The sequence below is a fragment of the Ahaetulla prasina genome, chromosome 17, assembly GCF_028640845.1.
Source record: "Ahaetulla prasina isolate Xishuangbanna chromosome 17, ASM2864084v1, whole genome shotgun sequence".
NCBI classification, from domain to species: domain Eukaryota; kingdom Metazoa; phylum Chordata; class Lepidosauria; order Squamata; family Colubridae; genus Ahaetulla; species Ahaetulla prasina.
The window spans coordinates 10,787,695-10,906,751 of NC_080555.1; the positions used below are offsets into that span (position 1 = coordinate 10,787,695).

Below are 119,057 nucleotides of genomic sequence, written 5' to 3' on the forward strand. Positions count from 1 at the left end.
CCAGGCAAACGGAGCAACTAGACCCCTCCCCCTCCCCCACAGCATGTGAGCCTGAAGGAGGCCAATTACCAACAGCTGCCGACTGGAGTGACCCTTGCTTCAGAAGAATTGATAGGCGGCGGCGTCAGAAGGAAGGGAGGGGCAGGCCTGGATAAGTGCTGAGTCATGGAGCCACACCCCATGGCCTATATAAAGGATCTGCTTTCTGGCATTCTCTGAGTCAGGCAAAGTCTAAACATATCTTGCTGAAGTCACTTTCTGGTCTCCTGCCTACCCTGAAGACTTTGCTAGGACTTTGGCAGAGCTGCAGAGGCACGCCTGATTCGGATTTCCCTGACCCGGCCATCAGCGGAGGAGTGGGAAACGACAGGGGGAAAGAAACTCCCAAAGTGTTGTGGTCCATCAGCAGCCTACGGAGCTGGCAATGGAGTCATACAAGCGATGAGGCTGAGGTGAGGCCAGGGCCATCGGGGCGTGAGGAGCAGATTCCAGAGCCTCCAGAGACTGATAGTAGTGAGGCAGAGGAACAGGAGGAGCCTGTTCCTAATGCACGCATGAGAAGAGCTGCCGGAAGGCAAGAGCAGCTCAAGCAAAGAGGACGACTCGGGAGTAAGGCCAGGAGATGATTGGCCCGTCCCATAAGGCTTAAACAGACCAGCAACGGCGTTTGGGCTTTGCCGGAAAACAACGCTGTAGCTGTGTCTTCTGCTTCGTGTACGTCTTTGTTTTTGTGGCTTCTGGACGTTTGCCAGGAAGGGCCTTTGGCAGTTTGCCTAATTCGACCAAGGTTTATGAGATAACTGAGGAATTTGTGTTGGGAGGCATTTGTTTTACTTTGAGTTGAACGTCGCTCGGAATGAAGTAATTCCCAGCTGTTCGAATAAAGTTTGTTTTTCCAGGGACTAAGTTTATTACTACCTACTTGGGCCTGGGTCGCAACACAAAGACATTTTTCCTCTAGTCCAGGCGTCAGCAACCTTAAACCCTCAAAAGAGCCATTTCCCACTGAAAAAAAAAAACACCGGGAGCCACAAAACCCTTTTTGACATCTGAAATGAAGCTAACACTGCCTATATCGGTTTTTTTTTAACCTTTATGCTATGTATAAAAAAAAACTACGTCGTGTGTTGCATTTACGAAATCGATGAACTGCTACAGAGAAAACAAATTTGTATTTGTGACAAAAAAAAATATGTTGAACTCCGGAAAAAAAAGAAAAGAAAAAAAAAGACAGGTTGAAAAGCTCAATAAATCACGTACCGGCAGGTGTCGTACATTGGCGGTTGGGACACATATTTTGAGTGACAGGGAGCCACAGCAGGGGGATGAAGGAGCCACCCGCGGCTCCAGAGCCCCCTGCCCTAGAGCAGGGGTCTCCAACCTTGGTCCCTTTAAGACTTGTGGACTTCAACTCCCAGAGTCCCTCAGCCAGGAAAGCAGGAGTCTCCAACCTTGGTCCCTTTAAGACTTGTGGACTTCAACTCCCAGAGTCCCTCAGCCAGCAAAGCAGGAGTCTCCAACCTTGGTCCCTTTAAGACTTGTGGACTTCAACTCCCAGAGTCCTCAGCCAGCAAAGAAGGGGTCTCCAACCTTGGTCCCTTTAAGACTTGTGAACTTCAACTCCCAGAGTCCCTCAGCCAGCAAAGCAGGGGTCTCCAACCTTGGTCTTTTAAGACTTGTGGACTTCAACTCCCAGAGTCCCTCAGCCAGCAAAGCAGGGGTCTCCAACCTTGGTCCCTTTAAGACTTGTGGACTTCAATTCCCAGAGTCCCTCAGCCAGCAAAGCAGGAGTCTCCAACCTTGGTCCCTTTAAGACTTGTGGACTTCAACTCCCAGAGTCCCTCAGCCAGCAAAGCAGGAATCTCCAACCTTGGTCCCTTTAAGACTTGTGGACTTCAACTCCCAGAGTCCCTCAGCCAGCAAAGCAGGAGTCTCCAACCTTGGTCCCTTTAAGACTTGTGGACTTCAACTCCCAGAGTCCCTCAGCCAGCAAAGCAGGAGTCTCCAACCTTGGTCCCTTTAAGACTTGTGGACTTCAACTTCCAGAGTCCCTCAGCCAGCAAAGCAGGAATCTCCAACCTTGGTCCCTTTAAGACTTGTGGACTTCAACTCCCAGAGTCCCTCAGCCAGCAAAGCAGGAGTCTCCAACCTTGGTCCCTTTAAGACTTGTGGACTTCAACTCCTCAGCCAGCTTCCTCAGCCTATTTAAGGGCTATTTAAGGGCTAACAACCAGTTGCACGGGATGAGTATTTACAACGTATTTACAACTTGCAAACGGGCATCGGCTCTTTGGAATTGAGAAATGGACTTGCTTTTACCTCCAGGGAGATGTGGAGCCCTGTCATTCTTCCACAACCCACACAGGAAGTTTTGTGGCCTGGACATCTCCTCTCCACAGTCCCATTTCCGACAGTTAAACTTTCTCTCTGACCCATTGTGTGTGTGTGGGGGGAAAACACCTTTTTCTTATCAACAGCTCATCTTTACAAACTTCCAGGCCGCACAAAACCTTCCGGTGGCTTCCGTAATAACTTTCCTTTTTTGTTGTTGTTTTGTTTGCAGTGAGACTTTTTAATTTCATTTTTCTTTTCTTTTTTTCTTTTCTTTTTTTGTTTACCGACACGGTAAACATGTTTTATTTACCAACTTCTCAAAAAGACGTAGGGTTTCGCATCTAGTGGCAATGAGTTCCACTGGCTGGTGAACCCCGTGTCACCGCCTGGGCGTTGCAGAAGTGGCATCTCACGCCTCATGGGGGTGGTTGAGCACAATTGGAGTTCAGTTCTAAACAGGAAAGGAGGTTCCAGGCCATTTAGTGCTTGGATGGAAGACCACAAGGAAATCTTGAAAATTTTTAAAGAAGAGAACACGGGTACTTGACCACCACCGAGCTCCAAAATATCCGTTGCTCAGCAAGACGGTCATTCAGTGAGTTTTGGTCCATTTTACGACCTGTCTTGCCACATTTGTTAAGTGAATCACTGCAGTTCTTAAGTGAGTAACCCGGTTCTTAAGTGAATCTGGCTTCCCCATTGACTTTGCTTGCGAGAAGGTCACAAAACTGACTTTTGTGACACCGCGACCGTCATAAATGTGAGTCAGTTACCAAGCTGCTGAATTTTGATCATGTGACCTTCAGGATGCTGTAATGGTCGTAAGTATGAAAAACTTTGAATAGTCATTAAACGAATTTTGTAAACTGATATAGCAAATTATTATTATTTTTTTTGCAACCTTATCAAGAAAATTGTCCGGTTGCTTCCGTGAACTCATCAAAAATCAACGCCCATTCCGAAATTAAGACACGCTGATCCCACCTTTCCATTTCCCCCTCTACAACAACCCTGTGAGGTAGATTGGGCCGAGAGAGAAGGACCGAGTTCGGAGAACGCTCTGGCTGAGGCCTCTGTTTTTTCAAAAACGTTCTTGAAAATCCCAGAGCTTCTCCCATTTGATAAAATCTTTGGCACTGAGCACTTTAATTTGTGTGGGAAATCACAAGATCTCATGCAAATCTAATAACCACAGCTAGATAACTGGACAAATTATCCCCCTGTGTTTATTCGATAATGTATGGAACTCCTTGCCACAAGATTTCAGATCTCCATGTGTGGAGGTTGGGTGACAGGAGGAAGAGGAGGCTGCCTTGCGTCTTTCTTCAAAGCCCGGGTTTTAATTTCCCAGCTGGATAAATTCATTTATTCCATTTGGAATGAATGCTTATGGTTTCAGCCTTGGCAACTATATGACTTGTGGATTTCAACTCCCAGAATTCCTCAGCCAGCGCATGCTGGCTAAGGAACTCTGGGAGTTGAAGTCCACAAGTCTTAAAAGTTGCCAAGGTTGGAGACCCCTGAACTAGAGAGCCAGTCTGATATAGTGGTTAAGGTGCTGGGCTAGAAACCAGGAGATGGCGAGTTCTAGTCCCTCCTTTGGGCACGAAAGCCAGCTGGGTGACTCCAGACCAATCCCCAAGAGATGGTGAGTTCTAATCCTGCCTTAGGCATGAAAGTTGGTTGGATGACTTTGGGCCAATCACCAGGAGACTGGGAGTTCTAGTCCTGCCTTAGGCACGAAAGTTGGTTGGATGACTTTGGGCCAATCACCAGGAGACTGGGAGTTCTAGTCCCGCTTTAGCCATGAAAGCCAACTGGGTGACTCTGGGCCAATTGTGAGTTCTAGTCCCACCTTAGGCATGAACGCCAGTTGGGTGACTCTGGACCAATCACCAGGAGATGGTGAGTTCTACTCCTGCCTTAGGCACGAAAGTTGGTTGGATGACTTTGGGCCAATCACCAGGAGACTGGGAGTTCTAATCCCTCCTTAGGCACGAAAGCCAGCTGGGTGACTCTGAGCCAATCATCAGGAGATGGTAAGTTCTAGTCCTAGGCATGAAAGCCAGCTGGGTGACTCTGGGTCAATTGTGAGTTCTATTCCTGCGTTAGGCACGAAAATTGGTTGGGTGATTTTGGGCCAATCACCAGGAGACTGGGATTTCTAGTCCTGCCTTAACTACGAAAGCCAACTGGGTGACTTTGGGCCAGTCTCTTTCTCTAAGCGCAACCCGCCTCACAACAAGGTGGTTGTTGTGGAGAAAATAGAAGGAGGAAGGCGCATTAGGCATGACTGTCACTTTGAGTGACTTATCAAGTAACAAAGGTGGAATAATAATCATATAGATCAATAAATAATAATAACGCAAAGAACACGGTTATTAAGTTCATCCATGTTCTGGGGGTGCACAATCCCTTGAGCCATAAATGAATCAAATTATCCGTGCTTGCACCCAGGCTAACTCCCCCTGACCCACCACCCACCCACCCCCCGCGCCCCCAAATCCAAATTTAGACAAACCGGATTTTTGCAGAAATGCAGCTGGCGGGCCATTGAAGGACCCAACTAAGTCTGCTTGTGTGAACAACACCAGGGAATCCAGCCTGTCCTGTTTTCACTTCAGCGGTGAAGTGCAAGCAGCGAAGAGCTTTCGAAATGTTGACCTTGGGAGGGGGGGGGGAGGGGGGGAGAGGCATGGGATGAGGCGAGGGTGCCCTTCTCATGGATGCAAAGTGGACATTGGGGGTGGGTGGAGGGGTGACCCCCAACCCCATGGAACAGAAATCGCCTTCGGAAGTTGTGGGAGCTTCATCCCTGGAGGCTTTCAAGAAAGAGACCGGATTGCCATCGGTCAGAAATGGTGTCGGGTCTCCTGCTTGGGCGGGGGGTTGGACTAGATGACCTCCGAGGTCCCTTCCAACTCTTGTTAGTCTCTTCTCTGTCAGAAATGGTGTAGGGCTGTGATGGCGAACCTATGGCATGCGAGCTGATTTTTGGGCCTTCTAAGCCCATTGGAAGTTGGGAAACGGGCTGTTTCCAGCCTCTGGAAGGCTTCTAGGGGTGGGGAAGGCCATTTTTGCCCTCCCCAGGCTCCCAGAAAGACTCTGGAGCCTGGGGAGAGCGAAAAATAGGCCTACTGGGCCCACCCTGCTATTGCATGCGAAAAACAGGGAGAGCGCAGTGAGGTTGCGCCCACATGCGCAGGGGCGGGAGGTGGGGCGCATTTAATTATGGGTGTGGGCACACCCGCGTGACACCCCCCCTGCATTCCCCCCCCCCGCTTTTAGCACGCAACGGCAAAAAGGTTAGCCATCAACTGGTATAGGGTCTCCTGCTTGGGGGGGTGGGGGGTTTGGACTAGATGACCTCCAAGTCCCTTCCAACTCTGTTAATCTCCGACTCCTGGATGGACGGAGTCTGGAGTCCTGAGTTGGGATTTCGCTGCAGAGAAATTGGATTCAGCTACTACACCAATCCTGGTTTAGCATTCCTGGCCTTTTGTCCCAAGAAACCCCAATCTTCAGGGGGCTTTCAACTCCTGCCAGGGGGCCACCCGGAAAATGTCTTTGCTCCTTCTGGCCCCACACCTAGGCAGAACTTACCTGCGCCTCTGCTGTGGGCTGCGCCCATCTTAAGGTTTGCAATGGTTTTCCTTGGGGGGGGGAGGGGTAAGAAGCAACTCCAGGAGAGGAGAGGAGAGGGAAAGTTGAGGAAGAGGCGAATGGCAGTGGGGGCTGAATGGAGCCTCCAGCATCAGAGACAGTCTATCTCTGAAAGCCATAGGGCAGGGGAAGAGTTCTAATTTTCTTTTTTAAAAGCCTCTGTTTTCTGGTTGCTAGTTAAGGCTGGAAGTACTTGAAATTGCCTTGAGAAAGGCAATTTCTCCTTTCCCCTCCTTTCCTTTTTTCTTCCTTCCTTCTTTCCTTCCTTCCTTCGTTCCAACCAACCTATCTCTCCTTCCTTCCTCCTTCCCTTTCTTGTTTCCTCCTCCCTCTTTTCCTTCCTTCCTTCTCCTCTTCTTCCCTTCCCTTCCCATTTCCCCTTTCTCCTTCCTTCATTCCAACCAACTTATCTCATTCTTCCCTCCTCTCTTCCCTCTTTTCCTCCCTTCCTTCCTTCCCTTGCTCCCTCTTTCCTTTCCTTTCCTTCCCTTCTCCTTCCTTCTCTTTCTTTCCTTCCTTCCTTCCAACCAACCTATCTCTCCTCCTTCCCTCCTTCACCTCCCCCTTTTCCCTTCTTCTTCCCTTCCTCCCCTTCCTCTTTCCTTTCCTTTTATTTTCCTTTCCTCTTTCCCTTTCTCCTTCCTTCTTTCCTTCCTTCATTCCAACCAACCTATCTCTCCTCCCTCCTTCCTCCCCCTCCCTCTATTCCCTTCTTCTTCCCTCCCTCCCCTTCTCCTTCTTTCCTTTCCTTTCCTTTCCGTCCCTTCCCTTCCCTTTTTCCTTCTTCCCTTCCCTTCCTTCCTTCCTTCCTTTCTGTCCTCCTGGCCGCCTCTTTCCTTCCTTCCTTTCCTTTCCTTTCCTTCTGTCCCCCTGGCCGCCTCTTTCCTTTCCTTTCCCTTCCCTTCCCTTTTTCCTTCTTCTCTTCCCTTCCTTCCTTCCTTCCTTTCTGTCCTCCTGGCCACCTCTTTCCCTTCCCTTCCCTCCTTTCCTTTCTCTTCTTTTCCTTTCCTTTCCTTTCCTTTTCGTCCTCCTGGCCGCCTCTTTCCTTTCCTTTCTTCTCCCTTCCCTTCCCTTCCCTTTTTCCTTCTTCTCTTCCCTTCCTTCTTTCCTTCCTTTCCGTCCTCCTGGCCGCCTCTTTCCTTTCCTTTCCCTTCCCTCCCCTTCCCTCTCCTCCCCTCCCCTTTCCTCCCTTCCCTTTCCCCGACGAGGGCCGAGCGTAGAGTCACACCCATCCCGGGCTGAGTTACAAGAGCCGCAGCCGGGCGGGGAGCGCCCCACTCGCTTCGTTCCCGCGGCAGGGCTTCGTCAGGGAGCCCGCTGGCCAGGGCTCGGTCGCCGCCACCAGGAATCCAGGAACCGGGTCGGGGTCTGGGGCGTTATACCGGGACGGCGCCTGGAATGGCCGTGCTGGGCAGCTGAAAGCCACGGACCGACAGGTAAGGGCGGGGGGCGCGCGTCTCGTGGTGGTGGTGGGGCGCCCGGAGCCCCCTTTCTCCGGTTCCCCAAAAGGCGCGCGGGGCTGCAAGATACCAGGCGGGCGCCCACTTGGAGACCCTCATTGAGAGTCGAGCCCCCCCCCTCTGCCCCAAATAAGTCGCGCCTTGCAGGAAAGGGGGCGCCCCCTCCCTCCTGGCCGCCCCCCCGGGCGCCGCCCTGACCAGTCCGCGTGGAACTGGTGGGAAAGTTTGCCACTGGGGGCAGGAGAGGGGGGCACTAAAAGGGGCTTCGGGCAAGAGACTTTGTCCGGCTGGGGGTGAGGGGGTCCCGACTCCCGTCTTCCCACAATCTTCGGCCTGATCAGAAATGGGGGGGGTTTGCAATCGCGCCCCTCCTTTTCCAGAGATGCTGGACGTGCCCCCCCACCCACTCACCCCAGCCCTGGGAGGGGGAGAGGGTTGAATCTGCAGCGGGAAAGGGACCCCACCCAAACCAGTCTCGGTTTAGAAAGCAAGCGGGGGTGGCCCGCCAAGCCCCCCCACCCAACAACCCCTCCATGCAGGGGCGAGCGGGCAGACGGGCTTCCTTTTGGGGAGGGGCGGGACGCCCTCGGGATGATGGACCCGTCCGAGAAAAGTTTTGACCACGCGGAGGCCCGGTGCTGATGTGGCTGGCCGAGCCAAGCAAGGCGTTGGCTTAATCCGGAGTGACTCCGGTTCGGGTGGAGGGTTTCTCGCGTAACGAGGGTAGGGGTCGGTGAGTGGGGAGACCCGTGGGCTTCTCCTAGCGGAGACCTTTTCCACCCTCTCTCTCTCTCTCTTTCTCTCGGGACTGGCGTTCCTTTTTTCCGCGTGTGCACTTCGGGACAGGGCGCGGCTCCGGTTTAGCCTTCGCCCCGGAGTTGCGGACCGGGGCGGCCGCAGGTTGGCAGCTGCGCCCGAAGAGCCAGAGAGCCAAAGGAGTTTGGGAGGAGGGCAAGGGGGCTTGAATGGGCTCGGACCCCCCTCCTTTTCCTTTGCAAAGCCCACCTCCCCCCACCTCTGCTCTGCTTTTTGCCGGAGTGAGAGAGAGAGAGAGAGAAAGAAAGAGAGAAAGAGAAAGAGAGAGAAAGAGAAAGAGAGAAAGAGAGAGAGAAAGAGAAAGAAAGAAAAAGGAGAAAGAGAGAGAGAAAAAGAAAGAGAGCGAGCGAGCGAGAGAGGGATCCCACTCCCCATTATCCCCACCCCCCCACTATCCTCCATTCCCCACTATCCGGTCAGAGCTGAAGAAGCTTCTTGGATGAGAAGCGAAACGTCTTCAAAAGAAAGGGAAAAAAAAACAACCCAAGTCCAGCTGCCTCCTGGGGCGAAAAAAAAAACGCGCTTTTGGGAAAGACAGGGGATGTTTCGGTCGGTCTCGTGGGAAGCCCCAGCGGCCTCACCCCACCCACCCACCGCCCTCCCTTCCCTTCCCTTCCCCACCCCACCCTCCCAACTGAATCCAGCCAGCGCCCCGGAGTCACTTCGCTTTTTTCTTCTGCAACTTTGTTTCTTTCTTTCTTCGGTTGTTTTTCCTTCTTCTTCTTCACCCCTTTGCTTATTGCAACTGGCGTGAATGTGGATTGCGGGGCGGGGGCAGGCAGGCAGGCTCTGGATCCTTGGCTGGGGCTGGGCCCCCTCTGGGCGGGGAAGCGCTCCCCCCTCCCTTCCCCACCTCGCCCCCTTCCCCTCCCCTCCCCGCCCTTGGGCCCCCGCCAGCCCTCTGGAATGCGCTGGGTGGAAAGACTGACGAAGGCCAGCCACGCTCGCTCGCAGGGGAAGGGCTGAGCCCATCCAAAAAAAGGGCTTGGGGAGGGGAGGGCGCCCCTCTGATCTAGGGAGATGGGGGGAGGGATGGAGGGAGGGGGCGGGTGGGTGGGTGGGGGGAGAGCAGAAGTCCAGGGAATCCCTAAGAAAGGCGGAGAAAGCGGGCAACGCGGATTCACACGACCCCCCCAGCCCGCGAAACCCAAACAGGGGGCGAATAGGAAGGAGAGAAAGAATGGAACGCATTAGGAACAAAAAAAAAAGAAAAAATTAAAAGAAAATAAAAAAAGGGCTGGGATTGCATAAGCTGTTGGACCCCTCCCAGAGTTAACAGGCTGGGTTGATTTTCATTTATCTATTTTTATGGATGTGATTTAGAGGGCGGGGTGGGGGTGGGCTTGCAGGGAAGAACCAGAGATGCAGTGTAAAGGAGGAGGAGGAAAATTATTAGGGGGGGATGACATGATAGCAATATTCTAGTATTTGAGGGGCTGCCACAAAGAGGAGGGGGGTCAATTTATTTTCCAAAGCACCAAAAGGTCGGGACAAGAAACAACGGATGGAAACTAATCAAAGAGAGAAGCAAGCTGGAATTAAGGAGAGGTTTCCTAACAGTGAGGACAATTAACCAGTGGAACAGCTTGCCACCAGAAACCATCACCGGAGGTTTTTAAGAAAAGACTACTAGGGGGCTGGACTAGAAGGCCTTCTAGCTCCCTTTCCAGCTTCTATTCTATTCTAAATTCAAAAGTTCCGAAGTTCAAATAAGGAAAGAATAAAAAGGGGCTTTTGCAATCACCCAGTTCAGAAGATCTGGGAGAACCGCTAGATTTTGATCCCCACAAAGGTGGGGGCTACACAGATCTTGCAGGAAGAACCAGAGATGCAGTGTAAAGGAGGAGGAGGAAAATTATTAGGGGGGGGGACATGATAGCAATATTCTAGTATTTGAGGGGCTGCCACAAAGAGGAGGGGGGGTCAATTTATTTTCCAAAGCACCAAAGGGCCGGGACAAGAAACAACAGATGGAAACTAATCAAAGAGAGAAGCAAGCTGGAATTAAGGAGAGATTTCCTAACAGTGAGGACAATTAACCAGTGGAACAGCTTGCCACCAGAAACCATCACCGGAGGTTTTTAAGAAAAAACTACTAGGGGGCTGGACTAGAAGACCTTCTAGCTCCCTTTCCAGCTTCTATTCTATTCTAAATTCAAAAGAGTTGCACCAATCGAAGTTCAAATAAGGAAAGAATAAAAAGGGGCTTTTGCAATCACCCAGTTCAGAAGATCTGGGAGAACCGCTAGATTTTGATCCCCACAAAGGTGGGGGCTACACAGATCTTGCAGGGGGAAAGATTTTTCCAGAAGCCAGGAATTGCCGTCTGGCTTAAGAGCAGGCAGGGCTGCATTCTCACAACCTCCCCCCAACTAAAAATCTTTTTCCTCCCTGCTTTAACTGAGGTGCTGTGTGAACCCGGCCAATACATCGAAGTACTACAAAGTCCCTCCGGCTCAAAGTTAGGCTGCGGAACTCCCTGCCACTTGATGTGCTGCTCTCCAGATATATTTTTTATTGAAAAAGTTTTACAATATTTTCCCCATACATCCCCTCCCCCAACCCTAACCTTTCCCTCCCTCCTCCCTCCTTCCCCCATCCCCTCCCCCCCCACTTCCCAGAGCAATTACAGGGTATCTAACAATCATAAACTAAAATATGCTAATTAACATAACTCCCATCCCTCTTCTTGAACCTCAACTCCCCTTTTCCATAAAAAAAAAGAAGAAAAAGGAAAATATTAATACTAATACAATTACCTTCTATTCATTTAAAAGCTATTTAGTGTTTTGTTATTTCAATCTCCATTATATATATCTTTCAAAAATAATCTTTCAAATATGGTGATAATTCTACCTTCTCATCTAAGTCCATTAAGTTTAAAATCCAATCTTCTGTAATAAACAATATCCCATCTTCCAAGGTTGTAATATCAAAAATTATTCCTCAGTATACCTTATAATCCATCATATTTATATATCCATCATACATAATAATAAATATCATCTTTCCTTATATAAATGTAACATTTACCTCATATTCTTCCCCATATTCCCCATACGGTAAATTTCTAAACAATTTACACCCCATTTATCATACAATCCATAACTTCTTTCTACCGATATATTTTTGACCTCTTTGGTTAAGAGTAGCCTGCTAGGGCAGGAGTCTTCAACTTTGGCAAAGGTTGCTGAGGAATTCTGGGAGTTGAAGTCCACAAGTCTTAAAGTTGTCAAGGTTGGAGACCCCTTGCTAGGGCGAAAGCTTTGGGATCAAAAGGGGTCGGAGACAGGGGCCGGGGTGCAGATGTGCTGTGTGAGGATTCAGGAAAGATTTTGAATGGATGGGTTTGCTTTGGTTGCCCCATGGGGTCACGGAGCACTTGAGGAATCCATGGGGTTTATGTTTGGGAGAGAAGAAGGGGTTCAGTGTCCAGTTGCAGACAGGGGGACCCCCCTCCCTTGCAAATGCAGGACGAGTGTTTTGTATTGGTTGGGGGGGCGGGGCAGCTCCTGAAATCAGTCGAATTCACACAATTGTCATGGAAACTTTTGAAACCGAAGTCACACGATGTAGCTGGATGGGTTCCCAGTTTAGGCAAACTCTCCAAATTCCGGATTCCGGACAACCACCTGAAAATTTGGGACAACTTCAAACTGAGCCCCAAATTGTCTGTCGCTAAGCAAGACCATGATGACCTGAGTCTTGCCCCCCCACACACCATTTTACGAACTCTTTTCTTGCCACGTTTGTGCAGTGACTCACTGTAGCTGTTCAATTAGTCACAATGGTCGTTAAGTGGCTTTTTTGCTTGTCAGAAGGTCGCAAAAGGGATCTTCTGACAAGGTCAGAAGCCCGGGACACTGCAACCGTCATAAATAGGAGCCAGTTGACAAGTGTGCGAGTTTCGTTCGCGGGTCTGTAGGGACGCGCTGCCACCGTCGTTAAGTGTGAAAAAACGGTCATGGGTCACTTTCATTTTCAAAGGTACTAAATGAACTAGTTTTAAGTGGACTATCTGTAACCTAGATTAGCATGTGGTGCAAACTCAATCTGAGTTTTGTCCTGTTGTTGCTGGAATGTGAAAATGTGGGGTGTTGTTGGGTTTTGTTTTTTTGTTTGATGCAACAGGGTTGTTGTTTTTTTGCCTGCTCTTCAAAGACTGTAAGATTAAGTTTGCAATAGACTGGGCCTACTCTGCAGGGTGGGCTGTTGCGGCTTGCCAAGACCTCTTCCGAGAAGAGGAAAGGATGTGTGTGTGTGTGTGTGTGTGTGTGTGTGTGTGTGTGTGTGTGACTTTTACATAATGGGTGTGTGTAGCGATGAGGTCGGGGTATTCTTGAAATGGGGCAGCAACGCCTCAAATAGAATAGAATAGAATAGAATTTTGTATTGGCCAAGTGTGATTGGACACACAAGGAATTTGTCTTTGGTGCAGATGCTCTCAGTGTACATAAAAGAAAAGATACCTTCATCAAGGTACAACATTTACAACACAAATGATGGTCATAGGGTACAAGTTACAAATATTTACGGCAGCACCAACAGCAGTGGAGTGGAATGGATTTCAATCTGGTGCCTTCAGCTTTTTGGGCCAGGAGGGATTATGGATGCTGGAGTCCAGATTGGCAAGAGGGCTGGGGATTATGGATGCTGGAGTCCAGATTGACCCTGAAAAATGGCTCTGGTCATCTCCATTTCCTGACCCTGACCTTGAATGGCACGCTTCCTTCTGCAATTGCTACCTGGGAAATTGTCTTCTTTTCAACCGCTCTATGCTAAATAAACAATAATTCTCTTTAAAAAACAAAACAAAACTGGGGCAGACTGGAAGAGCCTGGTTTCCCCCCACCCCATCCCCCACCCCACCTTCCACAGCCCAGTTTCCCACCGCTAGGCCTGGAGCTGCCTGACACTCCCTCTGGGCCCAGGGCCCCCCAACTCCATTGCCGCTTTCCACTGATGCCACGAAAGTTGGGGCTGAATGTTTTGAATTTGCTGCCTGATTGTCTTGCATTTTGCTTCTCCGGGCCGGCTGGCAGGCACGGAGGGACGTTGCCAGGTTTTCGGCTTTCCAATCAGTCGGAATGGCTGCCCATGAATTGGGGGGGGGGCCTGGAGGCGATGGGCCGGCAGACCCCCCCCCCTTGTTCTTTTCATTCGGTCTTGCTCTGCCCGAGAGAGAAGGGATGGGACAAAGCGTCTTGCTTTGTTTTAAAATGCTGAAACTCAGGGTTGGCGCCAGAAGGCCGGGACGCCACCACAGTTTTGACCCAAAGGAGAGGAGACAGAAACTGGGTGATTTAAAATAAAATAAATAAAATTAGAATAACAGAGTTGGAAGGGACCTTGGAGGTCTTCTAGTCCAATCCCCTGCTTAGGCAGTAAACCCTACACCACTTAGTTTACTTTATTTAACTTTTTACTTTACTTTTTACTTTAAGTTACATTATGTTACTTTATTTTACTTTTTACTTTACTTTTTACTTTATTGTCATTGCACCTCGTGCAACGAAATGAAAGGCCATCTTCAGTGTACATTATGCACAAGAAAACTATAAAAAAAGCCTATAAAAATAAAACAAAAGCTCACTTCCTTCTTCTATACAAGTGAATTTAAAAAAAACACCCTGATATTGCATTAATATTGCACTATGCAGTAGAATTCAGTAGAGCTACTTGCTCTGGGATAGAAGCTGTTTTTCAGCCTGTTGGTCCTTGTTTCTATTTTATGATCATTATTTTATTTATTGTTTTCAGCTTCAGGGAGGCCTTCTGATTGGTGTAGGCTTCGGAGGCCCGGGATTTTGCGTCGCCCTCCGTTCAAGCTACCGCAGGCAGAAACCTGACACTGGAAGAAATCGTGAAAAAGCAACCTTAACGGACTGCTTTTCCACGCACAGGGCCGGTACAAAAAGAGAAGCAGCAGAGCCCCCCACAAAAAAGGGGTCCTTTTGCACCGAGTTATGTATTTATTTTTATTTATGACGTTTAAGGAGCCAATCATTTCGCAAACCGAGCCCCTCTGGAAGGCTAGATAAAAGTCCTGCCTCCCTCCCCCCCCTCTCTCATTTTTTTGCGGGGTGGCTCCTCGTTATTGTAATGTATTGTAATGTCAACAGAAGTGCTGAGTTTTTAATTAAGGCAGCTGAGATAAGGACCGGATTAATTAGGGGTATCCTGCAAGGAAGATTGACTTCTCTGATGGCTGCCCTGCTTGTCGGATCACAGTATCTAGGCTCACTGCGTTTAACCTTCCATTTATTTTACCCTGGGACCAGATGACGTATTTTATTTTTATTTTTGTATTATTGATAAGGTTGCAAGACTAATGAATTAACAAACTTATTCTATTCTACTCTACTCTAGTCTATATTCTCTACTCTGCTCCACTCCACTTCATTCCACCTATTCTACTCTACGTTACGCCATTCCACTCCACTCCACTCCTTCTCTTCTCTTCTCTTCTCTTCTCTTCTCTTCTCTTCTCTACTCTACTCTACTCTATATTCTCTACTACTCTAGTCTATATACTCCACTCTACTCCACTTCATTCTATTCTATTCTATTCTATTCTATTCTATTCTATTCTATTCTATTCTATTCTATTCTATTCCATTCCATTCCATTCCATTCCATTCCATTCCATTCTTCTTTCTCTCCTCTCCTCTCCTATTCTATTCTATTCTACTTTATTCTATTCTATTTTCTATTCTTCTCTACTCTACTCTATATTCTCTGTTACTTTAGTCTATATATTCCACTACACTCATTCTATTCTATTCTATGCTATTCTATTCTATTCTATCCTATCCTATCCTATCCTATCCTATCCTATCCTATCCTATCCTATTCCATTCCATTCCATTCTTCTTTCTCTCCTCTCCTCTCCTCTCCTCTCCTCTCCTCTCCTCTCCTATTCTATTCTATTCTATTCTATTCTATTCTATTCTATTCTACTTTATACTATTCTATTTTCTATTCTTCTCTACTCTACTCTATATTCTCTATTACTCTAGTCTATATACTCCACTCCACTCATTCCATTCTATTCTATTCTATTCTATTCTTGTGCTTAGCTTTTCCTCTCTTTGAGTTATTTGTTGCACGTTTTTAGGGGCCATTTTTTCTCCCCTAAAGCCCTCGACTTACAACCATTCCTTTAGTGACCATTTAAAGTTACACTGGAAAAGTAACTGGTGATAGCCATGTTTCAGGCAACCCATCGCAGCATCCACATGGTCCAGGGATCAAAATTCGGATGTTTGGCCACTGTGTCCACCCCACACCTAGGGAGAGACCTGATCCCCTTTTGCGACCTTCTGACAAGCGGAGTCAATGGGGAAGCCAGTTTCACTTAACGACCAGTGACTAACTTTAACAATTGCAGTGATTCCCTTAAGGACTTTTCTCAGTAAATTGTGGGACAAAACCCGCTTAGCAACTGCCTTAACTTAGCAAGTGGAAATTGTGGGCCCCATTGCGGTCGTAAGTCGAGGACATTCTGTATCCATTTCTTCCCCTTCCCCTGTGCATTCTTTCTTTTATTGTTATTACTATTTTTTGCATGTAGATTTTTGCCTGTTTTGTTTTTCTCGGCCTTTGGGTGGAATGTTTATTTATTTTTATTTTTCTTCCATAGTATAGTGGTCCTCTTTGCATTCGCCCCCCCCCCCTTCTCAGCTTGCAATAATCTGCAGAGGTTTGGGGTTTTTTCAATATATATATAGCTTGAACTATATATTTGGACTAGCTTGAACGTAGTTTTAATTTGGGGTTTTTAAATCAGGGGTTTAAATGGGGTTTTAAATTTGTATTTAAAAGTTTTAAGGCATCAACTGAATTTAATTGTCTATTCTTTTTGCTGTTTTATATGTATTATATGTTTTCTGTTGTTTTATTGGCTGTGAACCGCCCTGAGTCCTTCGGGAGATGGGCGGTATACAAATATAATAAATAATAATAATAATAATAATAATAATAATAATAATAATAATAATAATAATAATAATAATAATAATAATAATAATAATAATAATAATAATAATATATAAAAATATATATATATATATATATATATATATATATATATATATATATATATATATATGTCTTTGGTTGTTCGGGTTTTCTCCCGTAAAATATATATATATGTTTTCTGAGGTTTTCACGGGTGTTTGTATATAGGTCTTTGGTTGTTCGGGTTTTCTCCCGTGTGAAGAAACAGCTGCGATCACATTGCTCCCAGAAGCACGAAGCTGAAGCCTGAAGATGACGAATGAGACTTCGTCGAAACGTCGCCAAGACACTTCCAATTTTACACGGGAGAAAACCCGAACAACCAAAGACCTATATATATATATATATATATATATATATATATATATATATATGTATGTCTTTGGATATTCGGGTTTTCTCCCGTGTTAAAAGGAAGAAACAGCTGCGATCACATTGCTCCCAGAAGCATGAAGCTGAAGCCTGAAGATGACGAATGAGACTTCGTCGAAACGTCGCCAAGACACTTCCAATTTTACACGGGAGAAAACCCGAACAACCAAAGACCTATATATATATATATATATATATATATATATATATATATATATATATATATATATATATATATATATAAACCTGAGTTAGTTTCTGGTTGTGTCCTCTTCGCCCTGCTCTTCAAAATATGCTGGTCTAATTCGCCTCTCAGCTGTTGCTCCTTTTCTGCCTTGACGGCCTCGCTCCGAAAAAGAAGGCAAGGGAGGGGAGGTTACATTAGTTTGCGGTCAAACCAGGCGCCCCGTACGCTGGCAAACTTCTCAAAAACAAAATGATGTCCGTCCATCCATCCGTCCTTCCATCCAAAGCGGGAGGGGGGGGAGGGGGTGGCTTCGCCAAGGCACGAGGTTGCCCCACGTGAGGGAGGCGGGGAGCGGATTCCGAAAACGCTGCAAAATTGTGATTTTTTCCGGGATCCTCGTCCAAGACTTTTGTCGATGTTGCTTTGCGGAAAAGCTGCCGGTTGTTTTTTTTTTGGTATTTTTTTTTTTTTAAATAAGGATAATGATAGTAGTAGCAGCAGCAGCAGTCGTAATACTGATGGTGTCCTGTTTATAGGACATTCAGAAAGTGGTTCGCCTCCCGTTCAGGGCTTTGCAAAAGTTATATTCACGATTCGTTGTATTTTTTTTATTTTTTTTAAAAAAAGGCATTACGGATAGAATCCTCAATTTACAACTGGGCAGAAAATTTCTGTTGCTAAGTGAGACGGTTGTTAAGTGAGCTTTGCTCCATTTTACAATCTTTCTTGTCACAGTTGTTAAGTGAATCGGTGCAGTTGTTAAGTTAGTCGCATGGTTGTTAAGTGAATCACTGCAGTTAAGTTAGTCGCATGTTGCTAAGTGAATCACTGCAGTTGTTATGTTTGTCACATGGTTGTTAAGTGAATCACTGCAGTTAAGTTAGTCGCACGGTTGCTAAGTGAATCACTACAATTAAGTCTGTCACATGGTTGTTAAGTGAATCACTGCAATTAAGTTAGTTGCATGGTTGTTAAGTGAATCACTGCAGTTGTTAAGTCTGTCACACGGTTGTTAAGTGAATCACTGCAGTTAAGTTAGTTGCATGGTTATTAAGTGAATCACTGCAGTTGTTAAGTCTGTCACATGGTTGTTAAGTGAATCACTGCAGTTAAGTTAGTCGCACGGTTGTTAAGTGAACCACTGCAATTAAGTCTGTCACATGGTTGTTAAGTGAATCACTGCAGTTAAGTTAGTTGCATGGTTGTTAAGTGAATCACTGCAGTTGTTAAGTCTGTCACGGTTGTTAAGTGAATCACTGCAGTTAAGTTAGTCACACGGTTGTTAAGTGAATCTGGCTTCCTCGTTGCCTTTGCTTGTCAGAAGGTCACAAAAGGGGATCGTGCGACCGTCGTAAATATGAACCAGTTGCTAAGCGTCTGAATTTTGATCACGTGACCATGGGGGAAACGCTGCATTTAAATGTGAAATACGGTCCTAAGCCCTCTTTTTTCCCAGCGCCGTCGCGACTTCGGCCACTAAACGAACCAGTTGTAAGTCAAGAACCAGTTACATTCAGATTTTCCTAGCTTTGACCGAATGCCACCCAGCCCCTCCCCCTCCCCAGACAATAAAGACTCTTACTCCGCACCCTTTTCCTGAGCTCCAGTGTAAAGGATATGTTTGCACTGCTGTGGCTTCATGCGGCTCACGTCCTGCGACCATGAGGACCAGAAACTTGACGGAAAACAAAACAAAACAAAAAAACTGCGAAGAAGAATCTCAGGGTGAATGAATTTGCTGAATGAATTTTTGCAACTGGTGTTATGCCTTAAAAAGGAAGCCATCCTCTTTGGGGTATTTCCGCAAGCTTTACAAATTGACACACGGCGTGTACAAAGAACTAAGGCCTACACAATGGCCTTCTCTCCTTTTTTTAATGGGCATACCAACAATGACAAAAAAAAACCACCTCCCACTTTTCTTGTTATTAAGCTGTGAAATAGGATGGCTTTTCTTTGCTTGTGAGGAAAGGTGAGAGAACCGAGGACAGCCGTAGAGTGAATAAATGCATCTTGGCTTCTACCTCTGCACCTCCAGTTACAACAGTTCACTTAGTGGCCGTTCAACGCTGCAACGGCGGTGGGAAAAAAAGATGACATCCTCATTTTTTTCGGTTCAAAACCTTTGAAGCATTCCCACGATCGTAATGATCGGGATTCATACGTTCCTACTTTACGACGGTTGCTGTTGTGTCCCGAGGTCACGCAATCCCCCCCGCCCCCCCGGACAAGCAAAGTTAAGGGGGAAGCCAGGTTCGTTTAACAACCGGGTTACCAACTTAAAACAACGGCAGTGAGTCACTTAACGACGGTGGCAAGAAAAGTTGAAAAACTCACTTAGCAGGAGAGGTTTTGGACTCAATCGCGGTCATAAGTCGAGGACGACCTGTAGAAAGCTAGCAGAATGTAGCAGTTTTTCTCCCCGACACACTTAATGGCATTAATTCTCTGCATGATAAATATTGTTTTTATTACACAAACTGGGATTGGTTTGAATTATTGTTACCATTCAAATTATATGTCCTCTTTTTCTTAACCACGCAAGCTGCTTTGCAGCGAGTCCCCATCTGAACGATAGAAGGTTACAGGTAGTCCTTGAGTTAGGACCGCAATGGACTCCCAAATGCATGTTTGCTAAGTGAAACGTATGTTAAGTGAGTTTGTTTGCCCCATTTTATGACTTTCCTTGCCACAGTTGTTAAGTGAATCGCTGCCTTTGTTAAGTGGGTCACACGGTCGTTAAGCGAATCTGGTTTTTCCCCTTGACTTTGCTTGTCAGAAGGTCACAAAGCGGGGTCACGTGACCTCCAGGACACTGAAACCGACATAAGTACATGCCAGTTGCCCAGCATCTGAAATTTGATCACGTGACCCTCGAGATGTTGCAACGGTCGTAAGTGTGAAAAAACGATCATAAGTCCCTTTTTTCAGTACCGTTGTTAACTTTGAACAGTCACTAAACAGGTAATTGCAAGTAGAGGACTATCTATACCCCCCTGAGCTGAGTCCTCCTGAACTTCAAACCGTGGCTATAGAGAACTAGACGTAACTTGAGGTCACTAAATGAACGGCTGTAAGTCGAGCACTAGGTTGTTCTCGACTGACGGCCACAACGGAACCCCCAATTTTTGGTTGCTAAGCAAGACAGTCCGTAAGTCAGTTTTGTAATTTATTTATTTTTGCCACCGTTGCAAAGCAAATCACTGGTTTATTAAGTGAATCTGACTTCCCATCCCCAATGATGCGTGGCGGTTCACTAAAACAGTCCCTAATCCTTTTTTTTCAATACCGTCGTAACTTCGAACGGTTACGTTAAACGAATGGTTGTAAGAGGAGGACCAGTTCCAAAATTCAACACCAGGGTGGCAGTTCAATGCCGGTATTTCTGAGCCGATTCTTCTCATTTTATCCACAAAAACGGAGGTTTCTTTCCGCAGCGAAGGCTCTGTCACGTGAAATATTAATGCCACTTTGCAAAACCCTAGTAAGGCCCACGCCTGGGATCCTGCAACCAATTTTGGTCACCAGACTACGAAAAATGAGGTTGAGACTCTGGAAAAAGTTCAGAGAAGAGCAACTAAGATGATTAAAGTACCTGGAGACTAAAACATAGGAAGAACAGTTGCAGGATTTGGGTCTGGCTAGTCTAGAGAAAAGAAGGACCAGGGGTGACATGATAGCAGTCTTCCAGTATTTGAGGGGCTGCCCCAAAAAAGAGGGGAGGGTCAACCTATTCTCCAAAGCACCAGAAGGCAGGACAAGAAGCAATGGATGGAAACTAATCAAGGAGAAAAGCAACCTGGAATTAAGTAGAAACTTCCTAACAGTGAGGACAATTTAACCACTGGAACAGCTTGCCACCAGAAACTGTGGGTGCTGCATCACTGGAGGTTTTTAAGAAGAGACCCGACAGTCATTATCTAAAATGGTATAGAATCTCCTGCTTGAGTAGGGGGCTGGACTACAAGACCTCCAAGGTCCCTTCCAGCTCCTATTCTACTCTCTACTCTACTCTACTCTACTCTACTCTACTCTACTCTACTCTACTCCACTCCACTCCACTCCACTCCACTCCACTCCACTCCACTCCACTCCTCTGCTCTCCTTTACTCCTACTCCCTATTCCTACTCCTACTCCTACTCCTACACTACACTACACTACACCTACTCTACTCTACTCCACTCTACTCTACTCTGACTAGATGGCTCAGTGGCTTAGACACTGAGCTTGTCGATCAGAAAAGTCGGCAGTTCAGTGGTTCGAATCCCTAGTACAGGCCTCCTGTGTGAGCAGGGCGGGTTGGACTAGATGACCTTCAAGGTACCTTCTAACTCTGTTACTGTTACCGTCTTTGCTAGTTTTTTTCATTGTTCAGTTTTTGCTGTCTTTTCTGAGATCTCTTACTGGTCTCCCATCCCAACCAAGGCATGGTCACTTGAATGAAGGTAGTCCTCAACTTATGACCACACCTTCCATCGATAAGGATGCAGTTGTTTAGTGAATCGTGCTCGCTTTTCTGATGTTTTTTTTCCCGTCACGGTCACTAAGTAAATCCAATCTCCCCGCGAACTTCACTGGTCTGAAGCCCCCAGGGAAGATTATAAATTATGGTTGTGGGACCGCGGGACACTGCAATTGTGGTTAATTCAAGCTGGTTTATTTGTTCGTTTATATTTCATACTTCTTAATCACCCTGTTGGAGCTCTCGCCTCACAATCGGGAGGCTGTGAGTTCGATCCTAGGTAGAGGCAGATATTTCTCTCTCTGGGCGCACCGAGAATATACTCTGCATTGGTGACAGGAAGGGCATCCGGCCATTAAAATACTCAGCTCCATTCAATTGCCCAGACTCCACCCCGCAAGGGATTATGGGGTTGTTAAATGAGAATGATTTCTTAATCACCCGTCTCTCTCAGAGAGGGTCTCTGCCAGTTGCTTTTGTTCGTGTGACTGTGGTGACCCCTTGCGTTGGTCATAAGTTTGAGGACTGCTTCTAAGTCACTCTTTTCAGCATTGTTGTAACTTTGGTCACTAAACAAATGGTTGTAAATTGAGGACTACTTCTACAGGCCCTTCCTAAACTGTAGGAGGACAGTAATGATGTAGGAATAAGTGAATGAAGGAAGAAACGAGGTGAAACTGAGCTGATGAAAGCCATTCGGGGCCTATTCAGACAACCAGGAGTGTTCGTGCCAGCCAGTAAAACCCTGTCACTCAAAATCTGGAATGGTAAAAGCCCAGACCTAGGCTTAGCTTTCAAATTCCTGTTAGAACCGGAGTACATTATATATATATATACATCAATATGCAATTATATGACTCTACCTGCAAAGAAAAAGAAAGAAATCCGGCTTCGGTGTTTCTTTTTCTCATCGCAGGTTCCTAGTCCTCATGGTTCCCATTGCAGATTCAGAACTCTTTGGGTGAAATGCTACGAAAATCTCAACACTTGGAGACATTCTAGATGGAGATAAGATTGCCTATCGGGCCGCAGCATCCTCGCTGTGCATAATTTTCACGCCCTGCCCTCGTAACCAGCTAAACCAGTTCCTCCTGCCCCCCCCCTCACCCAACACCAGTTGTGGGCAAAATTATACCGGTTTCCAAACTCCTCTCGTTTTTTCTCAGAGGTGGCTCTGAAATGGAATGCAGGAAGTTGGAGGTGGATATATTTATTTAGGAGGGCAACTTCTGTTTGAAACAAGGCGCAACGTTTTTTCTCCACTGTGGCAACTTCCAGGTGGGCGGACTTCAACTCCCAGAATTCCCCCAGCCGGCATGTTTTTAAATTAGGTTGCAATATCCCTGGCTTTGCAGGACCTCCCCTCCCCCTCCCCCCCTTGCTCTCCCCCTTCCCCAAATATACATCTATAGCTAGAATGAGACTCTCCCAAGCCCTGGCTGTGGCTGGAGATTTTAGATGTAATCGGGGTTAAATAATAACAGTAATAATCAAGGCTTGCTTCTCCTGCAATCATTGGGTCGGTGAAATTTGGATTGCAAGCATTCCCGTCAAACGGAGCCCCTGGGGATGTGTGAATGCAAATCGCTCGGTTTGGACCGAAAACAGGGTCTTTTCCCCTGTATGGTAGTTGGAGAAGGTTATTCTTCCTCTGTTTTAGGACATCAAAGGCAGAAATGGGAGTCATCTGGTCAGTTACTGGAAAATCTGCCTTCTTGGTTATCATGTAGCCTCCTTTCCTTTCCTTTCCTTTCCTTTCCTTTCCTTTCCTTTCCTCTCCTCTCCTCTCCTTTCTTTCCCTTCCCTTCCCTTCCCTTCCCATCTCTTTTCTTCCCTCTTCTCTTCTCTTCTCTTCTCTTCTCTTCTCTTCTCTTCTCTTCTCTCTTCCCTTCCCTTCCCTTCCCTTCCCTTCCCATCTCTTTTCTTCCCTCTTCTCTTCTCTCTTCCCTTCCCTTCCTTCCTTCCCATCTCTTTTCTTCCTCTCTTCTCCTCTCTTCTCTTCTCTTCTCTTCTCTTCCCTTCCCTTCCCTTCCCATCTCTTTTCTTCCCTCTTCTCTTCTCTTCTCTTCTCTTCTCTTCTCTCTTCCCTTCCCTTCCCTTCCCTTCCCATCTCTTTTCTTCCCTCTTCTCTTCTCTCTTCCCTTCCCTTCCCTTCCCTTCCCTTTCCTTCCCATCTCTTTTCTTCCCCTTTCTCTTCTCCTCTCTTCTCTTCTCCTCTCTTCTCTTCTCTTCTCTTCCCTTCCCTTCCCTTCCCATCTCTTTTCTTCCCCTTTCTCTTCTCCTCTCTTCTCTTCTCTTCTCTTCTCTTCTCTTCTCTTCTCTTCTCTTCTCTTCTCTTCTCTTCTCTTCCCTTCCCATCTCTTTTCTTCCCCTTTCTCTTCTCTTCTCTTCTCTTCTCTTCTCTTTTCTTCCATTCTCCCTTCCCTTCCCTTCCTCCCCTCCTCCCCTCTCCTCTCCTCTCCCCTCCCTCCTCCTCCCATTCCCAACACCTTTAAAGCTACAGCTTCAGTGCTTTTCCTCACCAGAAACCCTTCAGATCTGGCAGGATTTCTTCGGGAAAGTTTTTTTGCCCAAATATGGAGGGCCAGGAGAAGATGCCTCCAGCAGAATCTTCTAAGAGATGGTGGCGGGGGGAGGGGGAAGGAGCTTGGAAAACGTTTGCAAGGGTGGGAAGACCCACTGGATGTTGGGGGGGAAAGACAGGGTGCATGGGCGTTGGAGGTGGGGGGAAGGAGAGGACGGTGAGAATTTGGTGGGACAAGAAGACCAGGTGGGATGCTTTTGGGGCGGGGGGAGATGCTAGGACCCCCCACTCGCATAAGCCCTGGCGTGGAGGTGAACCTCTTATCGACCTGATCAGCCTGTCTCATCCCATCCTAAGTGGGTGTGAGAGAGACACGCATGGATCTGAAATCTTGTTGTTCCCAGTTGGAAAGAAGTTGCCACCCTCAAAGCGAAGAACAAGCCAGGACAGGTTTTTGCAACAAAGGCAGCGGGATAGGTCTGGTCAGGTTCTCCGCTCCTGCCCGGAGGCTTGCAAAGACCTGCAAAGGTATGTTTGTGTGTGTGTATGTACCTGGGTTCACGGGGTGGGGTTGGGGGCTCCTGAGCTCGATCTTCCATCTTTAACACCAGGAGCGAAGAGCAGAGCCCGAGGTGGGCGAATGGCTTGCAGTCCATTCTTCTCAAATGAGATTTTCCCCCCCCACCTTTCAGTCCGGCGAGCAGTGTGCGAAGCTGGGCGTGTGTAAATGTGTGAGAGTGCGCACACGTGCAAGACCGCACCTAGAATCCTGCATCCAGTTTTGGTCACCACACTATAAAACAAGAGGTTGAGACTCTTCGAAAGAGTGCAGAGAGGAGCAACCAGGATGATGAGGGGACTGGAGGCTAAAACGTATGAAGAACAGTTGTAAGAATTGGGCCTGGCTAGTCTAGTGAAGAGAAGGACCAGGGGGGACATGACAACTGTCTTCCCTTACTTGAGAGGCTCTCACAGAGAGGAGGAAGGGGGTCAAGCTATCTTCCAAGGTACCTGAAGGCCAGACAAGAAATAATGGATGGAAACTGATCAAGGAGAGATTCAACCTGGAAATAAGGAGAAATTTCCTGACAGCGAGAACAATCAACCCATGGAACAGAAGTTGCCTTCAAGTTGTGGGAGCTTTATCTCTAGAGGCTTTCCAGAAGAGACTGGGCTGCCACCTGTCAGAAACAGTGTAGGGTCTCCTGCTTGGGTGGGGGGGTTGGACTACATGACCTCCAAGGTCCCTTCCAACTCTGTTAATCTTCAGATGCCGCAGGCCCAGTGGTGTTTTTTTTCCCCCCCATGGACAGATTGGAACTACAAGGCTTGTGACCCAGGTCACCTTCTAGGACAGGGGTCTCCAACCTTGGTCCCTGTAAGACTTGTGGACTTCAATTCCCAGAGCCAAAGCTGGCTGAGGAACTCTGGGAGTTGAAGTCCACAAGTCTTAAAGGGACCAAGGTTGGAGACCCTTGTTCTAGGACAAATGGGTGCCGTGCTTAAGGTCAGAAACCGAGCGGTCCCGAGTTCTAGCCCTACCTTAGGCACTGAGCCGGTTGGGTGACCTTGGGCCAGCCACTTTCTCTCAGCCCTAAGGAGGAGACAATGGCAAACCGCTGCTGGAAAAACCTGGCCAAGGAAACTCTGGTGGCTCAGACTGCTAAGACAGTCTGTTATTAACACAGCTGCTTGCAATTACTGCAGGTTCAAGCCCCACCAGGCCCAAGGTTGACTCAGCCTTCCGTCCTTTATAAAGGTAGGTAAAATGAGGACCCAGATTGTTGGGGGGGCAATAAGTTGACTTTGTATATAATATACAAATGGATGAAGCCTATTGCTTGACACAGTGTAAGCCGCCCTGAGTCTTCGGAGAAGGGCGGGATATAAATGCAAATGAAAAAGAAAAAAAAACTCCTGAGAACTGGACCCCTTTGGAAGGGATTTCAAAAATAAAATAAAATCGATAAAGAATACAAAAATAATAGCAATGACGCAAGGTTTCTCCTCGGTGAGGCATGGCCCTGGTGTCTTCACCTTTTGCACAAGTGGGACTTTTACTTGGCAAGGAAGGTACCCTTCCCGAATCTGCCTTCCGTGTGTGGGTTGGATTCGCTCCTGGGAACCTGGAGTCGAAATTCTGGTTGGTTTGGAGAGCGCCCAAGAGAAGGAAGAGGGTAGCACACACGCTCCAAGGCTGTGTGTTGCCCTCCATGCCACTATCTCGGAAGCGGTTCCAGAATTTCTGGCTCTTAAATCCTTCCAAAGAAACCTGTCGAGGCAGGAAAAGAAACAAAATTCTCCACTCTTCCCACACACACAACACACACACAAACGGCTTCGGCTTCCGCGATCGTTCTCTTGTCAAAACCAACCAGTTCTGCGCTGAACTATGGGCTGTCCTCGACTTACGGCCGCTCACTGAACCCAGAAGTGCGTTTTTGCCCCGTTTTACGACTCTTCCTTTTTTCTTTCTTTCTTTCTTTCTTTCTTTCTTTCTTTCTTTCTTTCTTTCTTTCTTTCTTTCTTATTAAACTTTTATACCGCCCTTCTCTCGAAGGACTCAGGGCGGTTTACAGCCAATAGAACAGAACAAAAGTTAAAAACATAGTTAAAAAACTGATTATAAAATGGCCTAATAAAGTTAAGACTAATACAAAACCACCATAAAACCCCCACTTAAAATTTTCCATCAGGCTAGCCCCGCTCGGTGAAATAAAAAAGTCTTGAGCTCATGTTTAAAAGACCGGAGGTCAGGAAGTTCTTGCCACGTTCATTAAGTGAAATCACTTCAGTGGTTTTCAATGAATAACCCGGTCATTAAGTGAATCTGGCCTCCCTCCTTGACTTTGTCAGAAAGTCACAAACGGGGAAATCACATGACCCTGAGACACTGCAGCCAAAGGTGGTATTTAGCCGGTTCGGATAAACCGGTAGCGGCCACTGGCTCCGCCCACACGCCAGGACGTAATGCTATCTTATTTAGCCACATTTTTGAGGCCGGGCGGATGCGCGGAAGGCACGCACACGAGCAAAGAGCGGAAGGCCAGGCGCATGTGTGGAAGGCCCACAGGCGTGCAATAATTCTACAGAGGAATTATTGAGTCTGTCATTTGCACCTCTATAACTGTCTGGTTCGGTTCTGCAACCCAACAAGAAAAACACAGACTTCAGAGGATAATTAGAACTGCAGAAAAAATAATTGCTACCAACCTGCCTTCCATTGAGGACCTGTATACTGCATGAATCAAGAAGAGAGCCGTGAAAATATTTGCAGATCCCTCGCATCCTGGACATAAACTGTTTCAACTCCTATCTTCAAAATGACGCTATACAACTAGACACAAGAACAGTTTTTTCCCGAAGGCCATCACTCTGCTAAACAAATAATTCCCTCAACACTGTCAAACTATTTACTGAATCTGCACTACTATTAATCGTCTCATAGTTCCCATCACCAATCTCTTTCCACTTATGACTGTATGACTATAACTTGTTGCTGGCAATCCTTATGATTTATATTGATATATTGATCATCAATTGTGTTGTAAATGTTGTACCCTGATGAACGTATCTTTTCTTTTATGTACACTGAGAGCATATGCACCAAGACAAATTCCTTGTGTGTCCAATCACACTTGGCCAATAAATTCTATTCTATTCTATTCTATTCTATTCTATTCTATTCTATTCTATTCTATTCTATAAATTCTATTCTATGTGTGCAGAAGGCTGGGCACATGCGCAGAAGGCGCACACGTGTAGTAAAGTGAGCATGTGAGTGCGCACAGCGAACCGGTGGCAAGAATATGTGAAACCCACCGCTAACTGCAACCGTCATAAATATGAACCGGTTGTCAAAACATCCGAATGTAAATCAGGCGAGCATGGGTCACAAGTGCGAAAAATGGCCATAAGTCCCTTTTTTCAGGGCCGTCGTAACTTCGAACGGTCATTGAGCAAACGGCTGTGAGTCGAGGGCTACCTATATTTTGTGTTGCTGTTTCAGACCAGAAAATGCAATGCGTGCGGTTTCAACCTGAACTAACATTTTGCTCTGTGCGATCTGAAGAGCTTTGTTGGTGTTACCGTCCCTCAAACCAGCGTTTTCCAAACCTGAGTAAATTACGCCAGGTTGGGTAAAAGTGGTTTTCCTTTGGGTAGTGACTCCTGAACCCAGGGCCTGTCCCCACAGGGGCATTTAAATTGACTTAAGGATTGCCACATACTGTAAATGGTGGAAACCATTTGGGAAAAGTGTATTTTCTAAAACTAGCTAATAGCATCACTTTTTTTTTTGGAGCAGTACCATAAAATTATATATCAATGGAAAAATAATCAAGAATGTTGCGCAATAACTTTGATGAAGTATTTTTGCTATTAGAATAGCAGTTAACAGTATAAGAAAGAAAAGGAAAACACGTAGAAAAAAGCGAGATATACAAAAATGATCACCATAGAAAAAATGAGATATACAAAAATTATCACCCTGTCAGTTAATCTTTAGTTGGGTAACCTTTAGCATGAATGACGGCCTTACAACATCTTCCCATAGAGTGAACCAAGTCTTTGAATTCTGCAGCTGTTCTAATGTGAAACCAGGTTTGAAGAATGGCTTCTATTAACTGGGTTTTATTGCTGGGTCGCTTCTGACTACCAAATTTCTTTAGTCAGCTCCCTAGATTTTCCATTGGGTGAAGGTCTGGGCTATTTCCAGGCCATTCCAGTAGTGGAATATGATTATCTTGAAACTCCCCCCCAAAAAGTGGTATTATTAGCCATCAAACCTCAAAATACACTTTTCCCAAAAGGTTTCCACAATTTTGGTCACTACTGTGCAGTAAAATATATTCAAGCGTCTCCTAAAATATTCATTCAAATCAATGAAATTGTCAGTGGTCATTCGTTGAAAGGATACCAAGATCAGGCAGTGATATTCTTTTCAAAATGCAGGTTAGGACTGGATGTTCAGTGACCCTTTGAAGCTACTGATGGTAATCAAAGAAGAGATTTATGACCACTCCTCAGAATCAGATAACTTTGATGAAGGGTTTTGGGTAATGAAGAGAAAACAGATTGTGAAGCATTGCTTTGGATTTTGAATAGAAGAGAATAACTGAAACCAGAATTATTCTATTGGGTATGTTAAGAGGAAATGTATATTAAAAAAAACTTCAATATATAATAATTACCGTGGCCAGAATTGTTTTTGCTCAAAACTGGAAACAAGACAACACTCCCTCTGATATAATGATAAAAAGATACTTGAGTGGGCAGAGATGGACAGGTTAACTATGGAATTAAAGGATAGAGAAGAAACGGAATACTTCAGGGGTGAAGTCCAGCAGATTCTGACAGGTTCTGGAGAACCGGTAGCGGAAATTTTGAACAGTTCGGAGAACCGGCAAATACCATCTCTGGCTGGACTCAGGAGCAGGGAGGGAATGGGATTTTGCAGTATCCTTCCCCTGAAGTGGGGTGGGAATGGAGATTTTGCAGTATCCTTCTCCTGCCACGCCCTCCAAGCCACGCCTACCAAGCAATACCACGCCCTCCAAGCCACGCCGACAGAACCGGTAGTAAAAAAAATTGGATTTCACCACTGGTATAATTGGTTAGAAGATAGACATAACGCTGCTATATAAGGAATATGTAATTATATCAAAATGAGAAAATACTGTATATATTTGTAATTATTAGTATAATCTAAAAGTAGATAACTAAATGATTATATAGGACATAGAATAATCTATACAATTAGAAATTATGTTAATATATGTGATATCGATCCTGAAATGCTGTAATGAGTGGAAATGTGGTTTTTAAAGTTGAAATATGTCTATTAATTTTTTTTTAAAAAAAGACCAGAATAATAGAGTTGGAGTTCAAGCAGGAGACCCTATACTATCTCTGACAGATGGCTGTCTAGTTGCTTCTGTCCAGTCTCTACTTTGAAGTGTTTCATTTCATAATTCTTGCAATAATAGAAATAGAGGCCCATTTGGCAATTAATTGCATGGTATGGCGTAATGGCCAGATATTTTGCGGATATTTTGCTGAGAGTGCGGCGGGAGAGATGGGAGGGTGCCTCTCCCTAAAGGTGCCCTTGTGAGTGGCGATGAGTGGCTTTTTTATTTTATTGATTTATGAAACGTTTATGCCGTCCGTTTCCCGTATAAGACGCCTCTGGCTACGCTTATACATTATAAAAACAGAAAGGGAATTTAAAGAGTCAAACTACGTAAATTAAAAATGAAAAACTAGATGAAGACAGGATTAAGAGATGGACAGCAGAAGGATCTTCTTAGCCTGTCAATCACTTAAAATATTTTGACGGAGGGAAGGAAGGGAGGGAGGAAGGAAGAGGAGGAAGGAAGGAAGAGGAGGAAGGAAGGAAGGAAGAAAGAGGAGGAAGGAAGCGGAGAAAGGAAGAAGGAAAAGGAGAAAGGAAGGAAGAGAAAGGAAGGAAGGAAGAGGAGAAAGGAAGGAGGAAGGAAAAGGAGAAAGGAAGGGAGAGAGGAAGAGAAAGGAAGGAAGGAAGGAAGGAAGGAAGGAAGGAAGGAAGAGGAGGAAGGGAGGAAGGAAGGAAGGAAGAGGAGGAAGGAAGGAAGGAAGGAAGAGGAGGAAGGAAGCGGAGAAAGGAAGAAGGAAAAGGAGAAAGGAAGGAAGAGAAAGGAAGGAAGAGGAGAAAGGAAGGGAGGAAGGAAAAGGAGAAAGGAAGGGAGAGAGGAAGAGAAAGGAAGGAAGGAAGGAAGGAAGGAAGGAAGGAAGGAAGGAAGGAAGGAAGGAAGGAAGGAAGGAAGAGGAGAAAAAGGAAAGGAAAGGAAATTCAGTTTAGCTTAGTTTCTTGGTCTGTTTGATTTGGGATCAACTCTGGCTTATCAGGCAAGGAGGCCTTTTACAGCAGAGGGATGGGAAATGCATTCTCCTAAACCAGCATCATATTTTGCAAAGTCAGAAGCAGACAGTCAACTCAGGGCAACCGGGATCTGAAAATCCTTCATCCGTTTCTTTTGTTTGGTTTGTTTTTTTTTCATCTTTTCCAATGCACCAAATTCAGGTGGTGGAACTCGTGTTTTTTACTTATTTTTCTTTTTAAACTTTGCACCTAAAAAATGGGCGCTTTTATTTTTGTCACAGGTCTTCAACGAGCAGCCATCTCCAACCTTCTTGCCAATGTGCCCATTATAATAACTTTCAGCTCTTTTCTCCATCAATCTTCTGGCCGCAAAGCTTCATTATTTATTTTATTTATTAAATTTTTATATCGCCCTTCTCCCGAAGGACTCAGGGCAGTGTACAGCCAAAATAAAAAACAGAGTATATACAATTAAGACAAGATTTAAAACATAGAAAATTAGAAAGGCTGATAATTAAAAATTTAGTTTTAAAATTTTAAAATATTAAAAAACCCAATTAAAATTCAACAATATTATGCCAGTCCCCATGGCAACGGCTCGGTCCCCATTGGCCAAGCTGGCATGGGAATGGGCGTGGCTGTAGTAGGGCAGCCAATCAGCTTTGGGGAGTTGCTTCTTCCACACTGCCAAGTCTGGCAGTGACTTCTCTCATAGAGAACCTAGTGTTGTTGTTGTTTTCTTTAAGCCGCTCTATCCATCTGACTCTCTTCCTTGGAGGACTGATAGGGCCGATCTGGCTCCTACTCTATGATTGCGTAGGCTTTGGCTCACAATGGCTCCTACAGTACAATTTTGGCTTACATCAACCAGACATGGGTGATCTTGGCTATGGTACAAACCCAGAATGTGGGTTTGTTGGTTCCACCGGAGGACTGCATTCGTAGCACAGAGCCGTTGTGTAGTTTTAAAAATAAGGTTTAAAACAGGGGTCTCCAAAGTTGGCAACTTTAAGACTTGTGAACTTCAATTCCCAGAATTCCCCAACCAGCTAGCTGGGGAATTCTGGGAGTTGAAATCCACAAGTCTTAAAATTGCCAACTTTGGAGACCCCTGTTTTAAACATTTTGCATATATGAGATGAGTCCTGCTTATATATTTTCACTACGGGTTTGAGAAGCATCTCTAAAATTCTTTTTCTTAATATAGATAATCCTCGACTTACGGCCACCATTGGAATTGGGATTTCAGTCACTAAGCAATGCAGTCATTAAGCGAGGCGCCATGTGACGCTCTAATTTCACGACCATTTTTACCATGGTCATTAAGTGAATCACTGCAGTTGTTAAACAAACCACTGATTTTGCTGGCCAGAAGATGGCCAGGAAGGGTCATAAATCATGGATCACATGACTACAGGACTCTGCAACCGTCATAAATGTGAACTGGTTGCCAAGTGGTGTGACAGTCATAACTTTGAGGACGGGTCAGAAGTCAATTTCCTCCGATCTATTTTGAATTTCCAAACTACGAAACTGAACCTCGGTTATTCTTTGATACGTCCAAACTAATTCTCGGAGTAATTTTGAGTGCCATTTGACAATATTTATGTTCATTTTGGTTTTTTTTTTAAAACGAATGCCTTGGCTGCGTGTAGATTGTACACAGAAACGGACTATACTTTGAGAAAACGTTAGTGAACCTGTATTTTGGGAACAAAAAATACGAACGGTTGGATGTCTTTTGCACACGCAAACCTTGCATTTTTATCAAATCACACGATAGCCCACAACTCACGGACGGATGGACGGGTTGAATTTACATAGCTGCCCATCTCAGCCTTATGAATGGAGGGCTCACAGTACAAAACTGCAAAAAAAAAAGAAGGCATAATCAAACATTTCAGCGAAAAATGCCATCCGTAAAGACTATAATCCCGGCACCGCCTGCATTGTCAGCTTCTGCTAATAGCCATGCCTGTTCTTACATGGTTGATTTGCGCAGGACATTGGAGCATAATCTAACCAAGGGGACTGAAGGGACCAAACCACAGCAACAAACCTGGTCAAAACCAACCCATCCTTTTGAGCGTTGAACAAATGCAGCTTTGGGCTGACCCAGTTAAATACATCATCTAAAGAGAAGAAACTTCCATTTCTCTCAATGTCTCTTGTGGGTGCTCCATCGCTAGAGGTTTTCAAAAGTAGACTTGGACAATCATTTGACCGGGTTGGTATAAGGCAGTGGTGGGATTCAAGTAATTTAACAACCGGTTCTACCGAAGTGGTACGAATTGGCTGAATCCCACCACTCTATCTATCTATCTATCTATCTATCTATCTATCTATCTATCCATCCATCCATCCAGTGGTGGGATTCAAGTAATTTAACAACCGGTTCTCTGCCATAATGATTTCTTCCAACAACCAGTTTGCCAAACTGCTCAGAAAGTTAACAACCGGTTCTCCCGAAGTGATGCGAACTGGCTGAATCCCACTACTCTATCTGTCTGTCTGTCTGTCTGTCTGTCTGTCTGTCTGTCTGTCTGTCTGTCTGTCTGTTATCTCTATCCCTCTGCCTTCTGTCTATGTCTGTCTATCACTTATCTCTATCTTGATAGATCTATCTCTCTACCTACCTACTTACCTATCTATCTATCACTTATCTCCATCTATCTCTCTATTAGATAAATAGATCTATCTATCTGCCAAACTGCTCAGAAAGTTAACAACCGGTTCTCCCGATGTGGTGCGAACTGGCTGAATCTATCATCTATCATCTATCACTTATCTCTATCTTGATAGAACTACCTACCTACCTATCCATCCATCCATCCATCCATCTATCCAGTGGTGGGATTCAAGTAATTTAACAACCAGTTCTCTGCCCTAATGATTTCTTCCAACAACCAGTTTGCCAAACTGCTCAGAAAGTTAACAACCGGTTCTCCCGATGTGGTGCGAACTGGCTGAATCCCACCACTGGACTCCTGCCTTGAGCAGAGGGTTGGACTAGATGACCTGTGAGGTTCCTTCCAACTCTTATTATTCTGGATTCTGTAAGGCTAAAAACCACAGTGTAGATTTGACCAGGAATGACAATGGCTTGGAATACAAGACCCTTCCAACTCTGTGATTTCAGGCCAAATCAATGGGAAGCCAGATTCACATAGCAGCTGTATTACGACCTTAAAAGCTGCAGTGACTCATTTAACAACGGTGGCAAGAATGGTCGTAAAGTGGAGCAAAACCCACTGAACTTTGCTTAGCAGGGAAAATGTGGGGTTGAGTTATGGTTCTGTGTTGGGTTCCTAGCATGGCTGGTGTCGGATAACTGTGAGCAGGATCTTGGAGTCCTAGTGAACAGTCCATTAAATATGAGCCAACACTGTACAGCAGCAGGCAAAAAAGCCAATGCAATCATGAATTGCATTAACAGAGGGATACAATCAAGGTCACATGAGGTATTAGTACCACTTTATATAACCTTAGTAAGACCACACCTTGAATACTGCATCCAGTTTTGGTCACCACACTACAAAAAAGATGTTGAGACTCTAGAAAGAGTGCAGAGAAGAGCAACCAGGATGATGAGGGGACTGGAGGCTCAAACATACGATGAACGGTTGCAGGAGCTGGTCTAGTGAAGAGAAGGACCAGGGGAGACATGAGAGCATCTTCCAATATTTGAGGGGCTGCCACAGAGAGGAGGAAGGAGATCAAGCTATTCTCCAAAGCACCTGAAGGCAGAGAAGGAACAATGGATGGAAATTGAACAAGGAGAGAGTCAACCTGGAAATAAAGAGGAATTTTCTGACAGTGAGAGCAATCAACCAATGGAACAGCTTGCCACCAGAAGTTGTGGGTGCTTCATTGCTGGATGTTTTTAAGAAGAGACTGGACATGCCACTTGTCTGGAATGGTATGCGGTCTCCTGCTTGAGCAGGGGGTTGGAGTAGATGACCTACAAGGTCCCTTGCAACTCGGGTATTCTAAGTCGATAATCAGGCAATGGGAAAGATGCACACTTGTCAGTCAGAACTGGCAATATCAGCTGGATTGGGGGAGTTACCATCTTGTCTTCCGGGATTGGCAAGGAATGTTCCTCAGCCGGTTTAGCAGCCCAGAGCTGGAAGGTGGAGCAGAGTGGTTGAGATATTTCTCCTTCGACCCGAAATCTTCAGGGAAGCAGTTTCTCTGTGAATAAGGAAGGAAGAAAGAGAGAAAGAGAGAGAGAGAATAGAATAGAATAATTTAATTTCTATACCGCCCTTCTCCCGAAGGACTCAGGGTGGTTTCCAGCCAGATAAAAACACAATAAAACATACAACATACCATTAAAAAACCTATTCAATTTGGCCCATTAGTTAAAATACACATTAATACCATAAAAAACCTAATTAAAATTACTAATAGTAATTTTACTAATTTTACTAGAGAGAGAGAGAGAGAAAGAAAAAGAAAGAAAATGCCAAGAAAGAAAGAAAGAAAGAAAGAAAGAAAGAAAGAGAGAGAAAGAAAGAAAGAAAGAAAGAAAGAAAGAAAGAAAGAAAGAAAGAAAGAAAGAAAGAAAGAAAATGCCAAGACAACTTCCTGTCCTGGTGCAGGGCAACTGCCCTGTGTTTCAATTCAGTGTCCTAAGTGTGTGATTGGCACTGGTGGCCCCAAGGGAGGGGGATTGGCAGTTAGCATACAGATTCACACATGCCAATAGCAGCACTTATACCGCTTCAGAGTACTTTACAGCCCTCTCTAAGCAGTTTACAAATATCAGCCTCTTTTTCCCCCCCAACACACTGGCTCCTCATTTTACTAACCTCAGACTTTACTAACCTCAGACGGATGGAAGGCTGAATCAACTTTGAGCCGGTCAGGATCGAACTGCTGGCAGTTGGCAGGATTAGCCTGCAATACTGCATTCTAATAGGAAGGAAGGAAGGAAGGAAGGAAGGAAGGAAGGAAGGAAGGAAGGAAGGAAGGAAGGAAGGGCAGTAGCACTTATATCCCACTTCACAGACCTTTTCAGCCCTCTCTTAAGTGGTTTACAGAATCAGCCTCTTTCCCCCAACAATCTGGGTCCTCATTTTACTGACCTCAGATGGATGAAAGGCTGAATCAACCTTGAGCTGGTCAGGATCGAACTGCTGGCAGTTGGCAGAATTAACCTGCAATACTGCATTCTAATAGAAGGAAGGAAGGAAGGAAGGAAGGAAGGAAGGAAGGAAGGAACCATTTAGCCTTACATACCACTTCAGAGTGCTTTGCAGCCCTCTCTAAGCGGTTTACAGAGTCAGCCTCTTTCCCCCAACAATCTGGGTCCTCATTTTACCCACCTCGGCAGGACAGAAGGATGAGTCAACCTTGAGCCAGTCAGGATCAAACTGCTGGCAGTGGGCAGAGTTAGCCTGCAATACTGCATTCTAACAAGGAAGGAAGGAAGGAAGGGAGGAAGGAAGGAAGGAACATAGTAATAGCACTTAGACTAATATACCGCTTCACAGTGCTTTTACAGCCCTCTCTGAGCGGTTTACAGAGTCAGCCTCTTGCCCCCAACAATCTGGGTCCTCATTTTACCCACCTCGGCAGGACAGAAGGATGAGTCAACCTTGAGCCGGTCAGGATCGAACTGCTGGCAATGGGGAGTTAGCCTGCAATACTTCATTCTAACCACTGCGCCACCACGGCTCATTCTGCTATTGCTATTTAGCTACAGGTAGCCCTCCTGTAGTTCATTTAGCAACGGTTCAAAGTTACAGCATCATTTTAGAAAAGCGACTTATGACCATTTTTCACACTTGTGACCGTTGCAGGATTCCCCCAGGGTCACGTGATTTACATTTGAATGCTTGACAGCTGATTCACATTTATGATGGTCGCAGTGTCCTGGAGTCACATGGTCCCCTTTGGCGACCTTCTGGCGAGCAAAGTCAACCAGATTCACTTAACAACCGGGTTACTCAGTTAAGAACTTAACGTCGTAAAACAGAGCAAACTCACTTAACAAATGTCTCACTTCGCCTACATTTTGGGGCTCAGTTGTGATCGTGCATGGAGGACTACCTGTACTTAGATGTACACAGGCAGTCCTTGACTTATGACAGTTCATTTAGTGACCGTTCAAAGGTACGACGGCCCCGAAAAAAGCGACTTACGACCGTTTTCCACATTTACGACCGTTGCAGCATCATCCCCTGTGGTCAAGGGATCAAAATTCAGATGCTTCGCAACCGACTCATGTTTACGACGGTTTCAGTGGCTGGGGAATTTTTATTTTATTTATTTATAATTTAATTTCTATACCGCCCTTCTCCCGAAGGACTCAGGGCGGTTTACAGCCATATTTAAAATACGAAAGTACAAACAACAAATTTAAAACAGAATTAAAAACAAATATTTCATAGGCCAAATCAAACTAAGACGGTCATAGACCGACATAAAACCCATTTAAAATTACAATTAAAAATTAAAATGAAATTCTGGGAGTTGTAGTCCCCCCCCATCTTAAAAGGGACCCGAGTTTCAAAAACACTAATTTAATGGATTGCGTGAAGCCGTTTGCCAAGCTTAAAAAAATCCAGCGATTCCCCTCCCTGGTTGTCCCCTAAATTTCACCATCTCTTAACCCCTCCCTGCGCTGCCCCACCCCGTTTGAAAACCCGCCCCTTGCCAAAAATGCTGACATTCCCTTCCACTTAGGTCACTACCGCCACTGAAAACAGCAGCTTAAAACCAGATGCAATCTGGGTGGGAATTTTGGGGGGGGACATTATCCTGCAAACGGAGCAGATCCCATGGGTTGTAAATAGGAGGTTGCAAGGACAGGGCAAGATTTAATGGCAGGGTTTCTGCTGGCAGAAAAAGGAAGGAGGGGGGAGAGAAAAATCCACATTCTTTTTTGAGTTGTAAACTGGGGATGGGCGGTTGCATTGGATTCAGTTGCTCCCTGAATTCATTTTTCCAGCAGGAAAATGCCGTCGTTGGTCGGTATACGGTTTTATTGATTTGCATCCTGCCACGTTTATTTTGACAAATAATTGAAGGCAGCAAATGTATTCAACTCACCGTCCTCTTCTTGTTTTTTCCCCCACAACAACCCTGTGAGGTGAGCTGGGCTGAAAGAGAGTGATTGGCTCACAATCACCCAGTTGGTTTTCATAGATAAGGCAGGACTAGAACTCACCGTCACCTGGTGATTGGCGCAAAGTTACTTAACCAGCTTTCATGGCTAGGATGGGAGTAGAAATCACCATCTCCTAGTAATTGGCCCAAAGTCATCCAGCCAGCTTTCATGCCTGAAGTAGGACTAGAACTCACCGTCTCCTGGTGATTGGCCCCAAGTCATCCAGTTGGTTTTCATAGATAAGGCAGGACTAGAACTCACTGTCATCTGGTGATTGACCCAAAGATACTCAGCCGGCTTTCATGGCTAAGATGGGACTAGAACTCACCGTCACCTGGTGATTGGCGCAAAGTTACTTAACCAGCTTTCATGGCTAGGATGGGAGTAGAAATCACCATCTCCTAGTAATTGGCCCAAAGTCATCCAGCCAGCTTTCATGCCTGAAGTAGGACTAGAACTCACCGTCTCCTGGTGATTGGCCCCAAGTCATCCAGTTGGTTTTCATAGATAAGGCAGGACTAGAACTCACTGTCATCTGGTGATTGACCCAAAGATACTCAGCCGGCTTTCATGGCTAAGATGGGACTAGAACTCACCGTCACCTGGTGATTGGCGCAAAGTTACTTAACCAGCTTTCATGGCTAGGATGGGAGTAGAAATCACCATCTCCTAGTAATTGGCCCAAAGTCATCCAGCCAGCTTTCATGCCTGAAGTAGGACTAGAACTCACCGTCTCCTGGTGATTGGCCCCAAGTCATCCAGTTGGTTTTCATAGATAAGGCAGGACTAGAACTCACCATCACCTGGTGGTTGGCCCAAAGTAATCCAGCCAGCTTTCATGCCTGAAGTAGGACTAGAACTCACCGTCTCCTGGTGATTGGCCCAAAGTCATCCAGTTGGTTTTCATAGATAAGGCAGGACTAGAACTCACCATCACCTGGTGGTTGGCCCAAAGTCATCCAGCCAGCTTTCATGTCTGAAGTAGTACTAGAACTCACCATCTCCTGGTGATTGGCCGAAAGTTAGTCAGCTGGCTTTCGTGCTAAGATGAAACTAGAACTCACTGTCTAGACGGGACTAGAATTCACCGTCTCCTGGTGATTGGCCCCAAGTCATCCAGTTGGTTTTCATAGATAAGGCAGGACTAGAACTCACCATCACCTGGTGGTTGGCCCAAAGTCATCCAGCCAGCTTTCATGTCTGAAGTAGTACTAGAACTCACCGTCTCCTGGTGATTGGCCGAAAGTTAGTCAGCTGGCTTTCGTGCTAAGATGAAACTAGAACTCACTGTCTAGACGGGACTAGAATTCACCGTCTCCTGGTGATTGGCCCCAAGTCATCCAGTTGGTTTTCATAGATAAGGCAGGACTAGAACTCACCATCACCTGGTGATTGGCCCAAAGTTACTCAGCCAGCTTTCATGGCTAAGATGGAACCAGAACTCACCGTCTCCTGGCGATTGGCTGAAAGTTAGTCAGCTGGCTTTCATAGCTAAAGGTTGGACTAGAACTCCCAGTCTCCCAGTTTCTAGCCTAGTGCCTTAACTTAAGAGCAATTCACACACATACAACACAAAAAGCCAGGATGTTGGAGAATTTTGCTCTCTTTGAAACAGGCAGGTGTGAATGGACACAGGCAGCTCTCAAGGCAGGATCTGATGCTGAAGAACTGCATCAAAAGTGTTTTTTCCAGCCAGGAGCGTGGCTCATTCAGAACGTCAAACGAGATCAAGGCAGAAAAATCTCAGGAGGATTCAATTCATATTAAATGTACGCCACATTAAATTCAGCTCAGATATGAATCTTTTGTAGATCGAATCGCTTTCTGCTTTGTCACCTTGAAAATGAGGGTGGGTTAACCTGTCGTAATAGTTCTGACTTTCCCCGTACGCTGCCTTTGAGTTGTTGAACAAGTAGGTGGCCTTACAAATTCAGCACATTCAATTAATTAAAATTTAAAACAGCCATGCCGTTGAGTCAGCACTTTGGCATGTGGGTTTCTACACAAGCCAAGATCAAAAGCCAGGGTTGGGGAACCACAAGGCCCCATCTTGGCTTTGGGCAACGGGAGAAATAAAAAGTTTGTTGACGTAGTTACGTGTCAGGATGAGAAAGGGATATTTTTTGCTATTCTTGACCGTTTAAACCAGTATTTCTCAACCTGGGCAGCTCTAAGGTGTGTGTACTTCAATTCCCAGAATTCCCCAGCCGGCATGCTTTGAAGATGGGTGGACTTCAACTCCCAGAATTCCGCATTTGATCTTGACATGCCAGTTCCGTGTTTCTCAACCGTGGCCCCTTGAAGATGAATTCCACTCCCAGAATCTCCCAGCCAGCATGATGGGTAGACTTCAACTCCCACAATTCCTTAGCCATCATGCTTTAAGATCTCTGAACCAACTCCCAGATTTTCCCAGCCAGCCATGCTGGGAGTTGAAGTCCACCCATCTTTCACAGATAACAGGAGTTGGAAGGGACCTTGTAGGTCATCTAGTCCAACCCCCCGCCCAAGCAGGAGACCCTACACCATTTCTGACAGATGGCAGTCGAGTCTCTTCTTGAAATCCTCCAGGGATGAAGCTCCCACAACTTCTGAAGGCAACTTCTGTTCCATGGGTTGATTGTTCTCACTGTCAGGAAATTTCTCCTTATTTCCAGGTTGAATCTCTCCTTGGTCAGTTTCCATTCATTCTTCCTTATCTGGCCTTCAGGTGCTTTGGAAAATAGCCTGACCCCCTTCCTCCTCTCTGTGGCAGCCCCTCAAATATTGGAAGATGCTCTCCTGTCTCCCCTGGTCCTTCTCTTCACTAGACTTCAAGCATGCTTGCTTCAAGCTTATATCTTCAAGCATCCTGGCTAGAGAATTCTGGGAATTGAAGCCCACGCATGTTAGAAGTGGCTAGATGGAGAAATATCGGCTTATCGGTATCGAGACCCTGGTTTAACAACAGCCAAGTTTAAACCTTGAGCAAACCACCTTGGCTGCATTCACACAACACGCAATGCCTAAATAGATAAGCTACACTATGACTTAACAGGGTGTTTTGCACAATGTGCCAAGAGAATAGCTCCCACAAGAGTCAAAATCGAAATCTCCCAGCCAAGCCGAGTGGGTTGTATGAATGCAATCCATGCGATTTTCTTTTTATACCTGCAAAGCTAACCTTGATCAACTGTCTTATCCGCGCACTTTTTTAGTCACTACACTGAAGACATTTCCAAAATGTTGACTTCAGGTAGCTTTCAATTTATGACTACAGTACACCCCAAAATTTCCATGGCTAACGAGACCATTGTTCAGTGAATTTGGCCCCGTTTTACCACCTTGCCTGCCACCGTTGTTAAGTGAATCCCTGCCGTGATTAGATTAGTAACAGAGTTGTTAAAGCAAATCGCGCTTCCCCATCGGTAGTGATTTTCACTTAGTACTACTGGTTTGCTACTGGTTCGGAACTGTGAGCGTGCGCTTGCGCGCAGCACTTCTACAAATGCACCAAATCATCTGCGCGTGCGCAGAGCATTTGTGATGACGTCCGGGCGAGTGGGTGGAGCCTCCCACTGCTGCCACTACCGGTTCACCCGAACCGGTGCGAACCGTTAGAAACCCACCACTGTTCCCCATGGACTTTGCTTGTGTTGTGTCTCGTCCGATCTCACCACAGCCGGGACCTTCTTATCTGCTTCCAAACACGGAGGAATGTCCTAGTATGCCTCCCGGCCCCAGCCCTGGCTCCATGCCCAGACAGGCTGAAGAAGAGGAAGTATCTCCAGCCCCCAGCTCTGGCTCCATGCCCAGGCAAACGGAACAACTAGACCCCTCCCCCTCCTCCACAGCATGTGAGCCTGAGGGAGGTCAATTGCCAACAGCTGCAGACTGGAGTGACCCTCGTGTCAGAAGACTTGATAGATGGAGGCAACAGAAGGAAGGGAGGGGCAGGCCTGGATAAGTGCTGAGTCATGGAGCCACACCCCATGGCCTATATAAAGGACCTGCTTTCTGGCATTCTCTGAGTCAGGCAAAGTCTAAACATATCTTGCTGAAGTCACTTTCTGGTCTCCTGCCTGCCCTGAGGACTTTGCTAGGACTTTGGCAGAGCTGCAGAGGCACGCCTGATTCGGATTTCCCTGACCCGGCCGTCAGCGGAGGAGTGGGACACGACAGCTTGTCAGAAGGTTGCAAAAGGGGATCACATGACCCTGGGATACCGTGACCATCATAAATACAAATCAGTTGCCCAGCGTCCCAACTTGGATCCCAGGGATAAGTGTGAAGACCGGTTATAATTTTTTTTCAGCGGCGTTGCCAATTCGAACGGCCCACCAAACGAAATCCAGGACCGCCTGTTAACGTTTCGTGCCGAAGCCCTCGCACGTGAGCCAAAATAGGAACCGATCTAGGAACGATGAGTTTTCTCTTCACCTTCCTGGAGAAAAAGCAGCCAGCGTTTGCAAATGGTCCCGTTTCAGCCATTTTCCCTGAATCTCCCCCGGCCCTCCCTTGCCTCGCGACCTGAGCCCGCTGTTTTTGCGCCGGGTCCCCAGGAGGGCTGCTGATCATGGAGAATTAACTGGAACACCGGCCTTTTTTCCGCTCGGCGCATCCTCGCCTATTGTGTCCTTTCTGGAGGGCAATTTTCTCTGTCTGCCATCCGCAGGGTACACATAAACAATGGCAGAAGTCCTGCTGGGATCAAGAGATATTTGCTTTTGCCTGTATCCCCAAGCACTGATATGTGCGCCTTCTCTACTGCCTTGGCAAAAGTGGAATGCAATGTTTCTTGACCGTGGCAAGATGGATGGACGGACTCCCAGAATCCCCCAGCCAGCAAGCTTCGAGATCGGTGGACTTCAGCTCCCAGAATCCCCCAGCCAGCAAGCTTCAAAATGAGTAACAGAATAACAGCATTGGCAGAGACCAGGGAGGTTTTCTAGTCCAATTCCCCAGCCAGCAAGTTTTAAGATGGATGGACTAACTCCCAGAATTCCCCAGTTAGCATAATTTGGGATGGATTTCAACTCCCAGAATCCCTCAACTAGCATGCTTTAAGATGGGTAGACTTTAACTCCCAGAATCTCCTAGCCAGCATGCTTTAAGGGGGGTGGGCTAACTCCCAGAATTCCCCAGTTAGCATAATTTGGGATGGATTTCAACTCCCAGAATCCCTCAACTAGCATGCTTTAAGATGGGTAGACTTTAACTCCCAGAATCTCCTAGCCAGCATGCTTTAAGGGGGGTGGGCTAACTCCCAGAATTCCCCAGTTAGCATAATTTGGGATGGATTTCAACTCCCAGAATCCCCCAGCCAGTAAGCTTTAAGGGGGGGGGGTGGACGTCACCTCCCAGAATCCCCCAACTAGCAAGCTTTAAGATGGATGGACTAAATCCCAGAATTCCCCAGCCAGCATAATTTGGGATAGCTGGAATTCAACTCCCAGAATCCCCTAGCCGGCATGCTTTAAGATGGATGGACTAGAAATTCCAGAATCCCCCAACTGGCCATGAATACCGTACATCATAAAACAACCAAGTTTGGATAAACAGTGGTCTAAATCAAAGTGCTTTTTCCAATGGGGCAATTCCAGACGTGCGCACTTCAATTCCCAGAATTCTCCACTATGGCAGTGCTGGCTGGGGAATTCTGGGAGTTGGAGTCCATACATCTTCACCTGGCCCATTCGATGTGTGTGTGTGTGTGTCTGTGAGAGAGAGAGAGAGAGAGAGAGAGTTTATGGAGAGGGGATGTACTATATGTCTCTCTCTGTGTGTATATCTGTGTGTATGTGTGAACTTTTCCCATTGAACAGAAAAGAACAAAACAGAATATTAGAGCTGGAAGGGACCTTGAAGGACTTCTAGTCCAACCCCCTACTCAAGCAGAAGACTCATCTATACCATTCCAGACAAATCTTTCCTTAAAAGCCTCCAGTGATGATGCAGCCACAACTTCTGGTGGCAAGCCGTTCCACCGGTTAATTGTCCTCACTTTCAGGAAGTTTCTCCTTAATTCCAGGTTGCTTCTCTCCTGGATGAGTTTCCACCCATTGCTGCTTCTCGCCCCGCCTTCTGGTGCTTTGGAGAATAAGTTGACCCTCCCCTCTTCTTTGGGGCAGCCCCCTCAAATATTCCAACACTGCCATCATGTCACCCCTTAGTCCTCGTTTTCGTTAAACGAGACATACTCGATTCCTGCAACCCGTTCTTCCTCGCATCTTGCAATCACAGAGAAGAATAGAATCACAGAGTTGGAAGGGGACCTTGGAGGTCTTCTAGTCCAACCCCATGCTTAGGCAGGAAACCCTACCTCACTTCAGACAAATGGTTACCCAACATCTTCTTAAAAACTTCCAGTGTTGGGAGCATTCACAACTTCTGGAGGCAAACAGTTAATGAATCCCCTGATTCATTGTTCTAAGTGTCAGGAAATTTCTCCTTAGTTGTAGGTTGTTTCTCTCCTTGATTAGTTTCCACCCGTTGCTTCTTGTCCTGCCTTCTGGTGCTTTGGAGAATAGCTTGACTGCCTCTTCTTTGGGGCAGCCCCTGAGAGATTGGAAGTGAGCTCCCTTTTTTTGCAAAGGGCCAGATAAGGGCTCATCTTGCCTGAACTATCTCTCTCTCTTTTGCTCCTTGATCTTGCCTGGCTGGTACCCTTGGCAATTCAGAGGTCCAAAAGTTTTTCCTGGTAAGCCTCCATGTCTCCCAGAAAACCTGCCCGCTTCCTACCTTGCCAGGCAAAGTGGGTGCTTCTAAAAATACAAGCAAGGCCGGCCAACCACGTGCCCGCTGGGCCCCCCTGAATAGCAGCGACAGGCACAAAGCCCGGGTGATTGACAGGGCTGCCTGGCGTAGCCCGTCTCCTCTTTCACTGGCTGGGCACAAACAAATATTTCCCAGGGATCGGACTTCGCTAAATGGGCTCCCTGCTGCCAAGGCCAGGCATCGGCTGGCACGTAACTCCGAAGTCATAACTTCGGGGGTTTGGACTAGATGGCCTGCAAGGTCCCTTCCAACTCTGTTAATCGGTTAAATTCAGGGTGAGGCAGGAATGGGAAATTATCTGATGATTGTGCCTGCGACGATTACACAGGGAGTCCTCGACTTACGACCACGATGGAGGCCAAAAATTGATTTTGCTAAGCAAGACACTCCTTAAGGGAACTTTGCCCTATTTGATGACCTTTCTGACGGCCGCAGTTGTTAAGTGGATCGCTGCAACCCATAACTGCTAATAAGCCGGTTGTTAAGCGAAAAGGGGATGGCGTGACCCTGCGACACCGCACCCATCATAAATGCATGGCAGTTGCCAAGCATCTGAATTTTGATCACCATGGGGATGCTGCAACGGTCGTAAGTGTGAGACATGGCCCCTGAGTCACGTTTTTCGGTGCCGCTGTAACTTTGAATGGTCACTAAACGAACGGTCGTAAGGCCAGGACTGCCTGTATTGGCCTGAACCACGTCAACTCCTGATTTCCGGCGTCTGACAGGTTGGCTGAGCATATTTTGGAAGTCTGCATGGGGGTGCATGGCTTTGGACGGTCACTAAACGAACTGTTATATGACTACTTCTAGAGCCTACTTCCGTGGGCTCCGGAATCCCAGCATCATGGACTGCAAGCTGGGCACCAGGTCAAAGCGGCCTTCCTCGCAGGGCGGGCAAGGAGAATTGGATTGGGAGCTTTGTAATACCATTAAGAAGAGTTGGAAGGGACCTTGGAGGTCATCTAGTCCAACCCCCTGCTCACGCAGGAGCCCTAGACCAAGGGTCTCCAACCTTGGCAACTTTAAGCCTGGCGGACTTCAACTTCCAGAATCCCCCAGCTAGCAAAGCTTAAAGTTGCTAAGGTTGAAGACCCCTGCTCTAGATGATGAAACCCCGGAGGGGGGCGGGAATGTCTCTGCATTTTTTTCCCCTAGCAGAAAATGAGCAAAATCTCTCAAAAATGTTTTCCAAAGGATAGAAAATGTTAGTAACATTCTCCCATTTGGGTGGGAAACAGTCTTGGACTTAATCAGAGCTAAACTCTTCTCGCTCCGAAAATTAACAGCCTCCCCCATATTTCAGTTAGAAGGAAAAACCCAGGAAAGAATTTAACATTTGCAGTTCAGGAGCGGCTCAAATGCTGGAGAATGGTTCTTACAGAGGGTCCTTGATTTACGACCAGGGAAATCAGATCAGATTGAGATCAGGATTTCCATCGCGAAGCAAGGCCTTCGTTAAGTGAGACGCGCCCGAGTTTACTGCCTTTCTGGCCGTGGTGGCTAAGCGTATCACAGTCACTGCAGTTGCTAAGTGAATCCCACGGTCACAAAGCGAATCCAAAGCGAATCCCCATTGACTTTGCTTGTCAGAAAGCCAGCTAGGAAAGCTGAAAAAAAATACTGATTGCATAAAAATGACCTCCTCTTTTGCAGGCTTGCAAGTTTTTCATCCCTTTGGAAATAATAAAAGATGTTAAGAAAGTATTTCTCAAGGTTGGTTAGTCAGATTAACAGAATTGGAAGGGACCTTGTAGGTCATCTAGTCCAACCCCCCCCCCCACACCCAGGCAGGAGATCCTGCACCACTTCTGACAGCTGGCAGTCCAGTCTCTTCTTGAAAGCTTCCAGGGATGAAGCTCCTACAATTTCTGTATAACAGAATAATAATAGAATAACAGAGTTGGAAGGGACCTTGAAGGTCATCTAGTCCATCCCCCTGCCCAAGCAGAAGACCTTACATTATTTCTGACCAACGGCAGTCCAGTCTTTTCTTGAAAGCCTCCAGTGATGAAGTTCCCACAACTTCTGAAGGCAACTTCACTGTTTAATTGATTGAATGATCGTTCATTCATTCGTTCATTCATTCATTCATTCAGAGTCTTTGGGCCGTGCTCCAAGCTGACAAGCAGGGTCTACCACTTCGGGCTTTTGAGTCATATCTTCCGATGGGAAGTAGGTGATTTCAACTAAATTCAACTAGATTCAAGCTTCTGTGCTGCATCCATGCTTTCAGCTGGCTGCTCTTCCATCTTCACTGGGTCTTTGCACCGCTGTGGAGGTTGCGGAGACTGGGGGGGCCCAGCACCCCCCCTAATGGGCCCCCTCTGAGCGGAGGAGAGACTACCGTTAGCAAAAGAAAGTTAGGAGTTTTGGAATAATGTCAAGGTTCCAGAAAAACCTCTTCTGCATAAAAAAAACTCAGAAGCCATTGTTTTCCAGAGTTCTTTACTAGCATGAGGAAACTGGCACACGATGAGTGAAATTCCAAAACTGAATTTCCGGATTCTTTTCCCAGTTATACAAACCCCAAGAGTCCCACCCCCCTGACCCCTTTGATGGTCACATGGTCCCACGTTCTCCCAGTTCATTCGAATATCTTCTCGCCACTCTTCCTGCAGATGTGAACACCATCCGACCTTGACCGCTTGAAGAATGTTACCATACCCCTCAGCCCCCCTTCCTCCCCTCAGGGGAAAAATGTGGCAGCGTCTGGAACCCTAAAGTCTAATATGGTTTCCAGGCCTGACACACAGTTTTTGTCCCGCACATCTCCTCTATAAGGTGACTCTGCACGGCTAATGTGTTTCGAAGTTTGCGTTGATTCTACTGACCATGCAGGATGTTCTCTAGTGGGATCCTGGCCCTAAAAGGTCCTTCACCCCGTCCAGGTTGCTGTCACATAATTCTCTACGCCTCACTGTGACTTCCTCTTTTTCTCTTTCCTTCCAGCTTCCCCAGCGTTAGAGTGGGATCTTTGCAAAATGTACAGCTACAGTAGTGGCCAAAATTGTGCAAAATCTTTTGGGAAAAGTGTATTTTTGAGGTTTGATGGCTAATAACACCACTTTTTTGGGTAATCAAGTTTTTCAAGATAATCCTATTCCACTGCTGGAATGGCCTGGGAATAGCCCAGAACCTTCACCCAATCTATGGAGCTGACTCAAGAAATTTAGTAGTCAGAAGCGACCCAGCAATAAAACCCAGTTAATAGAAGCCATTCTTCAAACCTGGTTTCACATTAGAACAGCTGCAGAATTAAAAGACTTGGTTCACTCTGTGGGAAGATGTTGTAAGGCCGTAATTCATGCTAAAGGTTACCCAACGAAGGATTAACTGGCAGGGTAATAATTTTTGTCATTCTCGTTTTTTTTCTACGGTGATCATTTTTCTGTATCTCGTTTTTGCTACGTGTTTCACATTTCTTCTGTATACTGTAACTGCTATTCTAATTGCAAATCCTTCATGAAAGTTATTGCACTACATTCTTGATTAAATTATCTTTCCACTGATATAGAATTTTAATGTATTACTCCCCCCAAAAAAGTGGTGTTCTTAGCTAAGTTTTAGAAAATACACTTTTCCCAAATGGGTTCCACAATTTTGGCCACTACAGTAGTCCTCGACTTACAACACTTTGTTTAGTGACGGTTCAGAGCTACAAGAGGACTGAAAAAAAAGTTTCTTAAAAACCTCCAGCGATGGAGTGCCCACAATTTCTGGTGGCAAGCTGTTCCACTGGTTAATTGTACTCACTGTTAGGAAAATTCTCCTTAATTCCGGGTTGCTTCTCTCCTTGATTAGTTTCCATCCATTGTTTCTTGTCTTGCCCTCAGGTGCTTTGGAGAATAGGTTGACCCCACTCCTCTTTGTGGCAGTCCCTCAAATACTGGAAGACTGCTATCATGTCCCCCCCTAGTTTTTCTCTAGAATGGCCAAACCCAAATCTTGCAACCATTCATCGTATGTTTTAGCCTCCAGGTCTTTAACCATCTTAGTTGCTCTTCTCTGCATTCTTTCCAAAATCTCAACATCTTTTTTTAATTTATTTTTAAACCTTTATTAACATTTAAAATCCTAAAATACGAGTTAAAACCCATCTATAACAAAAACGCATCCGTAATAATTATACAATTCAACGTCATTCTGACAGTACGTAATTCTTAACTTTGTGCATCTATTCCCAAATATTCCTACTTAGTCAACATCTTTTTTGTAACGTGGCGACCAAAACCGGATGCAGTATTCCAGGCGTTGTTAATGCATTTATTTATTAATTCATTATGTATTATATTAGTTTAATATTACATTAGTTACATCACATCACATCACATTAATGTATTATGTATTTGTAGTTTATAATTATGTATTTATAATTATACATATAATTATGTATTTATAATTTATAATTATGTATTTATAAAACACTACCTTTTTACGGCTGCCATTCTCATGAGCATGCCTCTTGGCAGCTAACGGTGAAAAACAAGAAGAGAAACGTAGCCAGATCAACCAAACATGAGAAATAGCAGAAATAATGGAAAATAAGTTCCTCAACTTGCAACTGTTCATTTAGTGACCATTCAAAGGCACTGCAGTACTGAAAAAGGTGACTTGTGACCGTGTTTCATACTTATAGCCATTGCAGCATCCGGATGGTCACGTGATCAAAATTTGGACATTTGGCAACATATTTATGACGGTTTCAGTGTCCTGAGTTCAGGTGATCCCCTTTTGCGATCCCTTAAACACGAGCCAGCCGTGTGCGGCGGCAGCTAAAAAAGCTAATGCAATCCTCAGTTGTGTAAACAGAGGCATAGAATCAAAATCACGCGAAGTATTAGTATAAAATTTTATAAAATTGGTGGCTCAGGCTGTTAAGACAGTCTGTTATTAACACAGCTGCTTGCAATTACTGCAGGTTCAAGTCCCACCAGGCCCAAGGTTGACTCAGCCTTCCATCCTTTATAAGGTAGGTAAAATGAGGACCCAGATTGTTGGGGGCAATAAGTTGACTTTGTATATAATATACAAATGGATGAAGACTATTGCTAACATAGTGTAAGCCGCCCTGAGTCTTCGGAGAAGGGCGGGATATAAATGCAAATAAAAATTTTTTTTATAAAGCTTTAGTAAGGCCACACCTGGAATGCGGCATCCAGTTTTGGTCCCCACATTACAAAAAAGATGTTGAGACTTTGGAAAAAGTGCAGAGAAGGGCAATATTAAGATGATTAAAGGCCTGGGGGTTAAAACATAGGAAGAACGGTTGCAGGAATCGGGTTTGGCTAGTCTAGAGAAAAAGAGGACTAGGGGAGACAGGATAGAAGTATTTCAATATTTAAAAGGTCTGCCACAAAGAAGACGGGGGTGGGTTCAACTTATTTCCCAAAGCACCTGAAGGCAGGACAAGAAGCAACGGATGGAAACTCATCAAGGAGAGAAGCAACTTGGAATTAAGGAGAAACTTCCTAACAGCGAGGACGATTTAACCAGTGGAACAGCTTGCCACTAGAAATCGTGGGCGCTACATCGCTGGAGGTTTTTAAGAAGACACTGGACAACTGACCGCCTGTCTGAAATGGGATAGGCCAGCCAGGGTCTCCTGCTGGAGCACTGTTGGACTAGAACAGGGGTCTCCAACCTTGGTCCCTTTAAGACTTGTGGACTTCAACTCCCAGAGTCCCTCAGCCAGCAAAGCTGGCTGAGGAACTCTGGGAGTTGAAGTCCACAAGTCTTAAAGGGACCAAGGTTGGGGACCCCTGGACTAGAAGACCTCCCTTCCAGTTCTATTCTGACTGATAGATTTACGAGGCTGTCCGTTTGCAAATCTGGTGTGAATCACAGCTCTGGCATCCCCTACCCTTCAGTTTTCTCTGATCTGATCCGATCCGTGGAAGGGAGGAAACCAATAATTCTCCTTCCACTGTGTCGCAACTCTGCATGAGTCACTGTGTGAGCTGGCTCTTTCCCAGTGGAAATGGGGAGTGGCGGGGGTGGGGGTGAAGCAGTGCCCAGAGGGGTGATTTATGGACAAATAGTGAGAGGGAAGGAATTTCTAGCAAGGAAGGAAGGAAAGCGGTTTTTATTTTACGAGCCGAGCCTTAGGCGAGTCCCAGGGAAAGTGCAAATATTGAGGCTTAACCCTTCGTGTGAAGATTCAATGGGCAAACCAACAGGCAGAATCTAACCAAGCTTGCAGGACTGTTGTGAGAAGAAAAAAGGATTTTTTTAAAAAAGCCAGGAGTGTCCGATTTGGGCAACTTTGAGACTTTAACTCCTGGCATTCTCCAGCCAGCGATGCAAATCCCAGGAAAATACATTTCCTCCCACCCAACCGGTTGCAATAAGTTCGTTTTTCCACCGCTATGAATTCAGATGGAAAAAACGGGACATTGTTTTCTTTTACATCTGGGGCAGTGGTGAAATTCAAATTTTTTTACTACTGGTTCTGTGGGCGTGGCAGGGGAAGGATACTGCAAAATCCCCATTCCCACCCCACTCCTAGGGGAAGGATACCGCAAAATCCCCATTCCCACCCCACTCCTAGGGGAAGGATACCGCAAAATCCCCATTCCCACCCCACTCCTAGGGGAAGGATGTTGCAAAATCCCCATTCCCACCCCACTCCTAGGGGAAGGATACCGCAAAATCCCCATTCCCACCCCACTCCTAGGGGAAGGATACCGCAAAATCCCCATTCCTACCCCACTCCTAGGGGAAGGATATTGCAAAATCTCCATTCCCACCCCACTCTGGGACCAGCCAGAAGTGGTATTTGCTGGTTCTCCGAACTACTCAAAATTTCCACTACCGGTTCTCCAGAATCTGCTGGATTTCACCCCTCACCTGGGGTATCCCACCTTGGCAACTTTGAAGGCTTGTGGACTTCAACTCCCAGAATTCCCCAGCCAGAGTTGAAGTCCATAGGTTTTAAAATTGCCACTGTTTGACACTATGATAGCAGCCTTCCAATATTTGAGGGGCTGCCCCAGAGAGGAGGAAGGGGGTCAAGCTATGATCCAAGGCACCTGAAGGCCAGACAAGGAATAATGTATGGAAACTGACCAAGGAGAGATTCAACCTAGAGATAAGGAGACACTGAGAACTATCAACTGATAGAACAGAAGTTGCCTTCGGAAGTTGTGGGAGTTTCATCCCTGGAGGCTTTGAAGAAGAGACTGGGCTGCCATCTGTCAGAAATGGTGTAGGGTCTCCTGCTTGGGCAGAGGGTTGGACTAGATGACCTACAAGGTCCCTTCCAACACTGTTAATCTGTTATTATTCTGTTATTCAGAAGTTGTGGGAGCTTCATCCCTGGAGGCTTTCAAGAAGAGTCTGGACTTCCCTCTGTCAGAAATGGTGTAGGGTCTCCTGCTTGGGCGGGGTAGGGGGGTTGGACTAGATGACCTCCAAGGTCCCTTCCCCCTCTGTTCATTTGTTCACCCCTGCCTATATTGATCAGCTTAAGTAAGACAAGGGCACAATAGAAACGTTAACAACTAAGTAAACACCATCATGATACATAGCAACAAAAACAGGAATAATTGCAGGTTCTATTTTTCCGATGATTTTTTTTTTCCTTTTTTGCATTGCGGTTGCAAAAAAAACCACAACAACACACACAACAAAACCAGTCGATTCAAGCTCTCTCTCTTGTGTGTATGTGTGTGTGTGTGTGTGTGTGTGTGTGTGTGTGTGTAGGTTGTGAGTCATCTCAGCAGGCGTCCCCACCCTGGCCAGAGGCTTCTTTCCAGTTGAACAAAGTAGGGTGTGGTGCCTTTTGTCTCTGTTTTTTTTTTCCCAAGAGTTGCCACAACAGAACAATTGCAGTCTCTTCTTTGGAGAGGGGTGTGTGTGTGTGTGTGTTCCTGTGTCTTGTGTGTACCCTCAAATCAGAAATACTTTGGGGGGCTTTATGGCGTGAAGAAGCCCAGGATGGCATACAATGGCTGTGCAGTTGGTCTTTTAGGGACGGATGGAAAAATCGCAGCATGAGAGGAGGAGGGAAGAGGAAAGGACTAGAGTAGTGGCCAAAATTGTGGGAACCTTTTGGGAAAAAAGTGTATTTTCTAAAACTAGCTAATAACGCCACTTTTTTTTTTTTTTTTGGAGCAGTACCATAAAATTATATATCAGTGGAAAGATAACTGAATCAAGAATGTCGTGCAATAACTTTTAGGAAGGATTTGCTATTAGAATAGCAGTTACAGTATAAAGAAGAAAAGGGAAACGCGTAGGGAAAAAAAACGAGATATACAAAAACGATCACCATAGAAAAAACGAGAATTGCAAAAAATGGTCCCCGTGTCAGTTAATCCTTCGTTGGGTCACCTTTAGCATGAATGACGGCCTTATGTATGCACCAAGACAAATTCCTTGTGTGTCCAATCGCACTTGGCCAATGAAAAATTCTATTCTATTCTAAAAATTCTATTCTATTCTATTCTATTCTATTCTATTCTATTCTATTCTATTCTATTCTATTAAGTGACCGCAACTCTCACACATACATTCTGAGGGTCAAACCCTCACATTTTGTGGGCATGCTGGGACGGTCACAAGTCTGAGGACTGGGTGGCCATAAGTCACGTTTTTTTCAATGTTGTTATAATTTAGAACAGGGGTCTGCAAACTTGGCTCCTTTAAGACTTGCGGATTTCAACTCCCAGAGTTCCTCAAAGGAACCAAGTTTGCAGACCCCTGACTTAGAACGATTGCTAAAACAGACAATGGAAAGCTTTCTGTGTTTGAAATATAAATATAAAATGTAAATAGACAAGCAGCTTAAATAAATATAAAGAGTTCCGGACTGACTATCAAACCCATGAGAAGCTTTGTTCCAATCCAGGCAGATTTCCCCTTTATTCATACAAAGTTTGCACACCAAACTTTCATAAACGCAATGGAGTTATTTAAAATATTCTCTGTCGCATAGCAGCCGGGCCCATCCCGAACCAGACAGATTCACTCTTAGATAGAAAGCCATAAATCTCTGCCTGACCCACCGGAATGTGGATGGTCAAATATTTCTGCAATGATAAGTTATAATAGACACTTGTCCTTTCTTGAAAAGCACCCTGGGAATTGAAACACTGTGTGAATGGATAGCCTTTAAGCACTGGTCAATGTGCAATCAGGGTTTCTCAACCTGGGCAGCTTAAAGATGGGTGGACTTCAACTCCCAGAATCCCTCCGTTTCTCAACCTGGGCAGCTTGAAGATGGTTGGATTTCAACTCCCAGAATCCCTCCGTTTCTCAACCTGGGCAGCTTGAAGATGGATGGATTTCAACTCCCAGAATCCCTCCGTTTCTCAACCTGGACTGTTTGAAGATAAATGGACTTCAACTCCCAGAATCCCTCCATTTCTCAACCTGGGCAGCTTGAAAATGGGTGGATTTCAACTCCCAGAATCCCTCCAGTTCTCAACCTGGACAGCTTGAAGATGGGTGGACTTCAACTCCCAGAATCCCTCCGTTTCTCAACCTGGGCAGCTTGAAGATGGATGGATTTCAACTCCCAGAATCCCTCCGTTTCTCAACCTGGACTGTTTGAAGATAAGTGGACTTCAACTCCCAGAATCCCTCTGTTTCTCAACTTGGGCAGCTTTAAGATGGGTGGACTTCAACTCCCAGAATCCCTCCGTTTCTCAACCTGGGCAGCTGGAAGATAAGTGGACTTCAACTCCCAGAATCCCTCCGTTTCTCAACCTGGGCAGCTTAAAGATGGGTGGACTTCAACTCCCAGAATTCCTCCCTTTCTCAACCTGGGGAGCTTGAATATGGGTGGACTTCCAACTCCCAAAATTTCTGTTTCTCAACCTGGGCACCTTGAAGTTGGGTGGACTTTAACTCCCAGAATTCCTCCGTTTCTCAACCTGGATAGCTTGAAGACGCGTGGACTTCAACTCCCAGAAACCCTCCGTTTCTCAGCCTAGGCAGCTTGAGAATCTAAACATCTTTTTTTGTGTCGTGGTGACCAAAACTGGACTCAGTTATGAGCAAGATGTCCATGTAGCACGGACGCTGTGATGCCCTGAGCACAGAAGTTGGACTAGATGCCTTCTGGGAATCCTTCCAATTCTGTGACTTAACCAACATGGACCTATTTCCTGATGAAGCAACACCAGGCTCACCTCCAAGTGTGGTAGCCACACCATCCTTTGGAGAAACGAAGCCATTTGGGGCGGGCATCAGTAAAACCTACGGTACAACTTGTGCATACAAATATTTAGTTCCTGGTTCTCTTGTGGCTTGGAAGCGCTTTCGTTTATCGCAACTTTCTATTTACTTTGCGGGGTGTGTGTTGCGCGCGCCGCGTTTGTTGTTCAACAATGCCCCACGCACACAACCTCTTGATCTGCATATTGATCTTTTCCTGGCTTGGCTTCCTTCCAAAGGGTGAACGTTCTCCTCCTCCGTTAGGGCAGATTTGGCCTGTTTGCATCGTCCTTCCTTTACGGTTTTGCTTCCCCGCTTTCTTTCTCTACCCTTTTTTGCAAATCCCAGGAAAATAACTTTTTTTAAAAAAAATTAGTACTTTTTTTTAAATTTGCATTTATATCCCGCCCTTCTCTGAAGACTCAGGGGGGCTTACACTATGTCAAGCAATAGTCTTCATCCATTTGTATATTATATACAAATTCAACTTATTGCCCCCAACAATCTGGGTCCTCATTTTACCTACCTTATAAAGGATGGAAGGCTGAGTCAACCTTGGGCCTGGTGGGACTAGAACCTGCAGTAATTGCAGGCAGCTGTGTTAATAACAGACTGTCTTAGCAGTCTGAGCCACAGAGGCCCCATTCTGATTTCTCCACTGCGGAATTATCTTCGAATTCGGATGGAAAAATAGGACCTTGTTTTCTTTTACACCAGAGATATCCAACCTTGGCCACTTTAAGACCTGTGGACTTCAACTCCCAGAATTCCCCAGCCAGCCATGTATGGCTGGCTGGGGAATTCTGGGAGTTGAAGTCCACAGGTTTTAAAGTGGCCAAGGTTGGACACGCCTGTTTTACACAGCACACTGTTACCAACTTCATTTAGACTGGGCATCTATTTGAATTAGCCTTTCTTTTAAGGCCCGAGAGCCTTAAAAAGTTAATGAAACCCTAATTAAGCCAAGTTAGTGAGAAGTGTGGTAGCAGGTGGACGTGACGTGTAAAACTTTAATAGCTGGAAACTTGTCGATCAGAAAGGCTGGCAGTTCGAATCCATAGCACAGTTCTCCTGGGGGTTGGACTAGATGACCTCCAAGGTCCCTTCCAACTCACCGTTACTGGTTAGATTTATTTTTTATTATTTTTGCAGCATAGCACACAGAGAGAAGCTTGCTTTTGGGTCAAGCTGAACGTTTGGTGTTTGTGAACCTGAAGTTAGGCAAAGACAGCTACGGTGCGTGGACTGAAAAAAGAAAGAAACTCAACAAGCTACTTTTTAAAACTTGGAGAAGAATCTAAAGGCTAGGAAAGAAAGCGGTGAAACCCCAATCTAAAGTGGTTGGGGAACGGATATTAGGGAAGGAGGAGAACAAGATCTTAAAATATCTTTGGGGAATTGAAACCAACAGCTACTTTCATTTCACTTCTTCCCTTAGATCTCATAAATTCAGTAGAATTGCTTCCTGTTAAGAGGATCCTAGAATGCAAGGAATCTTCAGAGAGCTTCTAAACCAGGGGTTTTCCACCCAGCTCCCAGAATTCCCCAATCAGCATGCTTTAAGTGTGTGGATTTCAACTCCCAGAATTCCTCAGCTTGCATGCTTTAAAAGGGGTGGACTTCAACTCCCAGAATTCCACAGCCAGCAGTTTCCATCCATTAATCCTTGTCCGGCCTTCAGGTGCCTTGGAAAATAGCTTGACTCCCTTCCTCTCTGTGGCAGCCCCTTAAATATTGGAAGATGCTCTCCTGTCTCCCCTGGTCCTTCTCTTCACTAGACTAGCCATGCCCAGTTCCTGCAACTCTTCATCGTATGTTTGAGCCTCTAGTCCCCTCATCATCCTGGTTGCTCTTCTCTACACTTTTTCTAGAGTTTCAACATCTTTTTTTATAGTGTGGTGACCAAAACTGGTTGCAGTATTTTAGGTATGGCCTTACCAAGGCTTTATAGAGTGGTATTAGTACCTCACTTGATCTTGATTGCATCCCTCTGGTAAGGCAATTTAGGATTGTATTGGCTTTTTTAGCTGCCGCTGCACTCTGCTGGGTCATATTTAGCTGGTTGTCCACTAAGACTCCAAGATCCCTCTCACAGTCGCTGCTATTAAGCCTGGTTTCCCCCAGTTTATATGTATACTTTTGGGTTTTCTTACCTAAGTGTAAGGCTTTCCTTTTCTCTACATTGAATTTCATTTTGTTAGATAGGGCCCAGTGTTCAGGTCTGTCAAGATCCATTTGGATCTTGAGCCTATCTTCTAGGGTGCTAGCTATTCCTGCCAGCTTAGTATCAGCTGCAAATTTGTTAAGTTCCCCTTCACTCAATTGCTGTTCACCGTACTTTCTCGGGTTGCTCAATGGATTGATCCAAATGAATGCAACAAGAAGTATGCTAGAATAAATAAACCATGTTGTGCAAATGACTCAATGAAAGGTAGTGTCGGAAAGGCAGCCAAGAGAGGAACATTTTGTGTAAGAGCAAGATATTCGGGGTATTTAGTATCATCTGCAAATTTGATGAGTTCCCCTTCTATTCCCTCATCTAAGTCGTTTATGAAGATATTGAAGAGTACTGGGCCTAAGACGGAAACTTGTGGTAGCCAACTGCTTTACTTCCCTCCATGTAGACCCATTAAGGACTACTCGTCGAGTACGGTTTGTCAGCCAGTTGTGAATCCATCTGGTGGTGAAGCTATCTATCCCACTTTTTTTCTAGCTTACGAAGAAGTAGGTTGTGGTCTACTTTGTCGAATGCCTTAATAGAATGCCTCTATTATTATATCTAAGTATATCTGAACTTCAAACAGTGGCTACAGAGAACTGGACATAACTTGAGGTCTTCCTGTAACCGATGCAGGAATCAACAAGGAGGGTCTAAAACAGGGGTCTCCAACCTTGGCCACTTTAAGACTTGTGGACTTCAAGTCCCAGAATTCCTTACCCAGCAAAAAATTCTGGGAGTTGAAGACACAAGTCTTAAAGTGGCCAAGGTTGGAGACCTCTGCTTTGCTGGCTGAGGGATTCTGGGATTTGTAGTCCACAAGTCTTAAAGTGGCCAAGGTTGGAGACCTCTGCTTTGCTGGCTGAGGAACTCTGGGAGTTGAAGTCCACAAGTCTTAAAATGGCCAAGGTTGGAGACCCCTGCTTTGCTGGCTGAGGGATTCTGGGACTTGAAGTCCACAAGTCTTAAAGTGGCCAAGGTTGGAGACCTCTGCTTTGCTGGCTGAGGAACTCTGGGAGTTGAAGACACAAGTCTTAAAGTGGCCAAGGTTGGAGACCTCTGCTTTGCTGGCTGAGGGATTCTGGGATTTGTAGTCCACAAGTCTTAAAGTGGCCAAGGTTGGAGACCCCTGGACTTAAGCAACTCTGGTTCCTTCTTATTTTTCGGGGGTTGCTTGTCTGTCTCTGGATGGGACAGGAGGGCAGCCTTGTCCCACAGCTGGAGTATCTCTTGAAAAACATCTTTTCGGGGCCCCTTTCATTATCCAGGCCAAGAACATTCTTTTAATCCCAGCCGCCCCTCAATGTTTTGCAGAAGACAAACTGGCCCTTCAGCCTCTGAATGCCAAAGGTGAAATATTTGGAATAGCAACCGCGCCTGCTGCTAATATTCTCCCCCCTCCCCCGCCCCAACTGTGGCCTGCCTGACCCGCTTCTTGGCTTGGGGGTGGCTGCAAATCACGATGGACGGCTGCAAAAAATCGGGCAGCTCCTGATGAAGGACATGAGGATCGCTGGTGAAGGAAGGATGGCGGGGTGTAAAATACTTAAATGGAGAACGGTTTTGACGGGGCTCTGAAGGCGTCCTGCCAGCCAGGTGGCACGCAACCAGGGATGAAATGCTCCCAGTTCGGACCGGATCGTCCAATCCGGTAGCGATGGCGGCAGGTGGTTCGGAGAACCGGTAGCAAAAATCCCTGCCACACTCCCCCCCTCCCCGCCCATGCTCATCCAATCGCCCGCTTGCCACTTCTTTCCGGCTTGCTCATTTTTCCCGCCTGAATAGGTTGTAAAAAAATGCTTTTAAAAGTAAAAAAAAGAAAAAAAGGAGGGGGGGCCCTCTGAGGATCACAGCTGAGCCACGCTAGGTTGTAAAAAAATGCTTTTAAAGTTTGTTTTTTTTAAAAAAAAGGCTCTGATGATAGCGCGGCTCCGCTGTGATCGTCAGAGACTCTGTTTACTTTTAAAAGCATTTTTTTTACAACCTATTCGGCCGAATAGGTTGTAAAAAAAATGCTTTTAAAAGTAAAAAAAAAAAGATCGTGCGCCACAGCTGATCACACACGCACACCCCACGCACCCCATGCGCTGTTCTACTTACCCCATGCCTCCTTTCGGTGTGCACTACGCGCACACCTCGCATTTGGTGCGTGGCGTGCGCTGCGCATGTGCAGCCAGTGAACCGGTACTAAACCGGTTCAGATTTCACCACTGTACGCAAACCATTTTGATTACCTAAAAGAGAATTATAACGGTTGCAGGAACTGGGCCTGGCTATTCTAGTGAAGAGAAGGACCAGGGGAGACAGGAGAGCATCTTCCAATATTTGAGGGGCTGCCCCAGAGAGGAGGAAGGGGGTTAAGCTATTCTCCAAAGCACCTGAAGGCCAGACAAGGAACAATGGATGGAAACTGATCAAGGAGAGATTCAACCTGGAAATAAGGAGGAATTTCCTGACAGGGAGAACAATCAACCCATGGAACAGAAGATCGGAAGTTGTGGGAGCTTCATCCCTGGAAGCTTTCAAGAAGAGACTGGGCTGTCATCTGTCAGAAAGGTATCCTGCTTGGGCAGGGGGTTGGACTAGATGACCCACAAGGTCCCTTCCAACTCTGTTAATCCAATCTAATCAACACTGGCAATTTGAAAGATGTGTGGACTTCAACTCCCAGAATTCTTGGCTGGCTGGGGGATTCTGGGAGTTGAAGTCCACCCTTCTTCAAGTCGCCATGGTTGGAGAGCACTGCACTAAGGCATGGCAGATATTCATTCCCAGGGTGTAAACCGCTTTTCCCACACACCCCTAGCTCTATCAGTGAGTTTCTTAAATAAACTTCCAGGGTGTGTCCCTCTTCTGCTTAGCAAACCGCAGAACTCAGCTGCCTAACGAGATTCCTGAAATAATTTTGCAAAATCATCAGCATTTACAAAATGGGCCAGAAAGGCATTTCGATAGGAAATAATGTTGTGGTTGGGATGGGCCCGAGCTTATTATTATTATTTTAATTTTAGCCAAACTTCAGAAATTCTAGTCGTTAACAGGGAGGAGACGGGTGGAAAAAAAATGGTACAGATAATTATATCACTATAAAGATACTACGCAGATAGCATTACTTTGGAATGAATCAAATGCACCAGTGTTTTCTCCCAGGGATTTTGAAAATGGTGGGCATTAAATTAATTTCAGAAGCCCTGTGAAATCTAGCAACGGTTCACAAATATGGGATTAGAATAGAATAGAATAGAATAGAATTTTTATTGGCCAAGTGTGATTGGACACACAAGGAATTTGTCTTGGTGCATCTGCTCTCTGTGTACATAAAAGAAAAGATACCTTCATCAAGGTACAACATTTACAACACAATTGATGGTCAATATATCAATATAAATCATAAGGATTGCCAGCAACAAGTTATAGTCATACAGTCATAAATGGAAAGAGATTGGTGATGGGAACTATGAGAAGATTAATAGTAGTGCAGATTCAGTAAATAGTCTGACAGTGTTGAGGGAATTATTTGTTTAGCAGAGTGATGGCCTTTGGGAAAAAACTGTCCTTGTGTCTAGTTCTGATGTGCAATGCTCTATAGCGTCGTTTTGAGGGTAGTAGTTGAAACAGTTTATGTCCAGGATGCGAGGGGTCTGTAAATATTTTCACGGCCCTCTTCTTGATTCGTGCAGTATACAGGTCCTCCATGGAAGGCAGGTTGGTTAAAAAATGTACACCAGTCTCTCTCAACCTCGGGAATTTTAAGAGGTGTGGACTTCAACTCCCAGAATTCTCCAGCCAGCCCAAGAATTCTGGGAATTGAAACCCACACGTCTTCCAATTGCCAATGTTGATTAAATTAGAGATTAACAGAGTTGGAAGGGACCTTGTAGGTCATCTAGCCCAACCCCCCTGCGCAAGCAGGAGACCCTATACCACTTCTGACAAATGGCTGTCCAGTCTCTTCTTGAAAGCTTCCAGTGATGAAATAACAGAATAACAGTTGGAAGGGACCCTGTAGGACATCTAGTCCAACCCCTCCGCCCAACTAGGAGAACCTACACCATTTCTGACAAATGCATGGATGGCTGGGGATTTCTGGGAGATGAAGTCCACAGGTCTTAAAAGTTGCCAATAGTTGAGAAATACTGATCTGAACAACAGAACTGTCAAAAAGGTTTTATTTTTTTTATTTTTTGGGGAAGAAAGCATGCAGGGTATTTTCCTACATGCGTTGATATTCCGAACGGATTTAAGAGTTTATTTTGTGGAGCATTATATTTTTCATGCAGCGTGTTCTGGATCAACATTTTGGAAATGTCTTGAGCTGCTTCGACAGAAACATCAACAGAAACTAATTGTAAATAAACACGGGTTTAAATCAACAGAAATATACCAGAGTTGTGTTGGTTTTTTTTTTGTAGAGCTTTTGAGGCCCGGAGAGATTGTTGCGTTAAGGCAATGCTTCCGCAACGGTTTCCTTCATTTCCAAAACAGCTAATTTTTTTTTTAACCCAATGATTGAACGTGTCCAGAAATATTTTACAAGAAGAGTTCTCCATTCCTCTGAAAACAACAAAATACCTTATCCCACCAGACTTGAAATCCTAGGCTTAGAAAACTTGGAACTCCGTCGCCTTCGACAAGACCTAAGTTTAACTCATAGAATCATCTATTGTAATGTCCTTCCTGTTAAAGACTACTTCAGGTTCAATTGCAATAATACAAGAGCAACCAATAGATTTAAACTTAATGTCAACCGCTTCAATCTAGATTGCAGAAAAATATGACTTCTGTAACAGAATTATCAGTGCTTGGAACACTTTACCTGACTCTGTGGTCTCTTCCCATAATCCTAAAAGCTTTAACCAAAAACTTTCTACTATTGACCTCACCCCATTCCTAAGAGGACCATAAGGGGCGTGCATAAGCGCACAAACGTGCCTACCGTTCCTGTCCTATTGTTTTTCTTTTCTTCTTCCTATGCTTATACCTCCTAATATTTACTCATATATATGTTTATATACTATATAATCTTTTTGTATGATGCCTACATATATTGTTGTGACAAATAAAATAAATAAAAATAAATAAGATGTAGATAAAACACTTCTGGTGAACCTAAGTGTCCCCATTGAGATTGGGTTATATTTATGTTATCCCTAAAGAAAAACTACTTTTTAAATTTGGATAATTTCCCCTGGTTTGGGGGAAATTATCCAAATATGGATAATTTTTAATGTTTCAAGTTCGTTTCTATAATACTACTCTAGGAAAAAATATTTGAGGGGTCCTTAGTCCCCTCTGAGCTTGCTTGGTTTTTTGCAAACGTTTCGTTACCTAACTAGGTAACATCATCAGTGTTCGTAAGGAGTAAGCATTTGGCAGTCCTCGATTTACGACCGCAACTGAACCCAACATTTTCTGTTGCTTAGCGAGAGGTACCTTAAGGCAGTTTCGCCCCGTTTTAACGACCTTCCTTGCCATGGATATTTTTTTTTATATATAAAAAAGTTTTATTTTTACATTCATATCCAACAACTCATCCAATGTACAGTCATATACAATTAGTCGGGCTTGCCCAGTCACCACCCCCCTTTTTAACACTCTTCCCTCTTCTACCTTCTTCTACTTTCCAGAGCTTCCTCTCCTTCTCTTATCTACATCCTCTCCTCCCTCCACCCTACACCTTCCTTCTCCCTCTTCTACCCCTCTTCCTTCCTCTTCTCCCTCTTCTCCCCCTCTTCTCCTCTTTCCTACCTCCTACTCTCTCCTCCTTTCTCCCTCCCCACCATTCTAAAATGGCAGCTAGGCAGACCCGACCCTACATTAACTATATTTATACATCTTCAATAGAATAGAATAGAATTTTTATTGGCCAAGTGTGATTGGACACACAAGGAATTTGTCTTGGTGCATATGCTCTCAGTGTACATAAAAGAAAAGATACCTTCATCAAGGTACAACATTTACAACACAATTGATGGTCAATATATCAATATAAATCATAAGGATTGCCAGCAACAAGTTATAGTCATACAGTCATAAGTGGAAAGAGATTGGTGATGGGAACTATGAGAAGATTAATAGTAGTGCAGATTCAGTAAATAGTCTGACAGTGTTGATGGAATTATTTGTTTAGCAGAGTGATGGCCTTCGGAAAAAACTGTTCTTGTGTCTAGTTGTTCTGGTGTGCAGTGCTCTATAGCGTCGTTTTGAGGGTAGGAGTTGAAACAGTTTATGTCCAGGATGCGAGGGGTCTGTAAATATTTTCACGGCCCTCTTCTTGATTTGTGCAGTATACAGGTCCTCAATGAAAGGCAGGTTGGTAGCAATTATTATTATTTTTTTACATTCATATCCAACAACTCATCCAATGTACAGTTATATACAATTAGTCGGGCTTGCCCAGTCACCACCCCCTCCTTTTAACTCTCTTCCCTCTTCTGCCTTCTTCTACTTTCCAGACCTTCCTCTCCTTCTCTTATCTACATCCTCTCCTCCCTCCACCCTACACCTTCCTTCTCCCTCTTCTACCCCTCTTCCTTCCTCTTCTCCTCTTTCCTACCTCCTACTCTCTCTTTTCTCCCTCCCCACCGTTCTAAAATGGTAACTGGGCAGACCCGACCCTACATTAATTATATTTATACATCTTCAATAATCCCTGTACATTAACCATCACTCCATCTCTACCCTCAAACCCCCCCCAGTTCCCCTCCCCCTTATCCCCCACCCCCCACCCCAACTTCCCAGAACAAAATGCAGGGTATCAAAACTAACAGTCATAATCCAAAATAAATCTTAAATTATAATCCCTAGTCACTCCACACATAATCATAATTGCCTTGCCATGGATATTAAGTGAGTGACGACAGTTATTATAACTTAGTAAGACCGTAGTTAGTAAGACCATTGTTAAGTCAATCTGGCTTTTGACTTTGCTTGTCAGAAGGTTGCATAAGTATGAGTCAGTGGCCATGAGCGTGAATTTTGATCACGTGACAATCTGCACAGATGCTGCAACAATAAGTGTGAAAAATAAGGCACTTTTTTTCAGGGTCGTTGTAACTTTGAGTTTGTTAAGTCAACGGCTATATCTAATCCCATGGGGCTCTTATGTTTTTAATGTCTGTTTGTACGAGGAAGTTGTACGAGGAAGTCAAGCGGTCTCTAAATATGATGTTAAATAAACAAAAATAAAATAAAATAATAAATCTTTGGCATTATATCACCAAACTCAGGATAAAGCGAGAACAAATGTTATTTCTCTCTGGATGCAGAGCAGGAGTGAAATGTAAAATTTGTTACTACCAGTTCGGTGGGTGTGGCTTGGTGGGGGAGGTGTAATGTGTGAGCGTGGCCAACTTTTTAAAAAAACTTTTAAAAGCATTTTTTTCAGCCAAAGAGGTTGTAAAAAATGCTTTTAAAAGGCTCTGACGATCTCAGCTGAGTTGCCTGATCGTCAGAGGCTTTTTTTTTACTTTTAAAAGCATTTTTTTCTACAACCTCTTAGGACGAAGAGCTTGTAAAAAAATGCTTTTAAAAGGTTCTGACGATCCCAGCTGAGTTGCCTGATTGTCAAAGGCTTTCTTTTCTTTTAAAAGCATTTTTTTCTACAACCTCTTAGGACGAAGAGCTTGTAAAAAAATGCTTTTAAAAGGTTCTGACGATCCCAGCTGAGTTGCCTGATTGTCAAAGGCTTTCTTTTCTTTTAAAAGCATTTTTTCGGTCGAAGAAAAAATGCTTTTAAAAGTTAAAAAAAAAACACCTCTGATGATCGCGCAGCTCAGCCTGGCAGTGGGAGGGGGGGCAGGGATTTTTGCCGCCAGTTCTCCGAACCACCCGCCGTCATCGCTACCGGATCAGGCGAACCAGTCCGAACCGGGAGCATTTCACCCCTGATGCAGAGGTTTCATAGGTTTCATATCCTTTGTGATATAATTTCTCTGTATCCAGAGAAAAATTCACCCTTTCTATAGAGGTGGCATCACATACTGTTGCAACCGATTCGCCCAGCACCGGAAATGTGAACGTACACAAAATTCTCTCGCATGCACTGTCTACACATGTGTGCGGCATCAAAAAACATGGCAATTCGCTCGCGCATGCCTTCCGCACATGCGTGCGGCGTCAAAAACACAGCGATATAGGACGGGATTGTGCCTTGGCGGGTAGGTAGGTGGGCGGGCCCGCCTGCAGGTTGCAACTACCGGTTCGCCTGAACCGGTCCAAACCGCCAGCAGCCCCCCCCTCCCCCACTGCCTTTGTAGAATGTTAAGTATTAGTTGGGAGCTCCTGGTAGAAATTATCTTGCTACAATCCATCATCATCATCTTTTAACGAACCCATATAATCCCTTGCGGGGCGAAGTCTGGGCAACTGGAATGGAGCTAGCAGAGTGTTTTAATGGCCAGATGCCTTTCCTGTCGCCAGTGTGGAGTTTTGTCCAGCAGATATATTCTCCTGAAGCTCATTTGATTACAATTGTTTGTATGATTTTCCCAGGCGAGTCTCTTAAGTCCCTATTCTTTGTGGTGATAGTTGGGAGGAACCTGTAGTAACATGCAGGCTGACTTGTTGCTTCTTTCCAAAGAGCTCATGCATGGATTGGCATGAGGCTTTAGGCCAAGATACATTTACAGACATGCTTGCCATGAAAAAAAACACAATAACCCAGATTTTAAGCACTAGCCTAAAAGTCATGTCAGTATTTAAAAGGCCGATGGTTGCACAACGTTTGATTAGTAAAATTTAAGACAGCTTTCTACTGCAGATTTTCACACAGAGATTTTTTTTTAAAATTTGCATTTATATCCCGCCCTTCTCCGAAGACTCAGGGCGGCTTACACTGTGTTAAGCAATAGTCTTCATCCATTTGTATATTATATACAAAGTCAACTGATGAAATATACACAGTCCTGGATTTACAACAATTCTTTTAGTGACCGTTAAAGGTAAAGGTAAAGGTTCCCCTCGCTAGTCGTTCCCGACTCTAGGGGGCGGTGCTCATCTCCGTTTCAAAGCCGAAGAGCCAGCGCTGTCTGAAGACGTCTCTGTGGTCATGTGGCCGGCATGACTCAATGCCAAAGGCGCACGGAACGCTCTTCCCTTCCCACCAAAGGTGGTCCCTGTTTTCCTACTTGCATTTTTTACCTGCTTTCGAACTGCTAGGTTGGCAGAAGCTGGGACAAGGAACGGGAGCTCACCCCGTTACGCGGCAGCACTAGGGATTCGAACCGCTGAACTGCCGACTTTTCAATCGACAGGTTCAGAGTCTTAGCCAACTGAGCCACTGCATCCCTAGTGACCATTAAACAGTGCTTTAAAAAGTGACAGGAGTGTTTTTTTTCATCCCTGTGACCTTTGCAGCATCACATGAGCAACGTTTGGGCACAATTTATGATGGTTGCAGTGTCCCGGGGTCACACGATCCCCCTTTTGCGACCTGACAAGCAAAGCCAACAGGAAAGCCAGATTCACTTAACAACCGGGTGACTCACTGAACAACTGCAGCGATTCACTTAACAACGGTGGCCAGGAAGGTCGTCAGTGCATGATTCACTGAACGATTGCAGTGATTTTCCTAACAAACATGGCAAAAAAAGAAAAAAAAATGGTAATATCAGCAGACGCGATTCAGTTAACAAGCTTCTTCTTGGCAATGGAAATTCTAAGTCCCGATTATAGTTGAGGACTGAGCTGCAAAGGTGAAGTTTGCATGTAAGACACTCTTTAAATTAATTAACAGATTAATAGAGTTGGAAGGGACCTTGTAGGTCATCTAGTCCAACCCCCCACCCCCGCCCAAGCAGGAGACCTGACACCATTTCTGAGAGATGGCAGACCAGTCTCTTCTTCTGTTCCATGGGTTGATTGTTCTCACTGTTATAAAATTCCTCCTTATTTCCAGGTTGAATCTCTCCTTGATCAGTTTCAATCAATTATTCTTTGTCTGGCCTTCAGGAGCTTTGGAAAATAGCTTGACCCCCTCCTCTCTGTGGAAACCCCTCAAATATTGGAAGCTATCATGTCTCCCCTGGTCCTTCTCTTCACTAGACCAGCCATGCCCAGTTCCTGCAGCTGTTCTTCATATCTTTTAGCCTCCAATCCCCTAATCATCTTGGTTGCTCTTCTCTGCACTCTTTCTAGAGTCTCTAATATCATTTTTTATAGTGTGGTGACCAAAACTGGATGCGGGATTCTAGGTGTGGCCTTATTAAGGCTTCATAGAGTGGTATTAGTATCTCACTTGTTCTTGATTGTATCCCTCTGTTAATGCAGTTTAGGATTGCATTGGCTTTTTTGGCTGCTGCTGTTAGCTCATATTTAGCTGATTGTCCATAAGACTCCAAGATCACTCTCACATTCACTGCTATTAAGCCTAGTTTCTCCCAATCTATATGTGTACTTAAGGGTTTTTCCTTTTCTCTACATTGAATTTCATTTTGTTAGATAGGGCCCAGTGTTCAAGTCTGTCAAGATCCATCTGGATCTTGAGCCAATCATGTAGGGCGTTGGCTGTTCCTGCCAGCTTAGTATCATCATCCGCAAATTTGGTAAGTTCCCCTTCGCTCGGTTGCTGTTTACCGTACTTTTCTCGGTTTGCTCAACGGGTTGATCCGAATGAATGCAACAAGAAGTAAGCTAGAATAAATAAACCACATTGTGCAAATGACTCGATGAAAGGTAGTGTGGGAAAAGCAGCTAGGAGAGGGATATTTTGTGTAAGAACAAGATATCCGGGGTGTTTATCAACATCCCATAGACTCTTGATGACACATTCCAGCCGTGGACTCATACCAAACCACCAACCCACCCTGATTTCAACTTGGCGAGGAATTTGAACCGCGAAAAACAAAACACCATTTTACTTTCTTTACCCTCTGTTAAGAATTCTGTGCCGCAAAAGGCCCAGAAACATCTTTTGTCTCTAATTTTGAAATCTCAGAAGCTTCGCAAAAAAGAAAAGAAGGAAAACTGCAAAGCAGGTAGTCCTGGGGCTGTTCTTTGCCACCTTTGCAGAGTTCTGGTTCAGATCTCAACTCTTGAAGCTCATCCAGATCAAACAGACCGAAGGGATGTCAGCTGAGACTTTGCAAAGCCTTGCCTCCTTCTCCTTCTCCTTCTCCTTCTCCTCCTCCTCCTCCTCCTGCTCCAATTCTCCTCCTCCTCCTCCTCCTCCTCCAGCTTTCAGCCCTGTGCATAATCCCCAACTGCTTGGAAATGGAAAACTTTCTCGAAGACTCAGGAAATTGGCACAGCAGGAGAGGTGGGGCTGGGCAGCTGGGGAAGGTGCCAGCCAGCGCCTGGAAAACATAGATGGTGGAGCGCAGCGCTGCCCCCTGGTGGCAGCCATTTAAAACAGGGATGTCCAACTTATTGGCAACTTTTAAGACTTGGGGACTTCCCAGAATTCTGGCTGGGGTATTCTGAGTGTTGACGTCCGTAAGTCTTAAAGTAGACAAGATTGGAACCCTGCACTAAAATTCCCCAAAATGTTAGTTAAGACTTTTTGGTGGAGTTATCAACTTGTTTCCACCTTACAGGTATCATCCAGGTCACAGTTGTTCCCAAAGGGCCTCTGGTGGCTCAGACTGCTAAGACAGTCTGTTATTAACACAGCTGCTTGCAATTATTGCAGGTTCAAATCCCACCAGGCCCAAGGTTGACTCAGCCTTCCATCCTTTATAAGGTAGGTAAAATGAGGACCCAGATTGTTGGGGGCAGTAAATTGACTTTGTATATAATACACAAATGGATGAAGACTATTGCTTAACACAGTGTAAGCTGCCCTGAGTCTTCAGAGAAGGGCGGGATATAAATGCAAATTTTAAAAAAAGGGGGCTTTTTTTTCAAGAGGCAAGTGGACTTCCTGGTTTTTCTTTGAAGAGGTTTCACTTCTCATCCAAGAAGCTTCCTCTGCTTCTTGGATGAGAAGCGACCATCTAGTCGGAGCTGAAAAAGTTTCTCGGATGAGAAGCGAAACATCTTCAAAGGAAACCCGGAAAGTCCGCTTGCTTTTTGAAAAAAGCACTTTGGGACACCTTCCAGCTAGCCCTCAATTTACAATAGTTTGTATAGTGACTGTTTGAGGTTACAGCAGCACGAAAAAAATGTGACGTATGACCGTTTTTCACACTTATAACCGTTGCAGCAACTCTGTAGTCGTGTAATCAACAATTCAGACGGCAACTGGCTCATATTTATGACGGTTGCAGGGTTGGGAAATCACCTTTGGCGACCTTTTGAGAAGCAAAGTCGACGGGGAGGCCCAATTCACTAACTTAACAACGGCAGTGATTCACTTAACGTGAATCAGGCAAGAAAGATCATAAAATGGGGAAAAATCTCACTGAACAACAATCTCGTTTAGCAACAGAAATTCTGGGCTCAATTGTGGTTGTAAGTCAAGGATTACCTGTATTTTAAAAAGTCAGATATCAACCTGAACAGAAGTCCCGAAGCCGGCTAGCTTAGCGTTCCCTGATTAAGAGCCCTTCCAGATGGGTGGACTTCAATTCCCAGAATTCCTCAGCCAGCACAGCCATTGGGCAGGATTGTGATACGAAAATAAGACCCAACCGGAAAACAAGTCCTAGCATGATTTTTTCAGGATGCTTGTAATATAAGCCCTACCCCAAAAATAAGCCCCAGTTAAGATTGTCAGCCAGGTACACAAATTTAGTACTGTATTTCCCCCAAAATAAGCCCTAACTAGAAAATAAGCCCTAATGCAAAAATCTTTTGGAGCAAAAATTCATATAAGGTCTTATTTTCAAGGAAACATGAGGTAGATGAAATTTGAGAATCTTGATCGGAAAGTCTGAACTAAGCCAATTTTGTAGTGGGATGCAAGATTACCAAATATTCCTTGCCCTGTCTGGGAGGTTAATAAACCCATACATCCTCCGCTTACAACCGTAATTGAGCCTGGAATTATGGTCGTAGGTTTCGGTGGTCATTATGCGAGTGACCCTGTGTGTCAGCTTTGAAAGCCATATTACTGGGCCTCTGTGGCTCAGACTGGTAAGACAGTCTGTTATTAACAGCAGAACCTGCAATTACTGCAGGTTCTAGTCCCACCAGGCCCAAGGTTGACTCAGCCTTCCATCCTTTATAAGGTAGGTAAAATGAGGACCCAGATTGTTGGGGGCAATAAAAGTTGACTTTGTATATAATATACAAATGGATGAAGACTATTGCTTAACACAGTGTAAGCTGCCCTGAGTCTTCGGAGAAGGGCGGGATATAAATGCAAATAAAAATAAAAAATAAAAATAAATAAAATATTAGCCCCAGAAGCTGAGTTGGGGTTTTCTAGAACGCTGACATTGTGAGCATGTCCAATTATATGACCCCTTTTTTTCAGGCCGCCCTTAAGCGAATGCAGTGGCCGCAAAGCGAACGTTGCAGTCCTGAAACGAATCTGTTGTCCTCTGTGGGTTGATTTGCTGGAAAGTCAAAGCCAGTTTTGAGCAAAACCGTCGTAAATCACGTGACTACAGGATGCTGCAAATAGCCATAAATGGGGGGCAGTTGCCAAGCATCCAGAATGTGATCACATTATCGCAGGAAGGGAGGTGGCTGTCAGAATTTTAAATCTAGGTTTAAATCGGGTCCAAGCACCTGAGGGTTGGACAAGAAGCAATGGGTAGAAACTAACCAAGGAGAGAAGCAACTTGGAATTAAGGAGAAATTTCCTGACAGTTAGAGCAATGAATCAGTGGAACAACTTGCCACCAGAAGTTGTGAATGCTCCAACACTGGAAGTTTTGAAGAAGATGTTGGATAACCATTTGTCTGAAGTGCTGTAGGATTTCCTGCCTAAGAAGGGGGTTGGACTAGAAGACCTCCAAAGTCCCTTCCAATTCTGTCTATTCTAAGTTCTAAGATCCGAAGTAGTGTTGGGAAGATTTATCTTATCTTTGAAAGGACTCTAAGCGACTGGATGTAGGTCTAGGATTACTTGTATTTAAGAATATTTGCTTGCAAAAGGGCGATCCCGCTCTTCCTCGTCTCCTGTTTGTCTCTCTCTGCTTACAGCCATTCAGGTCGTCTTCATTTAGTGAACACAATTGGGGCCAAAAATTTGGTTGTTAAGCTGAGTGATCACTCAGTGAATTTACAACCATGTTGGTGATCGGACTTCTGCTTTCTGCTGCTCTGCAGACCCGCAAAGATCATAAATGTGATCTTTTCGGTCGCAGAATTACTTTTTCATCACTGTCCTGACTGCAGATTTGCACTAAACAAGGCAGTCGCTAAACAAAGATGACTACCTATACAGAGATGGGCGGTTGGGAAGCCAAACCTGGTGGTAGATAAACTATGGCGATGGCTGAGCATTTTGGAGCTTTTCCAGCCAATTGTAATCACACTTGGCGAATAAAGAATTCTAATTCTTCTAATTTTAATTCTTCTAATTATAATAGCAATAGTACTTAGCCTTGTATACCGCTTTCCAGCGCTTTTACAGCCCTCTAAGCGGTTTACAGAGTCACCTTCTTGCCCCTCAACAATCTGGGTCCTCATTTTACTGACCTTGGAAGGATGGAAGCCTGATTCTAATTCTAATAATTTTAATTCTAATAATTCTAATTCTAATAATTCTAATAATTCTAATTCTAATAATTCTAATTCCATTTCTAATAATTCTAATTCTAATACCGTATATACTCGAATATAAGCCGATCCGAGTATAAGCCGAGGTCCCCAATTTTACCCCAAAAACTGGGGTAAACTGGGGACTCGAGTATAAGCCGAGGGTGGGAAATGAGGCACCTACCGGTTGGGGAAACCCTCCCTCCCTCAGCTGAGAAGGCTGGCGGCTCCCCCGCCCCGCCCTCTCACTGCACCGTCCGGTAAAATGTGAAAAAAAGAAAAAAAAAAAAACTCAAGTATAAGCCGTATATACTCGAGTATAAGCCGAGGGGCTTTAAAAAAAACAAAAACTCGAGTATAAGCCGTATAGACCCGAGTATAAGCCGAGGGGACGTTTTTCAGCACAAAAAACGTGCTGAAAAACTCGGCTTATACTCGAGTATATACGGTAATTCTAATTCTAATAGTTCTAATTATATATATATATATATCGACAGGACCTGGGTTTAACTCATAGAGTCATCTATTGTAATGTCCTTCCTGTTAAAGACTACTTCAGCTTCAACTGCAATAATACAAGAGCAACCAATAGATTTAAATGTAATGTCAGCCGTTCCAATTTGGATTGCAGAAAATATGACTTCTGTAACAGAGTTATCTGTGCTTGGAACGCATTACCTGACTCTGTGGTCTCTTCTCATAATCCCAAAAGCTTTAACCAAAAACTATCTACTGTTGACTTCACCCCATTCGTAAGAGGACTATAAGGGGCGTGCATAAGAGCACAAACGTGCCTACTGTTCCTGTCCTATTGTTTCTTTTTTCTTATATATATATATATATATATATCCTTATACTTCCTTATATTTCCTCATATATATGTTTATATACTATATAATCTTTTTGTGTGATGCTTATGTATATTGCTATGACAAAATTAAATAAATTAAATAAAAAAATAATTATTATAATCTAATAATTATAATTCCATTTCTAATAATTCTAATTCTAATAATTCTAATTCTAATAATTCTAATTCTAATTGAAACCAACCCGAGTGGTTTAAACCAACCACAGCTTTGGACGAGAGGTGAGTTGCCGCCATGAATTCTTTACCCATTGTAATTACTTGTTCTGACAGCCCGTTTGACAGAGTCAGAACGAATGCAAGCTTTCCTCGGGCATTTGTATGCTCATGGCATACAAATGCCCGAGCATACTGGCATGCTCATCCTGTGGTAAACGTGAAGTGGTGGGTTTCACTTATCTTTGCTACCGGTTTACTTGCTTGTTTCGCGTGTCGCCATTTCTGCATATGCGTAGAGTGTATTTGATGACGTCCGGGCAGGTGGGTGGAGCCTCCCGCCGCTGCTACTACCGATTCGCCCAAACCGGGGAGAACCGGTGGCAACCCACCACTGGAACAGGGACTGCTCAGCCGTTTAGAAAATCACCCAGCGCCCAAAGGGGAGGGGGCTCCAGGATTTTTCTCCATGCAAATTTCCTGGTGTCTTGCAAGCCACCTTAACCCAGCTCTGTTTAACGCACAACATGCTTTTAAATGGGTCACTTACGATCCAGGGGCCACGTTCTCACAAGAGCGTGAATTTGGTGAGTTTCAAACTGGGTTACGGTTGTTGTTGTTGTTTTGTTGCAGGGGTAGCGGGTTGTGTAAACGCGCTTCTTTTGTGTGTGAATCAAGTTTTCAAAAGTAAATGCCCTTATCGACTTTTGCAGCGAGCCAGGAAAAGCTGTTATCTAATCCTGGCATTATAGTAATAACAGCAATGAAAACATGAGATCTCTGCAACTAAGCGGTAAAAATGTTCTCGGTTTGGCACCAGAGTCCTCTGCTGGAAAAAAGCAAATATTATTGCTTGATTGCTACAAGTTTTTTCTGCAAGGAAAGGATTTAAGGATTTGGGGTTAGGAACACTTTGCTTCAGATTGGTGAGAGCAAACAAAGAAATAACCCGAGCCCCCTTCACATGCTTAAATTAATTTCCGAATTATTCCACTTTCCGGCTTTTGACCTTCATGGATAGTATAGGTAGTTCACGACTTACAACAGTTTGTTTAGTGACTGTTCAAAGTTACAACAGCACTAAAAAGAGTCACTTAGAACTGTTTTTCATACTTATGACCGTTGCAGCATCTGTAGGAAATTCAGATTCTTGGCAACTGGCTCATATTTATGACGGTCGCAGTGTCCCGGAGTCGTGCAATACCAGAGGTGGCGTTCACATACTGTAGCACCGGAAATGTGAGCACGCGCGCATGTGTGCAGTGTCACAAAACAGAGGGCAATTTGCTTGCGTGCGCCATCCACGCATGCGTACAATGTCAAACACGGCAATTTGTGCACATGTGCCATTCACAGGGGCCTCTGGTGGCTCAGACTGGTAAGACAGTCTGTTATTAACAGCAGCTGCTTGCAATTACTGCAGGTTCTAGTACCACCAGGCCCAAGGTTGACTCAGCCTTCCATCCTTTATAAGGTAGGTAAAATGAGGACCCAGATTGTTGGGGGCAGTAAGTTGACTTTGTATATAATATACAAATAGGATGAAGACTATTGCTTGACATAGTGTAAGCCGCCCTGAGTCTTCGGAGAAGGGCGGGATATAAATGCAAATTTTAAAAAAAAACACAGCGATATAGGACGGGATTGTACCATGGCGGGTGGGCGCCCACCTGTAGGTCGCCGCTACCAGTTCACCCGAACCTTCTGACAAAGTCGACGAGAAAGCCAGATTAATTTAACAACTGTGTTACTAACTTAACAAAACTGCATTGATTCACTTAAGAACTGTGACAAGAAATGGGGCAAAACTCATTTAACCGCTGTCTCACTTAGCAAATTTAGGAAATTTTGGACTCCGTCCAGGCTGTAAGCTGAGGGCGACCTATATTAAGAAGTATATTCTAATAAAATCAGCTAAAATTATCCTGTAGCCTCAAATTTCTCTTTTTCTACTCAGCGTATGTCAACTTGATGTGGCTTTTTTTTAATGAATTGATGCAAACAGTCGGCTCATGTTCCTTATGACCTGTAAACTTCAGAATCCTTATCCGATATTAATGATTAATAACTGCTTGATATAGGGTGCGTGTTTTGAACTGAGAGATTGGTGCTGACAAATTCATTCTGGCGACATTGTAAACATTAGTATTTTCTTGGGGAGAAAGCCAACCGGCCCATCGGGGATTAAAAGTGTCTTTTGTGTAGCCAAAGCGTCTTTTGGTTTTAGCGAGGAATGTGCAAGCTTTCCAACCTCACAGCACGCTTTGTCAAACCGATTGCAAAAGCTGCCACTTACAAAAACCTTTTGCGTCTTTTCTTATCTTGAAAAAAAACAAACAAACAAAAACCTGTCAGGTTTTCTGTGGAGATTTTATGAGAAAATCATGAAACCACTTAAAATTTATTTGTGCAGAAATGGAGGAAATATTTTATGCTTTTAATAGAAAAAGACAAGACGTGGAAGGAATTAGGAATTAAAAACTGTCACCCTACAGAACCCATTGGCGCCATAAAAATGTAATAAGTAAAACGATAAAAGTAAAAAAAATATATTAAAAGTACTGTAAAATAAAGCTGGTATGATAAGTTATATGCTTGGTAAAATTCTGACATTTGAGGTTTCAGAAAAATGGAGCGTGATTTTATTCCCCGGAAGTTTTAATCTCTTTTATTCACCAAAAGTTTTAATCTCTTTCCTAGGTTGTGAAGTTGGAACGAACATTACCAAAAAGGATCAGCAAGTGAGAAGTACTGAATTCCTGGGGCGGATCCTACCTGGAGCAAAGTCCTAGAAAGGTGGGGGACTACATGGCATCTCATATTTCCCTCTTACCTTTTAGAAACAGCAGCAGAGATAGTCCTCGACATACAACCAAGATGAGGAACAGAATTTCTGTTGCTAAGCAAGGAGCGAGTTGTGAGTTGGGCTTCTTAAAGCAGTCACGTTGAAAAACGCTGCTCGTATCCATCGTCTCGACAAGCAAAGTCAATAGGGGGAAAAACAGACCACGTGATTCAATTTTACGACCTTTTGGGCCACGGTTATTCATTAAATGAATCACTGCAGCTGTTCAGTGAATCATGTGCTCCTTCAGTGCAAGAGTGGGTTTCACTTATCTTTACCACCAGTTCGCCGCGCACACACCCAGCCTTGAAAACATGCCTAAATAGCATGACTTGGAGCCAGGGCAGGTGGGCGGGGGGGTGGGGGTGGGCGGGCCCACCCATCCACGATCGCCGCTACTAGTTCGCCTGAACTGGTGCAAACCGGCAAGAGTACTGCCTCTGCTTCAGTGGAATCTGTTTTCCATTGACTTTGCTTGTCGAGATGATGGATTTGAGCATTGTTTCTCAATGACGTGACCACTTTAAGAAGGGTGGACTTCAACTCCCAGAATTCCCCGGCCAGCATAGTGGCCAAGCTGAAAAAAAACACTGGATTATAATATCACTTAACTACTCTGTAATACATCGCCCTGGCAAATTGTAATTTCTGCCTTAATGAATTTTATTTTCTATGCTTTCCACTGGTGCCTTTTGTGGATAAGTTTGCTGGCCAATTCGGATTGGTTGAGCCAGATTGTCAGGGTTTCAAATAATAGACCCATACCGAGCAAAACTCCAAGGCAGGTAGAGTAGCTTTATTGGACATATCATATTGGCACAGACTCTGAAGGTTCCCATGGTTTTCACTTAATTAAAAGTAAAAGTTTGTTACTTTCTCAAAACTATTAGCCACATGCTCCAATCATGGCGCTGTTTGGCTGCCTGGTGACATCACCCCACCTTCTTCCGACCAGGTGTGAGAATGACCTTGGTTCTCAAGAGAAAGTAATTTGTTTTGACTACAAAACCCCAGCTATCTCTAATCCCCACTCCCTATCCCTCATACTTGCATCCACATGAGATCCTTGGTGAGAAAATAGGACCAAAAAATATATATAAAAATATTCTACCTATAAACCATTACACTTCTACGGTAGCATCAGATCAATTTTCCGCACTGGGCAATTTGAATACATCTTGAAGAGGATTTCCCCTTTATTTTTTATGTTTTAAACCTTGGGAGATTTACAGCTTCTTGTTTCTGTGCCTAAGATGGACAAGGAAGAGGAGAGTACGCGGGAGATCCTACTCCCTGATTGGCAAGACAGTGCTCATGGTATTACCATCAAAGAGACGGATGAAGGCGTCTTCGTGAAGCAGATCCAACAGGACTCACCAGTCGCCAAGACAGGAATTGTACAGGAAGGTTCGTGAAACAATCTTGGGGCCACTATAGAAGAACGGAGTTGGAAGGCATCTTGGAGGTCTTTTAGTCCAGGGGTCTCCAACCTTGGCAACTTTAAGACTTGTGGACTTCAACTCCCATGCGAGGGGTGGACTTCAACTCCCACGCGAGGGGTGGGATTCAAAAATTTTAACAACCGGTTCTCTGCCTGGTTGCTGGGTGGGCGTGGCCATGGTGGGCGTGGCCTACTCTGCGTTCCCCCCCCCCCAGGCTCTGGGAGCTTTCTTTGAGCCTCCAGGATGGTGAAAATGGGCCCTTTTCCAGACTTCCGGAAGGCCCATTTTTCACTCCAGGCTTTTCTCGAGCCTTTGGGAGGGTGGCCCCCCAGAGACCAGAAATGGGCTTTCCAGATTTCCAAAACTTCCGGGAGACTTGTTTTTTTAACCCTCTCCAGCCTCTGCACGAGCCTTGCACTTACCTGGCATCCAAAATGGGCCACGTGGAGCCTCCTGGGCGCCTCCTTGGCCCAAAAATGGGCCATGGCGGGGCATGCCACACCCCCGCACTCCCCCTCCGTCCCCCGTGGATGCCCACACGAGCCCCACTCCCCCAAGCATGCCCGCGTGACACACACACCCGCCACATGCCCGCACATCTCCCACATGCACCCCGCCCCCTGGCTGGCGAGAGGCGTGCATATGCATGTGCAGTACAGCTGAGCTGGGTGACGGCTCGTGTGCCTACAGAGAAGGCTCTGCATGCCAGCTCTGGCATACATGCCATAGTTTCACCATCACAGCTCTATACCATTCTGGACAAATGTTCAGTCTCTTCTTAAAAGCCTCCAACGTTGGCGCTCAATTTACAAAGGCAAGCATTTCCACTGGTTCAGTATTCTTACTTGTTAGCAAGTTTCTCCTTACTTCTACCTTAGGTTGCTTCTTTCCTTGATGAGTTTCCATCCGTTGTTTCTCATCCTGCCTTCAGGTGCTTTGGAGAATAGCTTGACTCCCTCTTCTTTGTGGCAGCCCCTCAAACATTAGAAGAGCGCTATCACATCACACCTAGTTCCTTCTTTTCGCTTTTCACTTCATTGCAAATGATGGGTATTTATTAAGCCGTGATAGAAAAGGCTGCGTGTCCTCAGATAGCCACAGATCAGTCCTTCTATTCTTGTAGATATGCTAGTTTAGAACCTCCATCATTCCCAGCCAAGCTTGGTTAGAGGACTTCTGAAGGCAGAACAAGAAGCAATGGGTGAAAACTTGTCAGAGGAATTTCCTGACAGTGAGAATGATTAGTCACAGTTTGCATCCTGGAGTTGTGGCTGTTCCATCGCTGGAGATCTTCAAGAAAAGATTGGACATCCATTTGTCCAGGATGCAATAAGGTCTCCTTCATTGGGCAGAGAGTTGCAATTCCAAGGTCCCTTCCAACCAGGGGTGAAATGCTCTGAAGTCTTCTACTGGTTCACTTTGCTACTGGTTCGCTTTGCGCGCACATGCGCAGTGCAGTCCAAATGCACGTTTCGCATGCAGGCATACCGCAGGCCCTACTGCGCAGCACTGAAGAAGGAGGATTAAGAAGCCTTTTCTAAAGTAAGTAGAACAGCGAGGGGAGGGAAACAGCTGCGCCACGTGATTTAGATTCGCTAGAAAGCAGAATTTCCTGCTTTCTGGCGAATATAAATCACTCGGCACAGCTGCTCATTGGTCGAACCGGTAGCTTTTATTACTACCGGTTCAGGTGAACTGGTCTGAACCAGTAGCATTTCACCCCTGCTTCCAACCCTATAATTCTATGACCTCTGATGGAAAGCTAAATGCAAGCATCCCACATATCGGTTCCGTCATTATGCTTGGCTCTCAAGAGGTGTACCCAAGATCTAATGCTCTCGTCTGTGCCGTTATATTCCATCCGTTTTGTCCATGCGTGTGAGATGACACATCTACCGATGGGATGGCACTTGTGTGGCGGCAGCACTTTCATTCTTTTGATCACCACGATATAAAAAAAAGATGTCGAGACTCTAGGAAGAGTGCAGAGAAGAGCAAGAAAAATGATTAGGGGGCTGGGGAACCGCTGCAGGAATTGAGTATGATTAGTTTAATGAAAAGAGGGACTAGGGGTGATGTGATAGCATCTTCCAATATTTGAGAGGCTGTGTTCTGACCTAGGCTCCCTTAAAAAGCAGGAAGTAGAGTCTTGGTTCCAGCAAAACCTCTTTTATTTACACAACTGTGAATTCCTTTCATTCACAGTCAGCAAGGCCTGTCCAAACGGTCTTTCAGAGGAATATTTATCAACACAGACCTTATCTCGCTTGGCAAGCTGCCACGTAGCTTGTTTCCAAACGCAGTACAAGGCAAAACTTGGCACAGAGTCTCTCAGAGTCATGGAACGAAGGAATTGTTTCCTGCAAAAGCCCACTCCCTGTTTGCTCCTCTCTTGTTTCCTATGGGAGGGGCCAATCACCTCCAAGGTGTGGCTTTACTCCCAAGTCGACCCTGCTTTCTGAGTTGTTCTTGTCTTCTGGCAGCTCTGTGCATACGCACACTGGGAATGGGCTCCAACTGTTCCTCTGCCTCACTGCTGTCTAGTTCCCTCTTGGCCTCCGATGCAAAGCCCTCGTCCAAGTTTTCCCCAGCCCCCAGGACGGGTTCAAGTTCCTCCCCAACCTCCTCACTGTCCGACTCTGGTGCCATCGGTGGGTGACAACAGGTTGTCACCAACAAGAGGGAGTCAACCTATTCTCCAAAGCAGGACAAAAAGTGGAAATTTATCAAAGAAGTAAGGAGAAATTTCCTGACAGTGAGAACAATTAAATCAGTGGCTTGCCTCCAGAAATTGTGGGTTCTTCGACACTGGAGGTCTTCAAGATGAGATTGGACATCCATTGTCTGGCATGGAATAAGATCTCCTGCCTTGAGCAAGGGATTGGGCTAGAAGACCTCCAAGATCCCTTCCATCTCTGTTATTCTATTATCTTGATGTCTCCTTGAGCTCTTCCTAATCTAATAACCGAATCCTCCCTTTTCTGCAGGAGACCAGATTGTGAGCGCAACCATCTATTTTGACAATGTGCACTCAGGGGAGGTCTCGGAGCTCCTTAAAAACATGGGTCATCACACGGTGGGCCTGCGGCTACAGAGGAAAGGCGACCGCTCCCCGTTGCCAGGGCAGTCTGGTTCCTACGACGTGTTTCCTCCAAGGAGCCCAGAAGTTGTTTTGGTGAGTAAGTGTGAAAAAGAAGAAGAATGGAAGAAGTGTGCATGTGTGGACTATGTAAGGAACACAACAAGCCCGTTTTCCTTGAGCGACTTACTTCGTTCTAGGTCAAGGGTGCTCAAGTTTGAGATTGAACTAGAACTAAGGAGAAATTTCCTGACAATGAGAACAATTAATCAGTGGAACAGTGGAACAGAAGTTGCCTCCATCACTGGAGACTTTTAAGAAAAGACTGGACAGCCATTTGTCTGGAACTGTATAGGTTCTCCTGCTTGAGTAGGGAGCTGGACTAGAACAGGGGTCTCCAACCTTGGCAACTTTAAGACTTGTGGACTTCAACTCCCAGCTTTGCTGGCTGAGGGACTCTGGGAGTTGAAGTCCGCAAGTTTTAAAGTTGCCAAGGTTGGAGACCCCTGGACTAGAAGACCTCCAAAGTTCCCTCCAACTCTATTATTCTCTTAATTAGCGAGAGCATTAGAGACCCAGTTTGATTCGCTTCCTGCAAATAGTTGAAAATAGCCGGTGTGGTACAATTTCACCGTCAGGGAGAGAAAAGCCAATTGGGGAAGGCAGGCCGAAGATGGACCATCTCCATGAAGGGGGGGGGGTTTCCTCCCTCCCATGCAAGCATAAGGTGGCAGCTGACCGGTGGGGTGTGTGTGGCATTTCAGGTCCCAGGGACTGCAGTGGTTTGGTGAGCTTCGATTCAGACCCACCCCCCACTTGAGAAAGGGCCAAAGTGGGACTCACTTTCTCATTTGGGGAGGGGGCACTGATTGGCACCAGATAGGAGCCAGGAACATAGTTTGCCCATGTAAATCAATTCTTTCTTTCTTTTTCTTTCTCCCTCTCTCTCCTTGCTTCCTTCCTATCCTTCCTTCCTTCTTTTTCCTCCCTCCCCCTCCTCTCCTTCCTCCATCCTATTTCTTCCTTCCTTCCTTCCAACCAACCTATCCCTTCCTTCCCTCCCTCCCTCCTTCTCTCCCTTTCTCCCTTTTCCTTTTTTCTGCCTTCTTTCTCCTTCCTTCTCTCCTTTCCTTCCTCTCCCTCCCTCCCTTTCCTTCTTTCCTCCAACCTATCCCTTCCTTCCTTCCTCCCCTCCCTGCTTTCTTCCTTCTCTTTCCCTTCCTTCCTTTTTTCTGCCTTTTCTCCTTTCCTTCCCCTCCCTCCCTCCCTCTTTTCCCTTCTTTCCTCCAACCTTCCTTCCTCCCTTCCCTCCCTCCTTCCTTCTCTCCCTTCCTTCCTTTTCCTTTTTTCTGCTGTCTTTTTACTTTCTTCCTTCTCTCCTTTCCTCCCCCTCCCTCCCTCCCTCCCTTCCCTTCTTTCCTCCAACCTATCCCTTCCTTCCTTCCCTCCTTCCTTCTCTCCCTTCTTTCCTTTCCCTTTTTTCTGCCTTCTTTCTCGTTCTCTTCCTTCTCTTTCTTTCACCCCTCCCTCCCTCCCTCCCTCCCATGCAGTTTCTTTCCTTTTTGGAAATCTATAAAAGTACCCAGAAGTTCAGAGAACAACAACAACAAAAAAGAACATTCCCACCCACCCCTTATTTAATCGTTCCTTTGAATTGCTCTTAGGGTGATCGGTACTGACAAACATCAATTCCTGGCTCTTTTGCACAAACCATCATCTGATTGAGGTCAAGCCAGTTGCAGGGCATGCCTAGGAGCATGCAGTGGTGTGCAGGTGTGCCGCCAGAAGCCGCCGCAATTTGCACAAGGATAGTGACAAAACGGTGTCCATTGCCTTGCGCTCCAGGTGTCCCCATGGTCCCGCCTCCCCCACCCCTTGTCAGGCTGACTCAGCTGCCAATCAAACAGCAACTATTAATCACACAGCAGCTGCCAATCAAACAGCAACTACTAATCACCACAGCAGCTGCCCAATCAAACAGCAGCTACCGATCACACAGCAGCTGTCAGTCAACCAGCTGTGTTGGGCTTCGGGGAGGAGGCGGGCGGGAAGACAAAATGGCTGCCTGGGAGCTCTGAAGCCCTCATGAAGAAGAGGCTGGCTCAATGGAGCCAAAAGCCCCGGGTTCAAAATAAAGAGAGAGAAACTGAGGAGGGGAAAAGGCAGCCATGCTGAGGAAAGGCAGCCAGGAAAGGAGGCAGCATCTGAAAAAACAGGCCAGGGAGAGCCGGCCTGAGGGAAAAGTTTCCCTCAGCTGGAGCCAAGAGTTGAAGATAAGGGGGAGAAATAATAATAATAATAATAATAATAATAATAATAATAATAATAATAATAATAATAACAACAACAACAACAACAACAACAACAACAACAACAACAACAACAACAATCATGGGAAGTGCTCAATAGGTGGATAAAAATGCCAATTCCAATCTAAATATCCGGCTAACTCCAGCCAATTTATTTTATTTTATTTATTATTTACTTTATTTTATTTATTATTTACTTTATTTTATTTTAATTATTTTATTTTATTTTACCAATATTTTTTTTTATTTTATTTGACTTGATGTGATTTATTTGATTTGACTGGTATTGTATTATAGTTTGTTTATTTTATTGTTTTGTTTTATTTTATTTGACCTGATTTATTTCATTTTACCGGTATTGTATTATAGTTATTTATTATTTTATTTTATTTTATTTTATTTATTTCATTTTACCTGTATTGTATTATAGTTTATTTATTTTATTATTTTATTTGACTTAATTTGATTTATTTCATTTTACCAGTATCGTATTATAGTTTATTTATTATTTTATTTTATTTTATTTTATTTGACTTGATTTGATTTATTTGATTTGAGTGGTATTGTATTATATTTATTTATTTTATTATTTTATTTTATTTGACTTGATTTATTTGATTTGACCGGTATTGTATTATAGTTTATTTATTTTATTATTTTATTTGACTTGATTTGATTTATTTGACTGAAGAGGTTTTTATTTATTCGACCGAAGAGCTTGTTAAAAAAATGCTTTTTTTTAATTGAAAAAGTTTTAACAAACAAAAACATTTTTCCCTCTTTTTCTCCCCCCCCCCAATCACAAGGTATTGTTATACATAAACCAAACATAGAATAAAATTTTCCCTTCTAATCCAATTAACCTCATCCAAGTCTTTTCATTTCCTAACCCCCCCATTATATAAAATAATACATCCTAATTATTCAAAGGCAATCTGATATCTCTTAATCTGATATCTCTTTTGTAAATAATCAATCCATTTTTTCCATTCAATTAACTATCTTTCCTGCGTATTGTCTTTCAAAAAGGTTGAGATTTTAGCCATCTCAGCCAAATTAATAACTTTCAATATCCATTCTTCTATTGTAGGTAACTCTTTTTTCTTCCAATATTGTCCAATTAACAGCCTTGCTGCTGTTATTAAGTTCAAAATCAATTTAATCTCAGTCACTGTACAATCTGTTATAATTCCCAAAAGGAAAAATGCTTTTAAAAGGTTCTTTCAATCACAGATGAACTGCGCGAGGCTTTTTTTTTTTACTTTTAAAAGCATTTTTTTGGCCAAAGAAAAAATGTTTTTAAAAGTAAAAAAAACCAACCTCTGATGATTGCGCAGCTCAACTGGGCACTGGGGGGCAGGCAGGGATTTTTGCTACCGGTTCTCCGAACCACCCACCACCATTACTATCGGATCGGGCGATCTGGTCCAAACTGGGAACATTTCACCCCTGCTTCCAACCCTATTATTTTATGTTCTAAGCAAGAATATTTGAAGTGAAATGATGAGGCTTGTCACTGTAGACATTTTTGATAGAGACTGCTATCGGCGATTGCCTGTTAGAAGCACAGTAATTTGAGCAAAAAGTTTGATGACACAATTCCTTTCCCTTTCAGAGTGGAGATGATGAAGAGTACCAGCGGATCTACACCACAAAAATTAAACCTCGCCTTAAATCAGAAGATGGCACAGAAGTTGAGCATGCAGGAACTCAAAGCAGGACCATTACGGTCACCAAAAGGGTCACAGCTTACACTGTCGATGTTACCGGCCATGAAGGTGCCAAAGAGATTGACATCAGCAGTCCTGAGTTTAAGATCAAAATTCCTAAACATGAACTTACCCAAATTTCTAAAGCTGGAATTGAACCGGAGCCTGGGAAAACTGTCATCAAGATCCCACACGTGGATTCACCTGGGATTACCAGCTATGGAAAATCCTCCCACGAAGGAGGGAAATTTTATGATGTGACATATTCTGGACCAACTATTGACTTGCCTTCCCGAAAATTGGAGGCAGGTGTTCCCGATACCCTTGTGGGGCAGCCAAAGGTGGGAAAAACTGATATCCAAGTCTCCAATATCAAGGGTATAGGTTTGAGTGGTCAGGCAGACTTCAGCAGCCCTGAAATCAATGGGAAAACAGGGGACCGACTGCAATTCGATATCAAAGGTCCTAAAATTAAAGGAGAATTGGGAGGGTTACAAGGCGCGGGGATAAAAATTCCTGCCTCAGGCATTGAAGGCAAGACGACAAGTCCAGGTCTTGGTGATGAAAGCAAAGGAAACCTTACATTCCCTGCCATGAGAATGCCCAAATTTGGAATATCATCTCCAAGTGCTGACATTGAAGTTCCTCAACTGGATGCAACAGCTCCATCTGTGACAATCAAAGGCCCAGGAGGATTTCCAGAGGGCCCCAAAGTTGCAATCACAAGCAGGGGAATACCAGAACCAAAATTGGATATGGGTGTAAAAGGACTGGATTTGAAAGGTGGGGTGAAATCAAAGATGGATTTTGGGGCCTCAGACATCGGACTTGAAGAGAGTGAAGACAAATTTAAAATACACCACATGGATATTCCTAAATTTTCTGTTTCAGGCCCTGCAGCAGAAATCAATGTTCCAAAAGGAGGGATTGAGATTAGTGGACAGACACCCAAAATCTCTATGTCAGATATTGACTTGAATCTTAAAAGTCCCAAAGGAAAAGGAGCTACACATATTTCAGGGCCAAAGATTGAAGGGGACTTGAAAGGGCCTAGTATGAATGTTGAGGGCACCAATGTTGACCTTGGTGGACCACTCAAAGGTCCAAAGATCTCAATGCCCTCTGTGAAAACTACCCCAGTTGCTGTGCCAGATATTGACTTGAATCTAAAAGGGACATCATTAAAGGGTGATGTGGATGTTTCTGGGCCCAAACTGGAAGGCGACCTGAAGGGCCCGCAAATTGACATCAAAGGCCCCAAAGTGGACATTGCTGCTCCTGGCATTGGCCTCAAAGGTCCTTCAGGTCAACTGAAAGGGCCTCATGTCAAAACTCCACAAATCTCCATTCCAGACCTTGACCTAAATTTGAAAGGCCCCAAAGTCAAGGGGGACATGGGTGTTTCCATACCAAGAGTGGAAGGAGAACTGAAGGGCCCAGCTGTGGACATCAAGGCTCCAAAAGTAGACGTTGTTGCACCAGATGTTGACCTTCATGGCCCTGGACTCAAAATGCCCAAATTGAAAATGCCCAAATTTGGCGTGCCCAGCTTGAAACCTGTTGTTTCTGATGTGGACATTAGTCTTCCCCAGGGCAGCCTTGACATATCAGGTCCTAAAGTCGATATTGCAGCCCCAAGATTGGATATTGAGGCACCAAAGATTTCAGTTCCAGATTTCGACCTGAACCTGAAAGGACCACCATTAAAGGGTGACATGGATGTTTCTGTACCCAAAGTAGAAGGCAGCTGGAAGGGCCCACAGATAGACCTCAAAGGCCCCAAAGTGGACATTGCGGCTCCTGACATTGGCCTCAAAGGTCCTTCAGGTCAACTGAAAGGGCCTCATGTCAAAACTCCACAAATCTCCATTCCAGACATTGACCTAAATTTGAAAGGTCCCAAAGTCAAGGGTGACATGGGTGTTTCCATACCAAGAGTGGAAGGAGAACTGAAGGGCCCAGCTGTGGACATCAAGGCTCCAAAAGTAGACTTTGTTGCACCAGATGTTGACCTTCATGGCCCTGGACTCAAAATGCCCAAATTGAAAATGCCCAAATTTAGCATGCCCAGCTTGAAAGGTGAAGTTCCTGATGTGGACATTAGTCTTCCCCAGGGCAGCCTTGACTTCTCTGGTCAAAAAGTCGATATTGCAGTCCCAGGATTACATGTTGAGGCACCAAAGTTTTCAGGTCCAGATGTTGAACTGAGCCTGAAAGGGCCATCATTAAAGGGTGATGTGGATGTTTCTGTGCCCAAAGTAGAAGGCAGCCTGAAGGGCCCACAGATAGACCTCAAAGGCCCCAAAGTGGACATTGTGGCTCCTGGCATTGGCCTCAAAGGTCCTTCAGGTCAACTGAAAGGGCCTCATGTCAAAACTCCACAAATCTCCATTCCAGACCTTGACCTAAATTTGAAAGGCCCCAAAGTCAAGGGGGACATGGGTGTTTCCATACCAAGAGTGGAAGGAGAACTGAAGGGCCCAGCTGTGGACATCAAGGCTCCAAAAGTAGACGTTGTTGCACCAGATGTTGACCTTCATGGCCCTGGACTCAAAATGCCCAAATTGAAAATGCCCAAATTTGGCGTGCCCAGCTTGAAACCTGTTGTTTCTGATGTGGACATTAGTCTTCCCCAGGGCAGCCTTGACATATCAGGTCCTAAAGTCGATATTGCAGCCCCAAGATTGGATATTGAGGCACCAAAGATTTCAGTTCCAGATTTCGACCTGAGCCTGAAAGGACCACCATTAAAGGGTGACATGGATGTTTCTGTGCCCAAAGTAGAAGGCAGCTTGAAGGGCCCACAGATAGACCTCAAAGGCCCCAAAGTGGACATTGTGGCTCCTGACATTGGCCTCAAAGGTCCTTCAGGTCAACTGAAAGGGCCTCATTTCAAAACTCCACAAATCTCCATTCCAGACATTGACCTAAATTTGAAAGGTCCCAAAGTCAAGGGGGACATGGGTGTTTCCATACCAAGAGTGGAAGGAGAACTGAAGGGCCCAGCTGTGGACATCAAGGCTCCTAAAGTAGACATTGTATCACCAGATGTTGACCTTCATGGCCCTGGACTCAAAATGCCCAAATTGAAAATGCCCAAATTTGGCGTGCCCAGCTTGAAACCTGACGTTCCTGATGTGGACATTGGTGTTACCCAGGGCAGCCTTGACTTCTCTGGTCCAAAAGTCGATATTGCAGCCCCAGAATTGGACTTTGGAGCACCAGAAGGCAAAATTAAAGGTCCTAAAGTCAAGATGCCAGGATTACATGTTGAGGCACCAAAGGTTTCAGTTTCAGATGTTGACCTGAGCCTGAAAGGGCCATCATTAAAGGGTGATGTGGATGTTTCTGTGCCCAAACTAGAAGGCAGCTTGAAAGGCCCACAGATAGACCTCAAAGGTCCCAAAGTGGACATTGTGGCTCCTGACATTGGCCTCAAAGGTCCTTCAAGTCAACTGAAAGGGCCTCATGTCAAAACTCCACAAATCTCCATTCCAGACATTGACCTAAATTTGAAAGGCCCCAAAGTCAAGGGGGCCATGGGTTTTTCCATACCAAGAGTGGAAGGAGAACTGAAGGGCCCAGCTGTGGACATCAAGGCTCCAAAAGTAGACATTGTTGCACCAGATGTTGACCTTCACGGACCTGGACTCAAAATGCCCAAATTGAAAATGCCCAAATTTGGCGTGCCCAGCTTGAAACCTGACGTTCCTGATGTGGACATTGGTGTTACCCAGGGCAGCCTTGACTTCTCTGGTCCGAAAGTCGATATTGCAGCCCCAGAATGGGACGTTGGAGCACCAGAAGGCAAAATTAAAGGTCCTAAAGTCAAGATGCCAGAAATGCATGTCAAAGGTCCTAAAATCTCCATGCCAGACACTGATTTGAATCTAAAGGGGCCCAAACTCACAGGAGACATTGATGTTTCTATTCCAAAATTAGAAGGTGATATAAAAGGTCCAGAAATTGATATCAAAGGTCCAAAGTTAGATATTGAAGCACCAGATGTTGACCTACATGGACCAGAAGGGAAATTGAAGATGCCAAAATTCAAAATGCCTAAGTTTGGAATACCCAGCTTCAAAGGAGAAAGTCCGGATATGGATTTAAACCTCCCCAAAGCAGAGCTTGATGTTTCTGTTCCAACAGTTGACGTAGCAGCACCAAGTTTGGACATTGAAGGCCCAGAAGGAAAACTAAAAGGATCCAAATTTAAGATGCCTGAGTTTAATATTCATGCACCAAAGATATCAATGCCAGATGTTGATTTGAATCTAAAAGGGCCAAAATGGAAAGGGAATGCAGATATTTCTGGACCAAAAATAGAAGGTGAATTTAAGGGACCCCAGGTTGATATTGAAGGTCCTAAACTAGATGTTGATATCCCTGATGTAGAGCTGGAAGGGCCTGAAGGAAAAATTAAAGGATCCAAATTCAAAATGCCAAAACTGAATATTAAAGCTCCCAAAATCTCTATGCCAGATGTAGATCTGAATCTCAAAGTCCCCAAAACGAAGGGTGAAATGGATGTAACGGTTCCAAAACTAGAAGGAGATCTGAAAGGACCCAATCTTGCTGCACCAAAATTGGATATAGATCTCCCAGATGTTGAACTTGAAGGCCCAGAAGCCAAGTTGAAGATGCCCAAAATGAAGCTACCAAAATTTGGAACACCTGGGTTGAAAGGAGAGGGTCCTGATGTTAATGTGAGCCTTCCCAAAGGAGATTTGGATGTTTCAGGGCCAAAAATAGATATTGATATGCCAAGTGTGGACCTTGAAGGCCCAGAAGGAAAACTGAAAGGTCCAAAGTTTAAAATGCCTGAAATGCATTTCAAAACACCCAAAATCTCCATGCCAGATATTGACTTTGATTTGAAAGGTCCAAAAGTGAAAGGTGATATGGATGCTTCTATTCCAACACTAGAAGGAGAATTCAAGGGACCCAGCGTTGATATCAAGAGGCCTACAGTAGAGCTAAGTGGTCCAGACATTGATCTCCAGAGTGAGGGGAAACTAAAAATGCCAAAATTGAAGATGCCAATTTTTACTGTTTCAAGCCCAAAACTAGAAAGTCCTGATGTAGATCTAAGTTTGCCAAAGGGAGAAATTGACATCTCAGGTCCAAAGATAGATGTGGAAGCTCCAGAACTTGATATTGAAGGTCCTGAAGGAAAGCTGAAAGGTTCAAAATTTAAGATGCCAAAACTAAATATCAAAGCACCGAAGATCTCCATGCCTGATGTAGACTTGAACATTAAAGGACCTGGAGCGAGAGGACAGATGGATGTAACTGTACCAAATATTGGAGGCAATCTTGAAGGACCTCAGATTGATATAAAGTCTCCTAAACTGGATGTGGAAGACATTCACTTAGAATGTCCAGAAGGAAAAGTGAAAGGGCCCAAATTTAAGATGCCTGAAATGCACATCAAAGCTCCAAAGATTACTATGCCAGATGTTGATTTCAACTTGAAAGGTCCAAAGCTGAAGGGAGATGTTGATGTTTCTGTCCCAAAGCTGGAAGGTGACCTGAAAGCCCCAGATTTAGATCTCACAGGTCCCAAAGTGGACATTGATGCACCTAATGTTGAACTTCATGGACCAGAAGGAAAGTTGAAGATGCCCAAATTCAAAATGCCCAAATTTGGAATGCCCAGCTTCAAAGGGGAAGGTCCAGATGTGGATGTAAGCCTCCCCAAAGGAGATCTCGATCTTTCTGGTCCAAAAGTTGAAAGGAGATGTCGATGTTTCTGTCCCAAAACTGGAAGGAAATTTGAAAGGCCCAAGTGTGGACCTTGAAGGTCCTGAAGGAAAACTTAAAGGTCCTAAGTTTAAGATGCCTGAAATGCATTTTAATGTTCCTAAAATCTCTATGCCTGATATAGATTTGAACTGGAGGAAACCTAAAGTAGAAGCCGATGTATCTATACCAACAGTGGAGGGGGATTTGAAAGGCCCAAGTGTGGACATCAAAGGTCCCAAACTAGATATTGATGTCCCTGATGTTGACATTGAGGGACCAGAAGGGAAATGGAAAGGGCCCAAATTTAAGATGCCTGAAATGAACATCAAAGCTCCCAAAATTTCCATGCCAGAGTTTGACTTGAATTTGAAAGGTCCTAAAATGAAGGGAGATGTGGATGTGGATGTTTCTGTGCCGAAGCTAGAGGGGGATATTAAGGGGCCAGAACTCGATATTAAAGCACCCCAATTAGATATTAATGCCCCTGATATAAGTATGGAAGTACCAGAGGGAAAGATAAAAGGTCCTAAATTTAAGATGCCCGAAATGCACATGAAAACTCCAAAGATCTCTATGCCAGATTTTGACTTGAACCTCAAAGGTCCAAAAGTAAAGGGAGATGTGGATGTTTCTCTTCCCAAACTGGAAGGAGATATGAAAGGTCCAGATGTGGATATCCGGGGTCCCAAATTGGACATTGACGCACCGGATGTAGAAATTGAAGGTCCTGAAGGAAAGTGGAAGAGTCCCAAGTTTAAGATGCCCGAAATGAACATCAAAGCTCCCAAAATCTCCATGCCAGACTTCGACTTGAACCTCAAAGGTCCCAGAGTGAAAGGAGATGTGGATGTCTCCGTACCGAGCTTGGAAGGTGATCTGAAGGGCCCCGACATTGACATCAAAGGGCCCAAGCTAGACGTTGACGTTCCAGATGTTGATCTTGAAGGTCCTGAAGGGAAGTGGAAAAGTCCCAAGTTTAAGATGCCTGAAATGAACATCAAAGCTCCTAAAATCTCTATGCCAGACTTCGATTTGAACCTGAAAGGACCTAAAGTGAAAGGTGATGTGGATGTTTCTGTTCCAAAGTTGGAAGGTGACCTGAGAGGCCCTGATGTGGACATTCAAGGCCCTAGAGTGGACATTGACATGCCCGATGTTGATTTGCATGGTCCAGAGGGTAAAATCAAGCTGCCCAAATTTAAAATGCCCAAGTTTGGGATGCCTGGATTTAAAGGAGAAGGTCCTTCAGTGGATGTGACCATGCCCAAGGGAGAAGTGGATATATCTGGTCCCAAACTAGATATTGAAACACCTGATCTGGAAATCGAACACCCAGAAGGAAAACTGAAAGGCCCCAAAATGAAGATGCCGGAAATGCATTTTAACGTCCCCAAAATCTCAATACCAGATATTGATTTGAATTTGAAAGGCCCAAAACTCAAAGGAGATGTAGGAGGGGACATTAAAGGACCAGACATTGCATTGAAAGGACCTGATGTCGAACTGGAGACTCCAAAAGTAGAGATTGAAGCAAAACCAAAGAAATCAAGATTTAAACTTCCCAAGTTCAATTTTTCTGGCCCCAAACTTCATACACCTGAAGTTGATGTGAAGGTTAAGAAACCAGATGTTGATATCTCAGGACCAAAAGTGGGTGTTCAGAGTCCAGATGTGGATATCCAAGGAAAAGCAAAAGGTTCTAAATTTAAAATGCCATCATTGAATATTTCCTCCCCTAAGGTCTTTATGCCTGATGTGGAACTAAATTTGAAAGGGCCTAAATTAAAAGGAGACCTGAATGTTTCTGCACCAAGCTTGGAAGGAGATTTGAAAGCCCCTGAAATTGATATCAAAGGCCCCAAGATCGAGGTTGGTACACCAGAAGTTGATCTTCATGGCCCTGAAGGCAAACTCAAAATGCCTAAGTTTAAAATGCCCAAATTTGGAATCCCAGGCATCAAAGCAGAAGCTCCCGATGTGGATGTAACCCTTCCCAAAGCTGATTTTGACCTGTCGGGCCCCAAAGTGGACATTGAAACGCCTGACCTAGAAGGACCAGAGGGGAAGCTGAGAGGTCCGAGAATTAAGATGCCAGAAATGCAAATCAAAACTCCGAAAATCTCAATGCCAGACATAGACCTGAATCTGAAAGGCCCAAAATTGAAAGGAGACATCGATGTCTCTGTGCCAAAGTTGGAGGGCCCTGACGTTGATATCAAAGGTCCAAAAGTAGATGTTGACCTTCCAGATGTTGACCTTGAAGGCCCAGAAGGAAAACTGAAAGGGCCCAGGTTTAAGATGCCTGACATGCACTTTAAGACTCCCAAAATTTCCATGCCAGATTTTGACTTAAACCTGAAAGGACCCAAATTAAAAGGTGACGCAGATGTGACCTTCCCAACATTGGAAGGTGATCTAAAGGGCCCAGAGGTTGATATCAAAGCACCTAAACTTGATGTAGATGTTCCTGATATTGAACTGGAGGCCCCAGAAGGAAAATGGAAAGGACCCAAATTTAAGATGCCGGACATGAACATCAAGGCACCTAAAATTTCAATGCCAGATGTGGATTTCAACTTGAAAGGACCTAAACTCAAGGGAGATGTGGATGTCTCAACTCCAGGAATGCAAGGAGAACTTAGAGGACCAGATGTGGATATCAAAGGTCCAAAGCTGGACATTGATGTCCCAGATGTTGATCTACATGGACCAGAAGGAAAACTGAAGATGCCAAAATTCAAGATGCCCAAGTTTGGCATGCCTGGTTTCAAAGGAGAAGGTCCAGATGTGGATGTAAGCCTCCCTAAGGGAGATCTCGATGTTTCTGGTCCCAAGGTTGAACTTGAAGGACCAAGCTTGGACATTGAAGGCCCAGAAGGAAAAGTGAAAGGGCCCAAATTTAAGATGCCTGAAATGCACTTCAAGACCCCAAAGATCTCAATGCCCGATATTGATCTCAACCTCAAAGGTCCAAAGATGAAGGGAGATGTGGATGTTTCTGTTCCTAAGCTAGAAGGTCCAGATGTGGATATCAAGGGACCCAAATTGGACATTGATGCACCTGATGTAGAAATTGAAGGTCCTGAAGGGAAGTGGAAAAGTCCCAAGTTTAAGATGCCCGAAATGAACATCAAAGCTCCCAAAATCTCCATGCCAGACTTTGACTTGAACCTCAAAGGTCCCAGAGTGAAAGGAGATGTGGATGTCTCCGTACCGAGCTTGGAAGGTGATCTGAAGGGCCCCGACATTGACATCAAAGGGCCCAAGCTAGACGTTGATGTTCCAGATGTTGATCTTGAAGGCCCAGAAGGGAAGTGGAAAGGACCCAAATTTAAGATGCCTGAAATGAACATCAAAGCTCCCAAAATCTCCATGCCAGACTTTGATTTGAACCTGAAAGGTCCAAAAGTGAAAGGAGACTTGGATGTCTCAGTTCCAGAGGGTGATTTGAAAGGCCCAGAAATTGACATCAAAGGTCCAAAGCTAGATATCGATGCTCCAGATGTTGAACTACATGGTCCAGAAGGAAAACTCAAAATGCCCAAGTTCAAGATGCCCAAGTTTGGCATGCCCAGCTTCAAAGGGGAAGGGCCAGATATGGATGTAAGCCTCCCAAAAGCAGACCTTGACATTTCGGTCCCCAAAGTTGAACTGGAAGCACCATGTATGGACATTGAAGGCCCAGAAGGAAAAGTGAAAGGACCCAAATTTAAGATGCCTGAGGTGCACTTCAGGACCCCAAAGATCTCCATGCCCGATATTGATCTGAACCTCAAAGGTCCAAAGATGAAGGGAGATGTGGATGTGTCTGTTCCTAAGCTAGAAGGTGGCCTAAAAGGGCCAGATGTGGATATCAAAGGTCCCAAAGTGGACATTGATGCACCTAATGTTGAACTTCATGGACCAGAAGGAAAGTTGAAGATGCCAAAATTCAAAATGCCCAATTTCGGAATGCCCAGCTTCAAAGGGGAAGGTCCAGATGTTGATGTAAGCCTCCCCAAAGGAGATCTTGATGTTTCTGTCCCAAAAGTTGAACTTGAAGCTCCATGTTTAGACATTGAGGGCCCAGAAGGAAAAGTGAAAGGGCCCAAATTTAAGATGCCTGAAATGCACTTCAAGACCCCAAAGATCTCCATGCCCGATATTGATCTGAACCTCAAAGGTCCAAAGCTGAAGGGAGATGTGGATGTTTCTGTTCCAAAGCTAGAAGGTCCAGATGTGGATATCAAGGGACCCAGATTGGATATTGATGCACCAGATGTAGAAATTGAAGGTCCTGAAGGAAAGTGGAAAAGTCCCAAGTTTAAGATGCCTGAAATGAACATCAAAGCTCCCAAAATCTCCATGCCGGACTTTGACTTGAACCTCAAAGGTCCCAGAGTGAAAGGAGATGTGGATGTCTCCGTACCGAGCTTGGAAGGTGATCTGAAGGGCCCCGACATTGACATCAAAGGGCCCAAGCTAGACGTTAATGTTCCAGATGTTGATCTTGAAGGCCCAGAAGGGAAGTGGAAAGGACCCAAATTTAAGATGCCTGAAATGAACATCAAAGCTCCCAAAATCTCCATGCCAGACTTTGATTTGAACCTGAGAGGTCCAAAAGTGAAAGGAGATGTGGATGTTTCTGTGCCAAAGTTGGAAGGTGACCTGAAAGGCCCTGATGTGGACATTAATGTTCCTCAGATAGATCCTCCTGACATTGATATTAAAGGACCCGAAGGCAAAATGAAAGGCCCTAAATTTCAGATGCCTGAATTTAACATCAAGGCCCCCAAAATCGCCATGCCAGATATGGACTTCAACCTCAAAGGCCCTAAACTGAAAGGAGATGTTGATCTAGAAGTATCTGCTCCCAAAATAGATACTGATTTGAAGGGGCCAGATCTTGATATCAAGGGCCCTAAGCTGGATGTCTCCGTACCTGATTTGGAATTGCAATGTCCTGAGGGAAAACTCAAAGGGCCCAAGTTTAAGATGCCTGAAATGAACATCAAAGCTCCCAAAATCTCCATGCCGGACTTTGATTTGAACCTCAAAGGTCCCAAAATGAAAGGAGATGTGGATGTCTCCGTACCGAGCTTGGAAGGTGATCTGAAGGGCCCCGACATCGACATCAAAGGGCCCAAGCTAGACGTTGATGTTGGAGGTCCTGAAGGAAGTTGGAAAGGTCCCAAAATTAAGATGCCTGAAATGAACATCAAAGCTCCCAAAATCTCCATGCCTGATGTACAGTTTGGTATGAAAGGTGATGTCTCTGGACCAAAACTCATAGGAGATTTGAAAGGTCCTGAAATTGATGTTGCTGCTCCCACTGTTGATATCCACGGTCCGGATGGAAAAGTAAAATTACCCAAGATGAAGCTTCCCAAATTTGATATCCCTGAGTTCAAAGGAGAAGGACCTCAGTTGGACGTCAACCTGCCTGAAGGAGAGTTGAAAGTATCGGGTTCGGATGTGAAAATTGAAGCTCCAACTTTGGACGTCAAAGGGCCAGAAGGACAATTGAAGGGCCCTGCGGTGAAGATGCCAGAAATGCATTTCAAAACACCTCAGATCTCCATGCCGGAAATTGACTTAAATCTGAAAGGTCACAAGGTGAAGGGTGATGTGGATGTCTCCATTCCAGGAATGGCCATCCAAGGACCAGGAATTGAAGCTAAAGGTCCAGAGATTGACTTGGAATGTCCGGATGTGAACGTTGAAGGGCCGGAGGGCAATGTTAAACTCCCCAAATTTAAGATGCCAAAATTTGGGTTTGGAGCAAAGAGCCCGAAGGCTGACGTGAAATCTCCCACTTTGGACGTGTCTCTTCCAGAAGCTGAGCTGAACGTTGAGTCGCCAGACGTTGCCATTTCTGCCAAAGGGAAAAAAAGCAAATTCAAAATGCCCAAAATCCACATGAGCGGACCTAAAGTCAAAGGCAAGAAGGGTGGTTTTGATGTGAGTGGAGAAATGGACGCCAATCTGAAATCACCGGATTTGGACGGAAGCCTCTCGGTTCCAGAAGCCTCCCTGAAAGCAGATGCCAACATCAAATCCCCCAAGGGAAAGAAACCAGTCTTTGGAAAACTCTCGTTTCCTGATGTTGAGTTTGATATCAAATCGCCCGTGTTCAAGGCCGATGCTTCTATGCCTAAGGTGGAAGGAGAGGTCAAGATGCCAGGAATAGATGTGACGTCACCCAGTCTGAAATCACCCAGTCTTGAAGCTTCCGTTCCCAGCGGAAGCGTTAACATTGGCGGCCCCGATATTGGTCTTAAGGCCCCCGAGTTCAAGCTCTCGGGTGAAAGCATTGGCCTGGCTGGTCCCAAATTGGAAGGAGATCTGAGAATCCCCAGCGCTGAAGCCAACCTCACCATTCCTGACATCAACCTGAAAGGTCCATCAGTCAACGTGCCTTCTGCGGATGTTTCCGCACCTTCCATCTCTGCCCCTGGTGTCGATCTTCATTTGAAAGGACCAAAGCTGAAAGGGGATGTTGATCTCCCAAGTGCCGAAATCCAAGGCCCAGGAGGGAAGCTGAAATTCCCCAAGTTCAGCTTGCCCAAATTCGGGAAGCCAGGGGTGAACCTGGAAGGGCCGGATGTAGACATTCAAGGACAGATGCCCTCTGCACACCTTGATGTCTCTCCCCCACGAATTGGAGGAGAGGCAAGCATTCCTGAAATGGACGTGAACCTGAAAGGACCAAAGCTAGGAAAAGACCTGGGTTTTTCTGGTGAGATTAAAGCTCCAAAGATGGATATTGGCATGCCAGATGTTGGCGTTGGTGGATTCGAAGGGACGTTTCAGATGCAAAAGCCTTCGGGTCTAGATGTCAATCTAACAGCTCCAGATTTTGACATGAGAGGGCCGAAAGTGAAGATGACTTCGGAAGGAGGCATCTCTGGACCTGAGATGGACATCAATCTGAAAGGACCAAAGATCAAAGGAGATCTCGGCATTTCTGGTAGCATGACATCTCCCAAGGTGGAAGGCTCTGGAGGTGGAGTTAAACTTCCCTGCATGAAACTTCCTCAGTTTGCTATCGCTGGTGAGGGAGGCGGCATTTCAGGACCACAGATCAAAGGACCTGAAGCTGGCTTTGATTTGAACATGAAAGGACCAAGTTTGAAAGGAGATGCCCAGTTTGCTACCGACTTGAAAGGTCAACACGTTGGACTGGAAATGCCAGGCATGAAGGTTTCTGGCCTGGACTTGGACATTGGGACCCCGGATATCTGTCTGAGAGGACCTTCCCTCAATGTCTCAGGTCCAAAGGTTTCTGGGCCAGATTTTGAGGTCAATCTGAAAGGGCCCAAGGCCAAAATGCCAGAGCTACATGTGGGCGCCAAAGGAACAGGGGACCTTCACTTTTCTGGACCAAAGATAGGGGGTGATCTCAGCGGTCCCAAATTAGGTATCAAAGGTCCTTCTATTGGGATGGATGCTCCACAAGGCCATTTAGAAAGTTCAACTGGGAAGGTCTACTTCCCTAAAATGAAAATGCCAAAATTTGTGGTAGCAGGGCAGGAACCGATGGGAAGGGAAGTCGGGGTCGATGTTGACTTTCCCCAACCGCCACAAGCGAGTCTTCACGTTGAGGCAGGGACGGTTGAGCTGGAAGAACCTGACCTGAAATTGAAGAAATCCAAAATCAAAATGCCTAAGTTTGCCTTCTCCAAACCCAAAGCCAAGGGAAGTGTGGGCTCTCCAGAAGTTTCAACATCTGGGGCCGGAGTTGAAGGAGAGCTCAAAGCAAGTTTAGGGTCCTTAGAAGGTGAGGTGGAAGTAGGGGAAGCCGCCGCCTCGCCCAAAGGAAAGTTCTCCTTCTTTAAGACCAAAAAGTCTCGGCACCGGTCATCCTCCTTTAGCGACGAGCACTCCTCGCACTCCACCCCGACCGGCACGCTGGAGCACGAAGGAGACAAAGGCAAGCACGCCAAGCTCAAATTTGGCACTTTTGGCGGGATAGGGTCGAAAAGCAAAGGGTCTTACGAGGTCACTGGAAGCGACGACGAGGCAGGGAGAACACAAGGCAGCGGAGCCTCCCTGGAGTCCAAAAAATCTCGACTGTCCTCGTCCTCCAGTAACGAAAGCGGGACGAAAGCCGGCTTCCGAGTGCCGGTGGTCGAGTTGACGGTGGCGAAAAAGAAAGAGTAGTCCAGGAAAACGCTCGTGTACATAACACCCCCTTTCCTGTACATAATGTCCCTCTCGCCCCATCGCCCTCTCCTTCTCCCTCTGTATATATATATTTTTCCACACACCCCAGCTTCAAATACTTTGCAATGAAACAGGTGATCTACAGTGAAATAATCGGGTTTTGAGAGCAAAGTGATTCCTGTTTTACTGTGAATAGGGCAGGTTCCACTGAAAAGATTTCTATCTTCCAGAGATCTAAATCGATTCCAAACTGAAACAGCCGCATCCGTGGTCATCTAGGGCTGATGGCGAGCAGTTTATGCGTATCGTCGGCATGATTTTTCACGGTGCGGCCACGACATTCGGCATTGTGGAGCCCACCAGACATTGCTGGCGACATAAATACCTCTAAATTCTTCCCAAGCAGTCGTGGCTGCATTGCAGCAAAAACACGGCGTATTTCTTTCTTTTTTAAAAAGAAAAAAGAAAAACTTTTTTAAAAAAGAGAAAAAATAATTTTTTTTAAAAATTTTTTTTTTAAAAGAATTGTTAAAAAAAACACTTTTTTTTTAAAAAGCAGCAGATGCCTTAAAACAAACAGCGGCGTGTTCGATCGGCTGTATCAGTTTGAATTCAGTCAATCTAAAAAAAATTCCTCCAGACATAACAGATAAGCAAACGGGCGGGTTTTTTTTGTTTTTTGTTTTTGCAGACGGAGAAGTGATGAATTTTTGAAAAAGCCTGGATTATGTGATATTTAAAGCTGTGCCGTAAGGAAGATAGATGTACAGTTTTTTTGGGGAGTATTTTGGACGATTTCTCTCTTCTGTTTGGGCCTAGGATTGTGCTTTGTATGCTACAAGAGCTTTACGTTTACCTAAGCAAGCTTTGATTGAGATATATTATATATATATTTCAATTCACTGAATATCTTCAGTGTTGATCCATGGAAATGTGTTAATTTTAACTACTAGGGGTTTATTATTATAATTATTATTTTTTTGCTTTTACCTGCAGGGGGCTAAAATGTTTTATCCTTTAAAATTATGGATATATGAAAAAAAAACACTGCACATATACAGAAAGCAAGTAAGATATATCACATTTGGGCCTTTTTTTTGCAACAAAAATGACTTTTTCATTTGTTTGATAAAACGACTAAACCGACTTCAACCAAATATCCACATGTAATTTATTTGTTGCTCAAAAGACGCATTGCTGTTGCAAAACAATTCAAGCCAAAAGTCCTTAACGACGTCATCTTAATTGTTTCTGTATATTTCTTATTTTTGTAAAAGAAAAGAAGTTCTCTTAGCTGAGGAACAAATATTTTTGTCATTAATTCCTCCCGACAGATGCAAATTGTTATCCTTTTGTCATTAACTGTACCTTGATTATAAAACAAAACAAATACAAAGAAAACTATTTTTCAGCACTTTAATGGCAAATTAATTGAGAATGTATGGAAACCGATCTTGTAAAATGCAAATAAACTGTTTATTAACCTTTTAACCTCTGTGCTTTTTCTGGGTTTTTTTTTTGGTGGTGGTTGTTGTTCACTTGCAACTATAAATATCCTTTGAGATGTCCATATTTTCAAGCAACGCTGAGCAGACAAACCTACAAAGGCAAAAATAGATCTTCCAGGCTGGGACCAACATTGTCCTAAGCAACTGGAAAGTCAGTTTGATATATTTACAGATTACAGATTAACAGAGCTGGAAGGGACCTTGGAGGTCATCTAGTCCAACCCCCCCCCCGCCCAAGTAGGAGATAGTACATCATTTCTCACAAATGGCAGTCCAGTCTTTTCTGGAAAGCCTCCAGGGATGATGCTCCCACAACTTCCGAAGGCAACTTCTGTTCCATGGATGGATTGTTCTCACTGTCAGGAAATTCCTCCTTATTTCTAGGTTGAATCTCTCCTTGGTCAGTTTCCATACATTGTTCCTAGTCTGGACTTCAGGGGCTTTGGAAAATAGCTTGACCTCCTCCCTCCTCTCTGTGGCAGCCCCTCCAATATTGGAAGACTGCTCTCATGTCTCCCCTGGTCCTTCTCTTCCCTAGACTAGCCATGTCTTCTGTCCATCCATGGTTCACTCAGATGTCTGTCTGTCTTGTCTCTTTCTTTCTTTCTTTCTTCCTTCCTTCCTTCCTTCCTTCCTTCCACCTTCCATCTTTTCTGTCTTTCCTTCCCTCTTTCTTTCTTTCCTTCCTTCCCTCTCTTCCACATTCCTCCCTCCCTCCCTCCCTCCTTCCTTCCGCTTTGGAAAATAGTTTGACCCCCTTCCTCCTCTCTGTGGCAGCCCCTCAAATATTGGAAGATGCTCTCCTGTCTCCCCTGGTCCTTCTCTTCACTAGACTAGCCATGTCTTCTGTCCATCCATGGTTCACTCAGATGTCTGTCTGTCTGTCTTTCTTTCTTTCTTCCTTCCTTCCTTCCTTCCTTCCACCTTCCATCTTTTCTGTCTTTCCTTCCCTCTTTCTTTCTTTCCTTCCTTCCCTCTCTTCCACCTTCCTCCCTCCCTCCCTCCTTCCGCTTTGGAAAATAGTTTGACCCCCTTCCTCCTCTCTGTGGCAGCCCCTCAAATATTGGAAGATGCTCTCCTGTCTCCCCTAGTCCTTCTCTTCACTAGACCAGCCATGCCCAGTTCCTGCAACCGTTCATTGTATGTTTTAGCCTCCAGTCCCCTCATCATCCTGGTTGCTCTTCTCTGCACCCTTTCTAGAGTCTCAGCGATTTTTTTTATAGTTTGATGACCAAAACTGGATGCAGGATTCTAGGTGTGGCCTTACTAGGGCTTTATAGAGTGGTGTTAGCACCTCCCTTGATCTTGATTGTATCCCTCTGGATATGGAATTAAGAGAACTACCATTTTTGGCCTGTAAAAGCAAAAACATACGCATGGACATAGATAAAAGAGACCGATAGTCCAACTTAACAACCATTCGTTTAGTGATCATTCGAAGTTACAATGTTACAATGGCGCTGAAAAAAAAAAGTGACTTATGATCATTTTTCTCCCTTAACGTTGCAGCATTCCCAATCATGCAATCAAAATTTGACTCCTATTTACGACGCCTGCAGCGTCCTGGGTTACGCGCTTCCCCCTCCTGACAAACAAAGTCAATGGGGAAGCCAGGATTTGCTTCAGAACCGTGGGACTAATTTAACAACTGCCGTGATCCTCTTTTAACAACTGTGACAAGGAAGGTCGTAAAACGGAGCCAAACTCCCTTAGCAACTGCCTTGCTTAGCAACAGTGCTTTCGGATTCCATTGTAGTCATGCAACTGTCTCGCAGTTGGGTTTTTTTGTATTTATATCCCGCCCTTCTCTGAAGACTCAAGGCGGCTTACACTATGTCAAGCAATAGTCTTCATCCATTTGTATATTATATACAAAGTCAACTTATTGCCCCCAACAATCTGGGTCCTCATTTTACCTACCTTAGAAAGGATGGAAGGCTGAGTCAACCTTGGGCCTGGTGGGACTTGAACCTGCAATAATTGCAAGCAGCTGCTGTTAATAACAGACTGTCTTACCAGCCTGAGCCACCAGAGGCCCATTTATCTATCTATCTATCTATCTATCTATCTATCTATCTATCTATCTATCTATCTATCTATCTATCAATCATCTATCTATCTAATCTATCTCATCTATCTCTATCTTTTTTTAAATTTGCATTTATATCCCGCCCTTCTCTGAAGACTCAGGGCGGCTTACACTATGTCAAGCAATAGTCTTCATCCATTTGTATATTATATACAAAGTCAACTTATTGCCCCCCCAACAATCTGGGTCCTCATTTTACCTACCTTATAAAGGATGGAAGGCTGAGTCAACCCTGGGCCTGGTGGGACTCGAACCTGCAGTAATTGCAGGCAGCTGTGTTAATAATAGACTGCATTAGTCTTAGCAACAGAACTTTCGGATTCCATTGTGGTCATAAGTCAAGGGCTGCCTATATTAATTATATATTATATTAAGTTTTCTCTGCCTTCAAAACATCGGAGTGGATCCTTGGTGGTGCAGCAAGTGAGCACCTACCCCTTTCTTAGAATAATGAACTATTTTGAGGGAATATTAAAAAGGCAGAATATTATATTTCCCTAAATGAGAAATGGAGAAAGATGGGGTTTTTTTTAGAGGCAGAAAGCAACCCCCACTTTCTTTAATAGCCCCAGCAGATCCTGAGGGTGGCCAGCTTTTAGAAATGCAGATTTGGTTATCGATTCAAGACAGGATATTTTGAAACCAAGGCAGAATGGTAGATTTAGCCCTCGCTCAAGATCCAAACCAGGAAAAAGCCATTAAGCCACAATAGGAATTGCCCAGTGCAAATATTCCCACCCACCCCTGCCCGGGTTCAGTTCCAAGTGGAGGAAAAAAAGACCCTGGATTCACGGAAGTTGCTTGGAAAAGAAAGTTTTATTGATGAACAGGATCACACGCCTTGGAGATCTTGGGTGACAAAAAGTCCCCAAGAGAGTCGCCCGGGTTTTGAACTTCCTGGGGTACAGGAAAAGTATCCTGATTGGTTGCTGTCAGAGGTCAAGGCTAGCTTTGTAGGTTGTCCGTGTGTTAGGTTTGGTTGAATCTTGCTGGGTGATACAATGATGGGCAATTAAATGGCTCTGCCTGAAGGAGGTAGATCTTTGTTATGTAGAATGGCCCATTAAGAAAGGGGGGTGGGCTGAGTTTCTGCCTCCCTTTCAGGGGAAATATTCTGCCCTTTTAATATTTCATAAAATATTTTATTCCTCTAGGAGAGGAGTGGGTGCTAACTTCCTACACTCAAAAACAGGGGTCTCCAACCTTGGTCCCTTTAAGACGTGTGGACTTCAACTCCCAGAGTTCCTCGGCCAGCTTTGCTGGCTGAGGGACTCTGGGAGTTAGCTGGCTGAGGAATTCTGGGAGTTGGAAATCCACGAGTCTTAAAAAGTTGCCAAGTTTGAGACCTACACTCTAAAACAGGGGTCTCTAAACTTGGCAATTTTAGGACTTGTGGACTTCAACTCCCAGAATTCAGCTGGCTGAGGAATTCTGGGAGTTGAAGTCCACAAGTCTTAAAAGTTGCCAAGTTTGGAGACCCCTGCTCTAAAACAACAATTCAGATTGCACAATCTGAGCAAAATCTATCAGATTTAAATTACGACACTTTTTACTTACGACACACCACACAACGTGTAGAAAAACTTAAATTATATTAAATTTTTAAAATAAAGTTAAAAAAACCCCAAAAAAACCTCAGAAAGATGATCTTTAAAAAAAAACAGATCTGGATTTTAAAACCTCAGAATCGACCACCCTAGCTTCCAACGAGAACCCGAAGTCGGGGTTGACCACGAACCGGACCACGCCCTTTTCCCTCCTGCAATCATTCAATCTGAAAACCCGCCCCTTTCTGGGAAGGAGCAGGCGATTGGCCAGGCCGAGAAAGCCACGTAGATCTATAAAATGTAGAGAGAGAGACCCGGAGATCACTTCGAAGACCTTTTTTTGCAATTTCTTTTTGCCCGCTTGGGGAGCCAACTCAGCATTCTTAACTCTTAAATTTTTTCCCCAGCTTTTGCTAAATACGAAATAGGAACAAGGGGATTTTTGCAATGCATTTTGGGAATGGGTTTCTCCTGCTTCCAGGAGGGGGGGGGGTTGGACTAGATGATCTCCAAGGCTCCCCCCACACCAGCCTTTAGACGCCACTCTGCACTGTCGCAACGCCTTTCCCTTTTGCGCCTCTTCCCCCCCCCACCCCGTTATCCAAAATCAACCACGCCTTCCCTGACTACAAACCCCATCACCCCCGCCTCCTTTTACTCTTGGGTAAAATTCCCTTCCCTTTCCAGAAAGGAAGAATTAAAAAAAAAAAAAATTGGCCAAAGCGCGCAATCCTACGGCCTTAGGATTCCCCCGAACGGGCTGGCGCAACCGGGCTGGCGCACCCCAAGTTTGGGGAACCGGTCCTGCTGCGGGGATCTGCGTGGAAGAGGCACGATCGCCCCAATAAAAAGGCAATAACTGGAAAAATTAGCCCGGGCTCGGCGCCTTTTGCAACCGGGCGCCCGCGGGCGCAGACCGAGAACCAGCCTCCGGGAAGGCGGGCGAGGCCGGCCACTCCCCGGGGCGGTCCCTACCCATCAGCCTGCGCCGATTCCGGCCCTCCGGCGGCATGAACGAAGACGAGGCGGAGGGTCCTCCGCGACCGGCCCTTTGCAAGGACATGTGCCCGGCGGGGGAGTTCTGGCGGCGGCGGCGCCAGAAGCGGCTGCACCGGCTGGAGCTGGATCCGGATCGCAAACCGGACCCTGCGCGGGCGGTGAAGGAGTTCTCCCGCCCGGCGGCCGGCCAGGCTCCCCCGCCGCCTGGCGACCTGCGCCCGCCGCCGGTCCTTCTGGCCACCGTGCATCACCTGCTGAGCCCATCGGTGGCCGAAGCCGACCAGGTGTCCCCGGCCGAGCGCTTCGCCTTCGTGGCCGACCGGTTGCGCGCCGTCCGGCTGGATCTGGCCCTGCAGCGCCCGCCCGCCGCCCCTTGCGCCGCCCTGCTCGAGCGCGCCCTGCTTTATCTGCTCCACACCGGAGCCCGGCTCTGCAACCAGGCGCCCGCCCGCTTCGACCCCCACCTGCACGACGGGCAGCTGCGCGAGACCTTCGCCGCCCTGCGCCGCGCCTACCGCCGGCCCGGCGCGCATCCTGCACAGCCCCGCTTCCAAGCGCTCTTCTTGCTCTACCACCTGGGTGAGGCCGCGGAGGGTCGCTACTAGCCCTGAGATTTAGGGGTGGGGGAGTGTTAGACAACCCAGGGGCTGGGGTTGGCTGGGGGGGAGGAAAGATGGCAGAAAAAGGGCTTGCTCATGGAATTGCGTGCCTGGGAGGTGATGCTTCTCTGCCCCAAGGATAGACTACATCAGGAGTCGGCAACCTGCGGCTCCAGAGCCACATGCGGCTCTTTGCTCTGCTGTGGTTCCCTGTCAGGTGATCCCACCACTGACTGGTGCTGCCCCTCGCCCTCCCGACAGAGACAGAGAAAGGGTGAGAGAGACAGAGAGATACAGAGAAAGGGTGAGAGAGACAGAGAGAGAAACAGAGAGGGTGAGAGAGACAGAGAGAGAAACAGAGGGTGAGAGAGACAGAGAGATACAGAGAAAGGGTGAGAGAGACATAGATACAGAGAAAGGGTGAGAGACAGAGAGAGATACAGAGGGTGAGAGAGACAGAGATACAGAGAAAGGGTGAGAGAGACAGAGAGAGAAACAGAGGGTGAGAGAGACAGAGAGATACAGAGAAAGGGTGAGAGAGACAGAGAGACAGAGAGAGAGATACAGAGAAAGGGTGAGAGAGACAGAGATACAGAGAAAGGGTGAGAGAGACAGAGAGAGAAACAGAGGGTGAGAGAGACAGAGAGATACAGAGAAAGGGTGAGAGAGACAGAGAGAGAAACAGAGGGTGAGAGAGACAGAGAGATACAGAGAAAGGGTGAGAGAGACAGAGAGATACAGAGGGTGAGAGAGACAGAGAGAGAAACAGAGGGTGAGAGAGACAGAGAGATACAGAGAAAGGGTGAGAGAGACAGAGATACAGAGAAAGGGTGAGAGAGACAGAGAGATACAGAGAAAGGGTGAGAGAGACATAGATACAGAGAAAGGGTGAGAGACAGAGAGAGATACAGAGGGTGAGAGAGACAGAGAGAGAGATACAGAGAAAGGGTGAGAGACAGAGATACAGAGAAGGGTGAGAGAGAGAGATACAGAGAAAGGGTGAGAGAGACATAGATACAGAGAAAGGGTGAGAGACAGAGAGAGATACAGAGGGTGAGAGAGACAGAGAGAGAGATACAGAGAAAGGGTGAGAGAGACAGAGAGATACAGAGAAAGGGTGAGAGAGACAGATACAGAGAAAGGGTGAGAGAGACATAGATACAGAGAAAGGGTGAGAGACAGAGAGAGATACAGAGGGTGAGAGAGACAGAGAGAGAGATACAGAGAGAGGGTGAGAGAGACATAGAGAAATACCACTTAGCAACGTAGTATATGCAGTACAAAGCAGTGAGCTGTGCGCAGATCTATACATTGGGAAAACAAAACAATGACTTCATAGGGCACAACATAGGAGAAAAAAAACCCATCTGGATTAGATTCAGCAGTCCATCTGCATTTAAGAGACAAAGGTCTCACTTAACAACAAAAATGTTGGTGGTCATAAGTCATAAGTCGCAAAATGTGGTCATAAGTCAGGAATTACTGTCCCCTCCCCCCTTTTTAAAAAATATTTTGTCTTCTCTCTGTTCCGTCCTTCCCCCCCTCTCCCCCAGGCTCTTCGGATGCCCTCTGGCAGATACTCCAGCTGTCCGATGACATCCGAGCGTCTCCCGAACTCAAGGCTGCCCTCGACATCCACTGGGCTTTCCTGGAACGCAATTTTGCCCGTTTCTTCCGCCTGGCCCGGCAGCTCCCTTACCTCCCCAGCTGCGCCCTCCATCCGCACCTGGCTAAGACGCGGCGTGTGGCCTTGCTCACTTTCAGCCACGGCTTCAATGCAAAAAACTGCCGGTATCCCCTAGCCCGGCTGACCCACCTGCTGGCTATCGACAGCCCGGAAGAGGCCGCTGACTTATGCCGGGCGCACGGCTTGACCATAATCGAGGGCAGTGTCGTCTTCCAGAAAAGCTCCTTCAGCGACTCCGCTCCGTTGGAAAACCGGATTTCCATTCTTCTCGTGGACGGGAAATGGAAAGGGACCCTGTTGGATCTCTCGGAGAGGGTCTGCAGCTGAGGCGGGGTGAGGGTTTCACGCTGTGGCAGGTGGCCGCGAGTCTCATTTTCACGCACGAAAGAATAATCTGACTTGAAACGCCGGCTGCGGGTTTGCAAATCTCTTCCCCCACCCCGTATGTAGAAAGCTACCTCCTCAGGGGAAGCTGCTGGAAGCTGTTGTTTACAGCCTCTCAATTGCGCCTCCTTGTTCTGCTTATACGGGTAACCGGCATTTGCTGCTTGTGTTAGAGCAGCGTTTTTCAACCTCTGCAAGTTTAAGATGGCCGTATTTTAACTCCCAGAATTCCCCAGCCGGCAAGCTTTAAGCATATGGGCTTTAACTCCCAGAATTCCCCAGTTGGCATGCATTAAGATGAATGGACTTCAACTCTCAGAATTCCCCAGCTAACTAACTTTAAGCAAATGGACTTCAACTCCCAGAATTCCCCAGTTAGCATGCTATAACATGAATGGACTTCAACTCCCAGAATTCCCCAGGTAGCAAGCTTTAAGCATATGGACTTCAACTCCCAGAATTCCCCAGTTAGCATGGATTAAGATGAACGGACTTCAACTCCCAGAAGTCCCCAGCCAGCAAGCTTTAAGCATATGGGCTTCAACTCCCAGAATTCCCCAGTTGGCATGCATTAAGATGAATGGACTTCAACTCCCAGAATTCCCCAGGTAGCAAGCTTTAAGCATATGGACTTCAACTCCCAGAATTCCCCAGTTAGCATGGATTAAGATGAACGGACTTCAACTCCCAGAAGTCCCCAGCCAGCAAGCTTTAAGCATATGGGCTTCAACTCCCAGAATTCCCCAGGCAGCATGCTTTAAGCATATGGGCTTCAACTCCCAGAATTCCCCAGTTGGCATGCATTAAGATGAATGGACTTCAACTCTCAGAATTCCCCAGCTAACTAACTTTAAGCAAATGGACTTCAACTCCCAGAATTCCCCAGGTAGCATGCTATAAGATGAATGGACTTCAACTCCCAGAATTCCCCAGGTAGCAAGCTTTAAGCATATGGACTTCAACTCCCAGAATTTATTTATTTATTTATTTATTTTTATTGTTTATATTTATAATTTCCCAGTTAGCATGCATTAACATGAATGGACTTCAAATTCCAGAATTCCCCAGCCAGCAAACTTTAAGTATAAGGGCTTCAACTCCCAGAATTCCCCAGTTAGCATGCATTAAGAGGGCTGGATTTCAATACCCAGAATTCCCTAGCTAGCGTGCTTTTAAGCATAGTTGGCTGGGGAGTTTTGGGAATTGAAGTCCACCCATCTTAAATCTGCAGAGGTTGAAAAACATAGTATTAAAGACACATATCGGTGCTTCGATGCGTTATGCGTGCTATTTTATCACACTGGAATAGTCGTGCAAAAAATAGAACAAGGCCACTCTCTTGCACATGGTTAGCTGTTAAGGGCGCCCTTTTTCTCAGCCACAGGCAGCGTGCAATAATCGTAGGCGTGGCCTGTTGATGCCCTGTTTTGTTCGCGAGAAAAGCCAGTGCCAAAATTCTCGCTAATTTTATTTTTTCGGGGCTGAAATTGTTCAGGTTTTCCAAATGTGGCTGCACTTCCCGAGCAGTTCAGTGTTGTGGAAAACAGGAAAATGTATTTCATCAGCCTTTCCATGGCTGCCTCACTGCTGTGGATGAACTACAACTCCCAGCATCCTTCACTGGCCAGCTGCAGTTAGCCACATCTGGAAAAGTGGTGTTTCTTAATTCTGAAAGAAGAAAAAACTGGGGGGCAGCTGCTGTTTGGAGAAATTTTCCCCATTTTCAAAACTTTTGGAGAGCCATTTCTCTAACATGGTTGAGGGTCTCCTGCTTGAGCAGTGGGTTGGACTAGATGGCCTCTGAGGTCCCTTCCAACTCTGTTATCCTTTCAAAACATTGATGTTGTTGAACGCTTCACACAAATGGTGTTTGAGGAGTCTGTGTTACGGTTTGGTTTTGTTTTTTCCCTTCAAGAGGTCTGTAGAAGTCTCTTCAGTTGCAGACCAGATAAAAACATTGCGGTTAGCCTGTGGAACGCTGTGCCTCAGTATTTTTTTTTATGGAACGAAAGCACCCTTAAAAGAGACAATTTCCCTTTCCAGAGTTTCCTTTCCCTGGAATATTTATTATTTCCCTAAAAAGGAAGGAGATGAGTCTTTTCAAATGTGATAAATTAAATAAAATACCCATCTTCCACCTGTTTCTTGCATTCATCAAAAGGGGTATGTTTTTATTTTTTTATTTTTTATTTACATTTATATCCCGCCCTTCTCCGAAGACTCAGGTCGGCTTACAGTGTATAAGGCAATAGTCTCATTCTATTTGTATATTTTACAAAGTCAATTTATTGCCCCCCCAACAATCTGGGTCCTCATTTTACCTACCTTATAAAGGATGGAAGGCTGAGTCAACCTTGGGCCGGGCTTGAACCTGCAGTAATTGCAGGCTGCTGTGTTTTAATAATAGGCTTCTTACAGCCTGAGCTACCACGGCCCCTGTTGGCTTTGTGTGGGACAGCCATCCTCAGTCTCGCACATTCCAGAGTGGGTCTTATAGGTACTGTTGTGACCCAGGCCCAAGTAGGTAGTAATAAACTTAGTCCGTGGAAAAACAAACTTTATTTGAACAGCAGGGAATGGTTTGATTCCCATTGTCGTTCAGCTCAAAGTAAAACAAATGCCTCCCAACACAAATTCCTCAGTTATCTCACAAACCTTGGTCCAATTAGGCAAACTGCCAAAGGCCCTTTCTGGCAAACGTCCAGAAGCCACAAAAACAAAGATGTAGCCAAAGCAGAAGACGCAGCTACAACGTTGTTTTCCGGCAAAGCTGAAACACCGATGCTGGTCTGTTTTAAGCCTTATGGGAGGGGCCAATCATCTCTTGGCCTTACTCCTGAGTTGTCCTCTCTGCTTGAGCTGCTCTTGCCTTCTGGCAGCTCTTCTGTTCAGGCTCCTGTTCCTCTGCCTCACTACTATCAGTCTCTGGAGGCTCAGGAGTCTGCACCTCACTCCCCGATGGCCCTGGCCTCACCTCAACCTCATCGCTGTCCAACTCTGTTGCCAGCTCCGTAGGCTGCTGACGGACCACAATATTTCCAACAAGCACATCTGAAAGGCACCAAGGACAGGATGGCCAAGCTAATCAATTTAGGGCAGGGGTCTGCAACCTTAAACACTCAAAAGAGCCATTTGGACCCATTTCCCACAGAAAAGAAAACACCGGGAGCCACAAAAACCCTTCCCATGCCTGACTATTTTTTGAGCAGCCACAAAACGAGCCTATGTAGTTGAATTAAACGTTCTGTTTTCTTCTGAAACTTTTCTTTGATTTATCCATAGTTGGCCTACCGGGGGTTGAAAAGCTCAATAAAACGCATGCTGGCAGGTGTCACACGTTGGCGGGTTGTGATGCATATTTTGAGTGACGGAGCCGCAGCAGAGGGGTGAAAGAAAGAAAGGTTGCTGACCCCTGATTTAGGCTCAATGCCTCCATTGAACATGTCATATTCAGATTTTTAGTGTATCAATCTCTCGTGGGTGAGAATGGGATGGTTGACAAACTGGCCCAGATTTGCAGAGAGAACAGAATGTGTAGGCTGGCTAAGAAGACCCCTGCCGATCAATTGTGATAAAACCCAAAATAATGCTGAGAAAAATGCTCTTGAAAGTAAGGGAATGCATCTGAATTTAGTGCAGGGGTCTCCAACCTTGGCAACTTTAAGACTTGTGGACTTCAACTCTCAGAATCCCTCAGCCAGCAAAGAGTTGAAGTCCACAAGTCTTAAAGTTGCCAAGGTTGGCGACCCCTGATATAGTGACTGTTCAGAGTTACAACAGCACTGAAAAAAAGTGACTTATGACCAGTTTTTCACATAACATACAATATCCCATGCAGAGATGGATTTCACATACTGTGACCACCAGTTCACCCAGCAGAGGAAATCTGAGCATTCGCCATCCGCGACGTCAAAACCGCAGCGATACAGGATGGGATTGCGCCCACCCGCAGGTCACCAAACGGGCGAACCGGCTGAACCTCATCTCTGGTCAGACGATCAAAATTCAGGCCTTCGGCAACTAATTCACATTTATGACAGTTGCAATGTGTGTCCCAGAGTCACAAGATCCCCGTCTGGGACCTTCCAAGAAGCAAAAACGAGTGGGGAAAGCCATTGGATTTTGGATTTAATTCTCCACCCAATGTAGGGGAATTGGATTCTGAAATTTGAAGTCCACGCATTGCATTGCCTTTTAAAACACACTGGCAACCCCTGCACTTAAATGGAGGTTTCCAGAGACCCTATCCCCAAACGCCAAAGAAGGCAGTCTCTGAGCATGTGCAAATGCCTCAATCAACTCAAATCCCTAAAACCAAGCCTTGCAGAACAGGAGATAAATTTACACACATTTTAATCGCAGCTGCTTCAGAAATGCAGTTGCGACTCGGATGCATTTAGTTTGGCTTAAGACACTTTTTTTTTTTTTTTTTTTATTTACATTTATATCCCGCCCTTCTCCGAAGACTCAGGGCGGCTTACACTGTATAAGGCAATAGTCTCATTCTATTTGTATATTTACAAAGTCAACTTATTGCCCCCCCAACAATCTGGGTCCTCATTTTACCTACCTTATAAAGGATGGAAGGCTGAGTCAACCTTTGGCCGGGCTTGAACCCGCAGTAATTGCAGGCTACTGTGTTCTAATAACAGGCTCCTTACAGCCTGAGCTATTCCGGCCCCTAAGACACTTAAGACACTGAGCTTGTGGATCAGAAAGGTTGGCGGTTCGAATCCCTGGTATAGGTCTCCTGCATGAGGAGGAGGTTGGACTAAATGACCTGCAAGGTCCCTTCCAACTCTGTTACTGTTACTAGCCCAGGGGTCACCAAACTTGGCAAGTTTAAGGCACTTGTGGACTTCGACTCCCAGAATTCCCCAGCCAGCTTGGGATGCGGTAGTCCATATATTCCTTGCATACAGTCCCTGATGGGTGGGGAATTCTGGGAGTTGAAGTCCGCAAATCTTTTAAAAGTTGCCAAATTTGGAGAACCCCCAATTTAGCCAATGAAATATGAAGATCTGATTTGCAATTGGGGTGATTTTATATGTAAACCAACTTGGGTGCCTTTTCTGAGCGATTTCATAATTTGCTTATTTTGCATTAAATTAAACACAAACGAATTTAGACAGAATTGAGATTTTTTTTTTCTTCCTAATTTCTTTGGGTCTATAATCCCTTCTCCCCGGCAAAATAAATAAATAATCTTTTTAAACTCTCAATGCAACAGCACGTATCTCTTCACAGTTTCTCAGATCTATGTTGCGGTAGGTGCGACAATCTTCCGGCTTGGCGATTGGTCTTTTCAACCCGGAAGAGGGCGGGACTCGTCGTTGAATGGCCACGGGCAGAAAAGGGGTGCGGTCACACTTGTGGGCAGATTCGACTTCAAGTTCCTTTTGACGATGGAAAAAACCTGACTAAATCACTAAAACCTTCCACCCATTTGAAAATATCAAATTAATTCTATAGAAGGCTTTTACTTCTGAGTAGACCGAAAACTTTGTCTCAGACACTCACATAAATGCATAACTAGTCTCGCAATATATAAATCATCCTGCTTATGCGGGGAAGCGGGGTGGGGGTTGGACTAGAAGACGTCTAAGGGTCCCTTTGTTATTTTGCTACATCTCTTCGCTGCCATCTACACAAAACCTCTACACAACCGTGTGCATCTATTCTATGCAGTAATTGCTTCACGCACCAAGGTTGCCGTCTTCTGGCTGCCACGCGGGGACCAGCAGAACTGCGATCGAGAGCCGGAAGTATCTATTACATTTCTCACACACCCCAACTCTGTTTCTTCTACAAGCGGGACCGCCCCCGGCCTTTCTGATTGGCGGAGGCGGAGTTCCGGGGGGGCGGAGCCGCGCGCCGTATCCCGGCGGTGGGCGGAGCGCTGGCAGAGCTTCCGCGCGGGCGATGGGGCTGCTGACCATCTTGAAGAAGATGCGGCAAAAGGAGCGCGAGCTGCGCATTTTGATGCTGTATCCTTCCGCGAGGGGAGAAAAAAGGACCAATGGGGAACTGGGATTTTTGGGGGCTGAAGGTTGAGTTGGGAAAGGCGGGGACCCCAGACTTTGCATCCCAGGAAAGAGAAGCTGCTTTGGGCTGGGCTCCTCCTCCTCCCTCCTTCCCCAGGCAGCCTTTCCATCTCTCCACTCCCCAGGTCAAGAGTGCCCTTGTGCATGGGCAGAGTGCTTTGGGCTCCAGCTCTGCATGCTTTGGGCTTCCCAGGAACGCCCGGCCTTAAGTTTAGAGGTGGAGAATTGGGGGGGGGGGGGGTTGGGCTAGATGACCCATAAGATCCCTTTCAACTGTTTTTCTGTTAATAAATGGTGCAGGGTCCCCTGCTTGGGAGGGGGGTTGGACTAGATCAGGGGTCTCCAACATTTCGCTTGGATATTAGGATACATACATGATAATTTTTGGGATCTAAATGCCATCTATAAAACATCTTATAAAAATTTTCCTTAAATTCTGTGCTTGTGTAAACTTAACATTTCTAACCCATTTTCTCCCATGTTTCCAACATTATTGGTTCCTGAATATTCTGTGCCCATTTTATCATACAATCCTTTACCAAATCCTTTTCCGAATCTATTTCAAGCAACACATTATACAATCTCTTTATATGCTCCTGGGTCTGATTTCTAATTTGCTTTATTAAATTTTCCTCCCTTTGCATTATACCAATTTTTGATCTTCTTTCCATCTAGCACTTATTGCCCATATTGAAACCAAGTATAATTCCTCCTTCTTCATTTAATACCTGTAATGATTTTAATTGCAATCTACCTCCTTCAGCATACAAAAGTTCTTTATATGTAATCATTTCCTGTTTTCTGTTCTATATTTATATTCTCTATTGCATGTCTAGGGCTCGCCCATATAGGAATCTTGTAATCTAATTTATAGGAATATTTATTCCAGACCATAAAGAGCACTTCTCAACACATGATTCTTAAAAGCCCTATCCACTTTTTCATAAAATAAGTACGCATGCCATCCATATAACAAGTCATAACCTTCTATATTCAAAATTCTTTCCTCTGTTAAGTTAAACCAGTCACTTATTACTGAAAGGGTTACTGCTTCATAATATAGTTTAAAGTTAGGCATTCTTAAACCACCTCTTTCCCGTGAATCCTGTATTATTTTCATTTTAACCTCGCCTTTTTACCCTGCCATATAAATTTATTAATCCCAATCTGCCAATCTTCCAAATTTTTATCCTTTTTAATTATAGGTATCATCTGGAACAGAAACAAAATCTAGGTAACACATTCATTTTAATAGCAATCCTTCCCAATAGGGATAACTGCAATTTCTTCCAGCCACTCATATCATTCTGAACTTTTGCCATAGCAAGTCATAATTATTCTTATAAAGTTTCTTGTTCGATGAGCTAATATAGACCCTAAATATTTAACCTTTTTACTACCTCAAATCCTGTCATTTCCTCTAGTTTTTGTTTCTGTTGTATAGACATATTTTTAATTATCACTTTTGTTTTATTCTGATTTATTTTAAATCCTGATACCTTTCCATATTTATCAATTACTTCCAACAAAATCTACTTGAATTTATAGGATTTGTTAACGTAACCACTACATCATCTGCAAAAGCTCTAACTTTGTACTCATATTGTCTAATCTTAATTCCCTCTATTTTCATTAATTCTCATTTTATCTAATAATGGTTCCAGAGTCAAAACAAAACAATAATGGTGATAAGGGACATCCCTGTCTTGTTCCTTCAAATCTTAATAACTTCTGTCAAACTACCATTTACTATAATCTGTGCTGTTTGCTCTCCATAAATCGCTTTAATTATTCTAATAAAACAGTCTCCAAATTGCATTTTCTATTAATTTAAATAAAAAATCCCAATGCATTCGATCAAAGGCTTTCTCTGCATCCAAAAAAATAAGTGCCGCTGAAGTATTCTTCTTTTCCAAATATTCCAATATATTAATAATCAGTCTAACATTATTCCTCATCTTCCTCCCCTTTTTTAAAACCAGATTGATCAGTATGAATTCTTTGTTGTAAAACTAACATTAATCTATTTGCTATTATTTTACAAAATCTTATAATCATTATTTAAAAGTGAAATCGGCCTATAGTTACCAGGTTTAGAGCAGTCTTGCTCCTCTTTCGGTATCAGTGAAATAAAAGATGTTTTCCATGACGGGGGTATTCCCACTCCTAATTGTATCTGATTAAATAATTCTTTAAGTGGGCCTAATATTTCATCCTGTGTTTTTTTATAATAAGTTGCTGTAAGACCATCTGTACCAGGGGTTTTCCCCATTTTTAATTGTTTAATTGCCTCCACTATTTCTCCAGTAGCTATCGGCCGGTTCAGCTCCTCCTCTGTTCTAATGTTAGAATATTCACCTTATAATCTTTCAAATAATCATAAATGTCCCTACTCAATATTTTGTCTTTTGCATATAGTGCAGTATAAAATTCTGAGAATGCCTTTTTAATTTTATCCTGTTGGTATATCTCTTTACCTTTATATTCTATTTTTTGTATGACACGTGCTTTCTGTTTCTTCCTTAAATTATATGCCAACCATCTCCCAGGTTTATTTGCATTACAAAAGGTATTATGTTTAGCATATTGTATAACCTGGTCTGCCATTAACATATTAAATTGACTCTGTAATATTTTATAGCCTCTTAAGTTTGATCTTGTGGGTTTTGAATTAATAACTGTTGCTTCCTTTGAATTTCTTCTTCCAAATATCTACTCTGCCTTTGTTTATTATTCCTTTGCCTGTTGTCCAAGTAAATCAATATCCTCTAATAAACGCTTTGCTCGCTTCCCACACAGTTCCTATAGGTGTCCCTTTGTACATATTAAAATCAAAAATTCTTAACTGTTTCTACAATAAGTTACATTATCCTCATATCTAAACAGATTTTCATTCAACCTCCATGTTCTACCACCTTTTTCCCTTGTAATAATTCCATCCATACTGGGCTATGGTCAGTTAAACACCGGAAATATCTTCGTTTTCTTCACCCTAGAAAGCAAGTCATTAGAAATTAAATAAAATCAATGCGTGAAAAGATTGATGCCTATCAGAAAAAAAGTAAAATCTCTCTCATCTGGATTCCTGAACCTCCATATATCTCTAAACTCAAAGTCTTCCATCATTTCAAAAAGGATTTTGGTAATTTTGCATGTATAGGTATCTTCTTGGAGGAGGTTCTCTTATCCCTTCTTGTATCAATTACTCCATTCCAGTCTCCTAATAAAATAAACGAACTATAATCCCAGAGGGTCAACCTCTCATGTAACATTTTGTAAAACTTTTCTTGTTGCTGATTAGGTATAAATACCTATCAACAAAGTCTTTTTTGCATCTATCACCAGTTCAATAGCAATAAATCTTCCTTGAATATCTGCCTCAATTAACTTAGCTGGTATATCCTTCCTGATATATACAACAATTCCATGCTTCTTTTCCAAAGCTGATGCAACAAAAAAGTTACCCAATTTTGAATTAATTAAATATTTTTGGTCTGATAATTTTATATGTGTCTCTTGCAAACAAATCACATCATTTTTAAATTGTTTCAAGTAGTGAAATATTTTCCTTCTTTTCTGAGCTGAATTCAAGCCATTAACATTCCATGACAAGATTCTATTTGCCATTACTGGCCTCCTGAAGCTTTGAAGCAGACTACGGAAGCTTCTCTATCAGTATAGTCCGTCTAGCTCCTCCCACAGCTTCCATAATGGGATCCTGACTTTTACTTTGAGACTGTTGCTCTTCTTTACGCTTAAGGGCTCCTCTTGTCACCCTTTGCTCTTGTGGTTCCTCTAATACTGGCAGCAATAAAGGCTCTTGGGTCACCACGCCTTCTTGAGTCTCTTGAAGTTTTTCTATCACTTCTATTTCGACTTTCAAAACTGTAGAAAGAAAATCCTTTGCCTTTAAAACAGTGTCAATTCTATGTCTCCTTCCTTGATAGAATAGTGTCAGTCCAACTGGCACCTCCCATCTGAATTGAATCTGATGTTTTTTAAGTTCTTGTGTAAAAAAAGCAAATTCCTTCCTGTCTCTTAACATCTTTGAAGGAATCTCTTTCAACACCTTCAGCTCCTGTTCTCCAATTTTTAAAGTTGTCTGATATGAAAGGCTTTAAAGGTTTAGCTGCCATTCTGTCTTCAAAAGAATCAGGAATTCAAACTTAATAACTCTCCTTCCCTCCTTTCAGTATAAAAAAACTCCGTTTGTAACAATCCACAAGTAACGCTGCTTCATCGTACTAAAAAATTTTTACTTTCACTTTTAGACGCCATTTTAAAAGTCAATTAATCAAAGACAAAGAAAGGTTTCAAGTTTCAACAAGGAGTCGGTACTTGCCGTGTTGATTCTGCATCAAAGATCGAACGCCAGAAATTCCGTCTGCTTGGAATATCAATCAATTTAATAAGTCCTCTAGAGCAGAAGCGACATTCCTCTCCTTTTCCCTGATAAAAACAGGGGCGTGCTGAAGTTGGAAGGAGTGGAATTCGGTGGGGTCATAAATCCAGGAAAATTCGCTCTTGAGAGCAAACCCCCTGTCAGACCTGCCACTCTTCCACAATTCTGATAACCTCTTTCACCCAGAGATTATGCTAAGCTCAGTGAACAGTGATTTATTTTCTGTTTCACTGACTTTTACAATCTTCTAACACGGAGTGCTCTGTTAGAGCACCCAGCAGGAGGGTGACGTCACTGGAGCCTCGCCTGCCTGACTATTTTTTGAGCAGCCACAAAACGAGCCTATGTAGTTGAATTAAACGTTCTGTTTTCTTCTGAAACTTTTCTTTGATTTAGCCATAGTTGGCCTACCGGGGGTTGAAAAGCTCAATAAAACGCATGCTGGCAGGTGTCACACGTTGGCGGGTTGTGATGCATATTTTGAGTGACGGAGCCGCAGCAGAGGGGTGAAAGAAAGAAAGGTTGCTGACCCCTGATTTAGGCTCAATGCCTCCATTGAACATGTCATATTCAGATTTTTAGTGTATCAATCTCTCGTGGGTGAGAATGGGATGGTTGACAAACTGCCCCAGATTTGCAGAGAGAACAGAATGTGTAGGCTGGCTAAGAAGACCCCCGCCGATCAATTGTGATAAAACCCAAAATAATGCTGAGAAAAATGCTCTTGAAAGTAAGGGAATGCATCTGATCTCAACCTTGGCAACTTTAAGACTTGTGGACTTCAACTCTCAGAATCCCTCAGCCAGCAAAGAGTTGAAGTCCACAAGTCTTAAAGTTGCCAAGGTTGGCGACCCCTGATATAGTGACTGTTCAGAGTTACAACAGCACTGAAAAAAAGTGACTTATGACCAGTTTTTCACATAACATACAATATCCCATGCAGAGGTGGATTTCACATACTGTGACCACCAGTTCACCCAGCAGGGGAAATCTGAGTGTTCGCCATCCGCGACGTCAAAACCGCAGCGATACAGGATGGGATTGCACCCACCCGCAGGTCACCAAACTGGGGCGAAGCGGCTGAACCTCATCTCTGGTCATACGATCAAAATTCAGGCCTTCGGCAACTAATTCACATTTATGACGGTTGCAATGTGTGTCCCAGAGTCACAAGATCCCCGTCTGGGACCTTCCAAGAAGCAAAAACCAGTGGGGAAAGCCATTGGATTTTGGATTTAATTCTCCACCCAATGTAGGGGAATTGGATTCTGAAATTTGAAGTCCACGCATTGCATTGCCTTTTAAAACACACTGGCAACCCCTCCACTTAAATGGAGGTTTCCAGAGACCCTATCCCCAAACGCCAAAGAAGGCAGCCTCTGAGCATGTGCAAATGCCTCAATCAACTCAAACCCCCAAAAACCAAGCCTTGCAGAACAGGAGATAAATTTACAGTTTGGCTTAAGACACTTTTTTTTTTATTTATATCCCGCCCTTCTCCGAAGACTCAGGGCGGCTTACACTGTATAAGGCAATAGTCTCATTCTATTTGTATATTTACAAAGTCAACTTATAGCCCCCCCAACAATCTGGGTCCTCATTTTACCTACCTTATAAAGGATGGAAGGCTGAGTCAACCTTTGGCCGGGCTTGAACCCGCAGTAATTGCAGGCTACTGTGTTCTAATAACAGGCTCCTTACAGCCTGAGCTATTCCGGCCCCTAAGACACTTAAGACACTGAGCTTGTGGATCAGAAAGGTTGGCGGTTCTAATCCCTGGTATAGGTCTCCTGCATGAGGAGGAGGTTGGACTAAATGACCTGCAAGGTCCCTTCCAACTCTGTTACTGTTACTAGCCCAGGGGTCACCAAACTTGGCAAGTTTAAGGCACTTGTGGACTTCGACTCCCAGAATTCCCCAGCCAGCTTGGGATGCGGTAGTCCATATATTCCTTGCATACAG

At 44.9% G+C, this 119,057-nt stretch overlaps 2 protein-coding genes across 4 annotated transcripts; both read left to right on the top strand.

Annotated features, from left to right (window-relative positions):
• The first annotated feature begins 7,269 nt into the window (after nucleotides 1-7,269).
• Nucleotides 7,270-99,327, top strand: AHNAK (AHNAK nucleoprotein). Its single transcript, XM_058160027.1, is given in 6 exon segments — nucleotides 7,270-7,433; nucleotides 75,263-75,358; nucleotides 76,661-76,814; nucleotides 79,837-80,024; nucleotides 83,853-89,672; nucleotides 89,674-99,327. Coding segments are annotated over 4 exon segments (14,322 nt in total). The 5' UTR covers nucleotides 7,270-7,433; nucleotides 75,263-75,358; the 3' UTR covers nucleotides 97,834-99,327.
• Nucleotides 99,328-103,789: 4,462 nt separating this feature from the next.
• On the top strand, nucleotides 103,790-112,487 carry SAC3D1 (SAC3 domain containing 1). 3 transcript variants are annotated; one of them, XM_058160052.1, is made up of 3 exons: nucleotides 103,790-104,558; nucleotides 106,132-106,598; nucleotides 112,338-112,487. In XM_058160052.1, exons 1-2 carry the CDS (start codon nucleotides 103,991-103,993, stop codon nucleotides 106,590-106,592), a joined length of 1,029 nt encoding a protein of 342 aa, XP_058016035.1. In that variant the 5' UTR covers nucleotides 103,790-103,990; the 3' UTR covers nucleotides 106,593-106,598; nucleotides 112,338-112,487. The 3 variants fall into 3 exon arrangements, 2 of the variants coding, with proteins under 2 accessions (XP_058016035.1, XP_058016034.1); XR_009152370.1 differs by lacking the exon at nucleotides 112,338-112,487 and adding an exon at nucleotides 107,118-108,786 and having other exon boundaries at nucleotides 103,792-104,558; nucleotides 106,132-107,071; XM_058160051.1 differs by lacking the exon at nucleotides 112,338-112,487 and having other exon boundaries at nucleotides 103,792-104,558; nucleotides 106,132-108,786.
• Nucleotides 112,488-119,057: the final 6,570 nt, after the last annotated feature.

Excerpts from the sequence above, each read along its gene's own strand:
- SAC3D1 (XM_058160052.1), top strand. The coding sequence starts at position 103,991 with ATGAACGAAGACGAGGCGGAGGGTCCTCCGCGACCGGCCCTTTGCAAG. Across the intron at positions 104,559-106,131 it reads CTTCTTGCTCTACCACCTGG|GCTCTTCGGATGCCCTCTGG; the intron begins GTGAGGCCGCGG and ends CCTCTCCCCCAG.